Source organism: Myotis yumanensis, unplaced genomic scaffold (assembly GCF_028538775.1).
Source record: "Myotis yumanensis isolate MYYU_CA2020_CCGP unplaced genomic scaffold, mMyoYum1.0.hap1 SCAF_9, whole genome shotgun sequence".
Taxonomy (NCBI): domain Eukaryota; kingdom Metazoa; phylum Chordata; class Mammalia; order Chiroptera; family Vespertilionidae; genus Myotis; species Myotis yumanensis.
In genome coordinates, this window is record NW_027223760.1 from 61,494,468 (window position 1) to 61,601,908 (window position 107,441).

At 41.4% G+C, this 107,441-nt stretch overlaps 3 protein-coding genes across 6 annotated transcripts; 2 read left to right on the forward strand and 1 right to left on the reverse strand.

The window, feature by feature from the left end:
- Nucleotides 1–1,384: 1,384 nt before the first annotated feature.
- TRA2A (transformer 2 alpha homolog) lies at nucleotides 1,385–20,713 on the reverse strand. The gene is made up of 8 exons (XM_070424432.1): nucleotides 20,502–20,713; nucleotides 10,534–10,667; nucleotides 8,712–8,877; nucleotides 7,108–7,296; nucleotides 4,296–4,411; nucleotides 2,785–2,916; nucleotides 2,375–2,442; nucleotides 1,385–2,252 (listed from the first exon to the last, which is right to left on the reverse strand). The coding sequence occupies exons 1-8, from the start codon at nucleotides 20,535–20,537 to the stop codon at nucleotides 2,242–2,244; spliced, it is 852 nt and encodes a 283-aa protein (XP_070280533.1). The 5' UTR covers nucleotides 20,538–20,713; the 3' UTR covers nucleotides 1,385–2,241.
- A 153-nt stretch (nucleotides 20,714–20,866) lies between these two features.
- On the forward strand, nucleotides 20,867–76,431 carry CCDC126 (coiled-coil domain containing 126). Of its 3 annotated transcripts, none has more exons than XM_070425160.1 (3): nucleotides 20,867–20,929; nucleotides 71,959–72,361; nucleotides 74,703–76,431. In XM_070425160.1, the coding sequence occupies exons 2-3, from the start codon at nucleotides 72,124–72,126 to the stop codon at nucleotides 74,885–74,887; spliced, it is 423 nt and encodes a 140-aa protein (XP_070281261.1). In that variant the 5' UTR covers nucleotides 20,867–20,929; nucleotides 71,959–72,123; the 3' UTR covers nucleotides 74,888–76,431. The 3 variants fall into 3 exon arrangements, with proteins under 3 accessions (XP_070281261.1, XP_070281260.1, XP_070281262.1); XM_070425159.1 differs by lacking the exon at nucleotides 20,867–20,929 and adding an exon at nucleotides 59,265–59,490; XM_070425161.1 differs by lacking the exon at nucleotides 20,867–20,929 and adding an exon at nucleotides 71,075–71,094.
- A 9,503-nt stretch (nucleotides 76,432–85,934) lies between these two features.
- FAM221A (family with sequence similarity 221 member A) lies at nucleotides 85,935–102,039 on the forward strand. Of its 2 annotated transcripts, none has more exons than XM_070424433.1 (7): nucleotides 85,935–86,025; nucleotides 88,981–89,154; nucleotides 92,589–92,779; nucleotides 93,521–93,727; nucleotides 96,404–96,508; nucleotides 97,341–97,423; nucleotides 101,340–102,039. In XM_070424433.1, the coding sequence occupies exons 1-7, from the start codon at nucleotides 85,961–85,963 to the stop codon at nucleotides 101,406–101,408; spliced, it is 894 nt and encodes a 297-aa protein (XP_070280534.1). In that variant the 5' UTR covers nucleotides 85,935–85,960; the 3' UTR covers nucleotides 101,409–102,039. The 2 variants fall into 2 exon arrangements, with proteins under 2 accessions (XP_070280534.1, XP_070280535.1); XM_070424434.1 differs by having other exon boundaries at nucleotides 97,344–97,423.
- Nucleotides 102,040–107,441: the final 5,402 nt, after the last annotated feature.

The following is a 107,441-nucleotide window of genomic DNA, read 5'->3' on the forward strand; positions in this document are numbered from 1 at the left end:
TCACACGTTTGATTCCAGTTAAGTACACATACCTCAGTTGCAGGCTGGATCCCTGGCCCTGGCTGAGGCACATGTAGGAGGCAACCAATTAATGTGTCTCTCCCCCGCCCCCCTCCCTTCCACTCTAAAAACCAATGGGAAAAATATCCTTGGATGAGGATTAACAAAAAAAGAAACAAAAACAAGAGGCCCAGAAATACCCCATTTTTTTTGTATGTTGCACATCCACATCCATGCAATGTAACACATTTAGTCCTTAAGCCTAATATGTACCCATATATCTATAGCAATATACCCATGCACCCACTTCTGACAACAGCTCCCTTCTATAAAAAAAACTTGCTGGATGGTTGAAACCACACCTCCCAAACCCTTCCCCAGCAGGGCCCCGCCGTTAAGGTTATCACCTGTCTTCTCTTGTCCAATATTTCAGGTATTCTTCTGCCTTGTAAGGCCATTACATTTGCTATTTCCTACACCCAACATACTCTTCCTTCCAGATAAGGCTTCTTCCCTTCCCTTCAGATTTACTTATATTTCACCTTCTTAGGGAAGACTTCAAAGACTGGTCTATTAAATTTTTATCCCCCCCCCCTTATTTACCTAGTCTCCTTCCTTGCTTTTTCACCATCAACATACATGTAACACACACACACACACACACGTTTAATTATGTTTACAGTCTCTTCACATGGCTCTTTTCTTCCAGACTGTCGCTAATGTTATCACTTTTTGTTGATATACTTTCAATAACCTGGCTTAAAGAACAAAAACCCTTCAGCCAGGGACCAACAAGAAATCGCTTTGTTCTTTGAATAGCCTATATTGGAAAGGAAAACTATGACAAACATTTTGTAGATTTTTTAATTAAGATATTTGAGGTGCTTCAATCCCATAGATCCCATTAATCTATTATACAGATCATCATAATCTAATTTTATATCTGCTTTCAGGGAGGAACAAAGGAGCTCATGCTCCTATACTAAAAAAATATGTTTTTTATTGTTGACAGTATTATAGATGTCCATCTTCTAAACCTTTTCATAAAGATCACCTGACACATCAGATAGATACTTCTTTGCGAAAACACCCTTCTCTTACATTATAGTCCAGTCATTTCAGTGTGTTTCCTATTAGAATGTGGACTTTGTGAGGACACGAACCATGTTATCTTTCCTTCAGCATGGTGCTTTGATACTTAATACTCTCAATATTTACAATATGGCCAACAAAAATGGGAGAGTAAAACAAAGGTTTTTAAAGACTGAATAAGAGACAAGTATTTCATTTAGATATAAGCAAAAATGTTAGGAAAAGAAAGGACTGGCTCCCAAATCAATCCAGTTATATTTTCCCTTTGTAACACAATAAAGAGACAGTCCCATTTTCAAAGAAATTAACTTTTATTTGAAAGGAGACTACTCTTCCCCACACATATCCTCCAAGGACTCTAAACTATACAAGAGCCTGCTTAACCACTGTCCCATACCAAGATTTCTAACAGCAAAGTATACAATTGCTCTAAGTAATAAATAATAGTAAGGGTTGTCCTTCACTGATTAAGAGAATACTTAAACTTCAATAAGTTCAACACAAAAAAAATCACACTGTAAAGTTTGTAAGTCTTAACAGATGTAGTTTAAATAGAACATGTTTTATAGGAGCCCACAAGCTTTCCATCTCTAAGAAAAATGCCCTTTTTAGGGTTATAAATTTTCATTTTTTCAAAAGAAACGACTGTTTTATAGCTTCAAACTTTCTACACTCAACTATTTGACTGCTCCATGACACCCCAAACCTGACATGACTGAACTATTTTATGTGTTACTATCTTCTCCAAAAGAAAGTTAAAAAAGGAGTTTGTCACAAATGTAGATTTCTAATATAGTACCTAACAAAAAAGAAGCTTTAAAAAGATCATTTCTTTCCTTTTTTGATTAGCCAGAAGTTAATTTTCTGTAAAAGCAAAAACACAACAACAAACAAACCCAAAGCATAACACTGGGGGTTCCTTTTTTTTTTTTTTACTCAAGATGTTTAACTACTCAAAATGACAATTAGAACTTTAAGAGTATAATAAAAGGGGTGGAAAACACCAATGCAATTGACAAAGTGTAGACGCTAAATAACCAAAGATTTTTTTCGGATTCCTTTTAAGTAGGAAGGATTAGAAGCTCAGGGAAATCCAGAATTAAACAACAAAAGAGAAAAAGATATCCTCAAATGTAATCATTCTCTTCATCAATAGCGTCCTGAAAGAGAGAGAGAAAAAGTTAAAATGACAATTATAGTTTGACTTGCATATAGTAACAGTCACCATATACCCTAATTTTTTAAAACCATTAATTAGACACAAAGCTGTAGAAGCACTTACTTGGGCTGTAGGAACGAGATCTTGATCGTGATCTGTATCGGCTATAGTAAGGAGAAGGTGATCTTCTTCTGTAGGAAACAAAAGATTACTTAGCATACACATAATCCACTGAGGCAAATGAAAATGAAAATTCCCATCATTCAAAATAATAATGGACCCAAGATGATAACTATTAATTTCTCTGTGTGCCAATGATACCAAAACAGTAAGTATATGGCACAACAAAATACTAGCAAACACAGGTAATTTATGTATGTATTCAGTTTTGAAAAAATAATTCTTTACTACTTTCTTAAGAAAGGATCATATAAAATCTTTCCAATATTTTTCTTAATACATATCAAACATAAATCAAAAGCACCAAATAATACAACTGTCATCTAATTTAGAAACTACAAGTTAAATATTACCTGTATCGGTAATCGTAGTCTTCATATCTGTCATAACCACGCTCGTATCCTCTTTCATAGTAAGAATCTCGACGCCTGCCACCTCCTCCGCCTCCACCACCGCCTCCACCTCCACCACCACCACCACCACTACTACAAAAAAAAGTAAACATTTGGTATCAATGTGAACGATTATTTTCCAGTATCACTTAATACAAAATGGTACTTAAGTAAAATAAAAGAGGAAGGAGGTGAGAAAAGGCAAAGAATAACCCTTTCATGACAATTACCTCTATGTCTTAGTTGGCTGCCGCCCATGTTATTCTTGCCTTGGCTTCTTATTCATTACATAAATAACCAGGAAAGATTACATGCAACTCTCCAAACTATAAACTGCTCTCCTATTAATGCCCTGCCAAAATCACTAGGATCTTTTCCACAAGTGAAATGAACTGTACTGGAAAACAATACCAAAACACTAAGAAGTGCCCAGTCAGTGTGGCTCAGTGGTTGAGCATTGACCCGTGAACCAAAAGGTCACTGGTTTGATTCCCAGTCAGGGTACATGCCGGGTTACTGCTCGATCCCGTGATGGGAGACATTCTGGAGGCAACCAATCAATGTTTCTCTCTCCTCCCTTCATCTCTCTAAAAAAACAAAAAACAAAACAAAAAAAGAACAGCCGAACCGGTTTGGCTCAGTGGATAGAGTGTCGGCCTGCGGACTCAAGGGTCCCGGGTTCGATTCCGGTCAAGGGCATGTACCCTGGTTGCGGGCACATCCCCAATGGGGGGCGTGCAGGAGGCAGCTGATTGATGTTTCTCTCTCATGGATGTTTCTCTCTATCCCTCTCCCTTCTTCTCTGTAAAAAATCAGTAAAATATATATTAAAAAAAAAAAAGAATAGAAAGGGAATACTTTAAGAATGTATGATATTTTTCTAATATCTAACATTTTTTCTATCTGTAGAATACCAAGGGCCAGAAATGCACTTCAATAATTTTAATTTATCCTCCTGTGTGCGCGTGCATGCATGCATGCATGCGTGAACGCACGCACACACACGCAGTGTACCTTTGAACTGCACCAGCCTACTTATACAGATTCCCCTCTTCCCCCCCAATAAATACCTGCACTGTTTTCAATCAATAGCTGGAGCCTGTGTATGCAGAGGGTGAACTGCATGCACTGATCCATGGCATTTTACTTTAGGGCACTTGAGTATCATGGATTTTAGTATCCATAGGGGTCCTAGAACCAATCCCTGGTAAATACTAAGGGAAAACTATGTTTTCGGAGAGCTGAAAGTTCGATGTGGATTTTTGACTGCACAGGATTTGGTGCACCTAACCCCTTCATTGTTCAAGGGTCAACTGTATATATAAAAAATGATTCAAAGAATATATACAAATTAAATAAATTTCCATTTCAATTATAGGGAAAATTTTATCGTTTGACTTATCAAAATTTTGTAGATACATCTGGTAGACTTCTGGCTAAAATAGTTTAGCTTAGGAAACTTGAAATCTTACTGAGTTGGTCTGCCCATGTAGATGCCTGGTGTAGGTGTATGTGCTCTCTTGGTGATAGAATAGTCCACACGAATTCTTCTGCCATCCAGCTCCATTCCATTTGCCCTTTCCATAGCCTTTAAAGAAAAGGCACAGTCAGTCATTCATAATTCACCAAGGAGAGACTATCAAAACTGTAATAAAGTTAACACTTTCCATTTGAAATTTCAAAAATTAAAATTCTCTAAACAATTTTTTCAAACAAAAGGGGGTATGATTTTACATATGAATCTCTGCTATATGCATGTCAATAGCATTGAGTTTTCTAATGTACACATGGACACTTGCAGGCCTGTGCTGAAAGACTGGGGCAGCTAGAGAGAAGGAACTACACAACTCAGGGAAGCCTGCATAACTCTGGGGATGCAGTGACTAATTGCAGTCTGGGCAACTCAAAGCAGAAACTACAATTCAAGTGACAAGTTTAAACTAGTCAAGCTGTTCCTTAAGAACACACTGCCATCTAGTGTAGTGAACTACAAATAGAAAGGAACCTCTACCTCTCAGTAAGTGCTCCTGTCTTATACCTGCGTTTGTATTCCTTTTGACCTTCGACACTAATACCAATAAATACAATAATAATTCTATCATTTTAACAAATCTGCATAAAGTTCTTTGAACTAACTAAAGTTGCCACTTTCATTTTATTTTGCCCAGGAATAAACCTGGGGGTGGGGGTGGGAGGGAGGAGAATCAAGAGAGTACAAACAAGTTTCATATATTAAAAAGTTTTAATTGTTCACACTCTTCAACATTTACTTCAGGTCAGATATCTTGAAATTTCTAAATGTACACCTTTATCCCTTAATTGAGAACAGAAATAAGCTAAGTAGTCCTCCCCGCCTCCATCTGCAGTTTCAGTTATCCACAAACTCGGGACGAAAATATTAAAATGGAAAATTGCCGAAATAATTCTTAAGTTTTAAAATTGTGCATGTCCCTCCCGGGATGTGAATTATCCCTGTCCAGCATATCCACATTATATAACCTACTCTACCCACCCCCACCCCCATTAGGCACTTACTGGCTGTCTGGGTTGTCAAATCAACTGTCATAATATCAGTGCTTGTGTTCAAGTAACCCTTATTTTACTGAATAATGCCCCAAAGCATAAGTATAGCAATGCTGGCAATTCCAATATACCTAAGAAAAGCTGTAAAAAGTGCTTCTTTGAAGTGAAAAGTTTGGTCCTGTCTGAGGTTTTAGGCATCCACTGGGGTCTTGGAACATATCCCCCGTGGATGGATAAGGGGGGACTACTATATGTAACAGTAAAAAATACTGACAAAAAATTAGAATGCCTATTATATAAAGGACTTACAACCTGAAGCATTATTTTGTTATGACTTTTATAAGCACACCACCATCAATACTTTGGGACTGTTAGTTCTACGCTGTGGGTGGCTATCCTGTGAACTGTAGGATGCTTAATATCAACCCTGGCCTATATCCACTAGATGCCAATAACCTCTACTATTTTTAAGAGATATGCTAACATGTATTATGATTATGTTGCAATTAAGCACTGTTGATATATAGAGCAATAATCTATATATCCAACTACTGACTGTCACATGTAAAATGGTACAAAGAAGAAATGCTAATACTTGTCATTTGTTAATTAGCTTCTAATTCCTTAAAATGGAGTTTTCTAACTCAGTCACTATAAACTTTTAGTATAGAGAAAGCAAGCCTACTGCTTCCTTTATAATCCAATACCTATTACATTAGAATAGTACTATTTCAAATCATCCTGTTAGGCAAATTAAGAATGGCACCAAACAAAAAACAAAAGGTACTAATAACTCTTTTCGTCCAACCGATGTATCTACGAACCAGGAGGTCATGATTCCATTCTTGGTCAGGGCACATGCCCAGGTTGTGAGCTCCATCCCCAATAGGGGGTGTGCAGGAGGCAGCCAGATCAATGATTCTCTCTCATCATTGATGTTTCTACCCCTCTCCCCCTCTCCTTCCCTCTCTCTGAAATCAATAAAAACATTTTTAAAAAATACTAATTCTTTTCGTGTATTGTTTTTCAACTAGAGGCCCGGTGAACAGATTCATGCACCGGTGGGGTCCCTCGGCATAGCCTGCTTTGATCGGGCTGAAACCCGCATCCAACATCCCCCCGAAGAATGTAGTAGAGCGTGAAGCGGCAGGCGGTTGGGGAGGAGGCACTCCTGCTCATCCAGCTCCCATTCATCCTGGTCAGCTGAGTGGTGTTCCAACTGTAGGAGTGCACTTACTACCGGGGTCAGCTCCTGCATTGAGTGTCTGCCCCCTGGTGGTCAGTGCGCGTCATAGCAACCGGTCCACCAGTCGACAGGTCACTTAGTTTTTTATATATATAGATTATACAACAGAATAACAGATGAATATTAAGAGAATGGAAAAACAAAGCTGTGTATCTATACATGGAGAGCTAGTTAGACACAAAATTAAACAGATTAAACCTAAACATCATAATTCTAAAAAGTCAATTGAATCACCTGCTTTGAACATGAAAAAGGCTTATTAAAAAGAAACACTTTACATTTTTCCATTAACTCAAACATACATCTCACTTTACAAGGCCGGATTTCAATAAGGATATACCTATATCAGAAGTGAAACTGGCCATTCTAATTGTAACACTTTGAATCAGGTCAAGAATGAAAGAGGACATATTTATGGAACTGGGAGTCGATTAATCAACTTTTAATAGCAACTCAATAATATAATCATGTATATCAGAAAATGTTCAAAATGACAATTATAAAAACAAAATTACCTCCTTTGAGTCATCTATTCTCTCAAAATAGACAAAAGCAAATCCTCGTGATCGTCCAGTTCGCTGATCATAAACCACATTGACACCACTCAATGGTCCATACCGAGAAAATACTTCACGAAGATCTCTCTCTGTTGTATACAAACTGAGGCCAAACACTCCAAGACAAGTGTTGGGATCTGGATTTGCCTGTTGAGTAAAGATGTCGTTTAATTTTAAGCTCCAAATTAAAATAAATATTAAAACAGAAATACTATGCTTAGAACACCTTACCCAAAGACTATACTGTTTCAAGTGACTTGAAAATAATTTAAGAGGAAAATAAACCAATGAGTTATATCCTACAGTTCACAATAACACCCCTGCCTCCTCCTTCTTTTAAAAAAAATAATATTTTATTGATTTTTTACAGAGAGGGATAGAGAGCCAGGAACATCGATGAGAGAGAAACATCAATCAGCTGCCTCCTGCACCCTCCCTACTGGGTATGTGCCCGCAACCAAGGTACATGCCCTTGACCGGAATCGAACCTGGGACCCTTCAGTCCACAGGCCGACGCTCTATCTACTGAGCCAAACCAGTTAGGGCAACACTCCTGCCTTCTGTGAAATAAACTTCAGGTTGTAGCCTGAATAAAAACAAAAACTCCACTCTGTAGCCCAGCAATTTTCAGAATGCATACTAAGAATTCATCCTTAGTTTAATGCCATATTTCTAGTTTATTCAAATGTTTTCCATCCCTATAGATGTGTACTCAATCTGACTTTATCTGCAATTGCTGATTAGACTCCCCACTGCCCAATTTCATTCCTTAGTAGATGCACATGGTAGTCTGCAGTATCACATGGGAGAAGCACAGCATAGTAGTTAAGCACAGGAATACTAGTCAAGAGTTTGGTTGAAATCTGGACTCTGCCAGTTAGCCAAAAACAAACCTCCATGTCACATATTCAAGACTCAACTTATCCATAACATGGCAACTTGCCTCACAGATGTTAAGAATATTAACTGTATTAAAGAATTCTGCACAGTCCTCGTATTATGAGTGCTGGCTATTTCTATAGTTTTTGGTATTTACTTGCTGTCTACCCACTAACTGCCATAAAACTTTTAATTTCATTATTCTCAACTCAGATTATGCTTTCCATTTTAGTTTTGGAACATACCATTTCTCTCCAAATTTCATCTCTTTAAACTACTCAAAAGTCAAGGAAAGAAAATATACTTAAATGTACATTAAATAATATCCATATCCTCAAGGATACTTCTTAAGTACTACTTTTTTTTTAAATTAAAAAATATGTTTTTATTGATTTTCTTTAGAGAAGAGGTAGAGGGATGGTGAAATAAAAACATCAATGAGAAACATGGCCTCCAGCATGCCCCCTACTGGGACTGAGTAACCAAGCTGGCATGTGCCCAGACTGGGAATTGAACCGGTGACCGCTTGGTTCATGGGTTGATACTCAACCACTATGCAACACTGGCAGGCTTGAGTACTACTTTTTAAACCATGGTCTCACTCTCATAAAGCAAGATACTATGCTATGACTAAACACATATTAAAGATAAAATAAGTTCATTAACTTTTATAAACCACATACCCTGCTGCCTGTATGTCTTCTCCGGTTAGACATTGGAGAATGACTTCGGCTCCTTCGACGCCGGTATTCTGGTGTATATGACCTACTTCGAGATCGTCTCCTATGAGAGTGAGAATGGGATCTGGATCGGCTGTAACGTCTATGAGAATGCCTCCTTGACCTCGACCTTGGAGAGAAATAAATGCAGGTAATACTTAAACAAATGGCTAATGCCAAGGACCTATACAGATATCCCTGTTTATTCTCAGCTCCTTACTGAAGAAAGGGTAGTCTTCCTCTTGTTCTCTTAATCATTACAATCTTCTCCTTGTTCTCAGTCTATCCTTTCTCCATTCTCTCTTTTCACCTTACCTTATAAGCATGTTAAAGTTCTGCTTTCTTTTAAAAACAAAATAAAAAAAACAAACAAAAAACAACAAAAAGCCCAACTACAACTAGGAAGGAAATTCTGCAATATTCAACACAGATGAAATATGAGGGCATTATGCTAAATGAAACAAGTCACTCACAAGAAAACAAATACTGTATAACTCCATTTATATGAAGCATTTGGTAGTCAAAATCTATGAAGACAGAAAGGAAAATGGTCATTGCCAGGGGATAGGAGGAGAGAACGGGAACTCATGGTTTAAGGGGTATAGTTTCCGTTTTACAACAGATAAAAAGAGTTATGGGGATGGATGGTGGTGATGGTTGCACAACAATATGAAATGTATATAACATCACTGAGCTGTGCATTTTTATTTTTTTAAGTATATTTTTGATTTCAGAGAGGAAGGAAGAGGGAGAGAAACATCAATGATGAGAGAGAATCATTGATCGGCGGTCTCCTGCACACCCCCTACTGGTGATCGAGCTTGCAACCTGGGCATGTGCCCTTGACTGGAATGGAACCCAGGATCATTCAGTCCGAAGGCCGATGCTCTATCCACTGAGCCAAACCAGCTAGGGCATTGCACTGTACATTTTAAAATGGTTATGGTTATTATGTGTATTTTACCATAAAAGAGACAAAACAAACTACTAACACCACAATAAAATCCTTTGTTGAATCACTTATCACCTCTTTAATATAGTACTATATTCCTCCTTTACTGCTAAGTATCATTTCCTTTCCAATCTTTCTTTAGCCGCTGCAATCTAGCATCTACTAAATTAACCTAAAGGCCCTTCTAATCTAATGGTCTTCATTTCTTTAAGCTTTCAAGAGCTTCTCACCCATCTTTCCACTGTTGATTCCCTAGTTTGTTTCCTACTTTGTTGAGGAGGTAAGTGATAGGGACTCTTAATCACCCAGGGATTTCTCTCCCTCCCCTCCAGTTCCCTGCCACTACATCTGACCAGAATTCCACCCTGGACTTCAGTCACAATCTTCAGGTAAAGAATGTAGATGGAATGTGAATCTTGAAAAAGCTTCTCAAATCATTTTGATAACCAGCACAACATACTTACATCAACTTTCTTTGTACTAAATTACATGCCAATTTTGTTGTGCAAGTATTACTGAAATAAAATAGAAAAAACTAATGCTCAAATGTCAAGCACATTTCAATCAACTGACATTTAATTTGTTGTAATAGCTAGCTAGTATTTGATAGAGTTGAGATAATTCTACCTTATCTAAGTCTGTATCTAGAATGTATTATTCATTTCTAAACTCCATTACTAAGCAGTTTGAAAAAACTACTTCATAATTTTTGAATCATTGATAAAATGTCTATATAAAATGAGGTAAAAATAAGGGATTTTAGAAAAAACAAACACTACTTTGCCCTGAAAAACCCTAAAGAAGCATTTTAAGTATTATTTTAAACACACATACCTGGATTTTGATCTTGATCGAGAATGGGATTCAGAATGTTTGGAAACCCTTGATGGACTACGAGATCCTGACCTGCTCTCCGATTTTACACGAGCAGGAGTTCCCGTTGGAGATTTTGACTGAGAGCGAGACTCCTAACAAAGAAGACAGTATTACAAATGGCACTGGTCAAGTAGATGCCTAACACCTAACATTTAAAGTACCGTAATTATTTATATTGATTGCTCCTGAAAAAACAAATGGTTAGGCAACACCCTCCAGAAAAAATTTCAGCTCATTAATAACCCATTGTTAATACTGCTAACTGTCCTCAATAATTCCCTACTTGAACCAGATCACCAATTCTCTATTAACTAAGTAATCATGCAAATTCATCTACAACTTGATCATACAGACACTGGAACATAAACCATACATTTACTTAACCTAGGACCCATTCATTCTTCCAGATTCTTTTAATTCTACTTCACTCTTGCTTTCTACTTCTCTTCATTCTTCATTGAGTTTTTCATTTTTCATACTTCGTGTATTCTTCCCCAATTCAAACAATTCAAAATAGCCTTAAAAAAATATTCAAGTGCTTCTATCTGACCAATCTTCTGTTCAATTTTTTCCCCCATTCAATTTTAATTTTCTGATCTTTAATACTTTTCATTAGCCTTCTTTTATCTTGATTTATCTTCCACATTCTTGGAAAAAACTCTTCAATTTCTTCACGAACATTAACCTTAATGGAAAAAGAACATTTAGTATATTTAAGCACGTGGGGATTATAAAACTCTGCTGGAGTTCAGAATGCTATCTACCAAATGGAAAGCCAGCAGGTAAAGTGCAAATAACTAGTTTATTTAAAAAACAACTTTATGATCTTTAAAACTGCTCAAAAGTCTTGTTTCTAAAAATTAGGGAATTCTGAATTTTTCTAAATGTTTTTACCATACTCTTCACCCTCCTCCCCTTTCATGTTTCATCCTAGTTCCTAAAATGTGAACAATTTTAATATGAATACTTAATTCGAGCATAAATCTAACATGAACTATAATCCCCCATCTACATTTTCACTAATTTATAACCTGAAGAATAAGCTTTCACTAAGCCATGCAAAGCATCCTACCCTGAAATATTTGCACACACCTATCTAAACTCAAACACTGCAGGACACATGCTAAGGTTCAAAGGAGTAGAAAAAAATTAGTACAATTACTAACACCTCCCAATTTTGTTTGACCTATCTTTGCTCACTCCGACTTAACCAGGAAGATAAGTTCTGACAAGCATTCTGAAAAAGTAAGGGGAAAAGCATGAAATTCTTAAAATTCCCCCCCTGGCTTGTAAATTCCTAATATATGTATTTTTGCACCTGTGGCATTTAAAAACTCTATATTAGCCATTAAGTATCATATAGCACAAGAATTTATCACAAAATTATAACATGGTCTTTATTTTTTATCCCACCTCTTTTTGTTCATAGTTTTTGCAGATTTTATGCAGCTATGCATTATTTATACTCCCCCTTCAGTGACTATATCCTATACCAGAAAACTGGCTTCTGAAAAAGTTGAAATTAAAAACAACTACTTCCCAAATCAAACAATTTCAAACTAAAAGACTTCCTACCATGCAACCTGCTTACAACTTTTCCTTTACATTTTACTTAATGTCAAAAACTGTACTAATGCTGCTATGCATATTTATTTTTTCAGATGAAAACAAAACTGAATATATTTAGCTATCTACACAATATCTCACATACTCTCTAAATTTCTGGACAGAAGCCTGGAGCAGGAACAGCAATTCAGGCCGTTTGATTCACTGAAACTGTAAAAGCAGCATATTCAGTACTTTAAAAAGGGGTGGGGGGGACACAAATAATTTGCTCGTAATTGCAGTCTCACAGACTGGTTCACTAACTACGCTGATTTAAGAATATCTTCCCCTCTCTCTTTTTGCTTTCCTGTCTATAAAACAAATCCTCTGGTATAACATTCATTTATACTACTGTAGAATAGTAGTAGATGGAACAGTGCCTATGAACATCAGCACAGCCCTTGTTATAATACATATCAGAAGGGTTTGTGCTCTGTGACACTATAAAACTTTTCATTTTACTAGGATAGAAATAAAAACCCTATATATTAAAACACCAAACTTATTCTTAAATGTTTATGTGAAGCTTTCTAGTAAAGGATAAAAATGTTAAGGCACAAATATATGTGTATATTTCATTTTCAAATGTTCTCTCATCAGCATGACTAATGGTTGAAAAGTATTCAGTAGTAATGAAAATTACCACTTCTTAGAAACTAATATAAATAAGGTAATCAGTAACATCTTAAAATTTTAAATCCCAGTGCTGGCACAGCTCATTGGGAAAAATGCAATTTTCCTTTTATTTGCTAACAAAGTATTAAGATATGACAGTATCTTTTCAAAAGACATTAGCATATTTTTAAAGAAGACTTGCTTTTTATTATCCAGTGTTACAAATATCTAACTTCCTTTGTTGCCTATCCTTCAATTTTGTTGTAGCAGGGAACCTAAATCTGCATAAATTTTTTCATAGAATCATTCAAGGTTAAGAAACAGTCATCTTAACTTCCATTAACTCCTAGTTTCAAGGCTGTCACTATTGGTTTACTCTCCCAAAACAATGTATAAACTCGAGACTTTAAAAAAATAAATAGTCGTCAGTACACTTAACCTAAAAAATAAATTATAAGGAAAAAAAAAAAACAAAACAAAAAATGTAAACTCTATAGAGAAAAAAATTAAAATAAAATATACCTTTAATTCTTCAAAATTTTTCTAATACTAAGGCCTGTCCTAAGAACTAGTTGTTAATAGTCTTCACACACAGAAAAATGGTCATATTAATATTTACCATTTTTAAGCAACTTATTTCTCCAATGCTAGTGCCAAATAAATGTCGTTTTCACTGAACTGTACATTAGAAACCAGGCTACAATGAGCCCTTTATGGACAAATGCTACATTTTCCTTTTTACGTTTGACTTGCAACCACATATCACAAATTTTAATGTAAGTCTTAAATAGGCTTCCATTCCATCATAACCACTATAAATCAAAAGCCAAGCAAAAAGTTCTCACCGCACAACCTGCTCAAATAACGTGTTTGTTCTTTTAACTTGTTTATTATCAAGGTACCTCTGCTGGTAGCTGGACATAGCCTCCTCCCCCATCGCCCCAAAAAGGAAGAAGCTAACCATAAATATTAAGGAAGTTATGAGTATTCAATAAAGCCATCTAGGAGCCATCTCTCTTTTCTGTGTTAAAATAGAGTTGTATTTTACATATTGAAAATAACTGCAACAACCACATACTATTATTTTAATCAGGAAAATGGGTTACTCAATATATGCACACGTTGCAGAACACAATTTTCACAGCAAGCAATAACTGCAGTGCTTTTTAATAAAGCTAGTATCATATTATAGGTGAAAAATTTATACCAATATATGCTTAATACTTAAACACATAATCCAATATAAATGCTACACTGTAACCCATACTACTGTTATGGCAAGGCGAACTCTATGCCAGTAATAGTGGCAAGTTTACACAATTCAAATCTATATGACTAGAACGTAAACTTTTAAAATAAACTTTCTCAAAATATATTTCCCCATTATTTTATGAAGTTGGATATCTATTTCCATAGAAATACACTAGTGCATTTAGGTAAATTCTATGTCTAAGGGAGGGGGCGCTTAAATTACCCAAATAACTTACATTGTACTGTACCAAGAACCTCACTCTTTAGGACATATGAAAACCTGCTTTCACTCAATTCTTTCATTTCAGTCTATAGAAATAGCAGTTCTGTCTCCTTTCTCGAGTATGATAGGCTGCTTCTTTAACAGACTCCTAGGCTTATAAAAGTCCCTAACAACTATTAGAGCAATTCCTTAAAAAACAAAACAAAAAAACCCCCCTAAATTCTCACAACATTAGCTATTTTTAAATGATTTCCCTTTCTTTAAGGTTATACCTATATGATGTATTCTGAGTGAGGTCAGAGTGGTCTTTGTATCTACAAAGACTCATAGATATTTTAAATGTGGCTTATAAACCTGCCAGCTTATATGCCATCATCAATTAAATCCAAAAAGCTAGTGTACTAAGTGACAATTTCAAAGGCATAGAAAACAACTTTATAAGAACTAAAAAGGTTTAGGTATAATAAAGCCAGTAAACAGCAACTAAAAGCAAACTACTAAAATAAGAACCTGTCATAGTACTCTCTACTTATGTTCTCATTTTCTAATGTCATGAAGTACTTATGAATTTGAATAAGACTATAGGGCCTTAGTTTCAAGGAAAAATAAACTTTTCCTTCTACTTCAGATGGGTCAGGCCTAGTCACATCTTTCGTGAAAATTATGAGACAATAAGGACTATACACAACTATACATGGCAGTAACTTAGAGGAGGGAGGGGAAACCACATTTCCTTTCATTATTCACCTCAACTTTCTTTCACAGGGTTTACTGATTCTTTTTCCCATCTGATCTTTGCCATTTTCTCACCTCCACTTGTCTTGCTAAATCTGTTATGACATAGGAACATTATCAGTATTAATTCAGCATGTAAATATATACCTTTTACAAAGGTTCCATGGTTAGTTATTTGATATCTAAGCACCCACTGATATTACAAAGAGTTTTCACACTGTTTGGCAAGTTCTACGAAATTATTATGCTAATTATTCAGGGCTATTTCACACTTGTTATATCCTAGGTAAATAACTAGTTCATTTACAAAATCAAGTCCATAAGTTTATTTGTATTTTTAATGGAGCTCATTCGTAAATATTTAAATCTCTTAATATTAGTTCAGGTCCCAAAACCGAACTAATTCTCTTTCAGAAATGGTACAAATATTAAGAAGCATCTATGACAAATCTGTAAAATTACAGTTATGCTCTGTGGCTACAATTAGCTGCATTGCTCCTTTTAAAAATGGTACCTTCTACTTGTATTGAGCAAATTAGTACCCTTCAGTGAAAGAAATCTCAAATGTAAAAATCTGAGAATTAAAATTAGATGATCCCTGTCGGGTAGCTCAGTTGGTTATAGTGCTGTCCCAATAGGTCCAATCCCCAGTCAGGGCACATACAAGAATCAGCCAATGTATGCATAAATAAGTGGACAACAAATTGATGTCTCTGTTTTCTCCACCCTGCTCTCTCAAATCAATTAATAAAAAAAACGGGAAACGATAGTACTTAATTTTAGGAAGAAAACCCAAGACAAATAAGACTGTATCAAGTTTAATACAACCCCTACTATAAGAAAGGAAGCTTTATCCTTTTCTAATAGGTTGATGTGATGAGAGAGGAAATTAAATTTCTGAAAAAGCTGAACTGAAAGCTAAAGTGCGGTCATTTTATCTGTAAAATAGGAAATCAATTTTATTTACATTATTTTAAACCTTCATCAACAGAAAAGTAAAAAACCGAGTTTTAGGGTTTTTGTTGTTTGTTTTTTATTTTAAAAAGGAGCCAGTCACCAAGCTGGCTTTTGAATGATGTAGTCACTGCCCCTATTATTACAAATCAGGTTTCAGATAAGAAATAAATCTTCCCCTATTTCTGCTGTTCAACAAAATATCAACAAATTTTAATTCCCAAATTGGTACAGATGAACTTGTGTTTTGCTCTTCATTTGTATTATTTAGTCAATCACGTATATATATATATGTAACCCTAGGAGTCTCTTAAGAAAGTAGGAGTAAGCTCTAAAAAGGGGGGCAGGAGTAAGTATTATTTTTCCTCTTTAAATGGACTTTAAAGGATAGACAATTATGGAATTATAAGATGGACTTCCACACAATAAACATTAACCTCCATTAAAAATATTGGGGCCATTGTATGAGAATATAATTGGACTCAATATTTTTCTAAGTTTCATTAAAAAAAAATCTAGGGGAAGAGAGGAATAAAAATAAGTGAAATAAGAAAAGCTTAGTTTCCATTTTCCTTAATTTTTCTAAAGGACACTAAGATTTCTTGAGATGGAAATCCCACTTTTAGTTGAAGCTGTGCGACACACACAACTCATTCTTTTGAAGACCCGCAAAGCAATAGCTCAAGTGCCAACTCCCAGCTCCAAAAGACATTTTCACTTAAAATACTTCTGTTAATGTGATATACATGTCCCAAGCAAATTGTTTTAAAGAACCTATTTTATGAGCACCATTATTCTCTTGGAGCCCTTAAAAATGTCTCATTCTTAACATCCCACTGATGTCCTGTTTAGACCAAATTTTTCATAATTTCCTTCCTAAAATATATTTTTAAAAATACATTTTTAAAAATTGATTTCAGAGAGGAAAGGAGAGGGGGAGAGAGAGAAACATCAATGATGAGAGAGAATCATTGATGGGCTGCCTTTGAATGTCTCCTTCGAGTGCCCTGACCAGGAATTGAAAGGTGACCTCCTGGTTCATAGGTCCATGCTCAACCACTGAGCGACTCCAGCCAGGCCTAAAATATTTAAACTGTGCCCTGCTGCTCTTCCTGTACCAGTCTCTTTGTTCTTTGCTAAAATCTCTTTCTTTATGCCACTCCCAGAATTAATAATCCATACATGGCTCCTCACTGCATATTGGATTAAATCCAAATTCATAAATTTAGAATTCAAAACCCTCCATTATCTGACTGCATATTTAGTCAATCTATCATCTGTCACTATTCCAGCAATCTATTCACTCACTGTCACATCTATACCATCAATATTCATTTTCCTTACCAAAAGATCCAAGGTAAGTTCCATTTAGTAGGTAGAGCTCTACCTTTCCAGTAGCTCAGAACTGCTCGGCACCATTTTCTGAATTCCTTATTAATTCTATCACACAGCACTTGCTTATGTACTTTACTCAGATTTGAGCTGTCAGTCATCCCAAATAAGACTTCAAGTCGCCCCCCGCCTCCAATCTGTTTTTATTGTAAACATGTTTTTATAGTAAAAAGGCAGCAGCAGATTCTCAACAGTTTCATCTCAGGCAGAAGGGAATTTTGGTTAGCTAAGTCTTAGGGTCACTTATAACTAAATTGAGTCAATTATATTTTCTTTCCTAAAGTTCTTTTACTCCAGTACTTTAAAATGAAAGAGACATTAATCCATAATGGAAAATTAAGCTCCTGTAACTGTGTTTAGCAAAATCCATTAATGGCTCAGAGGCACTGAAGTACATGCACTCTTTAAAAAAAAAGTAAACAACATAGTGTTGTATGAGCAAATAACTGGGATTTGTACATCTCAAATTCCTGGCTGCATGGTCTCCTGGGCCTCAGTATTTTATTTTAAAAATATATTTTTATTGAATTTCAGAGAGAAGGGGAGAGGGAGTAAGAAACATCAATGATGAGAGACAATCATTGATAGGTTGCCTCCTGCAAGCCCTCCTACTGGGGATGGAGCCTGCAACCCGGGCATGTGCCTACACCTAGAACTGAACGGTGGACTCCTGGTTCATAGCAATGGTCAACCACTGAGCAACAGTGGCCGGACTGGGCCTCATTTTTTAATTTCTAAAATGATCAGAGTACTGCAGCCCTTAAATGAGAAGTAAATGACAAAGTATGTCAACATTTTTGGGGGAGTGGGTATAGATTCTAAAATTCTATCAAAATACAAACCCTTAGTATTAGCCCTATTTTTAAAAATGTGTTCTGAACTCTCTAGAAAGTTGCCCTTTAATTTTAAGTATCTTCTCAGTAAGATGGGGTAAATATGTGCTGTTTATTCTGTAGATAAAGCAAATGAAATCTAAATACTGACCTATCAGTTTTCTCTAACTTATTTTAGTAAAAAGTTTGAAATATAACAATTACTTAAACATCTTGAAATCCTTTTTTGAGCCTTTGTAAATTTAGATACGAAGACAAGAAAACAATTGTATTCTATAAAAACTGCTGGTTGTGGTTAGCAGATAATCATTGTACTTTAAAAACCAAAAGCATGAGTGAATTGCTTTAAGAAAACGTAAATCCTCAGAAAAGCCTCTGGCATTCTTCTAATTCCTTAACCAATTACAGATAAAACAATAACCTCAAACTACGTTAAAAAAAAAAAAGTAACACATGAGCATGGACTTATTCAGAGTTCACCCATACTAAAATACTTGGGTATCATGAAAAAGTATTTCCTATGACCACAAACACCACACAAGTGTAAACACTCTTTTTCTATTAAAAAATATTAATGCCTACATACATTTTAGATTAAAATTGGGTGGGAATCTTACATATATTACATATATAACGTGGGAAAGGCGACAAGTATGTTAAACTAAGAACTTAAGGGAAACAAGATCCCAAATAGCAAGTCCTCTTCCCCACAAACCAAATCAAAACAAACGTTAAATGAATTTTTTTGTACGAAATAATCAAAGAAAAGATTAATGGATAGAATTCTTTCCAATAACTACCTAATTAGTAGCTTACAACTACCACCAAATGACTTTTAAAAGTTTGCTGGGACAAGCCAATATCCCATCCTAAAAAATGAGCACTTCACTCATTTATATCGATCCTCCAGATTAGATTTTTAAACATCCAATCTTATAGGAATTAAAAACAGTTTTTGTTTATAATCTACTTAAGTCTCTTTCCTCAAAAAGAACAAAAGCCTGATATAACTGTCCGGTTCCAGGTGTTTACAGTATGAGCTTCTAAAAGACAAACTTCAATCCGGCCAGCACACACCTGCAGTGTTTTTACGCGTTTCCCCTAGTGACCGGGATACCAACACAACAGAGGAAACACGTTGCCTGGGGGTTGTGTTTTCAGGGTTTCACACTCACTCGCTCCCACCAATTTCCACCTCGAGGGCAACTTCGGAAACACAACGCAAGCCCCGACACACGTGCTAGTACATTTAAGCTTAGAATAACGTCTCTCTGCGACGTTTATACTCGACGTTTATATCGACCCATGAGAAGCTTCGCGCCCTCTTTGCTGACGGAGAACAGTAGACACTGACTCGCTATTTTAAAAACACTGAGCCATGAAATCCCTTCAGTTATGTAAGATTAGGACACAAGATTCCCCCCACCCCCCACTTTTTTGTTTGTTTGTTTTACCGTAAAAACCTGCAAAAGGAGTGGTCAATTTTTAGATGAAAGGTCACAGGAAGAGAAAAAGCATTAGAAGCTGAGATATAACGAAGAGGGGGGAAAAAAAAACAACAGCAGCCCAACATCAAGGAATCAGAAAAAAAATAAGGCGTTACAGCATTTCCCCACTCATTTCGGAAGGCGAGGCGAGGAGAGTAGAGGGGGCATTGAGGGGGGAGGGGGCTCCGGGCGTAGCGCTCCCCGCACGGCTCTCGCCTTAAGGACGCTTAAGGGTCGTTGCGGTCGTTGACTAACCACTTCCTGGGGCTCGTCCCACCTTCCACCTCAAGGCTTTCGCCTTTAGAGACGCAGCGCCGCCGGTCCCAGCAGAGCCGCGGCCGCTCACTGCAACAGAGAGCCAAGGAGACACGGGCCCCAGCGCGGGGGCCCCGCCCGGACGGCAGCCCCGCGCACGTTCGAACCCGAGACCCTCGGCGATGCTCGGGGTCGCCAGGGAGGCCACCGCGGGAAGCACCTACCACTGTCCGGCCCGACGGGACCGCCCCGCCGGCTCCGCCCGCCTCACCGCCAAGGGGACCCGCACCTCGGGGGGTGGCGAAAAGGGAGGGGGCGCTGCGGGGGCACATCGGTCTCGGGGGTCCGGGTCTCAGTCGGTCTCCCCCCAAAAAAGGGGCACGGGGCTGCCCGTGGTGTGTGGGGCACGAGTGGAACCCAGAAGCCATCTTGGGAAGCGAGGAAGCAACCGCGACGGCTCCCGAGGCTGCGCCCCGAGCGCGGACTCCCCGCAAAACTCCCCGCGACCCCGTCTCCCCGGTGAAACCCCGAGCATCGGGCCGTCGCCGAAGACGGCTCCCGCGGCTTTGTACTCACTCTGCCCTCGAAGTTGTTCTCCTCTACATCACTCATGTCGGCCAGGCGCTCCCCAGAACTAAATAAGAGACAAGTTTCGCCTTGAGGACCGGAGACCTGACTAACCCGCTGACCGGAGCGTGGGGAGAAGGGAAGAGTCGGCGACAACGGCCGCCCCGCTCCACTCCCACTCGGTCGCAGGTTCCTACAAGATGGCGCCGGCGCCGCCGGAAACCTTCTGGCCGCCCCAGTGCGCAGCGTAAGGGGGCGGGGCGCGCTGTGACGTCACTACGCCCCGCCCCCAGCACGGCTCCCTTGCCCGCGGGCCCAGCGGAGAGGTGGCGTGTGCTCCGAATCTGGGCGCCTTGGGACCTGGTTCCCTGCCCAAACCTTCAAACTTCAGAACCCATTCTAATGCGTCCGTCCTTTTGAAGGTTTTCAGCCATCGGGTGAGCTTTTACTGGCCGTAGCACTTTTACATATTTTCCAAGCGGATTCTGATGGCACAGAAAAAACTGGGAGCGTGTATAATTAGTTAGTAGGCTTTTATTTGGGGGTGTTTTCAGCACTATTAGCTTTCTTCAGCATTTGTGCTTTGTACTAAACAATCGAAGAAAAGATTAATGGATAGCAGAATTCCTTCCAATAACTACCTAATAGCTTACAACTACCGCCAAATGACTTTTAAAAGTTTACTAGGACAAGCAATACTAAAAATGAGCAATTTACTCATATCTATCCTTCAGATTATATTTTTAAAAATCCAATCTTAAAAAGAAATTAAAAATAGTCTTTTTGTTTATAATCTATTTAAATCTCTTTCCTCAAAAAAGAACAAAAGCCTGATTTAACTGTCTGGTTCCAGGTGTTTATATTGAGAGAGAGAGGGAGAAAGAGAAAGGGAGAGAGAGAGACTGACTGACTTGTTCCACCCACTTATGCATTCATTGGTTGCTTCATGTATGTGCCTTGATAGGTGATGGAACCCACAACCTTGGCACATTGGGTCGAAGTTTCAACCAAACAAGCTACCTGGCCAGGGCCCCTACTAAATTTTGATTTAAATATTTCCTTACAACTTTATAACCAAGATCTCCCATATTTATATGCTTGATTCCCAATCATGGTAATAATTTCTTGTGACTGAGCTTTATTTGTATTTTGCATTTTTTGAGATTAATTTCCTTATAAAAATATTTTTCCCATAACACTTTTTGACATGGACCTTCAACAACAGTTCTATGTTAGGAAATTTAACTAAACATTATGAAGATTGCTACCCCTTGGCAAGATTTCAAGATTTCAAAACCTCTAACATTTGCCTTTAAAAAAGCTGTTGAACTTTATGGGGGAAATCAGGCTGATATGATTTGAACCTCCTAACACCATTAAAAGGGGCAACCAGACATGATACACCTCTTCATATGATGCATAGTAACTACACAGCACCTTCTATGAAGTATTGTGATCCTCCAGATTGAACTCAAATCTCATTAAGCCTTATTTACATATAACCAACAGTTAACAGGTAATACAGGGCGTAGAGAAATAAGTTTAAAAACATACACCAAGAGAAAGTAATTAACTTCCACAGGACAAATATCCCCAACAGATTAAATAAAACCCAGGGTACAGGGGAAAAGTATTACAAGAAACCACTTTTCTTGTGTCATATTAAACTGATACTGAAAGCACTTTCAGAAGAAAAGTCAAGTGCCCCCTCTCACTCTCTCTCTCTCTGGAGCATACCTCCCTAGTCTTCTCTCAAGGGGCATACCTTTCCTTTCTCTCCTAAGCAACAGGGGCCCTTCTTTTGCCTCTAACTTGTTTCCTGAGCCCATGCAGCCCAGCTGGCTCACTTTTTCTACCTCTGTGACTTTCTAAATAAACTTCTGCTTGTATTTGAAAAAAAAAAAAGATAAAAACTGTTATAACTTTATAATAAATATCTAACATCTCAGAGATAGTAGTTTGAGGGACAATAATTATTGAAATGGACAAGTTGTATTTTTCCTCTTCACTTTGCAATCATTTTGAGCTTATTAAAAAAAAGGCTTGAAAATAGTACAAAGAAATTTCTTCACCCTGCTCCCCCAAGTATTAATGTCTTACATTTTAACAGCATAATCATCAAGAACAGAAAACTGACACACTAGTAACTAATCTGCAGACTTTATTAAAATTTCATAAATTGTTCTACTAATGTCCCTTTTCTGGGCTAGGATACAATCCAAGATTACACATTGCATTTATTTATTTATTTATTTATTTATTTATTTTTATTTTTTAAAAAATATATTTTATTGATTTTTTACAGAGAGGAAGGGAGAGAGATAGATAGTTAGAAACATCGATGAGAGAGAAACATCGACCAGCTGCCTCCTGCACATCTCCCACGGGGGATGTGCCCGCAACCCACATACATGCCCTTGACCGGAATCGAACCCGGGACCCCTCAGTCCGCAGGTCGACGCTCTATCCACTGAGCCAAACCGGCTTTGGCCACATTGCATTTAATTGTTGTCTCTCTTTAATCTGGATAGTTCCTCAGTTATTGTCTTTCATCTCCAGTCTTTGTCTTTTATGGCCTTGAAACTTTTGAAGAGTACTGGCCAGTTGTTTTGTAGACATATTTAATTTGGGTTTGTCTAATGTTTCTCCTGATTAAATTCAGGTTATGCACTTTGGCAAGAATGTCATAGAAGTGATGTATTCTTCTCACTGCATCTTATCTGAAGGTACATAATGTAACTGTATAGTAATAGGGATCATCTCCCTGGATAGCTTGCCGACTGGGCAGGGCCATGTAGACTTCTCCCGGCTTCTTGAGTCAGGTCCACAATAGAATTTGAATGAGACATGATTTATCATTATGGGGCAGGGGTATGTATACTGGGGGAGGGCCAGTCTTTTGTGTTCCAGGATAGTTGGTAGCTTTTATTTTTTAAAAAAATATATTTTTATAGATTTCAGAGAGGAAGAGAGGGAGAGAGAGATAGAAACATCAATGATGAGAGAGAATCATTGATTGACTGCCTCCTGCATGATTAGGAATCGAGCCCACAACCCAGGCATGTGCCCTGACCGGGAATCGAACTGTGACCTCCTGATTCATAGGTGGATGCTCAACCACTGAGCCAATGTGGCTGAGCAGGTAGTCTTTAGAAAATACCAGTGGGGAATTAATCAAAATGATTGCAAAGTAAGAGGAAAAATAGAACTTGTCCATTTAAATAATTACTAGAGGCCCGGTGCATGAATTCACACACGGGTGGGTCCGGCTGGTGGCCCGCACCAGGCCAATGGGGCCAGGCCAGCTGGGGGAGGGGCCATGGGAGGTTGGCTGGCCGGCCCCGCCCCCTGGTCAAACACCTGGTCAAGAGGACAGTTTGCATATTAGCCTTTTATTATATAGATTGTCCTTAAAACTACTGTCTCTGAGATGTTAAATATGTATTGTAAAGTTAAACAGGCTACCCTGTTTGGGGTCTAGATTAACATTTTGGCTTAGCCTAACTGAGGCTTGTGGTGTTTTGGAGGAAATTAGCACAAATTAGCTGATCACTAGGAAGAACTGTGGGATAGATGGTGACAGGGGGCTTTAGGTCTGACCCTTTGTGGGACAGATCCAACATCATTTTACTTGCAAGGCTTGGGCTGCTGTTGTTGTAAATGTTTCCCTCCACGTCCAGCGTGATTCAGGGTTCAGGATCTGGAAGAGGAGCCGCACACAAATGAAAGAGAAGAGACAAGAGATAATTTGGAAATAATGGGGGGCCAGGCGGGTAAGTCCAACTCAAGGGGAAGGACTTCCACTGGTGCTCAGGCCTCATCAAGCTTTTATTGGTTTGGGATACACCCATAGCCCTTAGGCAGGGAGGTTCCAGTGACATACAGACTATCTTTTTTTTTTAAATATATTTTATTGATTTTTTACAGAGAGGAAGGGAGAGAAATAATTAGAAACATCGATCAGCCGCCTCCTGCGCATTTCCTATTGGAGATGTGCCCGCAACCCAGGTACATGCCCTCGACCTGAATCGAACCTGGGACCTTTCAGTCCGCAGGCTGACGCTCTATCCACTGAGCCAAACCGGTTTCGGCCAGACTATCTTATCAATAAGGATTTACATAAGTAAAGGTGGGGAGGTTGCTTCAGCTACCATTATCTGGATTAACAGAGGTGGTGCACAGCTCTGACCTTTGCTAGGGCTTCAAAGGTCACCAGCCTTCCGGGTTCTCTGTCTACACCTCTCTGCTAGTGAAGACAATAGGTGGTTTCCCACATGCTGTCTTGGAGGTTTGTATGAATATAGTTGTGTCAGATCTGGCCCACTTAATTGAGGTGTGGAATAGGGTCATGGCATACAAGAGGGAGGGACTTATGGATAAGATATGGAGAGGTGTGGAGGTGGCAATTTCCCGTGTGGAGGAGGTACTGGCCGCTGTGATGGGAATGACTGGAGGGGTAGAGTCTTATCATGGATGTGATGGGTAGAAAACAAGTTGTAATCTAGTTCAGTGAGCAGTGATCACAGCCCCAAGAGGGCCCTAACCATGGGCTAAGCAGTTGTTGCAAAGAAATGCTTTATTGCGGCCAGTGTGGTTAGAATACGTTGTTTGGCTTGCCCTAAAGGTGAAATGTTACCAGGGGGACTTACTCAAAGTTTAGCAAGGTTTTGAGACAAGCAGTTAGTGATTTCAGAAGAATAGCATGCTATGGGTTTTCAGGGTCAATTAACTGGAGGCATTTTTGCAACTCAACTCTGAGGTTAATAGTCACCATGGTCATTTCCCTCCTGGTGTGGAGGTCATCTGGGAGGGGAAAGTCTCAATGTCCAGTTTCAACATAGAGTGAAGTTGAGGGCGCATTGCCTTCCTCATCTTTCTCTTGGGTGTGGCCTCGCCATCTGAGGTACAGCCATCTCCAGTGGTGAGCTCTCTTTTGGGTTGGCGCCATGTCGTCTGAAGTGTTGGTGTGCTCAGGGTGGTGGGGGCCAGTCCAGGGAAGAGTGCTTTTCCGGGTGGAGATCCAGGAAGGGTAGGGCTGGCTGGTGTTAGGTTCTGAGAATAGAGGCTAGAGGCCTGGCTCAGGGTGGACCTACAAGGATGGGCTCTATTGCTAATTGAGCAAATCTCAGTGAGCTCCATCCGATCCTCAGGGATGCACCTTGCAAAGGAGCATGCGATATCTACCACTGAGCTTTGTGGGGACTCTGTCCACAATTTGTACAGATTCTAAGTACATTGATAGGCTAATTGTAGGGACGTTTTTGTGGACAGCAGTTTTACAATCCAGAGATCACCATTAAAACTACAGTAAGTTCATGAGGGCACAAACCTGCCAGTCAGATGAATGTGATTTGGCTCTTTTGGGAGGGCCATTCTGCCTGGGATATAATTTGAGGCATGGTACAAGAAGGGAGCGATTCACTTAAGCATCACTTCCATTGGTACCATTTAATGCAGAGGGAGGTGAGCTCTGGGTCAGAATACATACCTGGTGGCCTTTTAAAAGATTATGCATTTGGGTGGGGGGTGTCTTTGGAAATACAGCTAGTTGTGCCTTTTTCGTGGTGGTGAACAGTAAGCTCAGAGCCAGTGTTAAACGCTTAAGCAGTCACTCAGCCCCCTTTTTCCCTCCTGCTCTACAAGGTTTTTAAAAAATATTTTAAATCTCCAGACATAACATTTTCATGTTTCAGTTTCTAACTCTCTATTATCCCTCCACTTATTTGACTTTCCGAGTTGTTACTGGAAAGATTTCCAATGGATGTATGTTCCTGGCAGCCAGTATGTGGCTGTTTCATTTTCCAAGGTGTCCCAACCGAACTCTCTAGGGCCAGGGTCAGCTTCCACTAGCACAATGGTGTCAGGACCATTGAGGCTGACCTCCTAGAGCCCTGAGAGTGTAGAGCAATGCTTTGGCATGTTGGCATGCCTGGCTGGGCAGTGGGCAAGGCTGCTGCTATGGGTGTGTTATATCTAGTGAGGAGTTTGCTAACTTCCTCAGGTGTTTTAGGTGGTGCTGGCGCTTAGGTGTTCAGGCCCTTTATATCAGGTCATTAAATCTTCTGCTTTCATGTGCCAGGGGTGAGACCCACAATATCCCATAGGGTCAAGGGCTGAGGTGTGACAATAGCCACGTATGCAGTGACAGAGGGACCCCTTGCCTTTGTAAGGAGTCATGACTTTCTGAGTGAGGGTGCCCCTGTAGTACTGGTTAGGACTCAGAGTCATGGTGCCACCCACAAACACAGGGGTCAAGGCAGGGGAGACTCTTTCTCATCCTTCTAAAGGCCCTGCCCCACACCATGGGAGCCCACACTTGGGTGGGGGTTGCCATCAATGCAATGGAACCTTGTGAAAGTCTTAGCCAATTCTCCTAACTCTTGGGTGTGTGCTTAGACACAGGAAATATACTCAAAGTCTAACACCATTTAAACTATTTCAAAGTGTTACGTATTTATTTGATGGAGCGAATGGGATGCACCTGAAATTCTGCCTCTGCCATTTCTCTGCATTAGTATGTTGCTCAGTTATTTGGGAGCCTGGTAGATCTTAATGCCATGACTCACTTGGATTTTCAAATCTTATCCAATAATCCATTTTGCAAATCCTTTACAACCAGAAGAGGGCAAGCTTGGAGGGAAGAATAGGTAAGAGAAGGCAGTCATACTAGTAAATGTATGGTTTGGTGATTCAAAACCACCAGGTGGCAGCACAATCATGCTAGAAACACGGTCAGGAATTTTCCGGGTTCAGCAGTCTCTCTTTTTTTTTTTTTTAATTAAATTTTTATTGTTCAGATTACATTTGTTCCTCTTCCCCCCCCCCCCCATAACTCCCCTCCTTCCAGTTCCCGCCCCACCCTCCACCCTCACTCCCCACCCACTGTCCTCATCCATAGGTGCACGATTTTTGTCCAGTCTCTTCCCGAATCTCCCATTCCCCTTCCCCCCCCAGAATAGTCAGTCCATTCCCTTTCTATGTCCCTGATTCATTATAATCACCAGTTCATTCTGTACATCAGATTATTTATTCACTTGATTCTTAGATTCACTTGTTGATAGATGCATGTTTGTTGTTCATAATTTGTATCTTTACCTTTTTCTTCTTCTTCCCCTTCTTAAAGGATACCTTTCAGTATTTCGTATAATACTGGTTTAGTGGTGATGAACTCCTTTAGCTTTTCCTTGTCTGTGAAGCTCTTTATCTGACCTTCAATTCTGAATGATAGCTTTGCTGGATAAAGTAATCTTGGTTGTAGGTTCTTGGTATTCAGCACTTTGAATATTTCTTGCCATTCCCTTCTGGCCTGCAAAGTTTCTGTTGAGAAATCAGCTGACAGTCGTATGGGTATTCCCTTGTAGGTAATTGAGCCTCTTTCTCTTGCTGCTTTTAAGATTCTCTCTTTGTCTTTTGCTCTTGGCATTTTAATGATGATGTGTCTTGGTGTGGTCCTCTTTGGATTCCTTTTGATTGGGGTTCTCTGCGCTTCTTGGACCTGTAAGTCCATTTCTTTCACCAGGTGGGGGAAGTTTTCTGCCATTATTTCTTGAAATAGGTTTTCAATATCTTGCTGTCTTTCATCTTCTGGCACCCCTATTATTCTGATGTTGGTACGCTTGAAACTGTCCCAGAGGCTCCTTACACTATCTTCACACTTTCGGATTCTTTTTTCATTTTGCTTTTCCAGTTGGGTGTTTTTTGTCAAATCTTTGGTTTGATTCTTGTGCTCCTCTGGTCTGCTATTGGGTATAATATTCTTTATTTCAGTCCGTGTATGCTTACTTTCTAATTTCTTTATCGTAGCATCGAGGGTCTCATTAGTTTTCGTGAGGCTCTGCTCAAGTTTATAGCAAGCCCTCAAAATTGCGATTCTTAGCTCCATATCCTCCATTTCTGTCATGTTTTTTTGTCTCCGCATCTTTTATGCTTTCTTGGTGCACCCCCTTGTGGTCTTTGTGCGCAGTCTTGTTCTAGCCAAGCCTTAATTGTTGTAGTTAACACTAGAGGGATTTGACCACCAGGCCGACTGGCGTAGGAATCAGCTGTGTGGAAAACTTCAGTCCTCTGGGGAGGCGCTAGTCCAGCCTTTGCCTGAGGCGATCGGCAAATGGCTCTATGCAGGGCCTGGGCGGGGCGGGCTCAACAGGGCGGGGGGAGGGAGCAGCTATGGCTGCTCTCAGTCCGTCTCCAGGGGCTCTGCCTCTGTCCCCACAACCGCTGCAAACCTCGGAGGGACCGTAGCCAGACAGTCCTGCTTCTCCCGTTTGAGTCTGGGTCCCTAGAGACTCGCCCGGATCTGTAGCCCAGAGTCTGAGACTCACTCCTGATTGAAAACGACAACCGCGCCCTCAGCCACCAGCCCGCTTTGCGCGCGCACCGCCGCACCACCGTACCTTTAAATTTTCCACACTGCGCCTCCTCTAAGCCTCGTAATGCTGTTGTTTTTCCTTCTAGTTGAAGAGTCTCTCCTCAGCCAGCCTTCCTGTGGTTCTGGTTGATGTCCGTTCCGTCTTTTAGTTGTATTTTTAAAGTGGTTGTTCGAGGCAGCAAACTCCGGTGTTTACCTATGCCGCCATCTTGGTTTCTCTCTCAGCAGTCTCTCCATGCAGGTAGGGTCCCCAAACATACACATTTCCCATTTCCTCCCTTCTCTATTTTGGTCAACTCATCTTTTCTTTTTAAAAGTATTCTTACTGATTTTTAGAGAGAAGAAGGGAGAGGGAGAGAGAAAAACATTCATGTGAGAACAAAACACCGATTGGCTGTTCCTGTGTGCCCTCTACTGGGGATTGAGCTGGCAACCTGGGCATGTGCCCTGACCTGGAATCGAACCAGCAATCTTTTAGTGCTTGGGGTTCAACCAACCAACTGAGCCACATTGGCCAGAGCCAGCTCATCTTTTATTAACATTAGTCTTCTCTAGCTTTTTTTTAAAAAATTTATTTTATTGGTTTTTTACAGAGGAAAGGAGAGGGATAGAGAGTTAGAAACATCGATGAGAGAGGAACATCGACCAGCTGCCTCCTGCACACCTCCCACTGGGGATGTGCCCGCAACCAAGGTACACACCCTTGACCGGAACCGAACCCGGGACCCTTCAGTCCGCAGGCCGACGCTCTTTCCACTGAGCCAAACCGGTTTGGCTCTTCTCTAGCTTTATATAAGTTGTTGCTTTATATTTCCATTAGATTTGACAATACTAAATTTAAGATATTGGAGCAGAACAAGGCAGATTAAAATAAAAAATTTTAAATTTATCTCAGAGAGGAAAGGAGAGGGAGATTGAAACATCAATGACGAGAGAGAATCATTGATCGGCTGCCTCCTGCATACCCCCCCACTGGGGATCAAGCCTGCAACCCAGGCACGTGCCCTTGGCTGGAATCGAACCTGGGACCCTTCAGTCTGCAGGCCAACACTCTATCCACAGAGCCAAACCAGCTAGGGCTAAAAAAAAATTTTAAGATAAAATCCCCATAACATTAAAAAAAATCACTATTTAAACTATTTCAAAGTGTACAATTCTTTGAGTTTTAGTATATTTGCAATGTTGTGCAACCATCATTACTATTCCAGGATATTTGTATCATCCCTATAAGAAACCCCATACCAATTAAGTAATCGCTCCCCATTCTCCCCTCCATCCTCTAACAAACATAGTCTACTTTCTTTTTCTATGGATTTGCCTATGCTAGGCATTTCTTGTAAATGGAATCATACAATATACAGTACAGATCTTTAATGGCAAGATTTATATGGTGTCAACATAAGGCCATGTCCCATCTAAAATACAGTTTTGAAACAATTAGTAACTCTAGCTTGCCTTAATATTTCATAATGGAGTTTCAAGGACTACCCAACTTTGGTTTGCTTACCCTCTTGGACAGGCGCACGCCCTGATTCTTTTTATTGCAATGGGATAGAGAAAAAGGATGGAAGCAACAACAACTGATTAACAGGGTTCATGTCTCTTTAATTCCTTAGCAAATAAACAGCATAGCAATATCAAGACATTACCCACCATGCATTCAGGCTTCTGCTGAGGCAGGATTCTTTTATTGTCCTCAGGGTTCTAGGCTCAGAACTGCTGTGAGTGGTTCCTGATGGGTTTTGCCCACAGCCCACAGCCCACAGCATGGGCACCTATGGGGACAGCTGAGCTCTTATCAGCAAAGGTTGAGGGGAGCAGGGAGAGGGGCTTGTCTTCCTTTTGTAATCTTTTTCTAGGGTAAAAATGGTGAGTTTATGGCAACATTTAATCACAACAATGTTCTTCATCTTATTTGAGATACACAGAAAACATCCTCTCAATGTATTTTTATAGGCAACTATATCAAGAACAAAAGCAAATGGAATTTCTAACCCACGGGGATGCAAGCAGGGGATTTAAAGATGCTTCAGATTCTCTCCCAATAAGGAATAGCACCATCACAATTTGAAAAGGGCACAGGGACTCAAAGCAGTTGTCCCTGGCTGTTAGTCCTGCTCTCACCATGAGAAAGAAAATAATTACATGTAGGTGTGAGGGGTGTCAGGCCCAAGAGGGTTTTTCTGAGGAGCTTCCATAACACTGAGTTAATATCTTCACTAATTACAAACATAGAAAGATGCATGTGCTCTAAAAACTGGAATTACCTGAAGTAAAAGTGATAGCAATATAGGGAGAAAGTGACTCTCCTTAAGTCATAAATTTTTATAACAAAAGAATGTCTAACTATATCTTGAAAATTGTAAAAAAAATATATATAAAAAATTCAAAGAGCCTGGCCAGTGTGGCTCAGTGGTTGAGCATCAACCTATGAACTAGGAGGTCATGGGATTGATTGTCAGGGCACATGCCTGGGTTGCAGGCTCCATCCCCAGTGGGGAGCATGTGGGAGGCAGCCAGTCAATGATTCTCTCTCTTTATTTATTTTTATTTTTTTAAATATATTTTATTGATTTTTTTACCGAGAGGAGGGGAGAGGGATAGAGAGTCAGAAACATCGATGAGAGAGAAACATCGATCAGCTGCCTCTTGCACACTCCCTACTGGGTATGTGCCCACAACCAAGGTACATGCCCTTGACCGGAATCGAACCCGGGACCCCTGAGTCCACAGGCAGATGCTCTATTCACTGAGCCAAACTGGCTAGGGCTCTCTCTCTTTATTGATTTTTTTCTCTTTCTATCCCTTTCCCTTTCTCTCTGAAATCAATAAAAATATATATACTAATAAAAGGGTAATATGCTAATTAGACCGGGGATCTTCTGGATGTCCTTCTGGACAAAGCCATGGTGGCGGGGCTGAGGCAGAGACAGTTAGGGGCAATCAGGCCAGGAAGGGAGGGCAGTTGCGGGTGAGAAGGCCAGTGGGGGGGGGCAGTTGGGGGCGAGCAGGCCAGCAGGCAGAGTGGTTAGGGGTGATCAAGCAGGTAGGCAGGTGAGCAGTTAGGAGCCAGTGGTCCCAGATTGTGAGAGGGTGCAGGCTGGGCTGAGAGACATTGTGTGTCCCCCCCCACCTCCCCGTGCACTAATTTCGTGCACCGGGCCACTAGTATTTTTATTTTATTTATTTTAATATATATTTTTTATTGATTTCAGAGAGGAAGGGAGAGGAAAAGATAGATAGAAACATCAATGATGAGAAGGAATCATTGATTGGCTGCCTCCTGCATGTTGGACCGAGCCTGCAACCCAGGCATGTGCCCTTGACTGGAATCGAACCTGGGGCCCTTGGGTCCGCAGGCCAATGCTCTATCCACTGAGCCAAACCGGCTAGGGCGAGGGCCACTAGTATTTTTTAAAAAGTTTAAAGAAAAGATAAGCATAAACCCATGGAATGAGATTTTCATTCATTTATCATGATTCATTAAATATTTATTTGCCCTGTACTGTGCTACATGTATTATGATCAAGAGGATTGGGTTACTGCCTGGCTGGTATGGCTCAGTGTTTGAGTATCAACCTATGATCCAGGAGGTCACGGTTTGATTCCTGGTCAGGGCACATTCCTGGATTTCTGGCTTGAAGATTGATCCCAGTTGGGGGTGTGCAGGAGGTAGCTGATTGGTGAGTCTCTGTCATCATTTATGTTTCTATCCCTCTCTCCCTGTCCCTTCTTCTCTGAGGTCATAAAAATATATTTTTTTTTAAAAAGAGAATTGGGTTACCCTCAATTATTCAATTCTGATTACGTATTTTTATATGACTTCAATGAAGAAGAAAAGAGAGAAGTGTTTGAAGAGGCCAGTGCACTAGTATGAGATATTTTCTGATTCATCCAGATTTTAATAGAAAACGTACCAATAATAAAAATAAGGAAATATGACTAAGGATAAATAGTGTGTCATAAATCTGTAAAAATAAATGGCATCAAAGACACCAAAGCTCCAAATGAGTTGAGAATTTCAAATCTGCTAAGGACAAATAAAAGGGCTTTATAAATCTATTTAGAGCAAAAAAGATAGTTAGGTCTGATGCTTGGGGCCGACTGTGTAATGTGAACAAGTGACAGAGTAAGCAGAACTCTTTGAGTCTGTCTTCTTTGTCAAGGGCAATGGTCTCCATACTGAAAAAGGTAAAACAAAAGTGGGTTAAAAAAAACTGGAGCCCAAGATGGGTGAAAATGTTAAGCATGTAATTTGGGCAGAGATCTAGATAACTTTTGATCATCTAGACTACACACTCAGATGGCCTGGAATGAATAGTTGAACAGATGTTATTTTGAAAATCAAGGAGCATGAAATCAAGACCAGATATTTGCAAATGCAGTGGCAGTTTTCCAGAAGGAGACGGTGGAGTACCCAGACTTGATCTTGCTCCTGGGCAAGATTCAAGAAAGGATTCTTCAAAATATTGTGTATGTGCTCTTACAAAGAAAACATAGAAGTGAGAGTTTGCCAGGAACGTGTATTTCAGGTTAACTTACATTTTTTTCTTTTGACAAGATAAAGGATTTGTTAGGAGGAGGAGGAGGGAGAGGAGGAGGAGGAGGGAAATAAAATGACAATAAATCTTGATTTCTGCAAGGCTTTGAAATAGGTTTCTCATGATATCTTCCAGACTCAAAGCTCCTTGAGTGAAGGGGATTATGCATCATTTGTCTTTGAGCCCCCCAATGCCTAGAACAGTTTCTACCAGTTTACTGAAGTCTGTGATCTGGATAAACAAACATTAATTGAATGAAGGATGCAGAAATATGACTCAGATGCTAGTTCAATCAAGTGGTTGCTGGCTAGACAATTTTGCCTAAAGGATCCAGCCAATGGATCAACATCAAACTAGACAAATGAAAAGTTCAAATTGTGAAACAATAGGTAAAGAAAGGAGGATATAATTTTGATTTTGAAAAATGATATATTTGCATGGAAAAATAGAGAAAACATGTATTATAGAAGGGAGGGAGTATAAACTAGCATAGCTGTTCTAGAGAATAATACTCAGTGAAATTAAGAATGGTTTATACTTTGTAACCTAACAATTTGACTCCTGCATATGTATCCCAGAGAAGCTGTTCATAGATCCCTAAGGAAACAACAATTAGACTGTTTATCATGGTTTGTAGTAAAGAACAGGAAGCAACACAGGAACATACATTAGACTTGGGCAAGAGGGTCCTCTGCTCTACACTCTTCACTTTAGAAGTCTTCCCATGTCACAAAGACACAAAAAGGACATTTCTTAAACCGCACATGGCCACTGGGTCACTGACTTGGTACTTAGGGCTGGCACAGTCTGACCTGGCACTCCGCTTATCTTCTGTTGTGACTAATGCTATTCAGGCTCCAGGGAAATGCATCCATATATTTTGTTCTATGTCTTTAAAAAGTGGGCACTGAATTAGACTGTGGTGAAAGCCTGCAAGTTATGCTGCTGCCAACCTTGGAGATGGACTTGGCATTGGAGGACAGAGAGCACTTGAGTGACAAAATGCTTAGGTAAGGGAGTAAACAAATTAATTACTTGACAAATTCTTCCTCTCAGATGCTGCAAATGCAATAGATTCTTTTTTTTTTTTAATCTTTATTGTTCAGATTATTACATTTGTTCCTCTTTTTCCCCCCATAACTCCCCTCCTTCCAGCTCCCACCCCACCCTCCACCCTCACTCCCCACCCACTGAGTTCATCCATGGGTGCATGATTTTTGTCCAGTCTCTTCCCGAATCTCCCATTCCCCTTTCCCCCCCAAGAATAGTCAGTCCATTCCCTTTCTATGTCCCTGATTCATTATAGTCACCAGTTCATTCTGTACATCAGGTTATTTATTCACTTGATTCTTAGATTCATTTGTTGATAGATGCATATTTGTTGTTCATAATTTGTATCTTTACCTTTTTCTTCTTCTTCCCCTTCTTAAAGGATACCTTTCAGCATTTCATATAATACTGGTTTGGCGGTGATGAACTCCTTTAGTTTTTCCTTATCTGTGAAGCTCTTTATCTGACCTTCAATTCTGAATGATAGCTTTGCTGGATAAAGTAATCTTGGTTGTAGGTTCTTGGTATTCAGCACTTTGAATATTTCTTGCCATTCCCTTCTGGCCTGCAAAGTTTCTGTTGAGAAATCAGCTGACAGTCGTATGGGTATTCCCTTGTAGGTAATTGAGCCTCTTTCTCTTGCTGCTTTTAAGATTTTCTCTTTGTCTTTTGCTCTTGGCATTTTAATGATGATGTGTCTTGGTGTGGTCCTCTTTGGATTCCTTTTGTTTGGGGTTCTCTGCGCTTCTTGGACCTGTAAGTCCATTTCTTTCTCCAGGTGGGGGAAGTTTTCTGCCATTATTTCTTGAAATAGGTTTTCAATATCTTGCTGTCTCTCATCTTCTGGGACTCCAATGACTCTGATATTAGTCCGCTTAAAGCTGTCCCAGAGGCTCCTTACACTATCTTCACACTTTCGGATTCTTTTTTCATTATGCTTTTCCAATTGGGTGTTTTTTGTCGAATCTTTGGTTTGATTCTTGCACTCCTCTGGTCTGCTATTGGGTATAATATTCTTTATTTCAGTCCGTGTATGCTTACTTTCTAATTTCTTTATCGTAGCATCGAGGGTCTCATTAGTTTTCGTGAGGCTCTGCACGAATTTATGGCAAGCCCTCAAAATTGCGATTCTTAGCTCCATATCCTCCATTTCTGTCATGTTTTTTTGTCTCCGCATCTTTTATGCTTTCTTGGTGCACCCCCTTGTGGTCTCTGTGCGCAGTCTTGTTCTAGCCAAGCCTTAATTGTTGTAGTTAACACTAGAGGGATTTGACCACCCGGCCGACTGGCGGTGGAAATCAGCTGTGGGAAAACTTCAGTCCTCAGGGGAGGTGCTAGTCCAGCCCTTGCCTGAGGCGGTTGGCAAATGGTTGTGCGCAGGGTTTGGGCGGGGCGGGCTCAACAGGGCGGGGGGGGGGGGGAGGGAGCAGCTATGGCCGCTCTCAGTCCGTCCCCAGGGGCTCTGCCTCTCTGTCCCAGCAATCGCTGCAAACCTCGGAGGGGCCGTAGCCAGACAGTCCCGCTTCTCCCGTTTGAGTCTGGGTCCCTAGAGACTCGCCCGGATCTGTAGCCCAGAGTCTGAGATTCGCTCCTGATTGAAAACGACAATCGCGCCCTCAGCCGCCAGCCCGCTTTGCGCGCGCACCCTCACCACTGCACCGCCGTACCTTTAAATTTTCCACACTGCGCCTCCGCTGAGCGTCGGAATGCTGTTGTTTTTGCTTCTAGTTGAAGAGACTCTCCTCAGCCAGCCTTCCCGTGGTTCTGGTTGATGTCCGCTCCGACTTTTAGTTGTATTTTTGAAGTGGTTGTCCACGGCGGGCAGTCTCCGGTGTTTACCTATGCCGCCATCTTCGATTCTCCTGCAATAGATTCTTGCATAATAAATTGTCCTTTCCCAGTAGTGCTGAGTACCCGTTTCCTTGCTTCTCTCTTGGTATTCAGCCTGCTCTACTCTTACAGTAGCACTGTATTTGCAACAGAGAACTAGAGCAGCTAAGGACAGTTGCAATAATGAACAATTCATATTATTAACTTTATATGTGTGGTTTAGACATAAGATGCTTCAAATGTAAAACTGACTCTTCACATTGGCAACTAAATGGATATTGAATGCTAGAATTATGAAGTTTTATTTTAATAAAAATATGTTAACATATGTTAAAGTATTTAGTTAAATTTTCAGAAATTCAGCTTTATTTAAACAATTTGACCAAATACTCTGATATCCATTAATTGTAATTTATATGTTGCATTTTAATGTAATAACTTTGAATAATTTAGAAGAAAAGACTTGAAATTGTATATAAAATTTCATTTACATTTTTACCTTACATGTATTTTAATTTTCTTTAAAAATGAAAATATATTTCAGTTGTGTAAACTCAATATATTATAGATTATTTTTTTAATTTAGATCACTGAGAATGAAACAAATCAAGGTAATCAAAGATATAGAAAAGTGGAGCTCAAAAAGAAAAAAATCAGAAAAGGAAAGAAATAAAAAGTCTTCGAAGAGGGAGTCTGCTTACATTTTAAAAAATTGGAAACAATGAAAGCAAACAGACTTTTGTTAATAATCTAATCTAATAAAAGAGAAACATGCAAATTTGACCACACCTCTGCTACGCCCCAGGCCATGCCCACCAGCCAGTCAGAGTGACTATATTCAAATTAACCCAACCAAGATGGCGGCCGGCAGCCAAGGAGCTGGAGTGAGCAGGAGGCTTGGTTGCCCCGGCGATGGAGGAAGCCAAGCTTCCCACCTGCCCTGGCCGGCTGCAGCCTCCACTAAAGGCAACAAAGTTTCAATTATAGAAGATAAATAAATCCCAGAAACCTACTTCCAGCCCGCCTCCACTGGAAGCTTGGGTGGCTGGGGGCCGTGGCCAGCCTGCAAACAGCCATCAGCCTCTCACCCAGGATGACCACACCCTCATGGGGTGAGGGTTCCTGCTGAGGGGCTTGGCCAGCCTGCAAACAGCCATCAGCCCCTCACCCAGACTGGCCAGGCATCCCAGCAGGACCCCCCACCCTGAAGGGGGTGTGGCCAGCCTGAAAAAGGCCCTCAGCCCCTCACCCAGGCTGGCTAGGCACCCCAAGTGGGATCCCCACCCTAAAGGGGCTGTGGCCAGCCTGCAAACAGCCATCAGCCCCTCACCCAGGCTGGCCACACCCTCAGGGGTGAGGGTCCCCGCTGAGGGGCTTGGCCAGCCTGCAAACAGCCATCAGCCCCTCACCCAGACTGGCCAGGCACCCCAGCAGGACCCCCCGCCCTGAAGGGGGTGTGGCCAGCCTGAAAAAGGCCCTCAGCCCCTCACCCAGGCTGGCTAGGCACCCCAAGTGGGACCCCCACCCTGAAGGGGCTGTGGCCAGCCTGCAAACAGCCATCAGCCCCTCACCCAGGCTGGCCACACTCTCATGGGCTGAGGGTCCCCGCTGGGGGGCTTGGCCAGCCTGAAAACAGCCCTCAGCCCCTCACCCAGGCTGGCCAGGCACTCCAGTGGGGACCCCCACCCTGGAGGGGGTGTGGCTAGTCTGAAAACATCCCTCAGCCCCTCACCCAGGCTGGCCAGGCACCCCAGCGGGACCCCCACCCTGATCCAGGACACCCTTCAGGACAAACCAGTCAGCCCCCACCCATGCACCAGGCCTCTATCCTTTATAATAAAAGGGTAATATGCAAATTGACACTAACAGCAGAACAACTGGGAATGACTGGTCACTATGACACTGACCACCAGGGGGCAGATGCTCAATGCAGGAGCTGCCCCCTGGTGGTCAGTGTGCTCCCACAGGGGGAGCTCTGCTCAGCCACAAGCCAGGCTGACAGCTGCCAGTACAGTGGTGGTGGTGGGAGCCTCCCCTGCCTCCTCAGCAGCGCTAAGGATGTCCGACTGAAGCTTAGGCCTGCTCCCCGCTGGCAAGTGGGCATCCCCCGAGGGCTCCCAGGCTGCCAGAGGGATGTCTGACTGCCAGCTTAGGCCCAATCCCCTGGGGAGCGGGCCTAAGCCAGCAGGTGGTCATCCCCCGAGGGGTCCTAGACTGCGAGAGGGCACAGGCCGGGCTGAGGGACCCCTCCAGTGCACAAGTTTTTGTGCACCAGGCCTCTAGTGTCCCACATGAGATTCTTAAATAGGAGATTATAAATTTTTTATTTAATGGAGATTTAATAACTGATTGATATCATGAAACCAGGGACAAAATTATTCTCTTTAAATCTCTGCTTGAACAAGCCAAGTTCACATCTTTACTAATGCAATTTCACATTTTTTACTAATGAAGATTTAATAACTGACCAAAACAGTTAAAATTAATAGAGAATTATACATGAAATCAGTAGATTGAATGAGCAAGAGAAACCCTGAGACAATTCACAGTTTATTGAGCAATGATCCTAGACCAGTGATGGCGAACCTATGACATGCGTGTCAGAGGTGACACGTGAACTCATTTTTTGGTTGATTTTTCTTTGTTAAATGACATTTAAATATATAAAATAAATATCAAAAATATAAGTCTTTGTTTTACTATGGTTGCAAAGATCAAAAAATTTCTATATGTGACACGGCACCAGAGTTAAGTTAGGGTTTTTCAAAATGCTGACACGCCGAGCTCAAAAGGTTCGCCATCACTGTCCTAGACAGTGACCATTACATTCTTCTGTTTTAAATGAATGATTACAATTTTTCATTTACATTTTCATTTAGCAGAAAATTTAGTAATTCATTTTATACCAAAATGCTTTTAAATGAGATACAAAAATAGGAATTGTATTTAATTGTAATTTTATTTATAAAAATATTTTTATTGATTTTAGAGAGAAGGGAGAGAGAGAGATAGAAACATCAATGATGAGAGAGAATCATTGATCAGCTGCCAACCTGCATGCCCCCACTTGGGATTAAGGCCACAACCCGGCCATGTGCCCTTACTGGGAACCAAACTGTGATGATCTGGTTCATAGGTCAACACTCAACCACTGAGCAACACCAGCCGGGCTTAATTTTTATTTTTTGAAAGTTATCTTTATTGTTGAAAGTATTACAGTTGTCCCCCCTTCCTTCCCCATTGACCCCTCCATCCTGCTCCTACCCCCTGTATTTTGTATTTTAAATTTAAAGGCTGTGTCTTTCGTTAAACTGTTACATAGCTCACAACCAGTTTTCAAGGCCAGCTTTGGCCAACGAAGGTATTTGTGACTGGAAATATTTAGATTCCTGATTAAAAGAACAGAAATGTCACTGGCACACACAAAAACACACAGGCTGTTATTGGAACTGGGAAAAAACTGAATAAACAGCAAACAATGGTAGCATTCACCAACACAATCAACACTGATATAGGACATTATTGTAATACTCAATTTAAAAAAATATATTTTTTTATTGATTTGAGAGAGAGGGGAAGGGAGAAGAATAGAGATGAAAACATGTGCCCTGACCAGGAATTGATCCGGTGACCTTTTGGTTCATGGGTTGACACTGAACCACTGAGCCACACTGGCCAGGTTATTGTATTACTCTTAAAGTGATGTTATTTTAACAACACAACATTTACAGAAAACAGTGGGATATTTCTAGGTTTAGAATAATGATTTTGAAAGTTGAAGCTAGAAGAACTAAACATTTAGGCCAGATAAATACTAATCACTATCTAGGATGGAAAATTCAATATGGTGGTTAATTAGTAAAATGAGAGAAGGAATCCCATATAAAATAAAAACAAATATTTACATTATCAACTTTAACTAGATTGTACAAGGTCATATTGAATAATTATATACAAACACACAGATACATATGTGAACTATCAGAAGAAAACAAAGTGGGAAGTTAAGGAATGTTATGATAGTCTTACCCCTGTCATAAAAAAGTACAGGCTTTTGGCTTAAGTGAAGAACTGAGGAAACACTTTTCAATATTCAGCATTGATTCAAAAGATGACTGAAGGCAAGTCTGCCAAGAAACAAATCTGATGGCTCTGGAGCCACATTACCCCTCCCTCACTTGGTAGCTTAGCAGAGAGCTGGCTCAGTGGACTGAGCCAGTCTGCAGAGGGACAGCTGGGCTGCCGGCTAATGCCAGCGTTCCTGGCTGATAGGGATTCTTCAAGGCTATTCCCAAGGCTCTCTGTATAAGACCTCGCAGCCCTAGGTTTATACATTCCTTAGTGTTCTCCTTAGACCTGAGATCTCTTGATATATTCTTATTTCTTAAAGAAACAAGATCTTTCCTACACTCTCTTTGTCCAGTTGATAAGTATGGAACACTGGGAGGGGACAGAGTCCTTTCTCCTTGGGTGCTGGTTGTGGCAGGTCTGGTTCACTGCTTCAGGCAGGCCCCAGGGACTTTGCCTAAGGTGCATTAAAAACATCACTGCCAGGCTTATGTTATACGGTAGTAAGAGTTTAGGGGACTGTGTGTGCTCTACGAGCAAATCCTGTTACAGATGTACCTTGTGGCAGTAGTGGTGTATGACCATGACTGTGCCCCCCTCCATACATGACAAATCCTATGATAAAGGTATTGTGAAAACAAAGTGCATACACCATAATTTAGCCCCAAATCCAGAAACATTCATAAAATGACTCATAAACTTTGTCCAAATTTGTTGGCCTTTATCCTGTCAATAGGAATGATGTTCTTTGGAACAAATCAAATATGACAAACAACACTCTGGATCTGCCCAAACATTGAACATCTTGATGAAGCATATAGGAAATCACTCTTGAACACGTGAGGAAAATGCTTCCTAGGCTTTGTCAAAGTATTGGCTTTAATTTTGACAAGATACAAGATGCATTAGAAAAGTTAAACAAAACAATAGAAGGTTTCAAGAAAGAGCAATTTGTGGTCTTTGCAGAAAAATAAAATTTATTTTGAAGTTGCACTGGCCACAGTTGTTTGGTATAAACTTTTCATATTACTAACTAGAGGCCTGATGCACAAATTCGTGCAAGAATAGACCTTCCTTTCCCCAGCAGCTGGCACTGGCTTCCCTCTGGCACCTGGGACCCAGGCCTCCCTCGCAGCCCTGGCTTTGTCTGGAAGGTTGTCCAGAAGGACATCTGGAAGGACGTCTGGTCTAATTAGAATATTATGTTTTTATTATAGACTAGAGGCCCGGTGCACAAAAATTTGTGCACTGGGGGGGGGAGGGGGGCGGGAGGGGGGTCCCCCAGCCCGGCCTGTGCCTTCTCGCAGTCTGGGACCCCTCGGGAGATAATGACCTGCTGGCTTAGGCCTGCTCCCGGGTGGCAGAGGGCACGCCCAATCCCTAGGTGCAGCCCCTGGTCAGGCTCAGAGCAGGGCCGACTGGGGAGTTGGGGTGCTGCCCCGTCATGCACAGAGCAGGGCGGATCGGGAGGTTGCGATGCCACCCTCAGTCATGCTCAGGGTAGGGCCGATTGGGGGGTTGGCGCACCGCCCCCTGTCACACTCAAGGCAGGGTCGATGGGGAGGTTGCGGTGCCACCCCCTGTCATGCACAGAGCAGGGCCGATCAGGGGGTTGGGGCGCTGCCTTCTGTCACTCACACAGCAGGGCCAATTAGGGGGTTGGGGTGCTGCCCCCTGTCACACACAGAGCAGGGTCGATCAGGGGGTTGAGGAGCTCCCCCCTGTCACTCACAGAGCAGGGCCCATAGGGGAGTTGGGGCACCGCCCCCTGTCACACACAGAGCAGGGCTGATCAGGGGGTTGGGGCGCCTTCCCCTGTCACGAACAGAGCCGCAGGGTGATCAGGGGGTTTGGGCGCAGCCCCCTGTCACGCTGATCCCAGTGCCAGGAGGCATATTACCCTTTTACTATATAGGATAGAGGCCTGGTGCACGGGTGGGGGCTGGCTGGTTTGCCCTGAAGGGTGTCCTGGATCAGGGTGGGGGTCCCCACTGGGGTGCCTGGTCAGTCTGGGTGAGGGGCTGAGGGCTGTTTTCCGGCTGGCGAGTGACTAAAGCTCCCAACCACTCCTTGTTTTCTTTTTTTTTTTTTTTTTTTAATTCTGGGCCAGCTTTAGCTCTGAGGCCTCACTGCTGAAAACATCGATACAAAGTTTCGGTCCGCCTGGCTTTCAGTCCAGCTGGTTTCTGGGTTTTTGTTTACCTTCTTATTTGCAACATAGTACATAGTTGCTTAGAGTTGCAACTCAGAGGCCAGCAAGTGAGGCGGGGAATGTTGGAGTCCGCACCAAGTAAGCCTCATGTTTGCTTCCAGCTGCCTGGCTGCCGGCCGCCATCTTGGCTGACAGTTAATTTGCATATACTCACTGATTAGCCAATGAAAAGGGTAGCGGTCGTACACCAATTACCATGTTTCTCTTTTATTAGTGTAGATTATTATAGATGGTAGCAAAAGCTTTACAAAAAAATCTTACATAGCTAAGTTTCACTTATGAAAATAATAAAACTTGGGTTTATTGGATGTTTCCTCATGATTATGTTGTAATTTTGCATTTTTACCAGGAATAGTTAATAACTGACGCTGTGTTGTTAGTACACCGCATTAAAAAGTACATAATGTCAACTTGTCCCATTATTATTCAGGTTAACTTTGATCATTTGGATAAAGTGGCTTCTGCCAGATTTCTCTACCATAAAGTTACAATTTTTCCATTTGTAATGAATAACTATTTTGAAAGAAGATATTTCAAGACAATATAAGTCTTTATCTCATCAAACTTTTACTAACTGCCCAGCTGGCATGGCTCAGTGGTTGAGCGTGGACTTATGAAGTAGGAGGTCATGGTTCAATTCTTGTCAGGGCACATGCCTGGGTTGTGGGCTTGATCCCCAGTAGGGGGTGTGCAGGAGGCAGCCGATAAGTAATTCTCTCATCATTGATGTTTCTATTTCTCTCTCCCTCTCCCTTCTTCCTTAAATCAATAACAATATATTTAAAACCAACAACACAACTTTTACCAGCCATGTTTAGCATCCAGTGATGATTCTTGCCTGAACGTAGTGCTATGATGACTGCAAAAAGGGAAATTGGAAGTCAACCTTTACATGGGACTGCACATTTTAATTACCAAAACTGTTTCAGAAGCCTAAAAAGCAGACTTTTTATTATCTAAGAGTGACCAGAAAAGTCTGAAGACTTGCCCTAGATTTCATCCCTTCATAACTGGTTTGAATGGAAAGTGAAGGAAAGAAAGACAATTTTTTCCCAATTATAACATAGTCTCACCTGTTTAGTGTATCAGTCATACTCATATCTAATATGACATAATAATAGTGCCTACTCCATATGTTGTTGAGGAAAGTGAGATAATGCAAATAACATACTAAGTACCTTCTGGTACACACAGCCCTTGGCATTGTGACTTTGCTACTTCTCTGAACAAGAAGTAGAGTCTATTTACGGTCTCCTTTACTCTGAGCTGGACTGTTTTTTGTTTTGGCGAATAGAATGTGGCAGAACTGTCCTCGTGGGGGTTCTTAGCCTGGGCCTGTGGGGGCCTTGCAGCTGCTGCTCTCTTTCTTGTTCTGACATTGTTGGAAAAATAGTCTAGACCTCTTGGGGACAAAAGGACCATCTGGAGAGATCTGAAGCTGATAGCTAGGATAGCCATTAGACATGTGAGTGAGGCCATCTTAGACCACCCAGCGCCAGTCAAGTTGCCAGATGATTGCAGCTGTGTAAGTGATTCCCAGTAGGACCAGCAGAAGAATCACACAGTTGAGCTTAGTTCAAATTGTTGACCCTCAGAATTGATGAACCTTGGGAAACAGAAATGGAGGGGCATGTGATGGAATGAAAAATTATTATCTCTGAGAGTATGGTCTTAAAGGATAAGATTCAGGTCAAGAGGTGAGTGGGCAAGGAAGTAAGATTTTTTTTTCAGTGTCCTGACCAGAATGGAACTGGTGATCTTTCAGTACACAGGATGACACTCAACCAATTGAGCCACATAGGCCAGGGCAAGATTTTTTAAAAAAAATATATTTTATTGATTTTTTACAGAGAGGAAAGGAGAGGGATAGAGAGTTAGAAACACTGATGAGAGAGAAACATTGATCAGCTGCCTCCTGCACACTCCCCACTGGGGATGTGCCCGCAACCAAGGTACATGCCCTTGACCAGAATTGAACCCGGGACCCTTCAGTCTGCAGGCCGACGCTCTATCCACTGAGCCAAACCCATCAGGCAAGATTTTATTTTAATTTATAAGAACTTCAAGCAGATTTTCCCTAAGATGAGACAAACCTCCCTTGAAAATTGTGAGTTTACTAACACTAGAAGAATATTTTTTTTGAAAAGGCTGGATGGGCCAGCCAGTGTGGCTCAGTGGTTGAGTATCCACCTATGAACTAGGATGTCACAGTTAAATTCCCTGTCCAGCCACATGCCTGGGTTGCAGGCTCAATCCCCAGGATGGGGTGTGCAGGAGGCAGCTGATCAATAATTCTCTCTCATCATTGATGTTTCTATCTCTCTCCCCCCTCTCACTTCTTCTCTGAAATCAATAAAAAATATGTTTTTTTAAAAAGCTGGATGGATTTTAGACATCAAGAATGGATGGATTCAAGCCTCATATGGTTTCCTTTCACACTTACAGTTCTTGGATTCTGAGAAAACTTCTCTGTAACATCAGTTTGGCCTGGCAGTTCTGAAAATACTTTCCTTTTAGTATTCACTATAGTAACAATTTTAACAGTTTTCTACAAGTTTATGGCAACAAAGATGATTCATTGCAAACATCTGTCAAAGCTATTGCTTTATGTCCTTTTGGTTTATGCAGAGTTTGAGCTTCTGAACAAACTCCTGTCTTCTGAGTCTCTTTGAATTTTATAAATTATAATATATTTATAAATTGTAAGACTCACATGTTAACATCTCTGAAATCAGGATGTGTGTCCATTCGCCATCATCTAGGTGGCAATTACAACATAGCAGTAATTATCAATCCTATATAATAAAAGGGTAATATGCAAATTGACCCTAACAGCAGAATGACCAGTCGCTGTGACACACACTGACCACCAGGGGGCAGACGTTCAACCCAGGAGTGGCCCCCTGGTGGTCAGTGCATTCCCACAGCGGGAGCGCCACTCAGCTGCTGCGAGTGCAGCAGCAGTGGCGGGAGCCTCTCCCGCCTCCACGGCAGCGTTAAGGATGTCCGACTGTCGGAGATCCCCTGAGGGCTCCCGGACTGCCAGAGGGATGTCTGACTGCCAGCTTAGGCCTGATCCCCCAGGTAGCAGGCCTAAGCCAGCAGGTGGACATCCCCCGAGGGTCCCAGACTTCGAGAGGACACAAGTTGGGCTGAGAAACCTCCTCCCCGCCCCCCCCCCCCCCCCCAGTGCATGAATTTTCAGGCACCAGGCCTCTAGTATATATATAAAAGCCTAAGCGACCAGCCAACCCACCGACAGTTTAACCAGCCGACCGGTAGGTAGCTATGACGTGCACTGACCACTGGGGGCAGACACTCAACATAGGAGTTGCTGAACTGTGGTGACATGGCAGCTTTGGTTCTCCGGTTCTCTGGTGATGCACCTGGAACCAGAGAGGAAGGAGCCTGATTCCAGGGTGTGTCACCTGAGAACTGCCCTCTTGCAGTCCAGAACCCCTCGGGGGATATCGGAGAGCCGATTTCAGCCGGATCTCCACAGGCCAGGCCAAGGGACCCCACCGTGTGCACTGGTCCTCTAGCCCAGCGGTTCTCAACCTGTGGGTCGCGACCCCTTTAGGGGTCGAATGACCCTTTCACAGGGGTTGCCTAAGACCATCGGAAAACACATATATAATTACATATTGTTTTTGTGATTAATCACTATGCTTTAATTATGTTCAATTTGTAACAATGAAAATACATCCTGCATAACAAATATTTACATTATGATTCATAACAGTAGCAAAATTACAGTTATGAAGTAGCAACGAAAATAATTTTATAGTTGGGGGTCACCACAACATGAGGAACTGTATTAAAGGGTTGTGGCATTAGGAAGGTTGAGAACCACTGCTCTAGCCCATTGGCTCCCCACTTTGGGTCTGGCTCCCCACTGGGCCTCTGGCTTATTGTAGAGGTTGTGGGTCTGGCCATCACAGAAACTTTTTGACTCCATTAGCTAAATGATGAGATGTGCAGGACCTACTGGCTGGCCTGACATCTGGTGCCCATACTGGCCCATCCACTTAATATTTCCAGTGGAGGCAGCAAATTTTCCCGTTACCACTCTCAGCTGGGAAACCTGCCCTGCCGCTGCTTCCCTCCTTGTGGGCAGACAGTAGTGCCAGCAGGCAACCTCCTGGGAGATAAGGAGGCGAAGGAGCAGCTCAGGTGGGAAGAAAGAGGTTCCTGCCGCCACAGGACTCCGCCTGGGAGGAAGGGCCTGGGCGGGAGCCTGACACTGAGCAGGGCCCTGCCCTAGGCCAACTAGATTCCAGGCTAAGTAAATCCTGTTTGCTAAATAATTGCATTTTGCAGCTAAATGCTCACAAGTTTTCAGTTACCGCCAACCTTAGGGTAAAGTGAAATGAAAGAAGCAAGACAGATACAGAGAGAAAGTGACATAATGTTGGGAGAAGAGAGGAGGGAGCCCGATTCCAGGGTGCGTCACCTGAGAACCGCCCTCTCACAATCCGGGACCCCTCAGGGGATGTTGAAGAGCTGGTTTCAGCCCGATCCCTGCAGGCCAGGCTGAGGGACCCTACCAGTGCACAAATTCGTGCACCAGGCCTCTAGTCTTGTATAATAAAAGCCTAATATGCTAAGTGTACAGTCATCCGTTCGGCTGTTCAACCAATCAAAGTGTAATATGCTAATGATATGCTAAGGCAGCTCAAGTGCTTGCTATGACGTGCACTGACCACCAGGGGGAAAGATGCTCCGACCAGTAGGTTAGCTTGCTGCTGATGTCCGGCTGATTGGGACTGAGCAAGAGGGGCCGGACATGCCCTGGAGCCCTCCTGTGGTCCCTCCTCAGCTGGCCAACCTCCTGCATCCCTCCCCAGCCCCGATCGTGCACTGGTGGGCTTCCTCGGCCTGGCCTGCACCCTCTCACAATCTGGGACCCCTCAGAGGATGTTGGAGAGCTGGTTTTGGCCCCACTAATTCGTGCACCGGGCCTCTAGTCTATAATATGGACATAGCTGCTCAAATTGTCATTACTTCAACTGAGTTAAATGCACTATTGGGACTACACGTGCTGCATATAAATAATGTTCAGAATGACTTACAGAATGGATGTCAATAGCTTGGTAGGAAATCCCAGAAATAACTCGTTTAAGCAATGCTTTACCACCAACATCCTTGATGGCATGAGGATGAGATTGTGTAGAAAAATTCAAAGTTATAGAAAAGCATTGTATCAGAGTTTAATTAGAAGTGATTTTCTTTCATTGCAATTTATAAAATAATGATGTACTTTATAATTGGTGAAATACAGCATTTTTTTTTAAATTCTCACTTGAGGATATGTTTTTTTAAAAAAAACTGATTTTTAGAGAGAGAGGAAGGGAGAGAGATACAGTAGCTATTAATTTAGCTAACCTGTGTTAGTGCTTACTATGTGTTGGTCAGGCATAGTATGAAGCACTTTACATAGGTCATCTGAGTTTGATCTTCGCTGGAATTCTAGAAGGTAGGAATGTTTATTATCCATGTTTTTACAAATGAGGGAATTGAAGCCCAGAACAATTACTGGGGCTGGGGTTTTGCCCCTAGTAAGGGATGGAGACAAAGCAAATGCAGACAATCTAGCTCTGGAGCAAGTGTTTTTAAGCACTGCATTGAACTGTTTTCCATTAGCAATACATTTTTTTTCTTTTTTTGCCCCATGCTATCTTATTTTGACATATGCTATCTTATTTTGAAATTTCTCTTTTGTATGTTTTGTCTCCCTATATAGACCTTAAGGATCATTAAGTCAAGAATCTCCCCACCTCACCTCACATTTGGATTTTGAACACCCTGGCATTGTGCCCAGTGTATGCTTATTAAATATCCTAAGACCGACATTGTTTTTCACTCTGTGTTCAGACGTGGTCCTAGGTTACAGCCTTCCTCAGGGGGCTGTGTTAGGGCTGATTCTGATTGCAAGAAACAGAAACGATAGTAGAATTTTGTCCTTTTTTGGTAGTTGAGTATCCAAGGCCTTTCTACTTGGGAAAACTATCATTAGATGGCAGCTTTTGGGGAGACTGCTGTGTTCCTACCCTTGGTTGGCCCCGAAGGGAGTTCCTTCCTCCCCTCCCCTTTGCAGCTGGAGCACTGGCAGGTGGCCTCAGGCTTGCCCTTTCAGCCTCTCCCACCTGGGCTGTCAGTGTGGAGCAAATGGTGCAAAGGTAAAGAGATCCCTAACCAGTTAACTGCCATACGTCCAAAACAGAAACCATCCCCACACGCCATGATATTTTTGAATTTAATTGCTTCGATAGATGCTTATGGCATACAGAGGGTTAAGATTCATTGCATGTACCTGCAGAGGCTACCAGTGTCACATTGGAGCAGTGGAGGTGTTCTGGCCAGACTACTCTTTTAAAAGATAGTTGTGGGTTGGCCGACTTGGCTCAGTGATTGAGCGCTGACCTATGAACCAGGAGGTCATGGTTCGATTCCCAGGAAGGGCACATGCCCAGGTTGCGAGCTCGATCCCCAGTGTGGGGCATGCAGGAGGCAGCTGATCAATGATTCTCTCTCATCATTGATGTTTCTATCTCTCTCTCCCTCTCCCTTCCTCTCTAAAAAATCAATAAAAATATATTAATAAAATAAAGGATAATTGTGGAAACACTGGACATTCCAATGATTCTCAAATTCCTATTCATCTTCTCAGATGGGTTCTATAGCCTCTTATAGATTCATTGCACCCCTGACATATTTCCTTATTTTTTTCTTATTAAGATAATGTGTCAGTTTTTGTTGCCCGCAATCAAGAAATCCAACCAAAAAGAAAAAAGAGAAAGAAATCCGACTGGTATCTTCGATCAAGATGACTTCAGGCAAGGCAAATTTATTATAGGGATACGGAGTGTCTCATGAAACTCATTTCAGATAGACCTTCTCTGAACACCCTGAGAACTATAACATAGTTCTCATTTCCTTTGCTACTTGCCATCCACTTGCTTGACTTTTCCACATAGCAAAAATGCTTTCAAAATTATACAAATATCAGCTACTATGTTTTTTCCTCCACAGTTCCTATCGTTTCTACACATTGTATAGAACATTTTGGTTATGAGTTCCCAACAATCATGGTAACAGAAGAATAGGGTTCTAAAGTTAACAATGCCCTTTTATGATTGAACTTTATCCACCACCTAGTCTGAGTTAAGTACATGATCAATATTACCTCACCTTGAATTTCTATAATATTTATCACTGATATCATATTTAGTAATGTCTACATTGCTCTTTAATTACTTTCCTTGTTTGACGTGTTTTCCCAACCTCCTCATAAAATCATGAAGCGTGGGCCTGTTTTGTGCTTGCCATGTGTTCCCCAAGGCACGAGGCATAGAGCTGGGCAGTTGGTACTCCATAAATACTTGTTGATGTAGTGATTGAATAGATAAAGTTATTTGCATGATAACTGAGAGTGTGTGTGCTTTGTTATCACCAGCCATAGGGGCAGAGAGGCAGGAAATGAGAGAGTGTAATTAATGCCAGTCTTTCTCTTCATTCTCTCTCCCCTCACTTTTTGTGGAATCTGAGAGAGATGGTTGACAGGATGTGGGTGGGACTAGATGGCTCTGACAGGGACTAGAGTTTAAAGGCTGCATCTATCTGTTCTGCTAAAGAATTGATCTGAGTAGTGCACAGTGGGGGATGTATTGGAATGTGTTAATTTTATAGAACATGCTAGTGGAACTATGACAGACAAAGCTATTGGGAATATAAGAATTAAATACAATAAAGTTGGGTATTTCTTAGACCAAAATATTAATACAACTCTACACTATATTATATCTTTTCTCTTATTCACAGTGTCATACATCTTAATTGACTAGCTCTCATAATCTGTTCGAGAAAGAGTAAATAGAAAGACATCTATACACTTTTAAACAAATGGGTAAAATAAGACATAGCCAAAGTAAGTGGCTGAATCTTTGGAATTTATCAGAGACAGTTATTAAAAATTGAATCAATTTTATCTAATTTAGAATGTTTTGAGGCTTTAATTTTTAAATCTAGCTCTTTACATGGAAAAAATGTATAGTGATGAGTTTTGAATGCAATAACATTCATCATTTCATTTAGTTTACATGCAGTAAGTATTCTGAATCTTATAATAATGGACAAAATGTAGGTAATTTTTGTGGTTAGGCAAAGTTAGCTAGAAAGATACATGTTTGTACCTTCTGTTTGGCTGCAATCCATGTCACTGAGCATGACCTCATTAAATCTGCTAGGAAATAAAATGGTCATTCTGACCTTAATAATTATGAATGTTCATCTTTGCCTTTTTGCAATTTATGTCTGGGAGTTTGAATGAATAAAATCTGGTTTCTATAAGAAGGTCTAAATTTGAATTGGGCAAGATATGAGTTCCCAGCATCAGAGACAGAGAATTAAAATATCTCTCTTGGATCAAACTCTTTTAAAAAAATTTTAAAAAATCATTTTTATTTTTCAACTAGAGGCCCGATGCATGAAATTCATCCAAGGGGCTCAGCCCTCGCAGCCCTGGCTGCCTTGCAGCCCTGCGGCCCTGCCACCCTTCCCCCCCAACCCCGCCCACTGGTTGTTCCAGAAGAAGGTCATTCTGCCATCTGGTCTAATTAGCATATTAGCTCTTTATTATATAGGATTACAGTTGATGTACAATATTATATTAATTTCAGGTGTATACCGCAGTGATTAGACATTATAAAACTTACTAAGTGATCATCCTGAAAAATCTCATACCCATCTGATACCGTACATAGTTATTAGAATATTATTGACTATATTCCCTATGCTGTACTCTATACCCCCGTGACCAAACTTTTTATTACACTTTTGATTAGGAGCTTTTTCCTGTGATTAGTAGGCTCCTCTTACATTCCCAAACCCCAAAGAAGAGGGGCAGGTCAGGGCCCTCCCTCTCCTAACCTGTCAGACTCCCCCAGACCAAATCCTTTGGACCAATATGTGGAAAAATAGAACTGTCTGTGAAGGCTCAGGCAAATCACAGAAACATATCTATCTATCTTTCTTTTTTTCTTCTTTTCTTTTTTTCCCTTCCTTCTTCCTTCCTTCCTTCCTTCCTTCCTTCCTTCCTTCCTTCCTTCCTTCCTTCCTTCCTTCCTTCCTTCCTTCCTTCTCCTCTCCCTCTTTCTTTCTTTTAAGAATAGTTTATTGATTTTTAGAGAGAGAGGAAGGGAGAAGAGAGAAACATTGATATGAGAGCACATCACACCAATCAGATGCCCCCCCACCGGGATCTACCTCGAAACCCAGGTGTGGGAACCATGAGAGGGTCCCCGGATGGTCAAGGCCAGTAGGAGCACAGAGGCCTTGTTATCAATACACCAGAACAGCCAAAGGCTGCTCTAGGCATGTGCCTAAGCGGGATGTTCAAGGACTCTGAGCCTGGGAATCCTAATCAGGCCAAGATACCATGAGCGAGTGCAAGGACACATGGTACACTGTGCCCTTCAGTAGCCAATATGATTGATGTCACTATTGGCACGAAGCCTTCTTTGTCTAAATAGTGTAAAAGTAGGTTACTGGCCAGCTAGTTGGCTGGAGTAGGCTGAAGTGTGAAGAAGAAGTCTGTTGGAGTATGGAGAGAGAGCAGCTAGGATGGAGTGTGTGAAAAAGTCTGCTATAGAGAGCAACTGGGCAGGAGAGATGGGAGAAGCTGTTGAGCCAGAGAGCTCAGGTACCGCTATGATGTGAGGCGGTGAGTCTAGGAGGCAGCGTGCGGCTGCTCAGATAATAGCGGTGGGTACAGAGACTGATGTTGCTTTCTGGGAAAGATATATGTTCACCAGCCAGTGTCCAGCTGCCTGCCTCTATGGACTTTGCTGTGAAGACTGTTCTTGTCTGACGGCTATATGGCCACTAGCTTCAGCAATAAAGACTCATTCTTATATACCCACAACCTCTCATGGCTTCTCTGTCTAAGACCCAGTGTCTTAGGAGGTCCAGACCCAGGCAGAGGGGCTCAGACCCAAAACCTGTTACTAACGAGCAGAGGATAAAGGAGGAACTTGGACTAAGTTCCCAACAGTATAGTGGTCAGGGTTTGAGAAGGAACCAGCCCTGGCATAGTCAAATGGGAGAATTGAGAAGAATACATGGACTCACAGCCACTCAGAGATACTCAGAGCCAGCCAGACCAGCAGAGCTGTGCGGTGCTCTTGCTTCTGGCTCTGACACCAGGCATATGTCCTGACTGGTAATTCCTCTCAGTACATAGTATGATGCCCAATCAACTGAGCCACACCAGCCAGGTCTCCCTTCATTTCTGACCTGTCTCTCCTTCCTCTGGTTCTTCTCCTATTTTAAACATTCAGGAAAGAGCCACCTCCCCCCACAGGAAAGAGTCACCATTTTCTCACAAGTTTAGTCCAGAGTTCTTTTCAGGGTCTCAGCGAATCTGAACAATATATATTCAGGCCTGAGCAGTGTCATGTTCTGTCTCATAAATAAGAGTAGAAGTAGGTACTTGCTGGGGTCCAATCCCAGCGGTCCAGGGGTCCCCAAAGGTGTGGACGGAGTTGGTGAAGAAGGAATGACACGAAGACAGCCTTCAGTTGATCAGCAGCCTAGTCAGGACCTCTAGCCAGGATCTCCAGCCAAAGTTCTGGTCGGAGTTCTGGTTAGGAGCTGATGAGGATCTGATGAGGATCTGATGTTTATTGTCTTGTTACATCCGTATTTATACCAGCCGATTTTAATCCTGTCAATTTCTATTACAAAGGTTAGGGCGTTCTAATTCCAACTCATTCATCTGTTCGGTTTCTAACACTTTTCCTCAGAGACAACACGATTAACCCTTGGAAAGGCTCTTTTTCTCATTAGCATGATATTACTAGCCTTGTCTTTTAGTAATAAACTACCTTCTCCCCTGTTAGGTTGCTGGCAAGGCATTTTCCTATCTGGGACCTGGTACTAGTTGGGTATGGTTTTTATCTTTGGTTCCAGGAAGGAATGGCTTCAACTCTGATTAAATGTATTTACACAGCTGATTACATTCTTTGGATTCTAGGTCTTCCTTTGACAGACGAGTGGGAGGAGTATGGCAATACATTCCATGGCATCTAAAAAACGGTTTCTAAGTTGTAAAGTACAGTGGGATTTCCTGCCAATCTCTATCAGCGTCAAACAGCACTTATTAAATATCCACGGTGTCCAGAGATTCGTACATGATGTCAGGAGGAAGGTTACTGAGTGCCTTCTACCAGGCTCTTGAAAGAGTATGTAGTGAAGTGTTTATAATCTAAGAGATTGGTTTAACATCAATAAATATTAGATAGTGAAAGAATCTCATAGAGTCATAGACAAAGACATAACCATCTCCTCATCTTAAAAATTTGCATGGCTCCTCAAATTAAGTAAAACTTCCTTAGTTTGGCATTTAAGGCCCCTGCTCTGTCCTACCTTTTCTTTTTCATTTACAGTATCTCTATAGAAGCATTGTCCAATGGAAATACAATGCAAGCACATATGCAATTTTATTTTTTCTTGTAGTCACATTTGAAAAATAAAAAAGTAAATTAATTTTAATAATGTATTTCAGCCCTGACCAGTTTGGCTCAGTGGATAGAGCGTCGGCCTGTGGACTGAAGGGTCCTGGGTTTGATTCCAGTCAAGGGCATGTACCTTGGTTGTGGGCACATCCCCAGTCGGGGGTGTGCAGGAGGCAGCTGGTTGATGTTTCTCATCGATGTTTCTAACTCTCTATCCCTCTCCTTTCCTCTCTGTAAAAAATCAATAAAATATATTAAAAAATAATGTATTTCATTTAACTGAATATATGTAGGGAGCGGCTCTAGAGTTAAGCCTCAGATTGACCTGTGGCAGAGCCACAAACAAGTCCCCACTTAGAAGGCAGAGCCTTCTTAGCTTAACCTTATAGCTAATGGGCTGTGGGAGGTGCAGCAAGTGGTGCCAAAACAAGTGAAACTCACAAGAACATTGTAACTATGTTGACCACTACCTTGTTTTTCTCTGACTATAAAATAAAGCCTCAGCTTGCTGGCTGGATCCTTCTCTGTGGCCTCATCCAGGCACAGGAGATCCACTGAGCCCCAGCTATATTCTCTTTGTCTGTATTTTCTTTACTCCTTCACTGCCCTCCCCTTCAAGCTCACCGAACCCTTGGCTGTGCTGACACAGCACAAATATATAAAAATATTATAATGTTAATATATAATCATTATCTAAAAATGTTAGAAATATTTTAGATTTGTTTTTGTAGGAAACTTAAAACTTGGTGTGTATGTTACAGTTACAGCCCATCTCAAGTCACTCTAGCCACACTGCAAATTCTCAAAAGCCACATGTGGCTAGTGCTGCTGCATTAGACATCGCAGGTGATCTGCACCCAGATTTCCTCATGCTTTGTGCACTTGGCCTTTGTCTCCTTTCCTTTGTGCTCTGCTACCATGCAGACTTTTCCCTGTAGGGCCTAGAACTGAAAAAAAAAAATGCAGTTTGATTCCAGACTTATGCTCTTTTGTTTTTAAATTGGGAAACATAACACATACATGGAAAAGTGTATAAATAATAAATACACAGTCCAATGAATTATTGTAGAGCCCACAACAGTATGACCACTATCCATATCAAGAAATAAGAGATTTGTAGAATTCCAACCCACTGCTTCTTCTTAGTCTCAATCCCCTCTCCTGCTTAGAGGTAGCCATTAACCTTTTTATGGTAACTATTTCCTTGCTTTTTACAGCTTTAACACCTAAGCATGCATTCTTTATTCATGTTTTTGAACTTTATAAAAATGGAGTAGCCCTGGCTGATTAGCTCAGTTGGTTAGAGCATTGTTCCTGATATGCGAAGGTTGTGGGTTGGGTCCCTGATCAGAACATGTACAAGAAACAACCAATGAATGTATAAATAAGTGGAATAACACATCAATGTCTCTCTCTCTTTCTCAAATCAATCAATAAAAAAATTTAAAAATAGAATAAATGTTAGGTTTTTAAGACTCATCTTAAATTGTTGTATGTAGTTTGTTCATTTTGTTATATTCCATTATACAACTATATCACAATTTATCCATTTGTTGCTGATAGAGGAAATTGGGTTGTTTATAATTTTTAGCTACAACCACATTCTTGCACCTACATCTGGGTGCATACGAATGTGGCTTTGTTAGGGCATATACCTGGAAATCACATGCTGTAGCATTTCTTGGCTTGTGTCCAACTTCTATACATATAAAAGCCTAAGCAACCAGTTGACTGGTCGCTATGACACACACTGACCACAAGGGGGCAGATGCTCAATGCAGGAGCTTCCCCCTGGTGGTCAGTGAGTGTGCTCCCACAGTAGGGTGGGAGATGAGTGGGAGCGGGGCCCATCCCTGACGGGCTCCTCCCCAGCTGCCTGCTGCTTCACACACTACTACATCCCTCGGGGGATGTTGGACTCCTGGTTTTGGTCTGATTGCAGAGATTGGGTCGAAACCGGCAGTCCGACATCCCCTGAGGGGTCCCAGATTGCGAGAGGGTGCAGGCCAGGCTGAGGGACCCCATCGGTGCACGAATCCATGCACCGGGCCTCTAGTTAGTATATAAGGCCAAACAATTTTCAAACTGCTCTATTAATATATTCTCCCTACAGTAAAGTGAAAATTCCCATTGCTCCACTCTTGGGTCAATACTTGTAATTGTGAGTCTTTTTCATTTTAGCCATTCTGTTAGTTGCATAGTATTGTCTTACTATCATTTTAATTTACCCGTTTTCATATGAGATTGATACTTTTTCATGTTTACTGGTTATTTGGATTTCTTCCTCAGTGATGTGCCTGTTTAAATATTTTCTTTATGTTTGTGGTACTTTATATATTCTTAGTTATATATGCTGTACATTTGTTTCAGGTTTATTGAGAGATAATTGACATAGAGCTCTGTATAAGTGTAAGGTGTACAGCAATAATGCTGTAAATTTTTTATTCAACTCTGAGGCTTGCTTTTTAACTCTTTTAATGGTGTCATTTGATCAAAGTAACTCTTGCCCTGGCCGGTTTGGCTCAGTGGATAGAGTGTCGGCCTGCGGACTGAAGGGTCCCAGGTTTGATTCCGGTCATGGGCATGTACCTTGGTTGCTGGCACATCCCCAGTGGGGGGTGTGCAGGAGTCAGCTGATCGATGTTTCTCTCTCATCGATGTTTCTAACTCTCTATCCCTCTTCCTTCTTCTCTGTAAAAAATCAATAAAAATCTATTTAAAAAAGTAACTCTTAAATATTAATGTAGTCATATTTATCATTTCTTCTACTATATAGTGCTTTTTGGATTAGTTTAAAAGTCTGTCCCCGACTCTTGAGGTCATGGACATATGCTCCAATTTTATCTTCTAAGCTTTATTGTTTTGCCTTTCAAATTTATGAATATTTCCCTAGCTGGTTTGGCTCACTGGATAGAGTGTCAGCCTGCATACTGAAGGGTCCCAGGTTCGATTCTGGTCAAGGGCACGTACCTCCATTGCAAGCTTGATCCTCAGGTTTAGTTGGTGTGTGTGTGAGAGACAACCAATTGATGTGTCTTTCTTACATCTCTCTCTCTCTCTCTCTCTCTCTCTCTCTCTCTCTCTCTCTCCCTCCTTTCCACTCTCTCTAAAAATCAATGGAAAAATATCCTCAGGAGAGGATTAAGAAAAAAAATTATGAGTATTATCCGCCTGGAATTGATTTTTGTGTGTAATTTTAAAAACTCATTTTAATTTTTTTCTTCCAAATGGAAATCTATTTGTCTTAGCACCAATTATTGAAGCCCATTATAGAAACCCATTCTTTAGGCATTTCTCTGCATCATCACCATGGCAACATAAATCACATTTCCAAGTGCAATCTTCTGGATTCTATTCAGTTCCATTGGTATATTTGTCTATCTTTGATCCACTAACACACTGCCTTAATTATTAGGGCTCTATAATAAAGCTTGATATCTATCTTCCTTCTCTTTCTTTCACTATTCTTCCTCATTAATGATGGTGTTTGCTCTTTCATAAAATTTTAAATTGATTTGTTAAATTTTTCTGTCACACACACACAAACCTATTGAGATTTTATTTGAAATTGCACTGGATTTACAGATAAATTTGGGAAGACATGACATCTTTCAGTATTGATGTTTTCAATCTGTGAACCTATTATCTCTTATTTGTTCAGGTCTTCTTCAATGTTTCAAAAAATGTTTTCTTCATACAGGTTTTGCATTTCTTTGCTTTATTCCTAGGTATTTGATATTTGTTTTAAGCTATTGTAAGTGGTATCTTTTTTATTTTTTGTTTTTATTTATTTTTTTATTGATTTCAGACAGGAAGGGAGAGGGAGATAGAAACATCAATGATGAGAGAGAATCATCGATCGGCTTCCTCCTACACGCCCCCTACTGGGGATCAAGTCTACAACCCCAGCATGTGCCATTGTTCGGAATCAAACCCGCGACCCTTGAGTTCACAGGCCTACACTCTACCCACTGAGCCAAGCTGGCTAGGTGTAAGCGGTATCTTTAAAAAATGGAAATTGTTTTTCCTAGAATATAGAAATATTTTTTAAAGTATATTTTTATTGATGTCAGACAGGGAGAGAGAGCTGGAAACATCAGTGATGAGAGAAAATCACTGATTGGCTGCCTCCTGCAGGTGCCATATTGGGGATCTAGTCTACAACCCAGGCATATGCCCAGACCGGGAATTGAATTATGACCTACTGATTCTAGGTCTATACTGAACCACTGAGCCATGCTGGCCGGGCGAAATCATATTTAAAAAAATCATATTTAGTCCTAGTCGGTTTGGCTCAGTGGTTGGAGCCTCAGCCTGAGGACTGATCGGTTGCAGGCTCCAGACGTGCAGCAACCAAATGATGTGTTTCCTTCACATTGCTTTTTCTCTCTGACTCTCTTCCTCCCTTCCACTCTCTTTAAAAAGCAATGGAAAAAATAGCCTCGGATGAGGATTAACAACAACAACAAAATAAATAAATAAATAAATAAATAAAAGATTTATTAACCCTGTTAAATTTATTAGTTTTGTCGATTCATCTGTAGATTCTTTCGGATTTGCCACACACATAATTTTATCACCTGTGAAGAATAACGGTTTTGTTTCTTCCTAATAAACCTTTTACTTTTCTTGCCTTACTCCACTGGCTAAGGACATTCAGGGACAATATATGTAGCGCACTTTTTTTTAAAAAAAGATATTTTTATTGATTTCAGAGAGGAAGGGAGAGGGAGAGAAACATCAATGATGCAAGGGAATCATTGATTGGCTTCCTCCTGCACACCCCACACGGGATGGAGCCCACAACCCGGTCAGGTTCCTAGGTGGATGCTCAACCACTGAGCCACGCCGCCGGGCTGTAGCTCACTTTTAATCACTACAAAGTCCTTTTGCCTCAAACCAACAGCTTTGGAATTGTTGGTTCCCTGCTGCAGGGTCAGGAGTAAAAAGCCTACACTCCTTTCCCAGCAACTGCAGAGACAAAGGCAGAGTACGCCTCTCTAAACCTTCTTCCAATCCGGAAGAAGGAGCGGGCCGGCCCTCCGGTTGCCACGCAACGGCGTCGTCCTGACCCGAAGTCGGTGCCTGCGGGCTCGGGGCACGTGCCGCCTCTTTTGCATTCTGGGACTACAACTCCCACAATGCCGCGCGACGCGGGCCGCTCGCCTCCGAAGAGGGGGAAGGGCCCGGCCGGCGGGAGGCGGAGCGGAAGCGGAGTGCGAGGGACGAGCAGAGTAGAATCTCCACAAGCTGGAAACCAACCTCGCCGCCGCTTCCCAGTCGCGTCCTGTCTTCATCCCGACCTGGAGGCTGCTTCACTAGCGCGGGACGCCGCTGACGCCCTCGAATCGGCTTTCGCCGCGCCGCCCGGGAGCCTGCTGGCGGCGGCGTCGGTGACAAGTAGCCCACAGGCAAGGTAATGGGGAGGGGGCAGAGGGAAGCCGGGGTGGAGGCGTCCCAGCCGGCCCGGCCCGCGTCGCTCGCTCGCGGCACCCCTCCGGCGGCGGCCGCCCCTGCTCCGTTGTGCCCCGCCCCCCGCCGCACCCCGGTCGCTGCCGCGGGGCGTCGGAGGAGACCTGGCTCGGGGACCCGCGGCGGCGGCGGCGAGGGGTCAGGCTGGGGAAAGGGGGTGCGCGGCTCTTTGTCCCCCCCGCCCCTCCGGGTCTGACAGCGCGGGGAACCGAGCGTGGCTCTGGCTGCGTGGTCCGAGCGGGGCGGGCTGGGTCCCGCGGCCGCCCGCGCGGGGTGCGCGGACCTGAGCTGCAGGGATGGAGCGGACGCCGCAGCCGCGCTCACTTCTCTTTCTGTGTTTTGACAGCGGGGCTCTGTTCTACTCGGTCGAGGTCAGAAACATTCACATCTATAAGAAGTGTTTGAGTTTATTTGAGCCAAACTGAGGTTAATTGTCGGGGAGCAACATCTCAACAGATGGATAAAATGCCCAGGGCCGTGGCAGTTTTGCCACTTATTTCACATATCAGAACCCAAGGGTAAAACCGGAGGGGGTTACCTGAAATCCATTGGTGATAGATGAGGGAGATGGGAGGAAGCAAAGCAGTGAGATCTGAGATTGGAAAAAAAGTAAAATGGGTGAACACCTACTTTTATGCTGGTGGTATGGGATAGTTAAAACAATTAACAGATAACGAGAACAGTGAAGGGTTCTGTGCTCTGTGCTCTGGTGCAGTGATTGTACCCGAGGGCTCTGGAAAAAAGGACATCACCATGACATTCCAAAGGTATGTTCATGCAAAAAGACCATAGACAGGCTCGGTTAAGGGAAAGATTGACCTTTGTCAGGGAAGATACCCGCCGAGGACAGGGCTGCCCTTGCTGTTAGTTAGGAAGTTTTCATGTCAGACCATCGCTGAGTTTGTCAGGTTCACCATGCTGGTTTCCCCCCAGCTGCTCAGATTTAGTGTGTGGCCCCTTTTGCTTCCACAACTTTGAGAGATAAAAGTCAAGTGCCCCCCAACCCCTGTTTAAACTGTCACAAATAATTTTACTTATTTTTTTGTTACTCCTCACCCGAGGATATTTTCCCATGGATTTTTAAAATATATTTTTAAAATATATTTTATTGATTTTTCACAGAAAGGAAGGGAGAGGGATAGAGAGTTAGAAACATTGATCAGCTGCCTCCTGCATACTCCCCACTGGGGATGTGCCCACAACCAAGGTACATGCCCTTGACCGGAATTGAATCCAGGACCCTTGAGTCCGCAGGCCGGCTATCCGCTGAGCAATACCAGTTAGGCAGTTAGGGCCCCATTGATTTTTTTAGAGAGAGTGGAAGGCGGGGGAGAGACAGCGAGGAGCATCAATGTGTTTCACACTTATTGGTTGCCTCCAGCACGCATCCCAGTCGGGCAGCCTGCAACCAAGGTACTTGCCCTTGACCAGAATCGAACCCAGGACCCTTCAGTCCGAGCGCTGAGGCTCTATCCACTGAGCCAAACCGGCTAGTGCTCACATGCCCCTTTTTAGCTCCCTCTTCAAAACTCAACTCCTGGGTGACTGGTCAGGAGGAACTGAAACTACTCTCAAAAGTGTGGCTCAGACAGCCTGGGTTCCAATCCTGAGGCCTGAGTTTTGTCACCGATCAAATGGCAATAAACTGCACACCTTTAAGTGGTGAGGATAGTAGTATACTTGCAGTGCCACGAATTCTTTATTTAACAAAAAATAAATCTTTTGAATATGATACGTTTATTAGCTGCACTGAAGTAGCCTCTGGATTTGTGAGTTTTGTTTTTCTTTCCATAATCACTATCACTCTAGTGTTCTTCACTTTGTGCCTCGTGCACCTTAAACCTAAGCAAAGAATTTAAAAGAATATGCTGTCTTAATTTACACTGTTTTAAGATGGCTGAGAACGGTCTTAGGAAATTGATGACTCTGCTTTTCTGTGGATCAGCTTTGGAAATACAGACAAGGACTCCTTCGCCCCCCTCCCCCCAGCTTTGTCCTTTGCGGGATCCTTAGAGGAGCTTAAGTGTTTTGGCAGAGTCAGCATCTGCAGTCCTGAGGAGGGGTTTCACCATCTTTTCAGCTTCACCCTCTTTTCAACCCTGTATCAAACTTCTTTTTACTTCTTTCTGTTCTTTCTCACTGGTTAGTCATTTCCTCCCTTTGGGATGGATCTGTGTTTCCAAGTTGCAGTTTTTGTTCTCAGGACAATTGATTTGATGTAATACATTTTGTAAGGAAATGACTTGAAATATTTCACATTAGCCCCTCTTTCGTTTGGGTTGTTCTTGCACTGTTTTCTCCTAAATTTGACTGATATTGGTGATGAGTTTTTCTTCAAAGAAATCTTTATGGTCCTTAGTTGAAAAAATTTTTTCATTTAAAATGTCTGTTTTGTACTATTTTGAGTTTGAACACTACTGTGTAGTAGGTAAAATATGTCCTGAGTGATGCTCTATTTGAATGTACAGTTATAGTGGGGCCTGATGAATATTCTGTGTAATGTCTTTAGTGACAGATGTATTTAAAATTTTTTTTTTCAGTAGAAACGGAGAAATCTAATGACTGTATTTCATAAAGATGACAGAGAGCCAGAGAGTATGCAAGTGGAAAACTTAAACTGTGGGAGATGGCATATGCACATAAAGATTGCTGATTCATTTAAAAACATGTGGCAAAAATACTTGTTTTGGGAAAAAAAAACGTTTCCATGTTGGTGCTATTTAGAATAGTGGAGGACAGAGGGTGACGACTACAGGAACAGGAGTCCTTGGTTCTCGTCCGGCTCTGTCACGACCTGTGTGACCTTAGGTTCCGCTGTGGTCCTCGATTTCCTCCTCTCTAAGCTAGTGAGTTGGTCTGATTCCAAGGACTCTTCTAGCTCAGACTTTCAATGATAAGGGTTTTTAGGCATTCTTTTTAATGTGGGGGGAAAAAAAGGATGCAAACCTTTTCAGTCATTTATTTGTGTGTATTTCCACCTTGAGGAAGGCGATACATGTGAAAGATCTAGAAAGCTGCCACAAACCCGAATCTCTTTCATGATCTGCATGTGCTTCCTCTGCATTGTTGACATGCTTAGCTCTCTTCCTCCTTACTTACTGCTTGTACCTCTTTTTTTTTTTTTTTTTTACTCATAGCCTCAGTTTACCTATTATGTCTGCTTCTTTGTATACAACTCTGGTTGTCAATCTCCTAATCTAACTTCATTGTTTCTTTTTTGTGAATTCTTTCCCCTTTTGCTCCTGCTCTCAAATCAACATCCTGGTTTTCTTAAGGGCCTCTTTTTGTCCAAGGCCTCAGGCAAAGGTGCACAGTGCTAGTCTAGTCAGCTGTGGAAGGGGAAGTGGGGTCATGTGGCACAAAACATGATTGGCTGGGGCTGTGGGCAGGTCAGACTCTGTGACTGAAATAGCCAGTACTGCATAATACATTTTAGATTAAAATTTTACTATGGCATAGTGACTGAGTAGTTTCCCGTTTGCCTTAACATGTTCTATTCTTAACCCTGACTTACTTTACCCAGATTTTTCTATCTTTTGCACTCTTCAGTGTTGTAGTCTTCTCTTCCCTCTCCCAAACGTGCCATCTAAAAATGATCTAATATCTTTAGCCCTAGCCGGTTTGGCTCAGTGGATAGAGCATTGGCCTGTGGACCAAAGGGTCCCGGGTTCGATTATGGTCAAGGGCGTGTATCTTGGTTGCAGTCTGCTCCCCAGCTCGGGCCCTGGTTGTGGAGCATGCAGGAGACAATCAATCAATGTGTTTCTCTCACATCGATGTTTCTCTCTGTTTTTCCCTTTCTCTTCCCCCTCCCCTAAAAATCAGTGGAAAAATATCCTCAGGTGAGGATTAACAAAAAACAAAATAAAAATGATCTAATATCTTTAGATATGATATTTCTGTATCTCAGCTGGAATTTTAGTGTAGCTTTTCTCAAGGCAGTTAACATTTAAAATCTTACAGCTAATTAGGAGTGAATGTGTCCTGTGTTAAATTCTCCCCCACCCCCCAAATATTAACCTTAGGCAATATTATGTAGAGAAAGTATTTTAGTAATTTAAGACATTTAGAAATGCCCTTTCCCCCTGAAATTACATTCCAAGATCAAATCTGTGGGTAATTTGTTTCTGAGCCTTTTTTGGAGAGAACTCTCTGAACCTCTGAGCTCTGGTGAACATACTGTCTCCTTTTTGTAATAAATATCTGCTTCTCTAGCTGTAAATTTCTTAGGAGACTAATAGCCATTCTTGCAGTAGTACCTTTGGCTAAGTGAGAGGGTCTCTGCTTGCTAGTTGCTGATATTATTGCTGTAGGTAGTTGCTTTAGCTGTGGCCATATTGGTTCATGAAGCAGATTGCCAAAGAAGTGCAGAAATGCGATTTGAAGGAGAGGTTTTTAAGGTAGGATTAGCCATCCATTAATATTTTTAATGTTGCTATTGCAGTATTTACATAAAAATACAAGGAAGTATTTCAGGACAGGTAGTGTGAAATGCAGTGTTCTTAAATTTTTTGACTGCAGCCCATAACAAAAGTCTATATCAAGATTCCATAGATGTATAGCTCTGTGTGTGCATGTGTGTACCTGTGTATGAAAAAGATATATATATATATGTAAACTGAAAGAAAAGTTTTGCAAAACAAAATCTGTAGTGGGCGCAGTCTACTCTGATGGTTTCTATTTTATCTTGTTTTTTAAACAAATGCCAATTGCAAACTATTAAGTCAATTTTGTTTCTTGTTTTTGGAAAACATTGGATTCCTGGGTTGAAAGTTTGGATGCCTAATTTTCCCCTTTTGTTTGATGTTGGGTAGTCACTTCTCTTTGTGCATCACATTATGTTTATGAGAGTGTTCTAGTTTAAATATTCACCGATTATCTGTCTTTATTTATCCTCAGTAATAATGTTAGATTAATATATTTGTCCTGGCTAGGGAGAAACCACTGACAATTTGCTTAAATATCTAGTTGTTTGATGTTTGCTGTTTGGACTTAAACCAGATCTTTGGAGCTTTACAGATCTCCAAAGGTCTTGCAAATTGGAGTGGGGACGTTAAGTCCAGTAATAAATATAAAAATAAGGAAAACAATTTTCCCATGTTCTTTGTTTTTGATATGTGTGTGTTCTTTAACAAGAAATATTTTAGAGTTTGAAAAAATTATATTAAAAATGCTTAATAACAATAAATTAACATGACAGTGGATTGCTACCTAGACTTTATTCCACACCCCATCTTGCCACTGCCCCTTTCATATTAGAAAACACCAATAAGAATACATTTTTCTGTATAAAGATCACCATATTAAATCATTATTGTTCCTGTATATTACCAAACAGCAACTGTCATTCTCATAAGAAAGGGGGACACAGCTTTCCTTGCTTGCAGCTTTCCTTCTGTTCACTTTGGATGATTTCTGCAAACCAGGCCATTCCATGCTGGGGATTGGGATCCCTCTCATTCTCATTGGTTTGTACCGAGGAGGGTAAGAATAAGGAATTTACTGTCTGCTCCCAAGATTCTGGTCAGAAAAGAATTCTAAAGGTTTTAGTTAAAAGGTAATTGGAACCAGACTTTGTGCTTCTTTTTTTCTCAGATCAGAACTCCGGTCTTCCTTGACCTTACACCTCATTTAGACTCCCTAGACATTCTCACATTGTCCTGTTTATTTTCTCTATAGCAATTTACAGGCTGAATTTAGTTTGTTTCTGTGTTTGCTTTTTTTAAAAAAATTAAATCTTTATTGTTCAGATTATTACAGTGGTTCCTCTTTTTTCCCCCCATAGCTCCCCTCCACCCAATTCCCACCCCACCTTCTGCCCTTACCCCCAACCCCCCACCGCTGTCCTCATCCATAGGTGTACGATTTTTATCCCGTCTCTTCCCGCACCCCCCACACCCCTTCCCCCCTGAGAATTGTCAGTCCACTCCCTTTCTATGCCCCTGATTCTATTATATTCACCAGTTTATTCTGTTCATCAGATTTTTTATTCACTTGATTTTTAGATTCACTTGTTGATAGATATGTATTTGTTGTTCATAATTTGTATCTTTACCTTTTTCTTCTTCCTCTTATTATAGAATACCTTTCAGCATTTCATATAATATTGGTTTGGTAGTGATGAACTCCTTTAGCTTTTTCTTATCTGTGAAGCTCTTTATCTGACCTTCAATTCTGAATGATAGCTTTGCTGGGTAAAGTAATCTTGGTTGTAGGTTCTTGGTATTCATCACTTTGAATATTTCTTGCCACTCCCTTCTGGCCTGCATAGTTTCTGTTGAGAAATCAGCTGACAGTTGTATGGGTACTCCCTTGTAGGTAACTGACTGTTTTTCTCTTGCTGCTTTTAAGAGTCTCTCTTTGTCTTTTGCTCTTGGCATTTTAATTATGATGTGTCTTGGTGTGGTCCTCTTTGGATTCCTTTTGTTTGGGGTTCTCTGTGCTTCCTGGACTTGGAAGTCTGTTTCTTTCATCAGGTAGGGGAAGCTTTCTATCATTATTTCTTCAAATAGGTTTTCTATATCTTGCTCTCTCTCTTCTTCTGGCACCCCTATAATTCGGATGTTGGTACACTTGAAGTTGTCCCAGAGGCTCTTTACACTATCTTCATATTTTTGGATTATTTTTTCTTTTTGTTTTTCCGGTTGGGTGTTTTTTGCTTCTTCGTATTTCAAATCTTTGACTTGATTCTTGCGATCCTCTAGTCTGCTGTTGGATTTCTGTATAATATTCTTTATTTCAGTCAGTGTATGCTTAATTTCTAGTTGTTCCTTTTTCATATCCTCGAGGGTCTCACTAGATTTCTTGAGGGTCTCACTAAATTTATCGGCGGTTTCTAGAAAATTCTTGAAAAACCTTATAACCGTGGTTTTGAACTCTATATCCAATAGTTTGCTTTCCTCCATTTCTGTCATTTCTGACCTGTTTCTTTGTCTCCGCATTTTGGCTGCTTCCCTGTGTTGATAGAGTGGCTTTCTGTGCTAGGTGTCCTATAGGGCCCAGTGGCTCAGCCTCCGCAATTACCTGAGGCGGACACTTTTGGTGCACCCCTTTGTGGGCGTTGTGCACAGTCTTGTTGTAGTTAAGCCTTGATTGTTGTAGGTATCACTGGGAGGAATTGATCTCCAGGCCAATTGGCTGTGAGAATCAGCTGTGTCTGCAGTGGGAGAACTTCTGTGCTGGGGACACCCTTAGGGGCAAGACTTGCTTCAGTGGGGCTTTGGTGCTCACTGAGTCTGCCCCCTGAGTGTGTCCCTTATGGATCTAAGGAGTTGTAATCTGGATGGTCCCACTTGGAGCACTGGGTACACTGGCTCTTAGATCTCTAATGAGGTGTTAATTTAACCTCTGCCTGAGGCTACCCAGCAGGAGCTACGGAGAGATCTGAAGATTCCTCTTCTTTGTTTGGGGTTTGGAGGTGCCCAGATGAGGCCCAGCTGTGAAGCAATGTAAGCTGCTGTGGGGCCTTGGGCCTTCTTTTGGATGCTCTGGGTCTCTCTGACCCAGCTGCAGTTTGTTAGGTAAATTTAGATTGCAAAGGGCCAGGCCTTTCATATGCAAAAGCCTCTGCTCACAGCTTGGGTGGGGCATCTCAGGGAATCAACAGGGCGGAGCAGATAGCTATGGCTGATCCTCAGTCCTCCCCTAAGAGGCCCTGGGTCTCAGTGTCCTGTGGTAATCGCTGCAAGCACCTCTGAGAGAAAGCTGCCCTCGAGTTCCACCCGATGCCAGACAGTCCAGTTTCTCCTGTATGAGTCTGGGTCCCCAGAGACTCGCCCGTAACTCGAGTTCAGAGCAGTCAGGAGCTTGTGACTCCCTCCTGATTGAAAAAGACAACTGCTTCCTCAGTTGCCAGCCCTTTCCGCGTGCGCCTCCGTACCTCTGCACTTGACTTCCACACCTCCTCTGAGTCTCAGTGTGCTTTTCTCTTTCCTTCTAGTTGTAGAATTTCCACTCAGCCAGCCTTCCTGTGGTTCTGGATGATGTCCGTTTTGTCTTTTAGTATATTTTTGAAGTGGTAGTGGGAGGCAGCAATTTCAGGTGTTTACCTATGCCGCCATCTTGGTTTCTCCTCTGTGTTTGCTTTTTTATTGTCCTACTTCTACTAAAGCATATTCTCCAGAAGAACAAGGATCCTGTTTTATCTTGTTTCACCTTTTACATCTCCAGTTTCTGCACATAGTAGGTGCTTTAATAAATATTGTGAATGAATAAGTGAGCAAAATGAATGAATAAACCAAGTTCTTTGATGCTTTAAATGAAACTGCATGTGGTAAAGGCTGTGCTTGAGCCTAGGCCTTTATGCATCCTCTCCTCAGTTCCTTCTCCCCAAGTTCTTTTTTTTTTTTTAATTTTTCTTCCTCGTGTGTTTGTGGTCATGGTGAAGGTGTCTACATCCAGAAGACCTTGTATTTATCTTTGTTTACTTCATATCTTTTCTATTGTAGTATTTTGCCTATGTAAAAAACACACAAAAATCTAAGATTGCTTAAATCCTTTTTGTAGCGACATTGTAATACTTTGATTTATGTGAATAAAGCATATTTAAAACTTAAATGTGCCAACTTGATAATTGAATGAATAGCACAAGTTATATATCTTAAGAATTTGCTCTAAACTGCCATTACTATTTTCTGGTTATATTCTTTTAAAGCAAAAAATACTAGTAACAAGCTTCACTTAATGTTACTACTCATTCAGTGGAGGCAAAGGAGGTAGTGTGGTATAGAGAAAAACCTAAATAGTGAGTTAGGACCTGTGTTCTGGACCAATACAGTTTTTCCCACAAACTGATTGTGTCATTTTAGGCAAGACACTTAACATTTCTGGGCATTGGTTTCTTCATCTGAAATATGAGGGGATTGGATTAGATTTCTTCCCAGGTTCTTCCAAACTAGAAATGGATAATTGAAAATAGTTTAATTTTATCTCAAAATTTCTATCTTCTCTGCCTCGTCACACCCAAAAAGCATTGCAGGGAAGTCACATTGCTGTTTGGGAGGAGGTGGGGTTAGGCCAGCCGTGGGCAAACTACGGCCCGCGGGCCGGATCCGGCCCGTTTGAAATGAATAAAACTAAAAAAAAAAAAAAAAAGACCGTACCCTTTTATGTAATGATGTTTATTTTGAATTTATATTAGTTCACACGAACACTCCATCTATACTTTTGTTCCGGCCCTCCGGTCCAGTTTAAGAACCCATTGTGGCCCTCGAGTCAAAAAGTTTGCCCACCCCTGGGTTAGGCTCAGGGATGTGTTCAAAGTGAACTATAGGGCATCTATGCTGATTGTTCACCAGGCTCTGTGGGATTTGTGGCAGCAGTGTAGGGCGTGTTACCCTTAAGGGACCTGAGACTTAAGGAGAGAGGGCTCACGTGATTGGATGACACTATGTGTAAAATCAGTTGGTGTAAAGTAATGTGCCGTGAGAGTTAGAAGATGAACATGGGTTAGAGTAAGCTAATGAGGTTTTGAAATTCTTTTGACTAAGATAGCATTTAACGATACGCTAGTTTCATTTTGGGCTATTTGGAAGATGAACTGTTCTCATCATCATCTTGATGTTATGTCATCTTTTAGTACTGGTAATTAATTAATTCTTTTTTTTCCAAGCAAATAATACACCTTAATCACAATGGATTGCTTCTAAACAAGCCTTTTTTATGTTATTTATTTATTTTTTAATCCTCACCCAAGGATATTTTTCCATTGATTTTAGAGAGAGTGGAGGAGAGAAAGACAGAGAGAAATATTGATTGAGAGAAACACATCGATTGGTTGCCTCCTGCAGGTGCCCTGATGAGGGCCCGGGCCAGGGTGGAGCCTGCAACCAAGGTACATGCACTTGACCAGAATTGAACCCAGGACCGAAGGGTTCACAGGCCAACACTATATCTACTGAGCCAAACCAGCTAGGGCTTAATTCTTTTAAAAAAATATATTTTATTGATTTCATAGAGGAAGGGAGAGGGAGAGAGACAGAGAGAGAATCATCAACATTGATCAGTTGCCTCCTGCATGCTCCCTGACTGGGAAGTGAACCTGTGACTTCCTGGTGCATGGGTTGATGCTCAACCACTGAGCCACACCAGCCAGGCTTATTTTTATTATTTAAAAAAGAAGTTGTGCTAGGAAATAAATTTTTAGGGCAAAAACATAGTTTCCCCTAGTACCTAGTATATACTGCCCCAGTAAATATCTGTTAAGCTGTGACATGTGTTTTTTGACTCCAGGTATACTTTTACCTAAAGAATATACTCCATTAAACATAATTAAAGATTATGTAAATTATATAAATTTAATTTTAAAACATTTTAAAATTAAATTTATTGGGGTAGCATTGGTTATAACATTATACAAGTTTCAGGTGTACAATTCTATAATACATCATTCGTATGTTCACCACCCAAAGTCTGGTTTCCTTCTGTCACCATATATTTGAACCCCTTTACCTTCTTCATTCTCTCCCCACCCCTTGAAGAATTTTCTTCACTGGAGACTTTGGTGATTCATACATGTTATTACTCTTCAGGTCTTTCTAGATGCCGTAATTATCATGACCTTTCTCTTTTTTAAAAAATTAAAGTATAACCTTTTCTTTTTTCTTTAAATTATAAAAATACATACCTGCATCATCTAAAATTTAGAATTGTAAATTTGAAAATATTAAAAAAAATTTAACCTGTTTTAACACTTGTCATTACATCTGGCAAGTGTTAAACTTAGATGTATAAACTTAGAACTTATTGTTTTCTTTTTAACAATTTTTTATTGATTGAGGTATTACATATGTGCCCTTTTCCCCCCATTGGAGATTAAACCCTTATCTGAGATAACATTGGTAAATATGTTCTCTCATATAGTGGGCTTTCTTGTTTTGTTGATGGTTTCCTTTGCTGTACAGAAGCCTTTTATTTTGATGTAGTCCCATTTGTTTATTTTCTCTTTAGTTTCCATTGCCCAGGAGCTGTATTGGTGAAGATACTGCTTCGGCATATGTCTAAGATTTTGCTGCCTGTGATTCCTCTAAGATTTTTATGGTTTTTCCCATCTTACGTTTACGTCCTTTATCCATTTTGAGTTTATTTTTGTGTATGGTGTAAGTTGGTGGTGTAGTTTCATTTTTTTGCATGTGTCTGACCAAGTTTCCCAGCACCGTTTATTGAAGAGACTGTCTTGACTCCATTGTATGCTCTTTTGTCCTTTGTCAAATATTAATTGAGCATAGTGGTTTCGGTCGATTTCTGGGGTCTCTATTCTATTCCATTGGTCTGTATGTTCTTGTGCCAGTACCAGGCAGTTTTGAGAACAGTGGCTTTGTAGTATAGCTTGATATCTGGTATTGAGATCCCTCCTACTTTGTTCTTCTTTCTCAGGATTGCTACAGCTATTTGGGGTCTTTTTTTTATTCCAGATGAATTTTTGGAGAGTTCGTTCTAGGTCTGTGAAAGATGCCGTTGGTATTTTAATGGGGAGTACATCGAATCTATAGATTGCTTTGGGTAGTATGGACATTTTAATGATGTTGATTCTACCAATCCATGAACCACGGTATGTTCTTCCATCTGTTTATGTCTTCCTTTATCTCTTTTTTTCAGTGTCCTGTAGTTTTCTGAGTACAGGTCTTTTACCTCCTTAGTTAAGTTTACTCCTAGGTATCTTAATTTTTTTGATGCAATGGTAAATGGGATTGTTGTTTTTAATCTCTCTTTCTGTAAGTTCACTATTGGTGTATAAAAATGCCATAGATTTCTGGATGTTAATTTTGTATCCTGCTACATTGCCGAATTCATTTATTATAACTTACTTTTAATCTTAGGATTAATGCTTCTTAAGATTCTCTAATTGCCATTAGTAATATTTTCTAGTGACATTTTCAAATATTGGCACACTTACTTATATAGTACATTTTCAAATATTGGCACACTTACTTATATAGTAGTTGTGTGTTTTGTTTTTTTTAAGTCAGACGGGTATTTTGATTTTCCAATGTTTCACTTTTCTTCATTTCTAACTTGTAAGTTTGGCATCTACTTTTTTTTTTTTTTAAAGAGGAGAAGGAATAGTTTTTAGACATTTAGATTGGTGACCGGTTTTGAATAGACTGAAATCTCCTATAAATCTTACATTCATAATTTTAGCTACAAATGACAAGAAGTCATTCAAAGAATTTTATGATTATGATGGTATTTTAAAAAGATATTTTCAATGAATCGACATTTCTGTTTGAAATTTTTGAAGAGCTATGTAAAGGAAACTGATAAAGACCTGAAAGTTTGCTGAGTGGTGGAGAAAGTTGGCAAAGAAGATGATGTAGTTCCAAATCAAAACTGTTTATAGAAACTCTTCTTAAATATGTCATTGTTTATTCTGTTACTGATATAGGTTATGACTAATGGCCTTTTTTCTTCTCAGTTTTACAGAGGTAATTGAGAGTTGGAGGCAATCTTGCTGAAGATGAAGTATATACCATATTAGCAGAGGAGGAGGAGGAGGAAATTTTTTTTCCCTTCAAAAATCTTTATTGGTGGCTTGCCTTTAGTTACCACTTTTCAGCTGAGTCTGTTTGCTTCAGGAGAAATGATTTTTGCAATCTCCAGAAAAAATATGTCCCAGAAATTGAGTTTACTGTTGCTTGTATTTGGATTCATTTGGGGATTGATGTTACTGCACTATACTTTTCAACAACCAAGACATCAAAGCAGTGTCAAGTTACGTGAACAAATACTAGATTTAAGCAAAAGATACGTTAAAGCTCTAGCAGAGGAAAATAAGAACACAATGGATGTTGAGAATGGTGCTTCGATGGCAGGATATGGTAAGTTAACTGTAGACTATTTCTGGTTTTCTTCTCTTAAATCTATCCCGATTTAAAGATAGTCATGGAAAAAGAAACAAAATAAAGATAGGTCATGGAAGTCTAACTCTTTACTTAGTGCATTGGCCTCTACAAATAATGTTCTCTTCACTTTTTATTATGAAAAATTCAATTGCACTGAAAAAGAAATAATATGATATTCATATATCCATCACTTTAATTTAATAATTATTAATATTTTGTAGTATTATGTCTAATTCTTTTTTTAAAATATGTTTTTATTGATTTCAGAGAAGAAGGGAGAGAGAGAGAAACATCAATGATGAGAATCATTGATCGGCTGCCTCCTGCATGCCCCAACTGGGGATTGAGCCTGCAACCTGGGTATATGCCCTTGACCAGAATTGAACCCGGGACCCTTCAGTCCACAGGCTGATGCTCTATCCACCAAACCAAACCAGCGAGGGCCCTGAGACATCTTATTAATATAAACTATCAGGTGTAGTCCCAGGGGCCCACCATGAGTAACAAAGACTTTACCACTCAGGAAATTCCAAGTGTTTAGAGCTACCTCCCAGGAATCCGTGATAAAGGCCAGCTGATTATTATACAATGTATTGTAATCTTTGGGTATCCTGAATCTTAGTGTATCTAGGTTTTTCCTCTTGACCTAGTCAAATTCCCTAGAGGAAGAGTATAGGTCTCCCAAGTGTTCTGGGACCTGAGTGAGAGGAAAAGACTGGGGGAGAAGGGGTAGCCTCAGCACTTACTATGTAAACTTTCACTACGCCCCCAGTGTTCAGTGTGGTTCCCAGGTCCTCAGCTGCTTACTAGCCTCAGAAAATACATGAGATTTTCTGCAATGGGGAGGGGCTGTTGCCCAGTTTTGGAGTGGTATAAAGACTATAGGAATCAGATTGCTTTATAAATGTTCATCTAGTCCTGTTTTGTTTTGTTTTTAATATATTTTTATTGGTTTCAGAGAGGAAGGGAGAGGAAGAGAGAGAAGCATCAATGATGAGAGAGAATCATTGGCTGCCTCCAGCACGCCCCTTACTGGAGACCAGCCCACACCTGGGCATGTGCCCTTGACCGGAATCGAACCCGGGACCCTTGAGTCCACAGGCCGATGCTCTATACACAGCCAAACCGGCTAGGGCTAGTCCTGTTTTTAATCCCTTCTTTACCCCTGTTTTTATTGGTACTGGGCCTTTTAGGGTGGGGTTCGGAGGAGAAAATCAAATTGCTTCTTGGTATTTTTCCTCTTTTAAGATCCAACGTTTTCAGGTCTGCTAAGTCAGTTAGTGCTCATCTGCTTTTCAGCTTCTGGAATTTTGTTGTTATTGTCTCCTCTTGTTATCTTTGGCCTCCTGGATTTAAAAAGGAAAGAAAAAGAGAAAAAAACACCTTCATTGTTTTGGTGGCATATTCAGAGGCATCAGAGGTTAAATGCCTTTGTTCAGTTTACCATCTTTATCTGGGAATCCCCTGGACACTTTCCATCTTTTCTTCTCCCTCTTACGATGTTTTTTATGAAGTGATGAGGGTCAAATGTAGATGACTAGAGTTGAAGGGTTGGCATAAATTGAGATTGGTGTATTTGTGGCAGATGTAGATGCAGGTTATATTGTTTTGCATTCTGCTTAGTCCAATAATGAAGAAGCAATTCTTTTGGAACCAGAGAAATACTTGAAAACAAAATTCATTCTACTTGAGCAAAATAACTGTGATATTTTAAAAGGTAGAACTGTCTATGCTATGCTGCCCAGCTTTGTATAACAACTCAGTTTTAAAAGCAAAAATGAGACCCTCTACACCTGATATTTTATAAACTGCGTGTTTTAAAAATATATATATTTTTTATAGATTTCAGAGAGGAAGGAAGAAGGAGAGAGAGATGGAAATATCAATGATGAGAGAGAAACATTGATTGGCTGTCTCCTGCATGCCCCCACTACTGAGGATTGAGCCTGCAACCTGGCCATGTGCCCTGACCAGCAATCAAACTATGACCTCCTGGTTCATAGGTTGACCCTCAACCATTGAGCCACACTGGCTGGGTGGGATTAACTTTTTAACCAGACTTTAAATCTGTTTTATTGCACTGGAAAAATGAGAGTTTCCCCCATATTTATAACACTGAAATTCCCTTAAGAAGCTCTGATGCTATTGATTACAATAATTAGGCCTTTTCTATTTGTGATCTGAGTGCTTTCTCTCTAGTATATTTTCTTTCAGATGACTTAATAATTGCTCACTTTCCCCCTCAAACTATGAAAACACAAATATTAATGTTTAATATGGTTTATTTTGATTTCTCCCCCCCCCCCCAACCCCCCAGCGGATCTAAAAAGAACAATTGCTGTCCTTTTGGATGACATTTTACAGCGGTTGGTGAAACTAGAGAACAAAGTTGACTATATTGTTGTGAACGGCTCAGCAACCAACACTACCAATGGTACTAGTGGGAATCTGGTGCCAGTAACCACGAACAAAAGGATTAATGCATCTGGCAACATTAGATAGCAGTTAAAGATCACCTTGTGCTGCTGCATCCCCATGGGTTAGATCCAAGGACAGAAAAGCTTTTAAACCGCTGGCTAGGTAGAGTCATACTTTGCAAATACTCTGCATTTTCAAGGAATATGCTGGAATCATGGAACTCTTATTCTGTATATAAATTTTTAAAAGTTATTAGTTTGCTTTTAGGCAAGTCTCTTCAATGCTGAACTGTATCCTTAAAGGGAATTTGGTAACATGGTTGATGTGGTATGCAGATAGGTGATCTTTATGTAAACCTTTTGTGTTTGAGATCAAGCTGAAATAAAAACACTGAAAGACATGGCTTCATTTCTGGAAAATATTTATTTAAATATATAACATGTTTTTCAGACAAGTGAAGAATATTGTTATTGAATCATTCTGTCATTTGTTCTCAATATATATAATCTTAGACTGATACTGTTAAAAAGTGTGCTTATTTCCAGTACTATATTTTGTTACTCAGATTATGAGCAGAGCAAGGAAGTATAATGTTGAAAAGAATGTTTTGAAATCATGACCCAAAGAATGTCTTCATTTGCACTATCCTTCAGAATAACTGGAGGTTAATTATTGTATATTTTTAAAAATTACATTTGTATGAGAATAATCTTGAAATGGGTAGTAGCCACTGTCTGTAACCTATTAACATTGGGACAATGAAAGAACAAATCTCATATGTAACATTTTCTTACATGTATTCTGAAGAACAAATGATATTTTTATGATGAGATAAAAATAAGTATTAAAAGTTTAGCCCGTTGAGTGTCTATGCTGTCAAGGAAGCACATTATTTCCATATTTGGATAATTTTGCCTTTATGTTGGCAGGGGAAGGGAGACGGAGATATTCGTGAGACTGGGGCTCTGAAGGACTTTAGCCAGATGCATAGATGTATAAAGGTATTTGTGCTACATTAAATTGCTTGGAAAATGTTAACATTATATAAGAGTATCCTGCTTTATGAAATTTTGGATTTGTATAATAGATACATTAGATGTTCATTTTATGTAATGACCACTTAAAATAATTAAAAACATTTAAGATATAATTTAAATTATGAAGATTGACTCTTCTTTCAGGAAAACAGTTAATGTATATAGCACAGAAGATCCTAATCTTGGGTAATTCTAGCATAGAGCAAAGGACACCTTTATTTAAATGTCCCTTGTAGCAGATTTAATTGCCATATGGTGCCCTATATTTCATAGTATTTATTCTCTATAATAACTGCCAAGTGCAGCTAGATTCTAGATTTACACTATATTGAATTTAGTTTTGGATATTATATTATTCATTATTACAATATGCTACCACACATAGTAGCAATAATTAAAATGTTTTATTAAAATAAATATGAAAAAAATTTAATGAAAGGGAGCTTTCCAAACATTCTCTGTACTCTATGGAAGAAATGAATTATACACCATTGTCAAGTGAAGTTTGGAATAATTGTTCTGTCTTTCTTATTAGATGTGGACATTTTTGTTTTTTTGTTGTTTTCAGGGATGAAATAAAATATATTATTTGTACTTACAGAGTGTTATAAGTTTTTTTCTTTACTGGTGATTGTGCACTTAATAATTAAAAGGAATCTTAGAAAATTTGGGTTTGTTCCAAGATACATAGAAAAGCAAAATGTGTGTGGGGGGGAAATCCGAATTTTTTTTTACCCAGGGATAAATGCTGTTGACATTTTAGTATATAAATGTGAGTCTGATTTCCCCTTCTGACACTCTTCATTAACTTCTCATTGCTACTTAAAATCCAGCATTCTCACTGTGGCCTCAAAAGCCCTAATTTGCTCCCGATTGTCTTGTAAACTTTTACCAACCTCCTCCTTCTTCATTCCTCTCCAGCCATGTTGACTTTCTCTTCCTAGGGCATACCAAACATGTTTTTGCATCAGCAGCTTCAGACTTCATATTTCTCCATTTGTAACTCTTATTCCCAGATATCGTCATGGTTCCCTCCCTCACATTCAGATGCTCAAATAGTACTTCTTAATGGAAGTTGTTTTTGACCACCTGCCTAAAATGGCATACCTCTAACATTCTTCTTATCCTTTTTCCTTTTTTTCACAGTTGTGATATATATATAAAATATTAAATTGTATATTAGTTTTTTTTTTCCTGATGCTTCTTAGAATATGAGCTCCAGGAAGGCAAGAACTTCATTTCGTTCACTGGTAAAACCTGGGCATATACAACGTGTCTGACACAGCATAGGTGCCTGATGAATATTTGTTAAAATGAGTTACTAAACCATTCTACACTTTCTGCTTTGTGCATCTATACCTTTAGTTATATTATTAAAATTTATACTATACATTCTTTTTGTGCAATCTATCATGAACTTCTTTACATTACTTTCACGGTTATTTTTAATTGATTTCAGAGAGGAAGGAAGAGGGAAAGAGAGAAACATCCATGATGAGAGAGAATCATGGATTGGCTGCCTCCTTCAAGTCTCCCAACTGGGGATCGAGCCCACAACCCGGGCATGTGCCCTGGACCAGAATGGTACCTGGGATCTTTGAGTTCATAGACTGATGCTCTATCCACTGAGCCAAACCAGCTAGGGCAGGAAATGAAGCATTTTGAACCACCAGTGCTTAGGAATTTACACATAACATTAGGTTATGCTTAATTTTGCTATAAATGTGTTTGTTTTGTTTGCTTGTTTGTTTCTCATCTTCATGAATTTAAAATGGAGGGGGAAAGTACCTTTACTCTTTTCTTCAAATTTGAACTGGGAGTCTGAAAGCCTTGAGTGATGGCTGAAGCTGGAAACGGGGGCTAGAGTCACACCTTATAGACTGCATAGCAGAGATTCACACCCAGAAGGGTCTGTCGCGAGTCCGTGCTCTTGACTACCAGGTCTCACTAGCAGTTCTGCTGATCTTGGCATAGCAATCGCAAGCATCCTCTTTACTCCCATCATCTAGTCCAGTGGTCGGCAAACTCATTAGTCAACAGAGCCAAATATCAACAGTACAACGATTGAAATTTCTTTTGAGAGCCAAATTTTTTAAACTTAAACTATATAGGTAGGTACATTGTTATTAACTTAATTAGGGTACTCCTAAGGCTTAGGAAGAGCCACACTCAAGGGCCAAAGAGCCGCATGTGGCTAACAAGCCGCAGTTTGCCGACCACTGATCTAGTCCCTGGGGCCTAGCAGCTCCTCTGATCCAAGAGACAAATGCTTCTCCGTCCACTTCTCACTTTGTCCTCAATGGGTCAGCAATGTGCAGAGTCTGCAAAGACGTCACACTTTATGCACTTGGCTCTCAGGCGTTGGTGGTAGCCCACTCACTCAGGCTGATGGCCAAGGATGGGTGGGGTTGGGGGTGATGGGACATGAGTCAATTCCTGCGGAGGTAGTTAGAAGCACCGGGGTATGGTATTTGGGAGCTTATGGATGAACCTGCCACATAGTGTCTCTCACATTTTTTTTTTATATATTTTATTGATTTTTTACAGAGAGAAAGAGAGGGATAGAGAGTTAGAAACATCGATGAGAGAGAAACATCGACCAGCCGCCTCCTGCACACCCCCACTGGGGATGTGCACGCAACCAAGGTACATGCCCTTGACCAGAATCAAACCTGGGACCCTTCAGTCCGCAGGCCGATGCTCTATTCACTGAGCCAAACCAGTTTGGCACTCACATTTGACCTTGGAATAAAGGGAAGGTAGGGACAAACGAGTGCATATTCTGCAGGATAAACAGTCTTCTCAGTCTACCCTCAAGGCCATTTTCTGTACCCATCATGGGATTCAGGGCACTTTCAACTCACTTCCGGCAGTTCTCTGGTGCTAAAATTTTATTTGCAAAGTTTAGGTTAGGGACTTTCTGGGACCAAAATATTTAGTTTTTCACTTCCTAGAGGCTAGACAAAATGGTATGCAAGACCACACTCTTGGTCTATTGTTTTGCTCCTTTTAACGTCTTTATGTTTTACAAATGGATCCATCAGTGATTTTTTTTTTTTTAAAGAAGCCTGCAATTGTCTTATGACTTGGCTGTGTCTAAGATTATCTCTCTGGGTTTTCTAAAATGCTAACCGGCAGAGCCTTAAAAACCTCAAGCTATTTTTCCAAAGCTTGGCTATTGACTTGCAAGCATTTTAAATTGCAGAAGCTCTGGATCCACCTTTCTGCTTCATCTGGGATGGTTCGTGCACTGGTCCTCAACCAGGATTGACCTCCCATGGAGAGGTGAGATGAAAAGTGATATGGAAATCCTCATTGTTTTTAGCATTGTCCATTATTACTGGCCCATATAATAAAAGGGCAGCTATTTCTTTGGTCTGCCTCTGAACCTGATTATTAAAAAACTAGAGGCCCGATGCATGAAATTCGTGCAAGGGGCTCGGCCCTCGCAGCCCTGGCTGCCCCGGCCAGCCCTCCCAGCCCCTCGGAGCCTCTGCCAGACCTCGCAACCCCTCACAGCCTTGGCCGGCCCTCACAGCCCTGGCTTCGTCTGGAAGGTCATTCAGATGGTCATCTGGAAGGTTGTCCAGACGGTCGTTCTACTGTTCGGTCTAATTAGCATATTAGCTCTTTATTATATAGATAGACTAGAGGCCCAGTGCATGAAATTCGTGCACTGGGGGAGGGTGTCCCTCAGCCCAGCCTGCATCCTCTCCAATCTGGGCCCCCTCGGGAGATGTCCGACTGCCCGTTTAGGCCCGATCCCACAGGGCAGTCGAACATCCCTCTCACAATCCAGGTCTGCTAGCTCCCAACTGCTCGCCTGCCTGCTTGCCTGATTGCCCCTAACCGCTTCTGCCTGCCAGCCTGACCAACACCTAACTGGTCCCCTGCCAGCCCAATTGCCCCCAACTGCCCTCCCCTGCAGGCCTGGTCCCCCCCAACTGCCCTCCCTTGCAGACCTGGTCGCCCCCAACGGCCCTCCCGTGCAAGCCTGGTCCCCCGCAACTGCCCTCCCCTGCAGGCCTGGACCCCCCAACTGCCCGCCCTCCCCTGTAGGCCCAACTGCCCTCCCCTACCAGCCTGGTTACCCCCAACTGCCATACCCTGCTGGCCTGGTCCCCCCTAATGGCCCTTTCCTGCCGGCCATCTTTGACCTCATGGGGGCAGCTATCATGTGCAAGTGCATGATGGTCAATTTGCATATTAGCTCTTTATTATATAGGACTAGGAGTCCAGTGCGCTATTCGAAATTGCACGGCGCTGCCCACTCCCTCTCCGGCCCTTGAAGCAGCCACAGCTGCTGCTGATCAGGCCCTCCCCAAGTGCAGGTGCGAGGAGGCCCCTGCCGCCCCGCTCCTGACGCTGTGCGTGCAACCTCCTGTCTGATCAACCCATTACGGTGTCCTGGTTAATTAGCATATTTCTCTATTTTATATATATATATATATATATATATATATATATATATATATATATATATATGTAAAGAACGTAAACAGGGCTTATTGGGAACTAAGAACATTTAGCCACAAATGCCCTTCTCTTAGCTTCCAGGCAAAGGCACACTGAGAGGAGGAAAGCAGGCAGAAGTTGCAAGGGGTGGGGTGGGAGTGTTTGATATATTAATGTAGTTTGTTCTTTTTTCTCCTCAAACAGGTTTCTGACACTTTTTGCCTTTGAAAATGAATGGCTCCATGGCCAGTGTTGCTAAGTAGTTACAGTGCTGGCCTCCCCCCCCCCTCCCCCCCCCCCCCCCTCCCGCAAGGGTCACAGGTTCAATTCTGGGTCAAGGGCATGTACCTGGATTGCAGGTTCTATCCCTGGTCCTGGTCAGGGCATATGTGCGAGGCAACCAATCAATGTTTTTCTCTCACATTGATGTTTCTCTCTCTCTCTTTTTCTCTCTCTCACCTTCCTCCCTCCCTTCCACTCTCTAAAAATCAGTGGGGGAGAGGAGAATAAGTGGCACTTGGAATTAAACTCTCCCAAAGAGAGTGGTATGAGTAGTGAGAGTTTTAAGTAAAAATCACTTTCTGCCTCTCAACATGATTTAATTCTGTTTATCTTCTTTCCTAAATATCATTTGTGAAAAACAAGATTGGGTTTAAATACAGTGCAGAGTGCCCACGGTTACTAACAGAAGAAAGCCCTTTCTCTGATTAAAACAAGTGACTTTTCTGACACGGCTTCAGCTGAGGGGCTGAGAGATGGCAGAAGTGGCTGCTCTGCCCTCTGTTTCTAGAAAGATTAGCTTTTCCTGGGGCTAAAGGAAGCCAAGGCCAATTCTGAAAGGGGGAAGTTTTCCTTATTGTTAATTAGGACTCAGGTGACTTTACCAGTGACACCATGAGCTTGGTCCTTGCTTTTACCATCGGGAAGATTTGAGCTGTACCTTCCACTACCTTCTCCTTCCCATATCCTGGTGCTCAGGCGAGGACAGTTGGTTTCGTCACAAACCAGACGGCCAGAAGGATAGTATTATTATCCTTTGCCTCTGCAAAACCAAAATAGCTGGTATTTCTTGCTGGTGATTAGGCAGAAAGTGTCCTAACTCTGTCACAGTGGGGCCCTTTGCCATCTTAGAATGTCCTGTTGGAATTCCAAACAGACGAAGCTGAGCCCAGAGCTGGTCACAGTATAAACCAATCCTGTTTTCTATTGCCAGGCTTTGCCCGACCTATTTTATATCATACACAATAGTACTCCTTTATTATGATTTGCCTTCCACAGTTTGTTATCCAGTCAACTTCGGTCCTTAAATATTAAATGGAAAATTCCAGAAATAAGTAATTTAATAGACAATTCATAACTTTAAATTGTGTGCTGTTCTGAGTATGATGAAATCCCTCTCTGTCTGCTCCATCTCTTTTTCCAGGGGATCTGTGCTGAAGTCCCTGTCCGCCCCTTGGTCACTTAAGTGGTCATCTAGGTTATCAGATTGGTATCATAGTGCATGTGTTCAAATAACCCTTATTTCACTTTGCAATGGCCCCAGAGCCCAAAGCAGTGATGCTGGCAATTTGGATATGCCAAAGAGAAGCTGAAAAGTGCTTCCTTTAAATGAAAAGGTGAGCACAGTCAATAAGATATATGTATATATATATATATATATATATATATATATATATATTTTTTTTTTTTTTAAATATATTTTATTGTTTGTTTTTTGTTGTTTTTTTTTACAGAGAGGAAGGGAGAGGGATAGAGAGTTAGAAACATCGATGAGAGAGAAATATCGATCAGCTGCCTCCTGCACACTCCCTACTGGGTATGTGCCCACAACCAAGGTACATGCCCTTGACCGGAATCAAACCCGGGACCCTTGAGTCCGCAGGCCGATGCTCTATCCACTGAGCCAAACCGGTTTTGGCAATAAGATATTTTGAGGGAGAGACAGATCACATATAATTTTTATTGCAGTATATTGTTATAATTGTCCTATTTTATGATTAGTTTTGTTTTTAATCTTTTACTGTGCCTAATTTATGAATTAAACTTTGTCATAGGTATGTTTGTATAGGAAAAAACAGTATACATAGGGTTTGGTAGTATCTGTGGTTTCAGGCATCCAGTGAGGGTCTTGGAACATATCCCCCTTGGATAAGGGAGGACTACTGTCGTCCAGATTTGTTCTCTTCCGTTTCCTTACCTGGAATGTCTTTTCCTTCCTCTCTTTAGTTTAAGTCCAATCCTTTTATCCAATGTGCTTCTCAAGTTTTACCTGCTTAGTAGACAGTTCCAAATTTCCAATCCCAGCCTTAAGGGATTACCCTTTTCTCCAGAACTTTGTCTCACTTGTGGTCTGTATTTCATTCATTCATTCATTCATTCATTCTCTTCTCCCTGTCAGGGATGTTGTTCTCCCAGCTCTTGTCATGAGTGGCTTCTTCTCATTCTTTAATTCTCAACTGAAATGCCATTCTACAAAGAGACCTGCCCTCACTACCCATTCTAAAGTAAGAGCCTTTTCTATATATTCAGAGATTGTCTGGTCTCCAGCACCTAGCCTGCTAGCTGGCACATAGTAAATAGTTATCAAATGAATTAACAAAGGAATTAATTTCTTAATGTATAATTTAAATTTCAGCTTAAGAACAAAAAAATTGATAGCTCTTAGAACTGAGACATATCTAAAGACAGGAGAGATTAGATTTATGTCTGTTTCTTTAAGGCACTGAGAAATTTTCTGGACAGTAACTCATTCTAGGGGATGAAATACTATGTGAAACTCCAATGTATGTTTCAAGTATAGTGGTTTAATATGAAAAAACAACAACACATGAACAATTCTGTGTTTTGCTCACATTCTCTGTGCTCTTCCCCTAGTTTATCTTCAAATGATATTTAATGCACATTGGAATATGTTGTGATAGATGGATGTAATTTAAATAGGAAGATACTAAACATTTTACCCTAGTTATTTCAATGTAAAAAGTCATTATGTATTTTAATATAGAAAACCCAGGGCCCAGTGCACGAATTTGTGCACCTTGAAAAGAACTGTGGGCTGTGAGGCTGCGGTGGGCACAGGGGCAGGTCTCAGCCCGGCCCTTCCCGCCGCAGCCCCCAGTCCCTTGTCTGCTGGCAGCCCCGCTCCCACCTGCTGATGGTGCTGGCCCCAATCACTCCACGCCGTCACCAGGTGTGAGCACTGGGCAGGACCATGGTGTGCAGGAGCAAAGACTTTTCAGTAACCACCATAGGCTTGCCCTGATGACAGTGACCGGTGCTCCGCCTTGGTCTGGCGCCCCCACCCTGCTCACCTGCTCTACCATCCTGCCATGGCCTACATCCACCATGTTCCATGCGTGCCCCCTGGTGGTCAGTGCACATCATAGCATTTTATATATATATATAGATATGTATTATTTTAAAGTTGTTTTAAAATACTCTAGATTTTTAAAGTTGAAGCTAAGAAAATTTCAGTAATATTTTTATTGCTGAGTAGTATCTTATTATTCTATATAATAAAAGGGTAATATGCAAATTGACCCTAATGGTAGAATGACCAGAATGACCACTGGATCAGTCACTATGAGGCACATTTATCACCTCTCCGTCCCCTTCCCCAGCTGGCAGGCTCCAATCGCCTGATGTCTAATGGGGAACCGGAGGTGGGTGGCAGGGGACGCGGGCAGCGCCAGGCCAAGGCCCCTGCCTCACCAGTTGCCCCCCACACAGAGGGTGACCCACGGCGGGGCCGGGGCCTGCAAGTGGGCGGGAACAGCCAACCTCTCAGTCCCTTCCCCTGGCCATCAGGCACCGATCACCCAAACGGGGAACTGGGGGTGGGTGGCAGCAGGGGGCAGGGCCGGCTATGGGAAGCCAGGGAAGATGGCCCTGATCACAGGCCAGGCCTCGGGACCATACCCGTGCACGAATTTCGTGCTCTGGGCCTCTAGTATGAATATAAAACAGTTTGTATATCTATTTTCCTATTGAACATCTGGCCTGTTTCTAGTTTGTGGCTGTTATGAATAAAGCTGTTATGAATATTCTCATAGAAGTCTTTTGTAAATTTAAGATTTCATTTCTTTGGGATAGATAGCTAGGAGTGAGATTACTGTTCCATCTGATAAGTATATTAAGGAATACACTTTTTGTGCCATTTCACATTCTACTGATAACAGAGTTTTGATTGGATGTCTCCATGTTCCCTCATGTTTAGGACAGGTAACAAGCAATGAAGGGTCATAATACTTCATTCCTTTGAAATAGCCATCCCATTGTGCTCATAGAACATTTTGAGGACCTGGGTAAATTTAACTATAGAAAGGGTATGAGATGAAATTAAGGAGCTATTTTTATTTTATTGGAGTAATAATACCATTTTATTTAGATAGAAGAATGTCCTTATTTATTTTTTTTAGAGTATTTTGGCTTTAAGTGTCATAATGTGTGATACTTTGAAACAGATCAACCACAATAAAAAACAACGTAGATTGATAAACCAAGGACACTAAAAAGAAAGTGCCATTTGTCTGCATGAAAGTTTTACTTTGGGACCTGAATTATTCAGGAGAGTAACTTTAAAATATTGTAGTTCAATGAATTATTTTTCTTATTTGCGGATACTCCCTCCCAGGTAATTTATAGAGAGAAGTCAAGCTGATCCTAAGGGAGCATCAGAGTTTAATGAGTCTTGAGGAGTGATGGATTTCCTACCCCCTTTTCAGGTTATTTACCCAAATTATGGCCAAATTACCAATCGCATGGTAATTCAACTTTAAAAAGGATTTTGTGTTGAATATTTCTAATGGTTTAAAAAAAGTTTAAATTGTTTTTACTTTTTTTCCTGCTTAAACCAGCAATTCGCTTTCTTCAAATATGTAGATTTACACCCAAACTGGAAGGAGACACCCAGGACTATTGCTTTTACATCACTGTTTTTCTCAAAAAAAAAAAAATTTTTTTTTTTATTGATTTCAGAGAGGAAGGGAGAGGTAGAGAGCTAGAAATATCAATGATGAGAGAGAATCATGGATGGGCTGCCTCCTGCACGCCCCCTACTGGGCATGGAGCCTGCAACCTGCGCATGTACTCTGACCTCGACCACCTGGTACATAGGTCAATGCTCAACCATTGAGCCACACTGGCCAGGTTCCATCACTGTTTTTTAAATTCCCATTTTGGAAAACAGGCATGGAGATTATGGGCAGGCAAGCCATATCCAGACCCTTCTCAACACTGGTGAAGAGCGCTGTACAAAGAAATAAGCAATGTTCTGTGCGTCCATTATATATGCAAGGAATTGCACTCCCTTGTCCATGTCACTTGACAAGGAGACCAGAGGAGGGAAGGAGAGCGGCAAGATGTGCGGAGGGCGGAGGGCGGAGGGCGGAGGGCGGAGGGCGGAGGGCGGAGGGCGGTGACTAGCATCCCAGCTAGGGCGGGGCTGTGCTTGCAGACAGCGGGTTTCTGGCGTCCGCGCGGGCCGCCGGGTGGGAGCGCGCGCCCTGCGGCGTCACCGCGGTCTTCAGGGCGGACCAATCAGGAGGTGGCCGGGCGGGGGCGCGGCCGGGCGGGGCGGGGCCGGCTCCGGCTGCTCCGAGGTCCCCTCGCGCGCGCAGCTGCGTTGGAGCGCGCGGCGTCCGAGCCGTTCGGTTCCCCGCGGGCCATGGAGCGGCTGACGTTGCCTCCGGGCGGCGCGGCGGCCGTGGACGACTACCTGGAGTACCGGAGGTGAGGCGGGCCCTCCGCGGGGCGAGGCGAGGCGCTCTCCAGCCTGGGCGCGGGATCCGTTCCCGGGCGGGCTATTGGGGACGCTTCCATTGATTTCGAGTTAAGTCGTTCTGTAATTAAATATCGCAACGACACGCAGTTCTGTGCTAATAAGTCTCTTCCGAGGCTGCTTACGAGGTCCCCGCTCCGACCCTTCCAGGAGGGACGATGAGCGCTAGATTTACGCAAAGGTCCAGTTGTTTTCCCCCCCAAAGGGCATGGAAGAATTACGCATGGAGTACTCGGGGCCGGTGAAAATGAACAGGCGTTAAGTTTGCATGTTAGTGTAGCAGGCGGGTAAGCCGTGAACTTGCTAACGTGCTCCCCGTCCCGGGGTGCTGGTTTCGGGAGGACACCGGCTGCTGGGGGAGTTTCGGTGGTTCTGGAGATAGTCCTCCCCCCAAACTGGAAACGCAGCCGCCCCTGGGGCCCTGACAAAGTCTGTGCTCCCCAGGTAGGGTTTGGCAGTTGGGAAACTGGGTGAGTGGGAATGTCACGGGCAGGAGGATGCGGAGTTGTAGGGTGGGGGGAATGTGTGTGCATAAACGGGAAGCGGCGGAATCACAGCGAGAGGGGCCGCTCTGCTTGAAGGTGGCCGCCCCCAATCACCCAGGGGTGTTGGGGCGCACGGGTTTCCGATCTGACTGCACTCCCTCCGGCTGTCTCGTGATACAGTGTTGGGTAACGCCTAGAAATGCCTGGTAATTCTGAACCAGCAAAATGAGGGTGAGGAACGTGATGGACGGGCCAGGCCTCATCCTGGGTTCAGGTGGGTCCAGGTAATGCCCGGAGCCCTATGCCCAGAACAGCTCCCCCGCAGCCCTCCCCCCCCTGGCAGAGCCAGCTCCGTTAGCCGCCAAGTCTCCAGGGCTTTTCACTGGGACCAAGTTGCTGGGCCCTGTTGTTGACTGATGACTTAGGTATTCAGATGTTTAGATATGCAGATTGTGGGCCTCCAGTTGTAGTCCCTTGCTTGGTCCAGAATATGTTAGGGCCTGGTGGAAAGTTATTTTTTTGGAAACATAAATGACCTGGAACAACCCCCTTTAAAGGTTAGAGCCTGCTATTCAAAGTGTAGCAACCGTGGGCCAGCTGAGTAGGAATCCCCTGGGAGCTTGTTGGAAATGCAGACTCTCAGGTCCCCTCTGGACCATGAATCTGAATCTGCATTTGACCGAGTCCCTTGAGGATTGTGTAATACAATAAAGCTTGAGCTGCACTGGGTTAGAACTTAGATATAAATGATCTCTTTTTTTCAAAGAACTGAATTGATCTTTAAGTTCTTTTCTCTTTTTAAAAAAATATATTTTATTGATTTTTTACAGAGAGCAAGGGAGAGGGATAGAGAGTTAGAAACATCAATCAGCTGCCTCCTGCACACCCCCTACTGGGGATGTGCCCACAACCAAGGTACATGCCCTTGACCTGACTCAAACCTGGGACCCTTCAGTCCGCAGGCCGATGCTCTATCCACTGAGCCAAACTGGTTAGGCAGTGGTTGGCAAACTCATTAGTCAACAGAGCCAAATATCAACAGTACAACGATTGAAATTTCTTTTGAGAGCCAAATTTTTTAAACTTAAACTATATAGGTAGGTACATTGTTATTAACTTAATTAGGATACTCCTAAGGCTTAGGAAGAGCCACACTCAAGGGGCCAAAGAGCCGCATGTGGCTCTCAAGCCGCAGTTTGCCAACCACGGGGTTAGGGCGTCTTTTCAGCACCTGTTGGTATACTTCTTGGTAGCTATAATAAAGTGAAATGGCTCAAAAATGATCTCAGAATAAAATGTTCCTTTGTCTTTTTTACTATTGTGTATCTAAATTATTTGAGGAAGAAGGTTGTGATGGTTCTATAGCTTCTGAATTGGTTTTATTTATCTTCCTCAAGCTAAAGGCTTGAAAGTATGGGAAAGGTATGGATTGTACAACAAATTATGTAGCCTTCTGCAGACAACACTTTCATGACTTTTAAGAGGGGCATAAAGTCAAGGGGAAATTTCTTCAATTTTGAGGAAATGCTTTTAATTGTTGTTGCTTTTCCTCTGGAGAGGCCAACTCTCAATTTCTTAAGAAATTAAGAAATATCAGTGACTTAGTTTCTCCCATACAGTTTTGAGGTCTTCTGGAATTGAGCAGTGATCCACCTGGTTTTGAGCTTATGCAGGTCCAAGGGTGTTTGTGGTCTCCCACTGGACTCCTGGCCAGGGTTTGGGCTCAGGTGTGGACATTAGTCATGTTGTCTTCTTCACTGATTTTTTTTTTGTACCTTTCCTTTTTTGGGGGGGGGGATGTTAGAATTTTTAGTTGTTTAGGCTCCAGCTTTTAATGAGAAGAATGAGCATGGTTGCTTCAGAATCAAAGGATAAATTGAGATGAATATATGGCAGTTCTCTGGCGGTAAGCTCCCATAAGGAAAGTCAGATGTCATGAATTCATTGACTTTCTTATTTAGAACCCTTTTTTATATGGGAAGCAAAAGCTTTATTACCATTGTGTGTAATTTTGCGATTGACATAAACCTAAAGTAAAAAATCAGTGCTGTATCATTTCCTTTGACTGTACAAGTATAGTTTAATTAGTTAATTATTATTTTTTTGTTAATCCTCACCTGAGGATATTTTCTATATTGGTTTTTAGAGAGAGTGGAAGAGAGGGGGAGAGACAGAGACAGAGAGAAACATCGATGTGAGGGAGACACATCTATTGGTTGCCTCCTACACTCACCCCAGGGATGGGGCCTGCAACCCAGGTACACACCCTTGACTGGAATCGAACCCTGGACCCTTCAGTTCCAGGGTGAACCCTCTAACCATTGGGCAAAACCGGTTAGGGCTAGTTTAATTTTAGAGTATAGTATTAATAACCTGGAAAATAAATAATCAAAGCTGAAGAGAACTATTTTGTTGTTGTAGAATTGTGGGTGAGGATGATGGAGGGAAACTTTTTACTCCTGAAGAGTATGAAGAATACAAAAGAAGAGTTTTACCTATGCGCTTACAGAATAGATTGTTCGTGAGCTGGCGATCCCCAACTGGGATGGATTGTAAACTTGTGGGCCCAGAGACACTGTGTTTTTGTACACACAGGTAAGATATTTTATCGCTAAGTTCTCTGGTGATTAGAAAATATAAAACTGTAGCAGAGTGTATCTTCCTTCTATAAGTAACATTACATGTGATAATGGAGAAACATTTAAATAGGCCTTTGTGTTATACACTAGAAATTATCTAAATTTCTTTTAAATGTGACTTGAAAATTCTATTTTATCCTATTAGAACTCAGTACAGTCCATTACCTTAAGTATCTCTTCTCTTGCCTTTGGTGAAAACGGTATTGTTGCCCCCATGGCTTTGTCAGGGGCCTCTCACTTAGGCTGGGGAGCACCGCGGCCTCTCCCACCTTTGGACAAGGTGGTTGCGGACGGGTCCTCAGACTGCAGAACCCCTGGAGTTGACCCACATCGACCAGCTTCTCAATCTACACAAAGAAGCAGTTCTCCTCCAATTTTCTAATCTCTCTTTATACTTTAAGAAACACTGTTTTGTTCCTACCTTTCTTTAAACAAACAGAAATACTGAGTTCACAGCTTGTTATTATGCTTGGTCCGTTTCCAAGCAACGCGCACGGAGCAAAGGAAATACCTGAGGGCCCGCGCCTTGAGGCGTGTTGCCTGTACCTGTGGTGTGCATTTGGCTGTTTGTCGTGTTCTCCTTTACATTTTTCTACTGTCCCAGGTCACAGTTGTGAAGCTCAAAAGGACCAAGCTGCTTCACGGAAACAAGTCACTGAACCCTGTTGTGCTTTTAGGTAACAACTCGAACTTTCTGTTCCCAAGCAGCCGTGGAAGGAGGACCGCCCTGTTCTGATAGCGTCTGGGCCTCTTTCAGGAGACACTCTGTATAGTTGCTATTTACAGACTCGCAGTTTGCCAGAGGTTGTTAGGCAGTTGCTAGGATGAGTAATGCTGTATATAGATTGATTTGAAATTTAGTTAGCAACTCCCACTGAAAATGCTGTGGAGGAAAGGAAAAGGTGAGTTACATTGATATCTTTCAGAATGGATACATTTGTGTTAGTTTTAATTTTTAGTCTTATACAGATTTAGTGCCTGTCTCTTACCTATGCAGCATGACATTAACCTTCAAAATGGACCCAACTCAACTTAAAAAAAAATACATATTTTTAATGATTTCAGAGAGAGAGAGAGAGAAACATCAATGATGGGAGAGAATTGTTGATTGGCTGCCTCCTACACAGCCCCTACTGGGGGGATGGATCCCACAACCCAGGCATGTGTCCTGACCGGAAATCAAACCATGACCTCCTGGTACATAGGTTGACGCTCAACGACTGAGCCATGCCGGTAGGGCACCCAACTCAACTTTGATGGATAAGTTCTTAAGTACCAGAACTCAGATCTCTGTCTACATAAGCCCCTCCCCCCCATAATAAAAGTGAAACATGTTTATTATGGAAAATGTAGAGGATTATATAGAACAGTAGAAAGAAGACTCACCACCCAAAGCCAGCTGCTGTTAATATATTTTATTTTATTCATATAATTCATTTACATCGTTTATTTAATTATGTGAGTATAAATATTTAACCAGTTTTTCATGACAGAATCACAGAAATGTGTTTTCACATTATGTGGTAATCACAAGCAAGATTTTTAATACCTGCTGGATGTTTGAGCTGGTTCACTATGTGTTCCCCAGAGGTGTGGGTGTCTCAGGGGTGTACCAGGTGGAAGGGTAGGTTAGGGGAAGGGCAGACGCTAATTCTGGCTCTATCCCTTGCTTTAACCAATTCTGCTTTTATCTATTTTATATATTATGGTTCTGTAAAAGATCTTATTTGAAGAAAGAGTTTCACTAGTAAAAAATTTGATAACTATTGTTTTGTAATTTACTTAATCATGCCTTTGTTATTAGTGGTGTGTGTGTATGTGTATGTGTATGGTTATGTATGTATGGGTGTAGACGTATATATTTGCTATTGTAAGTACTGTTGCTAGTACTATATTTATGCACACACTCTATACGTGGAATTATATTCTTAGGGTATATTTTAAAAAATGAACTCTCTGGGTTAAAGGATGGATCTATTAAGTTTCTTAAAACATTAAATGGGATTGGTTCTTTTTTTGTTTGTTTTTAATCCTCACCCAAGAATATTTTTCCATTGATTTTTAGAGAGAGTGGAAGAGAGAGGGAAAGACTGAGGGAAACATCGATGTGAGAGAAACACATTGATTGGTTGCTTCCTCCACTGCACTCTGACCAGGGCCCAGGCCTGGGAGGAGCCTGCAACCGAGGTATGTGCCCTTGACCAGAATTGAACCCGGGACCTTTTGGTCCGCAGGCCAACACTCTGTCTACTGAGCCAAACCGGCTAGGGTGGACTGCTTCTTTTGTAACACTCTTGGCAGCATTGTAAATTATGTGTAGTTTAAAAAAAGCTTTGGCTCTCTTTGCTAAGTGAAAAATGGCATCTTGTTCTTTTAACTTCTATTACCTAGATTAATATTGAGAATAATAAATTTAATACCATTTTACTGAATACCATCTTATGAGAAGGAAGGGCATAGTCTATTTAAGAAAATTACTTAGTATTTTAACCTATAAAAATAAATTGAAGTAATGCACTTTAATAAAAAGGATTTTTTAAAATAGATTTTATTGATTTTTTCTACAGAGAGGAAGGTGAGAGGGATAGAGAGTTAGAAACATCGATCAGCTGCATCCTGCACACGCCCCCCCACTGGGGATGTGCCCCCAACCAAGGTACATGCCCTTGACTGGAATCGAACCCGGGACCCTTCAGTCTGTAGTCCGACGCTCTATCCACTGAGCCAAACCGGTTCGGGCTAAAAAGGATTTTTATAAAGAATTTATTTATAAGAGTATGGGTGGCCTCCCATACTCTTAGGTTGTGCTTTCATTTAAAAAAATCTGTAGTGGTATGTACTTTAAGGGAATCACATCTACACTAATAAAAGAGAGAGATGCAAATTGACCATACCTTTGTGATGCCCACCAGCCAATCAGGAGTGAGTATGCAAGCCAATCAGGAGTGAGTATGCAAATTAACCCAACAAAGATGGTGGGTTAATTTGCATACAGAGGCACTGAGCCACCCCAGCCGCTCTGAGCCTCTGAACAGTGTGGGAAGGCTGAAAGGCCACTCTGGCCAGAGCGAAGGCGGTGCTGGCAGCCAGGGGAATGAAGGCCCATTCTTGCACGAATCTTCGTGCATCGGGCCTCTAGTAATATTTATAATATTTCTTGTATATTGCTGTGATTACTAAAAATAAAAATCTAAGAATGAAGGTTTCTCTGATCAAAGTAATATAGCTTCCAGAAATACTGCAAGTAGGGGATTTTATTTTCACCTTACCAAAAAGAATGATGAAACAAAAATAAAATGAAAAAGAATCATTTGCATTTAACAGAATAGAAATAGTGATTTCTGACATTACCTGCACTGTGTTTTTATTCTCCCCTCCCCCCCTTTTTAGGTACAAACAGCATAAAACTGACTTTGAAACGGTTCCACAGCAGCGCCCCATTAGCTTGCCTTGCCGAGTGACCGGCTGCCAGTGCAGGGCTTACCTTTATGTGCCTTTGAATGGCACACAGCCCATTCGCTGCAGGTGCAAACACTTTGCTGATCAGCACAGTGCCACGCCTGGCTTTATGTGCAATGCCTGTGAGTGACATTATTACAAATACACCAACAGAATGTTTTTATTGAATATTTAATGTGTCTTTGTGCCAGTTTTATTGTCAGTATGAAACAATTAAAACATTTTGATGGGTAGCTACTCTAAAATTTTATTTTATTTTATTTTAAAATTGCCTCTCGCACACACCCTGACTGAGGATCGAACCCGAAACCTGAGTACGTGTCCTGATTGGGAATCGGACCCACAACCTTTTTGGTGTATGGGACGATGCTCAGCTATCTGAGCCATCCGTCCAGGGCTTTCTTTCCTTTTTATGTTTAACAGGATTCTGTTGCATCCTTTCTTTGTCTATGTGTTGACCTTCCAATATGGCTTCCGTGGGGAGTTGACCCATAGAGAGGCTTTCACATTATCTCTTCACTTGGACCTGGCCACTGGTTGTCCCCACCACACCTGCTTTTAACTCAGTATTTGAGGAAAGGGCCTGCATTTCCTGGTTCTCTAGTGTTCAGCCCAATTTCTTTTAGTCCTCATTGGTTTTCCCTATTTTCCCCCCTGCTAGTATCCATGACTGCTTTAGAATCTTTTAGAAGTAAGAGCAGTGGCTGGGAGGGAGTTCCAGGTCTGGAGATAATAGTTACCAGGGTTAGAGGACAGCATATGAGGAATCCAGATTCAGGTGCTTAGGCCAAGCTGAGCATTTTTGGAGCAGGCAGCTCAGTCCCTACATTTAAGAACTTAACTCCCTTTACACCTTGATTCAGGTTCCACGTGTTCAGGATTCCATAGTTGCTTCACTTGTGCTTGTGGTCAGCCTGCGTATGCCCATGACACAGTCGTGGAAACTAAGCAAGAGAGACTGGCTCAAGGAAAACCAGTGGGACGGGATGCTCCTTACGCGGCAATGGGAGGATTAACCGGCTTCAGCTCACTAGCAGAAGGCTACATGCGGTTAGATGACAGTGGAATTGGTAAGTGATGCACAAGTGTGAGCTTGTTATATTGTTTTTATGTGTGGACAATAGTGAAGCCTTATGTTTGTTTAGCACTTTATATCCTTCATGTTTTTTTCTCCCCAGAAAACATTCTCTTATTTTTAAAAAAAAGTTTAATTGCCACTACACAATAGATGGTTATTACAGAAAATTTAGAAAGCACAAGAGAAAAGATCATTCTTTTCCCCAATATTTGTACCTAAATCCCAACCCATAACCACATTGTTTGTAATAGCTGAATAGTAAATAATATTTCCTTTATTTGATATGATAGTTTATTATTTTATTGTATGCAATTTTTACCATTATAGCCATCTCATTTTGGAAACATAGGCTTATGTCTATGTGTGAATATGCACATGCATGTATAGGCGTGTAATCACATCTATAATAATGCATGCTCACAGGCATGTATGTGTATGTACAGAACCCACAACCTTTTGGTATATGAGATGACGCTCCAACCAAGCCACACCGGTCAGGGCTAATTGTTATTGTTCATAGTATGTTTTGATATTTGGTATGGTAAATTCCTCCCATTTGTTTCTTTATTTTTTCAAGATTGCCCTGATACATTTGTGATTCTCTTGTAACTAGTTTTACAAGTAGCTTGTTAAATTTCATAAATGAGTCCTTTTTCAATATTTATGGATACCTGATTCTATTAGGTACATGCAATGATTACAGAATACACAGTTACCACTGGCAAAAAATAATCAATTATAATGAGGTTGATGATGACCAGGGGTAGTTCCAACCTCTTTACATCTGTTACCTCATTTAATCCTCACAACTCTGAGTTGGGTGCTATTACTAATCCCATTTCACAGGTGAGGGAACTCAGCACAGGAGTAAAACATCTTGTTCTGTGCTACTCAGCTAGTAAGTAGTAGGGTTGGTTCAACCCAGGTGGTTCTGGGCACCTTAGTCTGCCTCATTGTTGTCTATTTCAAAAGCAAATGTTTTATGCTGCTTTTGTTACAAGTCATTATTACTCTACTTAATCTTAGAGTTTTAAATAAGTGTTCAGCTAATTTTGCAAGTAATGGTATTTTTGCCTCCTCCTTCCAACATTTAGGAGCCTTCTTACTCTGACTAACCAAAATGTCTGGTACTTTTAGAACGATACTAAGTAGTAGAGGTAGTGGCTGATATCTTTTTTCTAGTATTTTATCATTTAAACATTTTTATAATATAAAAAAAGAAAACGTGCCCCTTTTGGCCCTTGAGGGAAGGTGAGGGGAAGAAAGGTGAGAGTGAGGAGAGGAAACATAAAATATTTCTGTCTGGACTTCAGATATAGGGGATCCGGGGTAAAGGCATGTCTGCTCGGTTAGCCACGTAGAGTCCTGGACAGAGATGACCCCTTGCTGGAATTTGGTTCCTCAGTGTTGCAGAGGGAGTCCAGAATTCCCAGCTCGTAACTGAGCTGTGCGGCCCGGGGCCTGCCAGGGTCTCTGTTATAGCAAGGGGCAAGGGTGACCCCAGGGCGGAGCTAGAGGTGGGTCCCCTGAGTTCTGGGGATTCAGTAGAGGAAGTGGCAGGCATCGAGGGGCCTGCACTCCTAGTGAGAGTAAGAATGAGGCTACCAGGCCCTACCAAGCTGAGAGGCTGAATTGCCACTTAGGTCAGCCTCGCCGGTTGAAGTCTGTAGTGCACGCAGCAACCAGAGGAAGGCATAAGGGCCTGGCTGGACCTGAGCACCCCTTCCTACACTCGCACCGGCCACAGGGTAGAGGAGTGTGGAAGGAGGAGCAGGAATCTGAGACTGAGCAGCTGCCCCACACTGCTTCGTTATAAGGACGGACTAACTTGTAAAACCAAATAGGACTGAAAGTGTATTTTCTGTCCCTCTACCGCAGGATGGAGATAGGGGTGTGGGGGAGGTGAGGTTTGTGAAGATAGAGCACTTATGCATACATTTTCTCTGCACTTCCTTCCTCAAAAGTCAATTATTTAGCAGTTGGTCTTTGTAGGGTGTTGTTTTGGGTTGTGATGTTTCCTCATTTGATTGAAGAAGGTTTATTTTTTTTTTTTAATATTGTTTGTAGTTGTTTTTTGAGTGAGGGATAGAGTAAAAATATACTTATTCTTCCCTCTTAAACTAGAGTTTTTAAAATTGCAAATCTTGCTTTTGATAGTTTTTATAACTATGTTAACATTTTGCACTCTTTGCTGACATTCAGTCACATTTGTGCATATCTATATTTTTTTTCTGTGAAAAGGTCTCTGAGAAATAAAAAAATACTTTTACCCTTCTTCCCTTACTTTATATGGATGGTAAAAATCTAAAACAAAAATTTCCTTTTTATAGAATAGATTTTTAAAAAATATATATTTTTATTGATTTCAGAGAGGAAGGGAGAGGGAGATAGAAACAACAATGATGAGGGAGAGTCATTGATCAGCTGCCTCCTGCACGCCCCAAACTGGGGAGTGAGCCTGCAACTTGGGCATGTGCCCTGACTGGGAATCGAACCGTGACCTCCTGGTTCATAGGTTGCTATTCAACCACTGAGCCATGCCAGCCGGGCCAGATTAGATTTTTCTAATGATTCTAGTAGGTTCTAATTTATTTCACATTTGAAATAACTTCTTTGAATCATAACAAATAGAGGTTTAGTTTTCATTTTTCATGTACTTTGTTATCAGGTGCACCTTCAGCTGAATTTTTAGACTCTCCAGGTACGGCCATGGACCATCCATTTCTAAAGGCATTTCAAGCATCATCTACTTCTCCAGAAACACTAACAGATGGTAATGAAATTAAATTGAGAAATATGTTTGGATGTAGAAAATAAGAATTCAGATAGAATCATTGGTAAGCTCTCTTTGCCCCCAGTATCCACAATTTGATTATCATTTTATTTTATAATAGCCAGGCAGTGAGAAAAAGCAAGAAACTTTATTTTTTATTGGGGAAAATTGCTAAATCTGAGAATTAGGAGGATTCTGATAATACAATAATTTGAAGTTTTAAAACCTTATTCCGGTAAGTTATTGCTTTGATGTCTGAGTAAGAGAGCCCTCTGATGGACTAATTGCCTTGATCCTTTAGGTTGACAGAGTGTGGTTATACTCTGGTGATTATCAGGAATTACATGATTCTTGTGTTGCTGGTTGAGGGTACATTCATGTGTTTTAAAAACGAGAACAGGTGTTCAGATTGATACTCTATTTTGGATGCGAAGGGATCCAACCAGACATTCACCTGAAATGAAGGTGAACTTTTCCATGGAACTGGGCTCTTGGTATACCTATAAAGAAAACCAGATTTTCCTTCTGAGGCAATTAAAAGTTTCTTTCAGCAATACACTAGTGCTCTTATATGAAAAAGCTATATTGTGCTATTTAATATGAACCCATTGAATATTTGCAGAATGTTTGTCAGTGAAAGTTACTTTTGTGTTAAGATGCTCTGCTTCCTAAAAAGGAATTAAGTAGTAGGAGCAATTCTCCATTTAGGCCATTTCTGGTTTGAAAAATAAAAAAATCATCAGGTAGGAGGAAAGTTTTCTTTCTGTTTTTATTTCAGGAAAATTTAAAATTATGGAAATATATTACTTAGAATTGTTTATTTTCTTATTAGTAGGTACAAGTAGTCAAGTTTCTTCCTTAAGGAGACCTGAGGAGGATGATATGGCTTTCTTTGAAAGACGATACCAGGAAAGGGTAAGTCTGTGGAGAAATCTGCTTATGTTAAGCATTTACTTGTAACAGAGACACCATAGAACAATTAAATATTGATTGTGGATTGTCCTGAAAAATAATTTATGAAGTCTTTACTTATAGGTGGTGTTAGGCCATGGGGCTTATTTAGAACAATTCAGAGAGAAACAGGATTGATGAGTAATATGATAATACACTGGTTAATTTATGGAGCTCGTTAAGATTTACTAAATATACAAATAAAATTGTCAGTAATAACAATCTACCATCAGCAGATTTGTAAATTATATGTGTCTTGAATTCATAATATGTGGTAGTTCTTCTTAGCGACTTCTAGGTATATCCATACTGAAATTAAAATTATTCAATAGCCTTTAAGAAACAGAACACTAATCATACATGTATTTTAACGTCTTCTAGGGCTCAACAACTACAGTATTAAAGTGTTCCTAGATTTCAGTAATGATAGTGTTCATCAGTTCTCCACCACACTGTAAACTCCTTAGGGCTAAGTGTAGTCTTTTATTCATCAGAACTAAGTACAGAAACTTGTACATAATATGTTTTCAATAAACATTTATGGAAAAAAATAAACATCATTGATATTCCTTTCTTATATGTCATCTGATTACACATTTGATGTGTTTCATGCGGTGTTCGTATTTGAGAGTTTTGTTTTTTTGTTTATGGATGGATGAAAGGACGTTGGCTTAATGAGGTTTGGGGAGTGTTATCCAGTCATAAGGCACATTCCCCGAAGTGCTTTCTTTAGGATGATTTTATAGTTGCCTTGTTGGCATTTTTAATTTCTCCAACTAGGTAATAAGTGCCATGAAAGAAAAGACACTCTTGTCACCTTTTGTCCTATCCTCCACAACTCTTAGACAAAAAGATGAAGAAAAAGAAGACTATTATATAAATTACCTTCCAAGAGAAGAGGAAGTGAGTAGGGGACAGAGATAAGCTTGTTTTCCTGCTGAAGAATTTTGAAGTAGCGGGGAGAGTCCTCCTATGATTTAAGGCAGAGCTAGAAAATGGAAGTTTCCACAGTGATGGGAATGTTCTGTATCTGTGTTGTAGCCGTGACTCTGTAAGTCTAAATTAAATAAATTAAACTGTACTTCCTCAGTCACACTAGCCACATTTCTAGCCACATGGGGCTAGTGCAGCCGTGGGCAAACTACGGCCCGCGGGCCGGATCCAGCCCGTTTGAAATGAATAAAACTAAAAAAAAAAGACCGTACCCTTTTATGTAATGATGTTTACTTTGAATTTATATTAGTTCATACAAACACTCCATCCATGCTTTTGTTCCGGCCCTCCGGTCCAGTTTAAGAGCCCATTGTGGCCCTGGAGTCATAAAGTTTGCCCACCCCTGGGCTAGTGGCTACCTTCCTGGACAGGTCTAAGGGAAAGCTCTGCTTTAAGGGAAAAAGGGGGTAGTAGGAACCCAGGAGGAAGATGACATGTTCAGAGTGACAAAAGGAAAGGTGATTTTTGCGACATCATTAGGGATAAATTTTTAATCAAGTCAAGCTCTATTCTTGGAACACACACATTAACGGCTGAATTTTAGTTTTTCCTCAAAGGCTTATGAGGGACAGGGTTCCAGAACTTCTCCCTTCCCTCCTCCAGAAGTCCAGGTAGTGTGGGCTGCCTTGAAAACATGCCAGTGGGATTTGCTTGTGGGAAGAGAATGGAGGGGAGTTCTTATCTGTGAATGTTTTGGAGGATATACCTGGCCCACCAAGGATGCTTATTATAACCATCCAGACTGCTTGTTATATCTAGACCTAGAATTTATGGATTTATGAGATGTAGTTTATAATTCTCTGCCTTGTGTGATTTATGGATTTATGAGATACAGCTTATAAACTCTCCAGCCTGTGTGATTAAGAGTATAAAAACGGAGAAGCTCAGACTTAAACAACTTCTGAGCTGACATGTGCTATACACATTGTTAGTACTCTTCTGTTATTCCAAAAAACCAAGACATGCACCACTGAGGGAAAAGGGGGGATTAGGAAACGGAATCTGATGGGTTCAGAGCACTTACAAAGTAATGCTGTGCTTGTACAGACCTACCTGGGATGGAGCTATTGTGGGCTTGGTTTTCCAGCCCTCCACAATAAACTGAGTATCGCAATAAAGTGAGCAGTAATCTTTTTGCTGGTGGAGGTCTTGCCTTCATTTTGTTAAAAAAAAAAAAAAAAAAAAAAAGCAACATCTGTGAAGTGCAATAAAGATAAGCACAATAAAACGAGGTGTGTCTGTATTTCAATGAGCAAACACTTCCTTAACTTTTGTTTTTTTAGCATCTTTCCTAATTTTTAATGTTGCTGTAAATCTAACACTTGGCCTAAATGAGATAGGAAAGGAGACTAGTATTGGTTGAGTGCTTATTAAGTATGTTGATCTTTATACATACGATCTTACTTACACCTTTAGAACAACCCTGAGATGTACCTATTACTCTGACCTTTTTTTCACACATGAGAAAACTATTGGTTAAATAACTTGCCTCAAATAGTTAATAAACGACAGAGGTGGGGTTTGAGTACTCTTCCCTCTGACTCCAAAGCCTATCATCTTTGCCTTAGAATAGGGTGTTCCTTTGGGGCCTTCAGATGACCTGCTGACTGACAGTGTGCAAGAGTGATATGAGTGTATGGTCTCTGAATGAGGTGCCCAGCCAACTTAAACAGGAGCGAGCAGGAAAAATGGGGAGGAGACAGAGATGAGATTCATTCAATTTTATTATTAGGAAGTTATCACTTATAATTTGATGAGATTGGGAAGACTGGTTTCCTGATATTATATTCCTGTCACCTTAGCAGTGGTTCTCAACCTTCTGGCCCTTTAAATACAGTTCCTCATGTTGTGACCCAACCATAAAATTATTTTCGTTGCTACTTCATAACTGTAATGTTGATACTGTTATGAATCGCAATGTAAATATCTGATATGCAGGATGGTCTTAGGCGACCCCTGTGAAAGGGTCGTTTGACCGCCGAAGGGGTCGCAACCCACAGGTTGAGAACCGCTGCCTTAGAGCAGTGGTCGGCAAACTGCGGCTCACGAGCCACATGCGGCTCTTTGGCCCCTTGAGTGTGGCCACGAAGTTTCAATCGCACTGTCCGTGTGCGCACCCACTCATGGTATTTTGTGGAAGAGCCACACTCAAGGGGCCGCAGTTTGCCGACCACTGCCTTAGAGGGTAGGAGGCCCTGCCTGCAGCTGCCATGCCCCACATTTTCTCAGCCTTCTCTTGCCCAGAGTGAGGCAGTGGTGCTGCCTCTGGGAATCGGTGTGTGTGAGTGGCAGTAAGAGGCAGGTGGGTTTTGTGTTCTCTGTTGTTGTTGTTTCTCCAGCGGAAAGGTTATATGTTTCTAAAAGGTCGGAAGGCTGCTGCTTAGGGTATGCAAGCTTCTTTGCTGCAGTTTCCGTGGAGAAAGACAACCTTTAGGAAGGGAGCTGTGCAAATGTAGAAACGAGAATGATAGGAAACTACCCTTAAAGCAGTCCGCATTCCAGAAATAACCCGGCTGGCTTAGGTGTGTTCTGTAACCCTGTAACTGAATGTGTTTAGGCTGATGGCAGGTTAGGTATTTCAGCTTTTAGAAAATAATATTGAATGGCCTTTAAAATGATATTTATTCATTTTCTCCAAAGAAGTACTCATTATACATTCTTTTTATGAAAATGCTTCTGTAAAGTTGAATTCAGACCATATTTTTAAAGTGCAATTAGGTCCCTTCGACTCTCAGATTTTGGCATTGGTATTCATTAATAACTGCTATGTAACTGTGTGAAGTGGCTGTGGCAAATAAAACATGAATCCAAGTGAAGTATGTTCAACCTTTTCTTTCTTTAGAATGTTTTAAAAATTATTCTATCAACAAATATTTTACATTTACAGATAAAAATGGAAAAGGCTGCTAAGCATAAAGGAAAAGCACCAGTGCCATCAAAAACAAAACCTTCATGAAGATTATTGGGGAAATTAAAACCATCATCCAAATGTATCTTTTTTTGGTGTTTATTTAAATATAATATAGTTTATTGTCTCTCAAATTGTTTACTTCTGTTAGTATATAAAAGGCCTTTTTGGATGTTTTCTTGATTTAAATAAGTGAAATTACCTTACCTGGTATATTACTTTTATCAAATTTCATGATTTACTATTTTATCTGTACTTTTTTATCTCTCCGAACAAATGAGGCTATTTTCCTATTAGTCAAAAGAATAGTAAATATCTTTAGTCTATCATAATTTAACTTTTTCAAACTATGTATCTAAAAATTAAAGCTGGCCTTGGCTGGTGTGGCTCAGTTGGTTGAGCGTCATCTTGTGGACCGAAACGTCACCAGTTCCATTCCCAGGCAGGGCACATGCCCAGGCTGCATTTGGATCCCTGGTCGGGGTGCACACAGGAGGAAGCTGATCAGTGTTTCTCTCGCACATTGTTGTTATTGAGGTTTTTGAACAAATATATAGGGCCACTGTTTCAAAACAGTAAGTTAAAATGATCAGTTTTTTGTTTTTTTAAACTTTGTAATGTTGATTTACATTTTTAATAAAAAGCTATTTCAAAATTACATAATCATTTTCTAGCAGTATCTCCTGATTTTTAAGTTGTTTTGTTAACTAAGCCTTGCATGTAACTGTATTGACACCCCTTGTGTCCACTTTAAATCTCTTAGCCCTACCTCCCCCTCAGTACTGCTGTGAAACACTTCCAAGCAGGCTTCTGTATTGGGACCATGTCATGACTCTCCAGGGATCCTTTGACACTGGCTTGGGATACGCACTGGAACCCTTTGCATCATACATGTGTAAAAGATATGGGGGAGTTAATGACATTGGGACCACCCTTGAGTAACCCCCAGGGGGAAGCCAGTGGATAAACACTCCCTCATCTGTCTGTCTGCTGGTAAGGCAATTCTGAGAAGCCTTTCATAAGCTTTCCCAATCACCCACTATTTGGGTGTATCCTTATTTTACTTTCTCTTTTCCCCCTTTCCACTCCCTGATTCCTTCCCTTGGTTCTGTGGAGGGGAGGCTGTTCCATGATGTGACCCACAAGTTGGACCTGGGCCAGAACAGAGTGCTTCCTGCAAGCCCTCTCAGAGATTGTCTGATCATAATCGGTACTCTCCTTCTGACGTAAACCAGAGGCTCTGCTGTGTCCCATGTTGTGCTGGTTCCTGGACAGGCCATTGTCCTGACCTGGCAAGTATGTACGGCATTTTTCCCGCACCTGGGACCGATGACATACCTGTACCCCCTCCATCTCGTCCTTTTCTATATAATTCTTTGGTGCCTGGAGGATATCCACTTCCTTTTGCAGCTGCCCACACCAAGACATGCCTGGTATGTAAGTTTCCCTGAATAAACTCTGCTAATTGCCAGAATCCAGTTGCCTGCCTTTTTCTTTGGTCTTTCCCTGCCCTCCTTTCAGACTTGGGGCTTTTTCTTGGGAATATGTGTACAAACAGGTTCTCTAAGATCACTTTCCAAATAAATTACCTGTATGTATTAACATTTGTCTTAGGCTTTGCGTTTGGTTGGGGCGGTGGGGTTAAACCAGGCTAAGAGGGGTACCAGGAACACACTTAACTTCAGGATGGGGTTCTGTGACCGGATCCTTCACTGGACAGATGACAATAAAGACCCCACAGGTGTTGGTAAGTGGGACACTGATAATGCCTGGCACGAAGCATCACAGTTACTGTAGTGGATCTGGGTGAAGTGCGGGTGGAAGGTAACATGTTAGGCTATACAGTAGCTGTGGCATTACAGTGGAATAGGACTGGTGGACATGATAAAGATGGAGATGTTTGTGAGCTATTGCTGACTGCTTTAGAAACCCTGAACAAGGAAAATGACATAGGTTCATGTTGGCCGCTTACCTCAAGGCCTGCCGTCAATGCCAGAGTGCCTCAATGGCACCCTTTACGGCAGTGGTTCTCAACCTTGGCGGCACATTAGAATCCCCTGGGAATCTTCTTAAAATCCTGATGTCTGGGCCTCATCCTCTGGAAATTCTGTTTCTTTGTTACTAATGCTGTGGCCCCACCCCATAACAAAGAAACAGAATTTCCGGAGGAGGAGGCCCAGAAATCAGGATTTTAAAAAGATTCCCAGGGGATTCTAATGTGCAGCCAAGATTGAGAACCACTGCTTTACAGAAAGTCTGTCTCATCTCCTGCAGGTGCAGACGATCTGCACTGACAACTGGCCCACAGTTAGTAGTAAAGTTCCAAGGCTGCGAAGGAAACGATGCACAGCCTCAGTCATCCCCTCCAGCCAAGGCCGCATGCTGCCAGGTTAAGACTGCCACCCGGAATCATGGGATGGGGACATTGGTGTTGGTGAGCCTGATCTTGAACACTTGGGTTTTCTTGAACTTTTGAATTGGCAGAAGCAGCTTCTCTTTTGCTAGAGGAGAGCAGCCTGTGTTTGCCTGGAGAGCCTGCAAAGACTCTAAGGCACTTGCATTGTAAGGTGACACTTGTCTTCCTCCATAGCCACCCCTGCCACCTCTCATTGACTTCAAACTGATAACTAGGATCAGGTCTCAGCATACCCTAGGTGGGGAAATTCAGTCCTTCCTATAGGATGGGGAGGGAATGTCCAGCTCCCAGGCTGTATGAGACCCGAGAAATCATTTGGTCTGGCTGTGCCAAGGCAGGGGTGAGTTAATTAAATGTTTGACCAAATGTAGCAGGCTAATTTTTAAGGTGATAATTTTGTAGGGCCCACAAATGATGTGATAAATATCCAAATGGCCATTGGCAGAAAAAAAAGGTTCCCCACACCTGCTTATAGGATAGGTTACAATGTGAATGAATTGCAGATCCTGGTTAAAATGTACTGGCAAGAAATATGTCTAGGGGTAGATCTCGAGGGTGTTGGATCAAGGGGTGGAATATAAGGCTTTCTAGGAGAGAATGACATGGATATTCATATATAAAGAAATAATGCTTTGCATCTTACATAAAAGTCAAGTCAAAAAAGATTTTAAGTCTAAATGTAAAACCTAAACATGTAAAACTTCTAGAAAATATAGGAGAAACCTTTTGTATTCTGGGTTAGCCAGAGTCTTCTTAGAAATAAGACAAAGGCATGATCCATAAAAGACAAAAATGATAAATTGTACTTCATCAAAGGCTCTTTGAAATACCCTCTTTTAGAGAATGAAAAGTCACAATCTGGGAGAAAATCTTTGCAAATCTGAAAGTTGTATCCAGTGTATATAAAGAACTGCAACACTCAACAAGAAAACAACAAAAAAAGGAAAAATTTTGAACAGACACTTTACCTAAGAAGCTATATAGATAGAAAATAAAAGATACTCAATATTTTTAGTCAATAGAGAAATTCAATTAAAAGCACAAAAAGATACCACTATACATAAAATGTCTAAACTTAAAAATACTGATCATAAAAAATAGTGAGGTATAGAGCAACTACAACTCTTGAACACTGTTGGTGGGGATATAAAATAGTAAAACTACTTTGTAAAACAGCCTAGCAGTTTCCTAAGAAGTTAAACACACTCAACATTACGACCCTACTTTTCTACTCCTATATATCAACCCAACAGAAATGGAAACATTTGCCCATACAAATACTTGCACCTGATCGTCCATAGCAACTTTATTTGAAACAATCCCAAACTAGAAACAATCCAAATGTCTCAAAAGTAGATAAATTGTATTATAATCATTCAATGGAATAGTACTTAGCAATGAGTAGAAACAAACTACTCATACAGATGACAAAATAGATGACTCTCAAGAAAATTATGCTGAATGAAAGAAACCAGAGAAAACGTACGTACAGTATGATTTCATTAACATAGAATTGTAGAAGATGCAAACTCGTGTCTGCCGTTTGGGGTAGGTAGGAGAGCCAAAGAGGAGAGGAAATATTTTGGGGTAAATGAAATGACTATCATCTTGATTATGGGGATGATGTGGGTCTCGCCCCCTGAAAATACATTCTGTATATCAGATACATTACGATTCATAACAGTAGCAAAATTACAGTTATGAAGTAGCAACGAAAATAATTTTATGGTTGGGGGTCACCACAACATGAGGAACTGTATTAAAGGGTCGCGGCATTAGGAAGGTTGAGAACCACTGAGTGTATACACGTTAGGTTTAATCAAATTGTGCATTTTCAATACCTGCAGCTTATTGTTAATTATACCTCAATCAAGGAATTATATTAATGGAGATAATTTTAACTGTTTTGCAAGGTTTGCCACAAACTGTATTATGTGCACATAACCAGACACCTAAACTCTATATTAATTCCCCCCATTCCTTCCCTTTCGACCCCGGACCCCCCCACCCCTTGAAGCGGTGGAAAAAGCCGCAACACAAGAGAGAAATAGAGGCTGGGCCGAAAAACGATTGTGAAGCTACGAATCTGAAAACATTTTCATGCACCAAGGCCATTTTTTTCCCTTTCCCTCTTGTAAAACGAATGTTGGCATTTTTCTAATTTCGCTGTTTTAAAATTGGATTCGGCGCTAACAAATTAGGAAAGAGCACAAAATTCACGCCACTACTTGACAGTCTTCGAAGCCTGGAGAAAGGAATCTGCCTTTACCCGCAGGTGTGAGACCCCGCCCCCCTCCACGTCCGGCGCTCTCCACCTGCGTGCGTGGCCCCGCCCAGCGTGCCCTGCGTGCCCAGGCCTCAGCGGCCACGTGAGCACGTGAGCGTGAGAGCAGTGGGAGCGGGATGGCGCAGGGCGGTGTGCGCAGGCGCCACTTGGAGCCCCAGCGGCCGAGGCTCGCGCGGTAAGTCTGCGCGTGCGCCACGGGGCAGGCGGACGGTGAGCCGTGGTGGCGGGAGAAGGCTGCGGGCCCAGCATGTGGGGCTGGGAACACGCTCCTAGGGATTGTGCGGCGGAAAGTGTGAGGTCAGTAGTCGTCCTTGGGGTAGGTGCGCCGGGGGTCGCTTCCAGGACCGCAGTGCGGCCCCCGGGTGCCGGTTAGGCCTCTGAGAGGGCGAGGCCCATCTCCTGGCCTCCCTCGCCCTCGTCCTCGGGCCGCAGGCCTGCTTGCGAGGGGGCGGCCCCCAGGCCCCTGCCCAGACGCGAAACCCGCTTGCAAACACCTCTGGCCGAAGGTTCTCGGTGAAGACGGTGGAATTCTCTCTTCTGTGCCATTTAAACTTGAAAATCTCTCGAAATAGTCTTCCAGGAGCCACCTGGACTCACTCCAATCATCGCCCTGAACTGGCCATCTGGGAGTGCCAGTTTGGTAACCCAGGTTTACAGAAAAGTCGTTTTAAACACCCCCCCGCCCCCACACCTTAAAATGCGATTTGAAATGATTCTTAGTTGTATGGTGGGATTTCCAAAGCCAACATTTTAATTTTTACTAAATTGAAGTCACCAGTGTCCTTAAAATGACTCCAGCTTGGTTTTATATTTTTGCTCAATTAAAAAATTACATGTTGACCAATATTAGAGGAAGGATCCTTGTTTTGAAAATGTTTTTGATGCTGCTTAGTGTATGTGAAAAAAAGTTTTTAAAGCTGTAACAAAAATTAGGAGAATTAAAAAAATTTTTTTGACCTTTTCCCCTCCCCCCCTCCCCCCAGACAGAGTTAACTTTTTTTTAAAAAATATATTTCTTTATCGATTTCAGAGAGAAAGGGAGAAAGGGAGAAAGGGAGAGAGAGAGAAACATCAATGATGAGAATCATTGATTGGCTGCCTCCAGCAGGTCCCCTACTGGGGATTGAGCCAGCAACCCAGGCATGTGCCCTTGGCTGGATTCGAACCTGGGACCCTTCAGTCCACAGGCTGACGCTCTATCCACTGAGCCAAGCCAGCTGGGGCCATAGTTAACTTTTATCTCTTTCTCGTTCAGAGAACATCTTAAACTTTGGCATAGTGATGTTCTTAGATGCCTTTAAAATCTATTAAATACATATTTTCAGTTTTCTTTAAAGGACTAACATTTATGCATGCAAAGTGCAATATCCTAGTGTAT

Bases quoted from the DNA above. Each gene is read 5' to 3' on its own strand.
- TRA2A (XM_070424432.1), bottom strand. From the start codon at position 20,537: ATGAGTGATGTAGAGGAGAACAACTTCGAGGGCAGA. The intron at 7,297-8,711 runs GTATGTGGTTTA...TTTACTCAACAG, and splicing joins GAAGACATACAGGCAGCAGG to GCAAATCCAGATCCCAACAC. The intron at 2,917-4,295 runs GTAAGATTTCAA...TTTTTTTTGTAG, and splicing joins TACATGGGCAGACCAACTCA to TAGTGGTGGTGGTGGTGGTG.
- CCDC126 (XM_070425160.1), top strand. From the start codon at position 72,124: ATGATTTTTGCAATCTCCAGAAAAAATATGTCCCAGAAATTGAGTTTA. The intron at 72,362-74,702 runs GTAAGTTAACTG...CCAACCCCCCAG, and splicing joins TGCTTCGATGGCAGGATATG to CGGATCTAAAAAGAACAATT.
- FAM221A (XM_070424433.1), top strand. From the start codon at position 85,961: ATGGAGCGGCTGACGTTGCCTCCGGGCGGCGCGGCGGCCGTGGACGAC. The intron at 96,509-97,340 runs GTAATGAAATTA...TTTTCTTATTAG, and splicing joins TCCAGAAACACTAACAGATG to TAGGTACAAGTAGTCAAGTT. The intron at 97,424-101,339 runs GTAAGTCTGTGG...TTACATTTACAG, and splicing joins AAAGACGATACCAGGAAAGG to ATAAAAATGGAAAAGGCTGC.